The 130,665-nt window shown below is 35.9% G+C and overlaps 5 protein-coding genes across 6 annotated transcripts; 2 read left to right on the plus strand and 3 right to left on the minus strand.

Moving 5' to 3' along the window:
* Positions 1-1,054: 1,054 nt before the first annotated feature.
* On the minus strand, positions 1,055-55,270 carry LOC137389773 (ATP-dependent translocase ABCB1-like). Of its 2 annotated transcripts, none has more exons than XM_068075869.1 (26): positions 55,172-55,270; positions 51,802-51,973; positions 45,110-45,182; positions 43,440-43,606; positions 41,130-41,236; positions 39,724-39,859; positions 36,584-36,755; positions 34,056-34,180; positions 31,351-31,522; positions 28,523-28,636; positions 25,196-25,306; positions 23,098-23,223; positions 21,509-21,721; positions 20,070-20,240; positions 18,465-18,632; positions 17,514-17,618; positions 16,217-16,399; positions 15,267-15,539; positions 13,764-13,967; positions 13,297-13,397; positions 9,755-9,913; positions 5,037-5,193; positions 3,985-4,182; positions 2,729-2,935; positions 2,105-2,251; positions 1,055-1,651 (listed from the first exon to the last, which is right to left on the minus strand). In XM_068075869.1, the coding sequence occupies exons 2-26, from the start codon at positions 51,942-51,944 to the stop codon at positions 1,460-1,462; spliced, it is 3,924 nt and encodes a 1,307-aa protein (XP_067931970.1). In that variant the 5' UTR covers positions 51,945-51,973; positions 55,172-55,270; the 3' UTR covers positions 1,055-1,459. The 2 variants fall into 2 exon arrangements, with proteins under 2 accessions (XP_067931970.1, XP_067931969.1); XM_068075868.1 differs by having other exon boundaries at positions 55,163-55,247.
* On the plus strand, positions 45,964-51,676 carry LOC137392167 (zinc finger CCCH domain-containing protein 13-like). The gene is made up of 4 exons (XM_068078800.1): positions 45,964-45,997; positions 46,375-46,894; positions 49,454-49,563; positions 51,336-51,676. The coding sequence occupies exons 1-4, from the start codon at positions 45,964-45,966 to the stop codon at positions 51,674-51,676; spliced, it is 1,005 nt and encodes a 334-aa protein (XP_067934901.1).
* LOC137390588 (uncharacterized) lies at positions 54,069-57,051 on the plus strand. The gene is made up of 2 exons (XM_068076917.1): positions 54,069-54,074; positions 56,254-57,051. Exons 1-2 carry the CDS (start codon positions 54,069-54,071, stop codon positions 57,049-57,051), a joined length of 804 nt encoding a protein of 267 aa, XP_067933018.1.
* A 14,424-nt stretch (positions 57,052-71,475) lies between these two features.
* Positions 71,476-73,431, minus strand: LOC137390590 (serum response factor-binding protein 1-like). The gene is made up of 3 exons (XM_068076918.1): positions 73,359-73,431; positions 73,196-73,215; positions 71,476-71,925 (listed from the first exon to the last, which is right to left on the minus strand). The coding sequence occupies exons 1-3, from the start codon at positions 73,429-73,431 to the stop codon at positions 71,476-71,478; spliced, it is 543 nt and encodes a 180-aa protein (XP_067933019.1).
* Positions 73,432-77,323: 3,892 nt separating this feature from the next.
* On the minus strand, positions 77,324-114,348 carry LOC137390113 (ATP-dependent translocase ABCB1-like). Its single transcript, XM_068076371.1, has 26 exons — positions 114,246-114,348; positions 112,535-112,670; positions 111,772-111,841; positions 109,276-109,475; positions 108,096-108,205; positions 107,566-107,701; positions 107,190-107,361; positions 105,734-105,858; positions 104,867-105,038; positions 103,429-103,542; positions 102,694-102,804; positions 98,965-99,090; positions 96,841-97,053; positions 92,798-92,968; positions 92,302-92,508; positions 89,274-89,453; positions 84,723-84,941; positions 82,891-83,157; positions 82,196-82,399; positions 81,578-81,678; positions 81,119-81,280; positions 80,671-80,827; positions 79,294-79,491; positions 78,869-79,075; positions 78,110-78,256; positions 77,324-77,972 (listed from the first exon to the last, which is right to left on the minus strand). The coding sequence occupies exons 1-26, from the start codon at positions 114,262-114,264 to the stop codon at positions 77,781-77,783; spliced, it is 4,116 nt and encodes a 1,371-aa protein (XP_067932472.1). The 5' UTR covers positions 114,265-114,348; the 3' UTR covers positions 77,324-77,780.
* Between the last annotated feature and the right edge of the window lie 16,317 nt (positions 114,349-130,665).

Below are 130,665 nucleotides of genomic sequence, written 5' to 3' on the forward strand. Positions count from 1 at the left end.
TGCCCAATATAACAGACCAGCTAAAAATCAAACCAAAAATCCAGCTCTTTTTTGTGATCGAAGAATCATTCACTTGCAAGAAAAACACTGAAAAAGTCTATAGAATATTACAATGTCCACATCGACAAGCATTCTCCTAGCAGATAAACACCTCAAATGTTAGCTCAAGTTGTTTTCTGTTGAAGCTAAGCAGCTTCTAGCCTGTACAATCATATGATCTCTTTCATTGGCCAATCATATGATCTCTTTCATTGGCCAATCATATGATCTCTTTCATTGGCTGTTAGCAAGATTTAGAGCAAAGTAAAATTTTTTCAACAAATTGAATACTTGTTGGTGTATTACTGACCTCACCACAACTTGGACTAGAGTTACTGACCTCACCACAACTTGGACTAGAGTTACTGACCTCACCACAACTTGGACTAGAGTTACTGACCTCACCACAACTTGGACTAGAGTTACTGACCTCACCACAACTTGGACTAGAGTTACTGACCTCACCACAACTTGGACTAGAGTTACTGACCTCACCACAACTTGGACTAGAGTTACTGACCTCACCACAACTTGGACTAGAGTTACTAAAGTTAAAAATTGAACCAGGGTATGGACATGTCTACAGGTAAAATTGAACCAGGGTATGGACATGTCTACAGGTAAATTTGAACAGGGGTATAGACATGGCTACAAGTAAAATTGAACAGGGATATGGACACAACTACAGGGGAAATCTAACAGGAATATAAACGTATCTACAGGTGAAATTTAATAGGAACTACACTAAATTTAATAGACACAACTACAGATGAAACTGGACAGAACACCAAAAAGCTATTGCTGCATCAAGTTTGTTAAACTTCTCACCGAACTGCAGTCAAAGGAAGAATTGTTTTTGGTGTGGAGATCTCACTCTGTACATTTATAACTATAGGACCATCATATGTCTTTACATGGTGCTTTTATCAATTCTTATTTACCAACCAGTGGCCAAGCTTAGCGACTGTCAGCAGTGCGTGTAGCTGGTTTCAATAACAAAATACAACAATAAAACAACTTCTCATAATATAGTATATATTCAACTTACGCTTGGAAACATTCTATTTGTGCTATAGATATTGACAATACCATCTAAGCCACAATACCTTTGCATATTATATAAATATCACAATTCACTGCACCTGAAAATATGATGTCATTCGGTCTAAAACAATATAAGAAAATTTGCAAAGTACAGCTGTCTGTGACAAGTTCATGTGAAACTTTATGATTATTGTTATTTATCTCTAGACTAGACAAACCTTTGCCAGCTCTGCAGACTAAAGATAAATATGCTCTATTTCATAGATTGTCAATGTATCATGTATCATATATAATTCTAATACTATTAATTGTAAACTGTAAAAGCGACATCATGTAACCAAAACTTGGTTTGTACTAGCAACGAACAATATGAAACTTATTTTTCTTGACTAAAAAGTTTGTGATAAGCTCCTTTCTTCTCTATAAGTTGCTCGTGTGTACCAAACTCTACGACCTTTCCACCGTCGATGATTCCAATCTTATGAGCATTTCTTATAGTTGATAATTTGTGTGCAATGATAATAGCAGTTTTATCTCTCAGTGCTTCTTCTAAACTATCTTGAACAGCCTGAAGAACAGAGGATGAACACACTTGTAGATGAAGTTATCCCAAAAGCAAGAGTGAAGTTATTCAGAAAATGGCATTGTATGATGAGATCATACAAAGTAACATTACACTATACTATGATCGAAAGTAACGATGGACCATACTATTATACAAAGTAACATTAAACCATATTATTATAAAAAGTAACATTACACCATGATATTACAGAAAACCTAATGACAACACAGTTGTTGTTGACAACACAATGAGACACATCAGTTATTGCTTTGAGAGGAGGAGATTGTCTAATGATGCTGAAGGGTACTCGAACCATGGGCAGAAGATAGGCGCTATAGGAGCTTAAGCAAGTGTGCAAAAACATGTCAAGGCTTGTTTATAGACCTAGTCATCCCCCCTTACCAATGATTTATTAACCAAACACTTTAACGATGTTCGCATATATGCTGAGCTTACCTTTGCCGACTCGACATCCAAAGCAGATGTTGCCTCATCTAAAAGCATAATTGCCGGATTTCTAAGGAGAGCTCGAGCGATAGCAATTCTTTGCCTTTGACCTCCACTTAGTAGATTACCCCTCATGCCAACATTTGTTTCATAACCCTGTGAATACAAGTAGTCCTTCAGAAGGGAATATCGCTACAGCAATTGCGTTTAAACCAATAAACAGTTCCAGATAATAATAAGCCATTTACTTAATGAGAAATTTTGTGCCTTTTTAAAACAAGTCTAAACATATAATGCTAGCGAAGTATGCACCAACAAAGTCATTGTCAATCCATGATCAACCAATTAAAAATAACCTGCATTGTCGCATAACAGCTCAATTTTCTCTATTCAGTCTGAGACAAGAATTATAGCCTATTGTAAGTACACAACTTTTTAATAGGTGCACAGCCTATAATTGATGCCTCGAAGCATCAAACAATGGAAAATATTGATATGTTTTAAACTTAGTCTAATATTGAAGTATATGGCAGCAAACCTAAAGCTAAAGTCTTACATGCTAAAATAAATTCAGTGCTTTAAGTAGTGAAGCCAATATTACTACATTCAACTTTAAGCCTGTAGACTGTGTACCTCAGGAAGAGCTGTGATAAAATTGTGAGCTTTAGCCTTAGTGGCAGCTTGTATAATTTCTGCCATTCCTACTTCTCTCGTATTGTCTCCATATGCAATATTTTCAGCTATAGATGTATTGAACAATGTTGGTTCTTGAGGAACAATTGCCAACTGTTGACGCAGCCATTGGATGTTATATCTCCTGATGTCCTGGCCATCAACTGCCTAATAGAAAGAAATGTTTCAAGTGTATTCAGAATGCAACGAATACACCTGTACAAAGAAAGTACAGAAAATAGTTTTAGAGTAATTGAGTTTAGTTCAAGCTCATGTGTCAACTCATTGTAATTCTTGTTGTGCTAGTCAAAATGACCGTTACTTCAAATATGACTCATCCAGAAGTGTTGCTTCAACCTGTGGAGCTATTTCTTAGGACACCCCTTCTCTGTAACGGTTTCTCCGTTACGGTTTCCCCGTAACAGTTTCTTCGTAACGGTTTCTCCGTAACGGTTTCTCCGTAACAGTTTCTCCGCAACGGTTTCTCCGTAACGGTTTCTCCGTAACGGTTTCTCCGTAACGGTTTCTCCGTTACAATTTTTCTGTAACGGTTTCTCTGTAACGGTTTCTCTGTAACAGTTTCTCTGTAACGGTTTCACTGTAACGGTTTCTCTGTAACGGTTTCTCTGTAACGGTTTCTCTGTAACGGTTTCTCTGTAATGGTTTCTCTGTAATGATTTCTCTGTAACGATTTCTCTGTAACGGTTTCCCTGTAACGGTTTCTCTGTAACGGTTTTTCTGTAACGGTTTCTCTGTAACGGTTTCTCTGTAACGATTTCTCTGTAACGGTTTCTCTGTAACGGTTTCTCTGTAACGGTTTTTCTGTAACGGTTTCTCTGTTACAATTTCTCTGTAACGGTTTCTCTGTAACGGTTTCTCTGTAATGGTTTCACTGTAACGATTTCTCTGTAACGGTTTCCCTGTAACGGTTTCTCTGTAACGGTTTCTCTGTAACGGTTTCTCTGTAACGGTTTCTCTGTAACGGTTTCTCTGTAACGGTTTTTCTGTAACGGTTTCTCTGTTACAATTTCTCTGTAACGGTTTCTCTGTAACGGTTTCTCTGTAACGGAGTCTCTGAAACGGTTTTTTCTGTTACGGTTTTTCTGTAATGGTTTTTCTGTAACAGTTTCTCTGTAATAGTTTCTCTGTAATAGTTTTACAAATTCCTCCATGTTTAATAAATACATTTATGATGCTGCGAACAAGTCTAAACTTACCACTCTGCCTTCTTGGCAATCGTAAAATCGTTCCAGCAGAGAAAAGCTGGTGCTCTTGCCACATCCACTCGCTCCAACAAGCGCTACTTTTTCTCCTTTTTTCACTGAAAGGCTAAAACGTTGAAGCACTTGCACCATTTGTCTGGCAGGATAGCTGAATTCAACATCCGCAAACTTTACTACTCCTTCACAGGATCCCTGCAACATTGGCTTGCCAGTTTGGATTGGCAGTTAGCTGGGATAGCAAGCACAAGGTTTTAAGATGACAGTTGGGGAACATCCTGAGAAATCATGTTAAACTGAGCAGCATTAGAATGCCTTTAAAATACTTTGCTAGATGAAAAGCGTGCTTTCTTTAAATTTTATACTGCATTCCCGATAGATAAGCATGTTAAAAGTATTTCGTTTAAATTAAGATCTATATATTCAACACAATTACGGCTGTAGAAAAGCTTTACAAATGAGACACAGCTTGTGATTCATTTATACCGTATTTATCTTAAGGAGAGTAACGACACTATGTAATAGAGAATTGAAAGTGTGGCAGCGATGAGTGATGTTTTTGGCTAAACACGCTTAAGTTATAAAAAGAAAAATAGTGCAACGATAAAGAGTAAAGGTTTACAGGGCAGTACGAGCTCATGCCACTATTCCATTAAACAAGATCATTCAGAGAGCCACTATTCCATTAGACAAGATCATTCAGAGAGCCACTATTCCATTAGACAAGATCATTCAGAGAGCCACTATTCCATTAGACAAGATCATTCAGAGAGCCACTATTCTATTAGACAAGATTATTCAGAGAGCCACTATTCCATTAGACAAGATCATTCAGAGAGCCACTATTCCATTAGACAAGATCATTCAGTGAGCCACTATTCCATTGGACAAGATCATTCAGAGGGCCACTATTCTATTAGACAAGATCATTCAGAGAGCCACTAATCCATTAGACAAGATCATTCAGAGAGCCACTATTCTATTAGACAAGATCATTCAGAGAAATACACTTTCATCTTATAAGTTTAACTAAAAAAAAGAGCACTTACTGGTTTTGAACCACCATCTGATGTTGGGTCAATTGTAGAGCAAGTCTGTTGTAATTCCTGAATGCAGGCAGCTGCTGACTTGGCCTTGAGATAGTTTGGCAGATGTGACAGAGACTCTCCAATATTTATATTTGAAAGAGTGATAGCAAGAAACACTCTAGAATCAAAAGTATCAACTGTCAATGAAGAATGTGGCTAGTTTTTTCCAATAACGTAATAATATTCTTATCTAGTCAAAAACCTAAACTCTGGTGGCGGTAGTGTATAGCAAATGAACTGTATAGCAAATGAACTGTATAGCAAATGAATGAAGCCATGGCAAGAACTCTATATCATAACATGCAAATAATGTACTAAAACAACACCTAACTGAAGAGTAAAATATGAAATATTTCTTCATAAAGAAAGTTTTACTGCTTTCTTGAAGCACCGATATACAATGTATAACTATATCAGTTCCTCATGGTTTTCACAGAATCTTCATATGGAGCTTTTAAAGCTTATCTGTGCAAGTGATCAGGTTTTGTTGTAAATCTACATTTGTAACTTTTATATGAATCTCAAGTTCTTCATTCAAGTTAAACAATATTGCTCAGAAGTCAAAATATAATAAGATAGTTTTATTGTAAAAAGATAACTATATACAGTAGATGCTAGGGTTATAGAGATGTTATATACTAGGGCTGGGCAAAGTGCGGATCTAGAGCCGCATGCGGATTTTTGCAAATTTTGTTGCAGCTCTTTCAACTCTGTGTAAATTCACCTTTTTTGACGTATATAAAAATATCCTTATAATATACTGTACAAAACTACATGCATTTTGGCATATTAGGCTTATTTAAATGTGCACTATTACTGCATTATATATAGCCTACACATGCATCATGAGTCATAGTTCATGGCATCATGCACGTGTAGCTTTTCCGATGTAGTAGTGTCTGTTGCTGACCTAATGAGGACAAAATTAGAATGCTCTAGAAATGTTCATCAGGAAGTCATTTCATCATGATTTCATAATGCTGGCTTATATAAGATGATGTCTCTTAGTTGAACATGTCATTTGCAATTAAGCCAAATAATGCAGTGGGAGTAGCAATGACATCTTTAACAAAACAAACCCTCTCCAGAGTTACAATGGGAACTTCACAAAGTAAATGAAATAGAAACTAATCTACATGATAATTCCAAGATGAGTGGACAATGGAATATGCGTTCATCTTTAGGCTTGGCAAACCGCAATGTCTTTGGTGCTAGGAAACGGTCTCCGCTAATAAGAAGACGAACATCAAACGCCATCATGAGACGAAACACAGAGAGTTTACTACTACATTTCTACTGGGATCTGTAGCTAGACATCAAAAGTTAGATAAACTTCAGAAATCACTAACTTTTTTAGAAAATATGCTAGCTTCTTTCATAGCTGCTGATAAACGCGCTACAGAAGCTCCTCTACGAGTGTCAAAGATTCCAGTAAAAGCAATGCTTCCCTATTCTCATGCTGAGATTGTGAATAATGCATGGTTGAGGCTATGGAACTACTTTTTCCAGATAAGCGTGATGTGATTGGTAAAGTCAAGGCAATACCACTTTCTAAGAAAACTGCTACTGGTAGTATTAAAAGCATTTATGATTATCTCAGTATGACTTTGCTAAACCATAAAACCAGGCAGATTACTTTCCAATCGCTATTGATGAATCTACTGATATAACGGGTTTAGTTCAATTAGCAGTTTCTGTAAGGTATGTAGGTTACTGTGTTTACACTAACAACTGGCAACAACACTAAAATTTTACTTGCTGAAATCATACAAGTGCATTTTAAGACAGTAAAGAGGGAACATAACTCCAAGTAGAAAAATATGCACCGATTTTGTGATATTTGTTTCCAAAATACTAACCCACACATTTATACTACATGTTTCTTTATAAAGCATCAGCATGTTTCTTTATAAAGCATAGTATAATTATTTAGTCCTATACCCTGTGTTACATATTCTTTGATGGTAAAGAAAGGAAGGAGGGGCTTCTTAATTTGGTTGAATTAGAAGGAGAAACCAATGACCAGGCTATCTATGATGCCCTCGTTGAAGGACTTGATAATATGAAAATAACTCTCCACAAATGCATATCTACAACAGATGGCGCTCCAACCATGGTTGGAAGAGAGCAAGGTGTCATAGCTAGATTGAAGAAGGATATGCCAGCAATGCTAGCTTCTTAATGCATCATCCACTAAACTGTTTTATGCGGAAAACTAAATGATCACTTTCAACAACTAATGTGTAAGGCTATGAAGATGATCAATTTCCTCAGAAGTCGATCAGCTCTCAGACACAGAACCTTAAGAAAGTTTCTCAAAGAAAGCGATGCCACTAGTGAAGATTTGCTAACATAAAATAACACTAGATGGCTAAGTAAGGGAAATGTTCTGTCCAGGTTGTGGAGTATTCGTCAGGAGCTAACCTCATTTTTAAATACATGCACAAGCCTGATTGCAAGACAGTTTCAAGGTCACTCATATCTAAAGATATGAATGACCTCGCCTTCCTTGTTGACACCTGTGGCCATTTGAATTATCTGAACCTCAAGCTTCAAGGGAAGAACAAGACTATCATTAATACACTACCAGCTGTTTAAGCCTTCTCCCATAAGTTGGAATTGTTTCTAGTGGATGTGTGAGATGATATGCTTCACTTTCCTACTCTAAAAGCATTTTTAGATGAGAATGAAAAAATGGCCTCTTGTACAGCTGATTACACTCACTTTATAGAAAAGTTTCAACAAAAGTTTAACAATTGATTTAGTCAGTTTCACTCTTTGAAACGCATCATACAACTCATAAAAGCACCTCAGAAGGCAAAAACTAATGGAGAGTGGGTTACTCAGTTGCCATTGAAGAGTGTTAATGCCTCATCTCTGCAACTGGAGTTGTGTAACCTCAAAGGTACAGATATAAATGAAATTGAGGAGGGCTTCTACTAGAAAGCTTCAACAAAGGCTGAATATCTACAGCTTGCTCAACTAGGAAGATGGTGGTACACCGTGTTTGTTGCTACGTGTATATGTGAATCAACATTTTCATACATAAATAATATCAAGAGCAAGTTGAGATCCACTTTGACTCGAGATCACTTGTGTCAGCTCCTAAGAATAGCATGCTGCAGTAGAGAGCCAGATTACCAAGAGATAATGAGCAGCCATAAACAATTCTATAAATCTCACTAAACTTTAAGTTATACGAAGCTCTTTAGGCTCACTTCAACATTATTCAATGCTATTGTAAAAGTAGTCTAATAAATAAATTTAATTACAATACAACTACCAAGCTTGTATTATCAGTATGAAATGTTATACGCACTGTAATACACATATTATGCGGCTCCCAAAAATCTTGCAACTATGAAATTTGGCTCTTTGAGAAAAAACTTTGCCCACCCCTGTTATATACTGTTATATACTGTACAAACAGTAAAATACATGTAAATTGTCTAATCCGTCTCGAGGCCTTTCCAAACTCACTCCTATGGCTATTCGAATAAAAAAAACTAAGCCTCAGTTGTTAATTAAATGCCTGCCCAGTAACTTTGCTGTTATTGGTTTGTATCGACAACTTCTCTCTTATTTCTTATCACTTTCACTTAGTTCAAGGTTCATGATTACAGTAATTTTATTTTAAGTTAAGGAGACTGCACACCATCAATGTCAATTCAAATTTTCAATTTTCAAGTCAATTCAGATTTCTTTTACATTTTATCTAGATGACAAGGTCTAAGGTAAAAAAACCGTATTGTATATGTTTAAAATAAAGTAAAACAAAAAATATATAGTTCCTATCGGAAAAGGGGTGTCTGTCGGTCCATTTTTTCCGAAGCCAAGATTAGAGTTGAGTATAAACTATAACTATACTCCAATTTGTGACATTCAGATTGGAAGATCAACACTCTAACATCTGCACCAATCGACTGCCTCTGGGTATTTCTGAATAATTGTACAGCTACATTTTCACTACGCTTATCAGCACACCTGACGATCTCTCACGGCACACTACGCTTATCAGCACACCTGACGATCTCTCACGGCACACTGCGCTTATCAGCACACCTGACGAGGGCAAATGTGACCTGTGACCTGTGACCTGTGAGGGCAAATCTTGGGACTTCTCCCAAGTATGGCAAAAGGGAAAAACATATTTTTAAGGCTGACTTTGGGACTCTCATTATTCAATTCGAATTTGAGAACTTGCACCGACTTCACCCATTTTGTTATATGGAACTTCTTACATATCACGAAGCAAAAACTTTACATAATTTCGTTATGTTGAGTGGAATTTACATTAAAAGGAGGTTTATGGTATAAAAGCATCTACTGTGGTTCATGGTATAAAAGCATCTACTGTAGTTCACGGTATAGAAGCATCTAATGTAGTTCACGGTATAAAAGCATCTACTGTAGTTCACGGTATAAAAGCATCTACTGTAGTTTACGGTATAAAAGCATCTACTGTAGTTCACAGTATTAAAGCATCTACAGTAGTTCACTAGAAACAAAATTCAGTTAAAAACCTCGGTTAAACATATAGAAAAAATTCAAATTCACTGAAACTAACAAACAAGAAACAGTTAGATATATTGCCCAAATTTGTATTTCGTGTAAAAAAACAACAAACTATTTCCACATCAATGTTTTTTATATAAAGCGTATGTAAAATATTGACTTGCCTCACAATATAACCGAATGAAATGTTTTCTTCTCTCCAGGGGATGTCGCTAGCAGCGAGATAACCACCAAAACCAAAACAGATAGCATACATGACATACTGTAAGCTCTGGAGGCCTGCGTAAGTTATTCCATAAAACACCGCTTTTTTCTTGTCAGTTCTGCAAAGACCAAAATTAATCTAATAAAAAGCAATGAATACTTGATACATTTCTGGTCATTTTTCAGCATTCAAAAGAAGGAAAAACAGCAAACATAAAATAAGTCTACAAATTTAATTGTCTGTTGATAAAAATATGAGAGTGTTAATATATTAAATATTATATAATCATAAACTATAGCCTATCATTATGCAATGGGTAGTATCATAATATTCATAAACTAGAATATTATACACTAGAATATAAGCATATTTCTTAAAGAGATTTATCAATTCACTGGCTGAGAGCTCATTAGCAAGACTGCAGCACAACACAATACTTATGACTTTGTAGACACAGCTCAGAGCTCATTGGTTAGAAAGAATAATAATAATGATAATGATAATAATAATAATAATAAGGATAAAGAACAAGGAGCTAGAGCACACATGGCTAATTGATGTGGCTGTGCCAGGAGGTGGGAGAGTAAAAGACAAAGAACAGGAAAAGGTTGAGAAGTATCAGGATTGGGTATGTAAGTTGAGGAAGGGTTTGTATGAAAGTTGAGGAAGGGTTTGTATGAAAGTTGAGGAAGGGTTTGTATGAAAGTTGAGGAAGGGTTTGTATGAAAGTTGAGGAAGGGTTTGTATGAAAGTTGAGGAAGGGTTTGTATGAAAGTTGAGGAAGGGTTTGTATGAAAGTTGAGGAAGGGTTTGTATGAAAGTTGAGGAAGGGTTTGTATGAAAGTTGAGGAAGGGTCGAGGAAGGGTCGAGGAAGGGTTTGTATGAAAGTTGAGGAAGGGTTTGTATGAAAGTTGAGGAAGGGTTTGTATGAAAGTTGAGGAAGGGTTTGTATGAAAGTTGAGGAAGGGTTTGTATAAAAGTTGAGGAAGGGTCGAGGAAGGGTCGAGGAAGGGTTTGTCGAGCTCCAAAAATACTGACACTGGCTTAACATCATGCTTTACTAACTACCAGAAATAATTATTATAATAATTAATGTGGCAAGTTCCCAGACAAAGTAAAATGCGACTATCATAGTGCAGACTACCGTTGCGGCAGCGTTGGCCATCATTCCAATACGAGTACCAGAAGCCTACAAAATCACTTGATACCAGAATGCACATCTCAGAGCCATAAGGCTTTTGACTCTGAATAGAAGTTACAAATAAGCGCACAACATTTATAGAAATAATTATTATAATAATTATTATTATTATAATAATAATTATTATTATAATAATAATTATTATTATAATAATTATTATTATTATAATAACAATTATTATTATAATAATAATAATTATTATAATAATAGTTATTATTATAATAATAATTATTATTATAATAATAATTATAATAATAATAATAATGTACATTACAGTGTGAACAATAATTGTAATTACTGCTTTATGTGCAATACCACATTAACATATAACAACTGAAACATAATGTTAGTTGAGTTTGTATCTATCTCCACTACTTAAAAACGCTGCATTTGCCACTGTTGGTGATAGTAAACATGTTCATTTTCTTCCGCAGCTGAGTTACTTTTATTTTTTTCCAGCTACGAGTACTACAGCTACTACAGAACTTGCACTGGTAATCCGAGGGTTGCGACAGGTGACGGTGAGAAAAAAGAGAGCAGCTGGTATCGACTTACTTTGGCCATGGCCAGCTGTACGTCGCCTGCTAAAAAGTAGGCACAAGGCGAAAACTGTTTGTTCATACACCCGACAGAAAAACAAAAAATGTTGTCTTTACACAAGTGTTGCGTTGAATTAACATTATGTTATTTTTATGTCATGCTATGTTTTTCATGTTCTGTTATACCTACATATTATCTACATGCAGCATTTTCTAACATATTTTCCAGTATGTATATTTTTTCATGCATTCATTTTCCTCACTGTATCTCATAAAAAGGCTATCATGTTGGCATTGCTTTATTATTGTGAGGTGCTAATGCTGTATCTGCCTTGACATCATACTGTCTGTGCTGTTATACATATAAATTTTATCAACACAACCACATTACTGCCGCACTGCTTGTATATACCATGTCAAAACACAGGCTATAGACGAAGAGCTGGTGAGCCATGGTTAGTGTTTTAAGTATGTAGACGTCTCCATTCAGTAAATGCTGGCGATAGCAAAATATTTTTGTAGAATTTTTTAAAAGATGCAAAATTTTTCAATACTGCCAGTTTGAAGAACTTCAGTTTGCCTAGTAATGTCAATTTTATTACCAGTTCTTTGTACAAAAATAAGACAACTCCAATTTAAGTGGTTTGAGACTGATGCATTGTCGACTAGCTGTAAAACACATTGCAGATTTCCATTGTTTTCCCCAACATTATTGACATGTATGACTGCATATGTGTATGCATACTCTGATCAGGGCAACAAATTCAGTAGACTGCATATTTGGAGTTATTTTACAGTATGAAAGACAACTCTCAATAAACCTCTTGCTGTACGGGAATCTGTTCTCGTGAACGGGTAATGCAGCTAGGATATATATATGTCAGCATTTGTTTGTCTGTCTGTCGGTTGTGTGTACAGTTAAAACAATAAGGTTTTAGAATAAAAAAAAATCCATTTTTCACTGAATTTGATATCAGAACCTCCAAATCTATCGACAGGCATGCTAACCACTAGGTCAAGGGGCTACAATACTATACAATGGAATAATTGTAGTCCTACTCATTACAACGGTTACAATACACATGATTGAAGCACTTGCCAAAATGCTATTTACGGCTACTAATATGCTTGAAGATCATGATTGATTGCGTGATTAAGCATGGCTTAAGGCATAGGCTTAAGCATGGTGCACGTAAATTAAAGAGTTTAAAAGTTAATTATAGCTAGCTTAAATCACTAGCTTATGTTACTCAAATTCATTGGGTAAAAAAAATTTACCAATGGCAACAACATTACTTGCCACTGTTTATAAGCTGCTTTTTAATTGCCCGTGCAATGCCGGGCATTCACCTAGTCATAGCACAATTATATTATAGCTGTTTGCATTGTTTACTATGTAGAAAGACAAAAATCACTTCAAAATCAAACTTGTAGATTGAATAAAGATTTTACTAAGGAGAGCAGTAAAAATGTCGCTGAAGAATCCAGTACACGTTGTGTAGGAATGATGTTACAAAACATGGCCATGAGGTGATGTTTGTATTTATCAGCTTATTCGATAGACCAAAGGCACTTTGGTCATATTGGTATCTTAAGTCAAATAGATGTCTTACAAAGTTTTGTGATATGATAAAACTTATCTAACATGTTACCTTATTAGGTTGAGTATCAAATATAAACCCAAACAGTCAAACACTAAATACACAAGCGATCACAAGTTTTTTGGGCTGGATAAGGAAGCTAGACCTTGGCAAACATACTTGTGGAGAGGAAGAAAGAGCTCATCATATTTCTCAGTGAAGTACATTTGTCTATTAAATGCTGCCACGGTCTTCATGTTAGTTATTGCTTCGTGTGCAACCTATGCGACAAGAGAGACCATGTAGAGTATAACTTAACAGATGACCACTATCTAATCTTTTTAAACATGTTTTATGATGTGGTTGATACAGTATTTAAAGATTCAACTAGGATGTTAGTTGAGCCGATGGTATTGAAGACCAAATCCAGTTGTATTGACAATTTTAATAACAATAAACTTTACTAGTAATGAAAGCATTTCTTACTTCAGAGGTGCTAAAGGTCAAGTACTTGCCAACATGCTTATAATGACGCAGCAAGCCGTCAAATAGTTTATTCTAGTTTTCTTCTTGACAATCATTGTTGCAAGAAACTTAAATGTTAATATTTTTCTCAACTTTAAAAGGATCATAACAAGATACTTTACCTTTCCTCCATTTTCAATGCTGATTTTGTCTCGTTTTGACCTTGCTGCAAATGCTTTCCGCTGTGCAACTTCAACGAGAATTGACAGAGGCAGAAAAAGTAGAACAAGCAGCGCAAGTTCCCAGACAAAATAAAATGCGACTATCATAGTGCAGACTACCGTTGCGGCAGCGTTGGCCATCATTCCAATACGAGTACCAGAAGCCTACAAAATCACTTGATACCAGAATGCACATCTCAGAGCCATAAGGCTTTTGACTCTGAATAGAAGTTACAAATAAGCGCACAACATTTATAGTATATATTTGAAGAATAGAAAATTTGGTCAATTCCATGTTATAATTTGTTAATATAGAATATTTACATGTTGAATATGCTCTCTTTTGCTTTCCCAAATACCTGCTGTAGGTACCTAGAGAAGGTACCTGGAGCAGGTACTTACAGAAGGTACTTACAAAAAGGACCCACTATAGGTACCTACAAGAAGTACCTTCTGTAGAAACCTTTTGTAGGCGCTCTTTGTAGTCACCTTTTGTAGGTACCTTTGTGAGAACCTTCTGTGAGGATCTACAGCAAAATCCATTGCCAGAAAGCCGCTTACTGAAGGTACCTAATAATACAAGCCACCTACAAAGCTACCTACAAAAGGTACTCCTTAACAACTATTTATGATGAGAAATGCATTTATTTCGATAAAATGAGTAGACTTTCATTTGGTTGAGATGCGATCTTTGGTAGCTTGTGTACAAATTATTTACCACTCCAACTGTTTATAGCAATGAAATTCATTGAGACAGTGATGCCTAATTAGATGTAAATTAATGGATTTTCTTTAATGACAATATATTTGGCACTGGTCCGCCACCAGAAATTTTCCCTAAATGAGCAAATTTTAACGGCCCCTTTGAACTAATACAACAGGTGCTGGAAAATTGATCAGTTTCCAATTTATTTTAACCTATTGTGTAGTCACATTGAAAGAAATTTAAACAGCATATGGTGTATTAAACAGCATATGGTGTATTAAACAGTGTATGGTAGATTAAACAGTGTATGGTGTATTAAACAGTGTATGGTGTATTAAACAGTGTATGTTGTGTTAAACAGTGTATGGTGTATTAAACAGTGTATGGTGTATTAAACAGTGTATGTTGCGTTAAACAGTGTATGGTGTATTAAACAGTGTATGGTGTATTGAACAGTGTATGGTGTATTAAACAGTGTATGGTGTATTAAACAGTGTATGGTGTATTAAACAGTGTATGGTGTATTAAACAGTGTATGGTGTATTTAACAGCGTATGGTGTATCAAACAGTGTGTGGTGTATTAAACTGTGTATGGTGTATTAAACAGCGTATGGTGTATTGAACTGTGTATGGTGTAATAAACAGTGTATGGTGTATCAAACTGCAATAATGCATCAGTTGAGCTCTATGATCTCAGCTATAATATCGTGTGAGCAAACCTGTAGAGTGAAGATGACAGAATGTAGACTAGACTTACCCCTTTAACAAGCGGTGGCTCGGAAGATAGTCTGCTGGTGAGAAGGCCTACACTGTGCTCGCTGTCGTCAAAATATGTCATGTCCTGTTTTACGATTGCAGTGAAACACTGCTCTCTGAGTCGACTGGTAAGTCTTTCGCCAGAGATACCAAAAGTAAGAGTCTGGAGAAAGTAGGCAATTGCAGCAACAATGCCGAGCACAACCACATCAATTGCGAGGAGGGAAGCGGCTTCAACGTTATCAGCATTTGAGCCATCGACTCGATGTAGAGACTACAAATAATGTTAGACATATGTTTTAGATACAATGAACATAAATCCTAAAACATTGGTTGATGTTTTAAATAATTGAAGGTCAGATTCTTCCATCAGTACACAATCTTTGCACGCTTAATAACTCTTTAATCAACTTTTCATAGATTATTTTATTAGTACTTTATTATTTTGTCTGACTTTTTAACAAGCATTTTGTTATAGCAAATATTATACCGCTACATAAAGTAGATGAGTCTTGTTATCTATAGAGATATGCACTATTCTGTGAACCTTTTATCAGTTTGTGTAGAAAAAATAGAACATCAACTTTTTTCATGTGATCTAGTTAAAAGTTAAACACTATAAAAGGCATCTATCAAGACTAAAATTTCTACTACCTGTTAATAAGTCTCTCGGTAAAACTTTGACGTTCAAAGATGATTTTTCTTAAGCAAAAAGATTTGATCAGAAATAGACCAAAAATTTAGTATGTGTTAATAATTGAAGTAAATTATAAATACAATCGAAACTCAACACCTGAGAACCAGTGGCAAAAAATAACCAACTCCCGATATGAAGGACATTTTCTTGAAAACAACAATATGAATTTTATTTGAAGGTCCGAATGTAAAGTCTTAGTCATTATTTGCATGTAGAATGTAAGACTCGAGCAGCATCTCATAGCATCAACTCACATGAATGATTTCCGTGACTATGATGGCACTAACAGCAGGCGTGCAACCTGAGACCACAGAGCAGATAACTCCTAAGGTTATTATACTCCATTCCGGTTTGTTGATAGCAAGGATATCCAAGGTTGTGAGTTTGTGTGGAGCATCACCTGTTCTAGTTTCATTTGCTGCTCCCCAGTCCCCACCCTACAACATTACAGGCAACATGTTGCAGCGTATTTTGAGAATGACAACAGTAAAGTCTATACTTTTGGCAAAATCTGAAAATAACAAGCTACATTTTTTTAACCCTAATCAATTTTTTGTAAGAGAATCATAAATCATAAGATTTCCCTATCATTAAAATTTTATTGCTAGCTACAGTAGTTTCACGTCATGGGCAATGCATGTTTATCAAGCTAGCTTTTATAGAATCTTTTTAAAATAGCGTAGCTGTAAACACAGTTCAATTAAATATGTACTTGTGGGTACTTGATACTTGGTACTGTACTTGATTACTATGTACTACTGCCTATCACAAGCATCAGTATAACTTTTGGTTGTGGTTGGCCAAACGACAATGGCATGACCAAAGCTATTTAGTTGAAAGCCTTTTCCTTTTTTATTTTGGTTGCTTTTGCCAACCAAAATTTTAAATATTTGGTATTGCTTCTTTAAAATATGAGCTTAAAATTCTTATAAAACGATTTTTGATGCTAGTTGATTGCTATATCATGCTAGTTGAGATAATGAAAGGCGCGCTATATCATGCTAGTTGAGGTAATGGAAGGCACGCTATATCATGCTAGTTGAGGTAATGGAAGGCACGCTATATCATGCTAGTTGAGGTAATGGAAGGCACGCTATATCATGCTAGTTGAGGTAATGGAAGGCACGCTATATCATGCTAGTTGAGGTAATGGAAGGCACGCTATATCATGCTAGTTGAGGTAATGGAAGGCACGCTATATCATGCTAGTTGAGGTAATGGAAGGCACGCTATATCATGCTAGTTGAGGTAATGGAAGGCACGCTATATCATGCTAGTTGAGGTAATGAAAGGCACGCTATAAATATCTATTAAAAACTTATACCGTATGTTTGAGCGATTTCGTAGATTTCATGACGTCAGGATGTCATAATGTCAGGATGTCACGATGTCAGGATATCATGATGTCGTGATGTCATGATGTTATGATGTCAGGATGTCATAACGTCATGATGTTATGATAATAGGATGTCAGGATGTCATGATGGTATGATGGTATGATGTCATGATGTCAAGATGTCATGACGTTGTGATGTTATGGTGTCAGCTTACCAATGAAGAATTAGACAAAATAGAAGTCGTGCTACTTGAGTGCAAATACTGATGACGCTGAGGAAAGGCTACTGTCATAGAAGATCTTGCTTTGGCATTCTCTTCCTACAAAACATACACTAAATGTTAGCACGCAGCATAGATTAACAGCTAATACAAAACATACATTACCTGATAGTACAAAATGAAAGCTAATCTTCTGTATTAGTTTTATTACCGGGTTTAGAAAAGCATAATAATGAACTTAATATGCCATCTGTGCAAACAGCTTCATAAATTAGGATTACATAACTGTTAAACACTCATGTTGTCATACATAACTGTTAAACATTCATGTTGTCATACATAACTGTTAAACACTCATGTTGTCATACATAACTGTTAAACACTCATGTTGCCATACATAACTGTTAAACACTCATGTTGTCATACATAACTGTTAAACACTCATGTTGTCATACATAACTGTTAAACATTCATGTTGTCATACATAACTGTTAAACATTCATGCTGTCATACATTTTGACAATTTATCTTAAAAAAACACAGATCAGATAGTTTTGACAGTTATTGCACTGAAAAGTTGAGTCAACCAACAAGAAAGAGGTGAGACTATGAAAAAAGGAAGAACATGTGAACAAAGACTTGTTCTGTAATGGTTGTATCAGAAAGGTTTTCACACCGGTATGAGATTTTACACACTAGTCTGAGATGTCACATACTAGTTTGAGATTTTACACACTAGTCTGTGATGTTACACACTAGTCTGAGATGTTACGTACTAGTCTGAGATGTTATATACTAGTCTGAGATGTTACAAGCTAGTCTGAGATGTTGAGCATCTCTAAAAGGCTACCAGATAAACATTCTCCATTTTGTATAAACCAAATGATTGTCCAAGGTATTCTCACTAAATAAACTGTTAAAAGATTAAAAAAAGATGAAACTGACTTTTTGAATTTCAAGGATTCTAGAGTAATATGTCCCTTTCTTTGCTAGGAGTTGATCATGGGTGCCTTCTTCATGAACTTTACCATCGCGGAATGTACAAATTTTGTCACATGGTTTAACGCAGGGTAGGCTGTGTGTTATCATTAAAGTTGTTCTTCCTCTGGACACCTAAACAGCAACTGTTATTAGCTAGCTATCACAACGGTTATACCATTATAGTTTACCTTTCTACTTAGCACTTAGAGGGATGACAAATGATGACCAGATAAAACAGCTATTAAGAGTTCTTACTTCTGGCTGAAACCATAAAGATTTATACAGTGTCACATGTGCCATGTTAAAATAGGTCTTAATCAGAATAATATATACACAATAAAAATATATTATGAAGCTGTAATTTAATTATAAAGTGATAAATTTATAACAAACACAGTCAGAAACTGTAAGAGACAACAAGATGCTTTAAGTAGGTTACACAGAGTAGACATTGACCTAACATAATGCTTTAAATAGGTTACACAGGGTAGACATTGACCTAACATAATGCTTTAAATAGGTTACACAGGGTAGACATTGGCCTAACATAATGCTTTAAATAGGTTACACAGGGTAGACATTGGCCTAACATAATGCTTTAAATAAGTTACACAGGGTAGACATTGACCTAACATAATGCTTTAAATAGGTTACACAGGATAGACATTGACCTAGCATAATGCTTTAAATAGGTTACACAGGGTAGACATTGACCTAACATAATGCTTTAAATAGGTTACACAGGGTAGACATTGACCTAACATAATGCTTTAAATAGGTTACACAGGGTAGACATTGGCCTAACATAATGCTTTAAATAGGTTACACAGGGTAGACATTGGCCTAACATAATGCTTTAAATAAGTTACACAGGGTAGACATTGACCTAACATAATGCTTTAAATAGGTTACACAGAATAGACATTGACCTAGCATAATGCTTTAAATAGGTTACACAGAGTAGACATTGACCTAACATAATGCTTTAAATAAGTTACACAGGGTAGACTATGACCTAACATAATGCTTTAAATAAGTTACACAGGGTAGACATTGACCTAACATAATGCTTTAAATAGGTTACACAGGGTAGACATTGACCTAACATAATGCTTTAAATAGGTTACACAGGGTAGACATTGACCTAACATAGTGCTTTAATTAGGTTACACAGGGTAGACATTGACTGACAGTTATCCGCTGAAGGTTCACACAGGTAGGCTGCTCTGGTGAGTGATAAAAATTGGGAATCACTAGCTATAGTAAAAACATAAAGCTCAGAGGAAATTTAGCGTATGTGAGTGCTGTCTATGACACCAATTTAACCTACAGTACATAACGTAAACACATTGCAAAGTTAGTAAAAATGTAGACACGGTCTGAGAGCATTTGTAATTCTTTAGATCTATGCAAGTGCGAAAAGTCTTCTTTCTTACTCTTGCAACCATAGCTCAAAATCTCTAGTGTTTACATACACAAGGTTTAGTTATTCAGCTCCTAGTAATACTTTCAGGATTAAATGCTCTAATAATATGATAAAAATAGAAAACTGTCTGTAAATATCAGTACCTTCTTTAGAGTCTCATACAGGGTGTCTTTGTTTTCTGAGTCTAAGAAAGTCATTGGCTCGTCCATAAGTAAAATGGAAGGGTTTCGAACAAGAGCTCGGGCTATCGTTATTCTCTGTTTCTGACCACCGCTAAGTTGCATGCCATTTGATCCAACAAGAGTGTCGAAGCCCTATGGAAAGATATTCTGTGATAGCTATCACAGATAAACGATAGCCTCTGTACTTGATTACTAAAATACAATACATTTTAAACATAAACTATGTTGCACTTTTTTTAATGTAACTTTACCGTCATGAAAAGATTATTGACATATCACCTCTACCTAATACTCATTTGCATTTTAGTAACATATATCTATAATGATAAATTTCACGGAAATGTTGAACAGTAATTATTGAACGGTAGCCAATGAAATGAACACTTCGAAATAAGAATTAGAAACATGTACCACAAACATAGTACCAAACATAGCATAGTCATAGAACTAAACATACCACAGACATATTAGCAAACATACTACAGACATGGTACTAGACATATCATATTGTCAACATGTTGTGTTAGAGCTAGCACATTGTTTTTTGATGTCAGCATACCAGTAGTATAGCATCAGTGATTAGCAAAAAAGATGATTTTTCACAAAACTCAAAACACCTATATTACATTATGTATATTACATTACATATATCACATCACCTATATTACAGCACCTATATTAAATCACCTATATTACATCATCTATATTACAACACCTATATTACATCACTTATATTACATCACCTATATTACATCACCTATATAACATCATCTATATTACACCACCTATATTACATCACCTATATTACATCACTTATATCGCATCCCTTATATTACAACACCTATGTTAGATCACCTATATTACATCACCTATTTAACATCATCTATATTACACCACCTATATTACATCACCTATATTACATCACTTATATCGCATCACCTATATTACATTACCTATATGACATCACCTTTATTACATCATCTATATTACAACACCTATATTACATCTCTTATATTACATCACCTATATTACATCACCTATATTACATCACTTATATCACATCACCTATATTACAACACCTATAATACAACACCTATATTTGATCACCTATATTACATCATCTACATTACAACACCTATATTACATCACTTATATTACATCACCTATATTACACCACCTATATTACAACACCTATATTACATCACTTATATTACATCACCTGTATTACATCACCTATATTACATCACTTATATCACATCACCTATATCACCTATATTACATCACTTATATTACATCACTTATATTACAACACCTATAATATTACATAGGTGTTTTGAATTTCACTACAACAAATGAGTTTGTTGTAGTGAAATTCAAATGATGTTTTGAATTTCACTGACCTCAGGCAGCTGTGTTATGAAATCGTAACAATTAGCTTGCTTGGCCGCGTTATCTATGTCTTCTTGCGTCACTTCATCCATCCACTTGGCACCGAGTCTAATATTCTCTCCTATTGTAGTAGCAAATAGCACAGGTTCCTGAGAGATCATTCCAATATGGTTTCTAAGCTCAGCCAAATCATACTCTCGTATATCTTTTCCATCGATGAGAATCTGTAGAAGGGAGCATGTTTGAAGCTCACACTCTATCAAATGATAAACACACATGTCTATGGTGAGCTGATGGCCACGCAATAAAGCTCACACTCTATCAAATGATAAACACACATGTCTATGGTGAGCTGATGGCCACGCAAAAAAGCTCACACTCTATCAAATGATAAACACACATGTCTATGGTGAGCTGATGGCCACGCAATTTTGACATGCATGAAGATCTTTAAATCACAGTCTTTACATGGAATGACTGCAATGCATGCAAAAGTTTAAAATGCTTGCGTGGGAAAGGCCATTTTTAATTTTCAATTGAACCTTGTGAATGACAAGAAGCCATTTATAATACTTAGGTCAGTTGTCGCTATTTTTAGTATTTCTTACAGCTATTAAATATTTAGTCTTTCAACCACTATTACAGACAAGTGGTATGCCATAGCAAACAACATTGTTTTAAAAACTAAAGCGCTATGGCATGTACATCTGCTTTAGTATACCCGCTCTGGTACACCCACTTTGGTACACCCGCTCTAGTGCACCCACTCTACTACACCCTCTCTCTGGTACACCTGCTCTGGCACGCCTGCTCTAGTACACCCACTGTAGTACACCCACTATGGTACACCCCCTCTGGTGCCTTTTAGGTAGCTGGTGCACTGCAAGAGCACTTCAGAAATAACTTTTCCTATGCAGTCATCTGGCTGGCTTCAAGTAGTCCATGTGATAATGGTAAATAAAAGCTGCCATTTTGTATTAGGCCTAATCAGATAGTGGGATTGCAAAGGCCGAATACAAGCTTGTTTTATTCGCATTATTGAGAGAGGTCAGATTTAGGGATTAACTTATTCCATTGATAGCAAATGGTAAGATATATTGTTAATTGGGTGACAAGTTTTCTGGCAATGATATCACAGCTGCCAAAGAGGCGGTTGATTGCGCTCAGTGAGTATGCTGGCCACTCTATCTTTATTGGCTCACTCATTGTCAGCGATATATTTCAAAATGATGTTGTAAATGCACTGAAAAATGCATTTTGGATTAAGGCAATATTCACACCGGATATACTAATAATTAAATGTACCTGACAAACAACGGAATATTCTAAACATGAAATTAAAACATGAAACATTTAATTCATTTTACAGGTCTTATAGTAAGACTTTATGCTCAAATGTCAACCAAAAACTTTTTTCTTTTGCCTTTTGTCTTCAATATAGTTTGAGTGGTTATTACTAGGCTGACTCTAGCTATTACTTATGCCCATTTACTTTGAGTTCATCTAGTCTCACAATTCAGTAAGCGCAGGAACCACTGCAGAGAGAACAGTTAAAGAAGTCAATTAGATAAGAAAGCACAATTGAATCATTACAACCAACCTGGCCGCTGTCGCACTCATAGAACCTCTGCAATAGCTGTATGGTTGTGCTTTTACCACTTCCATTGTCACCAAGTAAGGCTACTAGCTGTCCTTTTCTTATGGTCAAATTTAGGTCCTTTAGCACCTGGTTGTTGAAGAAAGTTAGTTGTAACAAATAAAGTATAGCTCAAGCATCTCACACTTATCTCAGGTAACATCCCAGGTAACAAGTTTGGGTTATATTAGCGCAGTACATATGCAGCAGTAAGTACATAATATCTGTAGATGTGATATACACAGTACATATGCAGCAGTAAGTACATAATACCTGTAGATGTGATATACACAGTACATATGCAGCAGTAAGTACATAATACCGGTAGATGTGATATACACAGTACATATGCAGCAGTAAGTACATAATACCTGTAGATGTGATATACGCAGTACATATGCAGCAGTAAGTACATAATATCTGTAGATGTGATATACACAGTACATATGCAGCAGTAAGTACATAATACCTGTAGATGTGATATACACAGTACATATGCAGCAGTAAGTACATAATACCGGTAGATGTGATATACACAGTACATATGCAGCAGTAAGTACATAATACCTGTAGATGTGATATACACAGTACATATGCAGCAGTAAGTACATAATACCGGTAGATGTGATATACGCAGTACATAAGCAACAGTAAGTACATAATACCGGTAGATGTGATATACACAGTACATATGCAGCAGTAAGTACATAATACCTGTAGATGTGATATACACAGTACATATGCAGCAGTAAGTACATAATACCGGTAGATGTGATATACGCAGTACATAAGCAACAGTAAGTACATAATACCGGTAGATGTGATATACGCAGTACATATGCAGCAGTAAGTACATAATAACGGTATATATGTTGTATAACTTGGCAAAGGCTTGCTGCTCAAATTCAAAGTTCTTGTTTATTTCTGTCTTCTCTATTGATTATCACCCGACAGGGAAAATGAAGTTTTATTGAAAAAATCACGTGATTCTATAACCAAAGCAACCAGTACAAAAAATCGCATTGAGGTTATAGCCATGTATGTTATGACAATGATGCTACAACAGCGGAAGGTTATAGCAATAATGCTACAACAGCGGAGGTTTGTAGCAATGATGCCAAAATGGCAAAGGGTTGTAGCAATGATGCTAGAACTACAAAGAGTTATAGCAATGATGCTAGAATGGCAAAGAGTTATAGCAATGATGCTAGAATGGCGAAGTGTTATAGCTATGATGTTAGAATGGCGAAAGGTTATAGCAATGATGTTTAAATGACGAAGGGTTATAGCAATGATGCTAGAATGGGAAAGGGTTATAGCATTGATGCTAGAATGGGAAAGGGTTATAGCAATGATGCTAGAATGAGGAAGGGTTATAGCAATGATGCTACAACAGCGGAGGTTTGTAGCAATGGTGTCAAAATGGCAAAAGGTTGTAGCAATGATGCTAGAACAACAAAGAGTTATAGCAATGATGCTAGAATGGCAAAGAGTTATAGCAATGATGCTAGAATGGTGAAATGTTATAGCTATGACGCTAAAACGGCGAAAGGTTATAGCAATGATGTTTAAATGACGAAGGGTTATAGCAATGATGCTAGAATGGGAAAGGGTTATAGCATTGATGCTAGAATGGGAAAGAGTTATAGCAATGATGCTAGAACGAGGAAGGGTTATAGCAATGATGCTATAGCGGGAAGGGTTAATATGATATCACGTGATTCACGATAATTATGAGATTTTTCATTTCCCTGATGTCAGCTGCCTATCAATAACAAAACCAAAGAAGTAAATAGAAACTTTTCATTTAGGCACAAAGCATGCGGTATTGACACCACTTCGCTGGTTTTGGCGATAATAATGCTAAAACTAGAAAAAAAGTGTAATGCATAAATAGGCCTATAATGATTTTTAATTTAAACACAATGGTGATATATTCAAGTTCATGCAAGAAGTTTTCAGTCGGAAGAACATTTAGTTAGGAACTTTTTAGCATTCCTTAGATACTCTGTAGTCAGCTGAAAAAAAACTTATAATAAAATGTTATTCAAAAATGTCATACCTGCACTTCAGGTCTTGTTGAATATGCAAAGTTCACTTTTTGAAACTTTATGGCTCCTTCAATTTTATCTGGTTGAAGTCCTTCCTTCATAGATAAATCAATCTCCACATGCTGAATATAAATAGCAGACAAAACTCTACTCCTGCATCATCAACCATTACCCAGAGCCATTTGCTGAATACATACCATTTCTACATGGATGAATCAATGACCATTTATTTAAGGACAGTTGGTAAATATATCAATTGAGGAGGAAGGATATCGTTCCCTAAGCAATAAATTTTACCGTGGTGCTGAACAATGCTCTAGTGATGTCACATCGCTATGGAGCTAGCAAACATAGCCCTTGAGCTAGAGGAAAGTCATTCACTCCACTATACATGTAACTTGTAGGAGGCACGATGAGTTTACCCTGCGAGGCATGCACTAATGTGTCCTATTAAAGATCACCTTTCCTGATTTACGCAAACAAACTCAAAAAAGTATGAGCATTAACTTTTTTACCTTGTATCATGAGATGGAAAAACACATCAAAAGTTTGCCATGAAAATGTATTGAAGATTTGCATCAATAACTAGCTGACTAGGTGAGTAGCAATTGGTAGCAAGCTGCATAAGCTAGCGATGAGACTGCTCCTGTTTTCGAATGGTCGTTAACATCATTGAATAAACTTTTCACCTTACTGAGTTTTTGCTGTGTTGGCAAAAGGATTTCTTTAAAAAAACTAAGATACATTTTTTTTGATAATATACAATCAAAACTTTAAATGGGACCAATAACACTTAGTAATAAAACTTTGTAATTTTCATGAATAATTATAAACTTGTGAGGAAACTTTATGTATTTTTACTATGGCAGTAATTCAGAGATATTTTATGACTTTTACAAATGTTTAATGACAATTTTTCGGCAGGCTAACACTCGCATCAATCAGGTCGCTTGGAATTGTAATTTCTGGTGTTTCAACAGCAAAGTTAAACTAAAATTATAAATGGAGCAGAGTAAATAAACAAAGAGAATAGTCTTAAAGGCTGCTAAAAGATTTGTTTTTCTTTCTTAACTACTAAAAGTTACTCTCAAAGTTACTCTCAAAGTTACTCTCAAAGTTACTCTCAAAGTTACTCTCAAAGTTACTCTCAAAGTTACTCCCAAAGTTACTCCCAAAGTTACTCCCAAAGTTACTCCCAAAGTTACTCCCAAAGTTACTCTCAAAGTTACTCTCAAAGTTACTCTCAAAGTTACTCTCAAAGTTACTCTCAAAGTTACTCTCAAAGTTACTCTCAAAGTTACTCTCAAAGTTACTCTCAAAGTTACTCTCAAAGTTACTCTCAAAGTTACTCCCAAAGTTACTCCCAAAGTTACTCCCAAAGTTACTCCCAAAGTTACTCTCAAAGTTACTCTCAAAGTTACTCTCAAAGTTACTCTCAAAGTTACTCTCAAAGTTACTCTCAAAGTTACTCTCAAAGTTACTCTCAAAGTTACTCTCAAAGTTACTCTCAAAGTTACTCTCAAAATTACTCTCAAAGTTACTCTCAAAGTTACTCCCAAAGTTACTCTCAAAGTTACTCTCAAAGTTATTCTCAATTGCTTTCATTCTTTAGGCTAAACTAAATCAAGGTCAGATTCACTTTTCTTTGGCAATAAAAATATGACCTACTCCTCTATGACAATCTATCAGCTCATTAATACAAAAACAGCATTGTAGGACCCTTCAACATTAGCCATGACATGCAAAGGGAGCTGTTTAGCGGTCACTGTATGACATGCAAAGGGAGATGTTTAGCAGCCACTGTATGACATTCAAAGGGCACTGTTTGGCAGCCACTGTATGACATTCAAAGAGATATGTTTAGCAGCCACTGTATGACATGCAAAGTGAGCTGTTTAGCAGCCACTGTATGACATGCAAAGGGAGCTGTTTAGCAGCCACTGTATGACATGCAAAGGGAGATGTTTAGCAGCCACTGTATGACATGCAAAGTGAGCTGTTTAGCAGCCACTGTATGACATGCAAAGGGAGCTGTTTAGCAGCCACTGTATGACATGCAAAGGGAGATGTTTGGCAGCCACTGTATGACATTCAAAGAGAGATGTTTAGCGGTCACTGTATGACATGCAAAGGGAGATGTTTAGCAGCCACTGTATGACATGCAAAGTGAGCTGTTTAGCAGCCACTGTATGACATGCAAAGGGAGCTGTTTAGCAGCCACTGTATGACATGCAAAGGGAGATGTTTAGCAGCCACTGTATGACATTCAAAGGGCACTGTTTGGCAGTCACTGTATGACATTCAAAGGGAGATGTTTAGCAGCCACTGTATGACATGCAAAGGGAGATGTTTAGCAGCCACTGTATGACATTCAAAGGGCACTGTTTGGCAGCCACTGTATGACATTCAAAGAGATATGTTTAGCAGCCACTGTATGACATGCAAAGTGAGCTGTTTAGCAGCCACTGTATGACATGCAAAGTGAGCTGTTTAGCAGCCACTGTATGACATGCAAAGGAAGATGTTTAGCAGCCACTGTATGACATTCAAAGGGCACTGTTTAGCAGCCACTGTGTGACATGCAAAGGGGGATGTTTAGCAGCCACTGTATGACATGCAGAGTGAGCTGTTTAGCAGCCATGGTATGACATGCAAAGTGAGCTGTTTAGCAGCCACTGTGTGACATGCAAAGGGAGATGTTTAGCAGCCACTGTATGACATTCAAAGGACACTGTTTGGCAGCCACTGTATGACATTCAAAGGGAGATGTTTAGCAGCCACTGTATGACATGCAAAGGGAGATGTTTAGCAGCCACTGTATGACCTGCAAAGAGAGATGTTTAGCAGCCTCTCTATGACATGCAAAGGGCACTGTTTGGCAGCCACTGTATGACATGCAAAGTGAGCTGTTTATCAGCCACTGTATGACATTCAAAGAGCACTGTTTGGCAGCCACTGTATGACATTCAAAGGGAGATGTTTAGCAGCCACTGTATGACATGCAAAGGGCACTGTTTGGCAGCCACTGTATGACATTCAAAGGGTGATGTTTAGCAGCCACTGTTTGACATGCAAAGGGCACTGTCTGGCAGCCACTGTATGACGTGCAAAGTGAGCTGTTTAGCGGTCACTGTATGACATGCAAAGGATGATGTTTAGCAGCCACTGTATGACATGCAAAGGGAGATGTTTAGCAGCCACTGTATGACATGCAAAGTGAGCTGTTTAGCAGCCACTGTATAACATGCGTACTCAATATACCATAGTCAATACCGTACCATGTCAATATACCGTAGTCAATACCGTACCTTGTCAATATACCGTAGTCAATACCGTACCTTGTCAATGGTTTTATACAGAACGGCCGCTGCAGCTCTAGCGTTGCTGAAACGAAGAATTGCTGGGCCAGCATTTCCTAAAGCCAATGATCCAAGCAGCAACCCAACGAATACCTGAATTGGCCATAAAAATTGTTAGTCAAAAAGCTCTTTCGGTACTAATAGTTTTTGGTTGTTCATGAAGGGATTCCTTTTTATCTAAATCTACAATTTAGATTCAATTGTAGTGCCATGAGGAATACCTACATGTAGTAATGAGTATTAATATATTAGCCATGAGGAACACCTACATGTAGTAATGGATATTAATATATTAGCCATGAGGAATACCTACATTTAGTAATGGATATTAATATATTAGCCATGAGGAATACCTACATTTAGTAATGGATATTAATATATTAGACATGAGGAACATCTACATTTAGTAATGGATATTAATATATTAGCCATGAGGAATACCTACATTTAGTAATGGATATTAATATATTAGACATGAGGAATACCTACATTTAGCAATGGATATTAATATATTAGACATGAGGAATACCTACATTTAGCAATGGATATTAATATATTAGACATGAGGAACATCTAGATTTAGTAATGGATATTAATATATTAGCCATGAGGAATACCTACATTTAGCAATGGATATTAATATATTAGACATGAGGAACATCTACATTTAGTAATGGATATTAATATATTAGACATGAGGAATACCTACATTTAGCAATGGATATTAATATATTAGACATGAGGAATACCTACATTTAGCAATGGATATTAATATATTAGACATGAGGAACACCTACATGTAGTAATGGATATTAATATATTAGCCATGAGGAATACCTACATTTAGCAATGGATATTAATATATTAGACATGAGGAATACCTACATTTAGCAATGGATATTAATATATTAGACATGAGGAACACCTACATGTAGTAATGGATATTAATATATTAGCCATGAGGAATACCTACATTTAGCAATGGATATTAATATATTAGACATGAGGAACACCTACATGTAGTAATGGATATTAATATATTAGACATGAGGAATACCTACATTTAGCAATGGATATTAATATATTAGACATGAGGAATACCTACATTTAGCAATGGATATTAATATATTAGACATGAGGAATACCTACATGTAGTAATGGATATTAATATATTAGCCATGAGAAATACCTACATTTAGCAATGGATATTAATATATTAGACATGAGGAATACCTACATTTAGCAATGGATATTAATATATTAGACATGAGGAACACCTACATGTAGTAATGGATATTAATATATTAGACATGAGGAATACCTACATTTAGCAATGGATATTAATATATTAGACATGAGGAATACCTACATGTAGTAATGGATATTAATATATTAGCCATGAGAAATACCTACATTTAGCAATGGATATTAATATATTAGACATGAGGAATACCTACATTTAGCAATGGATATTAATATATTAGACATGAGGAACACCTACATGTAGTAATGGATATTAATATATTAGACATGAGGAATACCTACATGTAAGTATGGATATTAATATATTAGCCGTGAAGAATACCTACATGTAGTAATGGATATTAATATATTAGACATGAGGAATACCTACATTTAGTAATGAATATTAATATATTAGCCATGAGGATTACCTACATGTAGTAATGGATATTAATATATTAGACATGAGGAATACCTACATTTAGCAATGGATATTAATATATTAGACATGAGGAATACCTACATGTAGTAATGGATATTAATATATTAGCCATGAGAAATACCTACATTTAGCAATGGATATTAATATATTAGACATGAGGAATACCTACATTTAGCAATGGATATTAATATATTAGACATGAGGAATACCTACATGTAGTAATGGATATTAATATATTAGCCATGAGAAATACCTACATTTAGCAATGGATATTAATATATTAGACATGAGGAATACCTACATTTAGCAATGGATATTAATATATTAGACATGAGGAACACCTACATGTAGTAATGGATATTAATATATTAGACATGAGGAATACCTACATGTAAGTATGGATATTAATATATTAGCCGTGAAGAATACCTACATGTAGTAATGGATATTAATATATTAGACATGAGGAATACCTACATTTAGTAATGAATATTAATATATTAGCCATGAGGATTACCTACATGTAGTAATGGATATTAATATATTAGCCATGAGGAATACCTACATTTAGTAATGGATATTAATATATTAGACATGAGGAATACCTACATTTAGTAATGGATGTTAATATATTAGACATGAGGAACTTCTAAATGTAGTAATAAGTTTCAACATGTTGACTATCTTCATTTGTGATATGTTCACTTCTGAAAACTTTCTGAACTTGGACAGTTTGCTTGACAGTATCGGCAATAATCGGAAAGATATGAGTGCTCTAAATTGGTTGCAACATGCAGGACTTAGTGATGACATCTTTGAAAGCAAATTGTATCAGCAACATCAGCGTCCTCGTTGGTTCTTGCATCAGTAAAAAGCATCTGACTGTGTAGTAAACTCTGTAGTAGTAAGTAGTAGTAAACTCTCCATCTTAACTTGCTGTCCTTTCTTCAATTTCTTTTTAGTTCTTTTTAGTTTTTAGAACTTCGGCTTATGATTGGCCCATTCGAATATGACTTGTTTACTTGATCTAAGAGAGTTCCATTTTAGCATAACTTATGACTTTCTAGCTCACATTTTTGTTGCAAGAACACATAAGAAACAAACTTGTTGATCATGAACTTACCTGAAAAATTGATCCGGGTGCCAAGCATTCTTCATGAACCATTTTAGCACCAAACCAAAAAGTCAAGCCAGTTATGCAAAAATATGACAGCCAGAAGAAACTCCGAAGAATACCCTCTAGAGCAGATTTACGGACACCCAGGGCATAACCTTCCTTTACATGCGTAGAATACCTAAAAATTATACAAAGTCTATTGTGATGATCGCATGACATATGCTGAAGGTGAGTCTACAATCACTGTTTCCATCTTTTGATGATTGGTCGTTCACAGCTAAAACCTTTAGATGATTGGTCGTTCATAGCTAAAACCTTTTGATGGTTGGTCGTGCACAGCTAAAACCTTTTGATGATTGGTCGTTCACAGCTAAAACCTTTTGATGATTGGTTGTTCACAGCTAAAACCTTTTGATGGTTGGTCGTGCACAGCTAAAACCTTTTGATGATTGGTCATTCACAGCTAAAACCTTTTGATGGTTGGTCGTGCATAGCTAAAAACTTTTGATGATTGGTCGTTCACAGCTAAAGACACACCGGACTATAAAGATTTGATCATTCATAAAAACCTTTTTAAAAATTTATAGTTTTCAAAAAGAGGCTTTATAAAGGAAAGCTCAGTATATAGAAACAGTAATCTTGCATGATTTCAACTACTGTGAGAAATAGCCAAAACCGCTTGATGCAATAGATACTATGGCTATCTATATCAGTTTACTATGATAATACTGAATTTAGAATAATATTAATTTAAGACAGACGTAAACTGATTAGTACTAGTAGTACTGATTAGTACTAGTAGTACTGATTAGTACTAGTAGTACTGATTAGTACTAGTAGTACTGATTAGTACTAGTAGTACTGATTAGTACTAGTAGTACTGATTAGTACTAGTAGTACTGATTAGTACTAGTAGTACTGATTAGTACTAGTAGTACTGATTAGTACTAGTAGTACTGATTAGTACTAGTAGTACTGATTAGTACTAGTAGTACTGATTACTAAACCTTTAAACATAAACATGCATAATTAGTCGACAGCCGAGTAAAATCCATTCGCAAGCTTCAGCCTCAGCTCCACTAGTTTCTGATCACCTATAGATGTGTCATGAAAACAAACTGAAAATTACGGCCTCCCACAATCTTTTTTAGCTACAGTATATGGAAAACCACTTGGTTATACAGTTGAACCTAAATTTGTATTATAGTGATAGACCCACTATAATACAAGTTCTATTTATTTACAGGCTTTGAATCAAACCAAACTTGTGTTTGTCATAAGATTTGTTGTTTTAAAAAATCTGTTCCTAAGTATCTTGTGTGTACGCTAACTACCAAGGTATATATGCCTTAATAAGTCCAGACATGTCATTGTATAATGCTAAGTATATATAGGCTACCTTAATGAATCTAGACATATCATTGTATAATGCTAAGTATATATGCCTTAATAAGTCCAGACATATCATTGTATAATGCTAAGTATATATGCCTTAATAAGTCCAGACATATCATTGTATAATGCTAAGTATATATGCCTTAATAAGTCCAGACATATCATTGTATAATGCTAAGTATATATGCCTTAATAAGTCCAGACATATCATTGTATAATGCTAAGCATATATGCCTTAATAAGTCCAGACATATCATTGTATAATGCTAAGCATATATGCTTTAATAAGTCCAGACATATCATTGTATAATGCTAAGTATATATGCCTTAATAAGTCCAGACATATCATTGTATAATGCTAAGCATATATGCCTTAATAAGTCCAGACATATCATTGTATAATGCTAAGCATATATGCCTTAATAAGTCCAGACATATCATTGTATAATGCTAAGTATATACGCCTTAATAAGTCTAAACATATCATTGTATAATGCTAAGTATATACGCCTTAATAAGTCTAAACATATCATTGTATAATGCTAAGCATATATAGGCTGCCTTAATAAGTCCAGACATATCATTGTATAATACTAACTACCATGAGTACTGGTTGTACTACAGTGAAGCCATTTATTCTATAATGATGGTTATAAACCGACTCAAGCAGACGGCAAATACACATTATTTATATATTATATATTTGGTAGAAAATATCAAAGCAAACTGCGTAATAATTTAAGTACTCAAGACACAAATCTACAGGGTAACTGAACTTTTCACAGTATAATATTTGGTTTCTCATCACCAAGGACAAAGAAAAAACATGACAAGAGTTCTTGAAGCATTTTAATTTTTCTCCTTAATATTTGTCAAGAGTAATGGTAGTTTAGGGCTTTCTTTTACTTCCTTACAAAAAAAGTTATTGTTCACAATGGAGTCTGGAATGCTTCAGTTTTCCTTTTTATGCAAATTCTTTCACATGAAGCACCGCTTTTCTCATTAGTACCAAATGAGAAAATACCAATGAGATTATTCTTCTAAATAAAACTTTTTATAGCACTTATTGGTTGAGAGCACACTAGCAAGTAAAGCCAGCAAGAACGCCCATAAATAATACAGATTGCCCATGACATTGCGTCAGGAAGGAACGGCACAATTTCGCTATGCTTGATATTATGTATGGTAGTTGAGTTGTCCAATCACAGTCATTCTAAGCGTAATGTTATGTAGCAAGCTTCAAGGACGAGTGAACAGAACTCATGCATAAAAACAACTCGTTTATACTGGCACTAAATGGTTTAGCAAATGACTACCTGTCTTCCGCCTTCTTTTCCCCTCCAAAAGCTGCAACCAAGCGCATGGAGCTGAATGTCTCTTCTGCAACAGCCCCAGCTCGGGTATATGCGGATATCTCTCTGTTAACTATACTCTTAGTTAACTGCCGAAGAAAGGAAATAGTGAGAAAGCATTCGTCTTATCAGTTTATCATATTAGTTTACCATTAAAAAATTTAATTGTTATTAAAAACTGAAACAACAATTAAATCTTGATAAAAAACTCTAAAGCACGAATAGCGATACAGCCAGAATAAGTTAACAGCTTTTCAAAATTCTCACGATAGTCTGTTAGACTGTGAACCATTCTAGTTATGTGGCAACTGCTATGGCAAATTTCAAAATTCTCACGTCTTAAGACCTTCACTTATTATGCAGATACCATATAATCAAAAAATAGTAACACAGTGAATGAGACGGCTGTACACCTACAGATACTGCTTATAGTAGTTCAGTGAATGAGACAGCTGTACACCTACAGATACTGTTTATATTAACACAGTGAATCAGACCGCTGTACACCTATATATACTGTCCTTACTATTTACTGAACTATTCTTTAGACTGTAGGTGCTATTTTAGCCTGAGGTCTATGGTTAAACTTCAACTACTCTAATGCAGCCAGACGCCTATCACATGGCTAGACTTTTCCGGACCTGTCTATCAAACATACCACATAGCTAGCTCTTTCTGCACCTGTTCATCAAACATGCCACATAGCTAGCTCTTTCTGCACCTGTTCATCAAACATACCACATAGCCAGCTCTTTCCGCACCTGTTCATCAAACATACCACATAGCCAGCTTTTTCCGCACCTGTCTATCAGACATACCACATAGCCAGCTCTTTCTGCACCTGTTCATCAAGCAAACCACATAGCCAGCTCTTTCTACACCTGTTCATCAAACATACCACATAGCCAGCTCTTTCTGCACCTGTTCATCAAACGTGCCACATAGCCAGCTCTTTCTGCACCTGCTCATCAAACAAACCACATAACCAGCTCTTTCTGCACCTGTTCATCAAACAAACCACATAGCCAGCTCTTTCCGCACCTGTTCATCAAACATACCACATAGCCAGCTCTTTCCGCACCTGTCTATCAAACATACCACATAGCCAGCTCTTTCCGCACCTGTTCATCAAACATACCACATAGCCAGCTCTTTCCGCACCTGTCTATCAAACATACCACATAGCCAGCTCTTTCTGCACCTGTTCATCAAACAAACCACATAGCCAGCTCTTTCTGCACCTGTTCATCAAGCAAACCACATAGCCAGCTCTTTCTACACCTGTTCATCAAACATACCACATAGCCAGCTCTTTCTGCACCTGTTCATCAAACATGCCACATAGCCAGCTCTTTCTGCACCTGCTCATCAAACAAACCACATAACCAGCTCTTTCTGCACCTGTTCATCAAACAAACCACATAGCCAGCTCTTTCCGCACCTGTTCATCAAACATACCACATAGCCAGCTCTTTCTGCACCTGTTCATCAAACATGCCACATAGCCAGCTCTTTCTGCACCTGCTCATCAAACAAACCACATAACCAGCTCTTTCTGCACCTGTTCATCAAACAAACCACATAGCCAGCTCTTTCCGCACCTGTTCATCAAACATACCACATAGCCAGCTCTTTCCGCACCTGTCTATCAAACATACCACATAGCCAGCTCTTTCCGCACCTGTTCATCAAACATACCACATAGCCAGATCTTTCTGCACCTGTTCATCAAACATACCACATAGCCAGCTCTTTCTGCACCTGTTCATCAAACAAACCACATAGCCAGCTCTTTCTGCACCTGTTCATCAAACATACCACATAGCCAGCTCTTTCTGCACCTGTATATCAAACATACCCCATAGCCAGCTCTTTCTGTACCTGTTCATCAAACAAAACGCGGTGGCCCGCTTTCTTCGCATATAGCCATTTGTGATGTCCATAAGGGAAGATAATACAGTGGTAGGCCTCAGGCTAAAGTAGCACCTTTCGACAGTAGAGAGTAGAGGCAGTATAAAGAGGTGAAGCGCGATGTTGATATATAGTGGAATTGGAGAGACATGATCATCAGCAAATGACTTGAGCAGACAGGTAGTGACAGTTGTAAGTCAAATCAATGGTTTTCTTTACAGACTTTAGATTTGCTGTATATAGTTTGTTAATACATAATGGTTGCTGATTTATACAAAACGATGAAAAACTTTTGAATTTTAAAAATCTATTCTCCTTATATACATCACCATACAAAATTATTTCTTATTATAATGAACTTACTTTTAAAAATAGGTTTGTTTAACAAAAGAAAATAATACTAACGTAAATAGTATATTTTAATTTTTAGGCTTTTATCTTTTCACTTTTAGAAATTCATTGATTTTTCTTGTTCTGTGTAATTAAATATTAATTGTATATTTAATAATTCATACAAGAATGAAGTTAGTATATAAGTTAGGTTAGTGCTCAAGTGATAAACTGCCTCGAGTTCTTCTTACTCTAGTAATGATGAATAGACATATAACCATCAAGGGGCACAGAGATAAGACAACTGCTGATAGCTTGGGACTGGCAATAAATCCAAGGGTGTAGCCGCTGATGAACGTGCCGAGCCAGGCAGCGAGACAGGCCAGGTTGTCTCCCATGCCATCATAAAGCTTGTTCAGATTACTACAGCATATAAACATTTTTATGTAGACTAAACAGTAAGGTTAGTCTTATAGTGTTCAAGTCTACACGAAGGCTATAGAGCCATCTAATCAGACTGATAATCAGGAGCTGACAGAAAGTCAATACTATATGATGAGTCATTTAATAATAGCTGAGGTTCTTTGAAGACAGTATTTTGTATAGCGTGTTGACTTTTGATAAAATTACAAAATGACTTTTTCGCATAATTGAATTTTGGTAATTTCAATTTCTGCATTCAGCTTCAAATGTGTAGCAGCTTCCCAAATGGTATACTTAAACTTTACACCGGCACTCTTAATACTTACACTTTACACTGGCACTCTTAAAACATAATGAGTGAAATTTCTACAACGGTTTGAGCAAAATAGATTGATATTGCAATTGAAAGGAATTGAAACAACTGGAGAGGCAATATATAGGATAATTGTGGTTTATCGTGAGGCCCTGCATAGGATCTATTGATCCCTGATTAACAACAGTCCTATATTTGCCTGTCTATGAAGACAAAAATTTCCATCAACACTAATCTTTAAATAAGCTTTTTTAACAAAATTAAGCAATGAGCATACAGATTAATAGCAAGACTGATCTATCACCATCACTTGAGCCTCATTGGCTAAACATGCCACTGAGTGAGCCTCATTGGCTAAACATGCCACTGAGTGAGCCTCATTGGCTAAACATGCCACTGAGTGAGCCTCATTGGCTAAACATGCCACTGAGTAAGCCTCATTGGCTAAACATGCCACTGAGTGAGCCTCATTGGCTAAACATGCCACTGAGTGAGCCTCATTGGCTAAACATGCCGCTGAGTGAGCTTTGACTTTTTAAAGTTACTGGAAATAATAGGTCTGATATTACAACTATTACTGAGGTGGCCATTGGAAATAGCAAATGTAGAAGTGGAAAGAAAACGGCTATTATAGCTAGTATGGAACATTTAGGGTAGAAGCTAAGACCTTGTGAAATGTCTTGCACCGAGCTCCAGCACCTTGAAACACCAACCTACATGTATGTAATCACCGCTTATTTCACAGCCTTTCAGTAGATTTAGTTATTTCTGTCTTTAAATTACCATCGCTGAGTTATAAATTTACTATTATGAGAGGTCAGGTTATAAGTTTACTATTATGAGAGGTCAGAGGTCAGGTTATAAGGTCAGAGGTCAGTGCGATTTGTCGCAATCATCTTATGTAACTGTTACTCAAATTTTCTAAGCAATTTGTTTAAATTGGGTAGAAAAAGTTTACTTCATGGTCCCTAATGGCGTCAATTAGTCAACCGAACAGCAAAAAAGAGATTCCACAGACATATAATAGTTAAGAGATTCCACAGACATATAATAGTTAAGAGATTCCACAGGCATATAATAGTTAAGAGATTCCACAGACATATAGTGTTTACACGTAATAAGAAGTTCAGACAGATAACCTAGAAGTTGAGTTATGAACCAGATGAAATATTTAGAACTTGTATCTCACATTGAATCAAAATTGATAATCATCGTTTGTTCACCGTCATAGAAATGTTATTTACATGAGACTCTCAGCACTCTGTTCGAGTCAAAGGTAACGAATACCAACTAAAACCTTTACTAAAAACATGCCTGCCTTAATAAAACAACATGTATTTTGATTGGGTTTTTAGGCTCTTTTTTTGAAAAGAATGATAATGTCAACATCTAAAATTTAACGGCAACAGCGTGTTAAAAAGCTTTTTACATATTTCTAGCTGACCAAAAACTGTTTGAATCGTGATCCAACATCTACAGTTACTCTTAAATGTGTTTAAAATAGCTATACAGCAATTGTAAGTTTGCATATCTAGCCACTAGCCAGGCAGAAGCTTTTATGGCTTTTTGATTATAGTTCATAACTAGTCTGCATTGATAGTAGAACAAGTTTTTTCTGCAATCTCTGCCTCTTCTGTCAGATTAAACTTGCACTTCACTGTTGTTTTTGATTTATCAACATCACTTTGTGCATATCTCCATCATCTGTCCTATTGCCTATTTCCTTACATAGAAAAGTCAACATATAACAACCATTTGAAGTTTAATTGATGCTCTAAGGAAATAAGGTTTGTGGCAGCTCTAAGCATGGATTCAAGCGAGATTGTGCAAGCTTGACACTTCGCCTGCTTGACACTGCGCCTGAATGACACAAGCCTGCTTGACACTGCGCTGCTTGATACTGTGCCCGCTTGACACTGCGCCGGCTTGACACTGCGCCTGCATGCCACTGTGCCTGCTTGACACAAGCCTGCTTGACACTGCGTCCGCTTGACACTGCGCCTGCATGCCACTGTGCCTGCTTGACACAAGCCTGCTTGACACTGCGCCCGCTTGACACTGCGCCTGCATGCCACTGCACCTGCTTGACACAAGCCTGCTTGACACTGCGCTTGCTTGGTACAAGCCTTGTGTATACAAGCAAATTGTGTATCAATGGCTGAGACTAGCAAAAAACCCTTGTTCACATATTAATTAGAATTTAATGAGTCACTGAATGATTGGGTTTGAGTAAGTGCGGGAGATTAACTTATCTACCACTTACATTGTGCAGAATGATTGGGTTTGAGTAAGTCCGGGAGATGAACTTATCTATCACTTACATTGTGCAGGAGGATTGGGTTTGAGTAAGTCCGGGAGATGAACTTATTTATCACTTACATTGTGCAGAATGATTGGGTTTGAGTAAGTCCAGGAGATGAACTTATCTATCACTTACATTGTGCAGGAGGATTGGGTTTGAGTAAGTCCGGGAGATGAACTTATCTATCACTTACATTGTGCAGAATGAAACGCTTAAGAAATGCAACTAATGTCACTTAAATAGTGATGACCAGTAAATGGCATTGGGGAAGATTTAGTCATGAAGCTTAAATATCCCATAGCAAGACTAAACTGAGAATATTATGGGCTGATTCAACAATCATAATATCTTACAGAACCATGCGTGTGTTGAGCTCTCCTGCATTGTGTACATCAAACCAGCCAATGCTCTGCTTCATTATCGCTTGAAAGTAGGCTATCCTTACTCGTCGAATCTGTCTTTCTCTTGTCCATGTCCAGGAAGTGATGCCTGAAATTCCATTTGTTATAGCCAGCTTGTTTCACCGATCAGTCTCTACAGTCGATGATGATGATAACAGTCGATGACGATGATAACAGTCGATGATGATAACAGTCGATGATGATGATAACAGTTGATGATGATGATGATAACAGTCGATGATGATGATGATGACAGTCGATGATGATGATAAAGTCAATGATGATAATAACAGTCGATGATGATAATAACAGTCGATGATGATGATAACAGGCGATGATGATGATAACAGTTGATGATGATAACAGTCGATGATAATGATATTAGTCGATGACGATAATAACAGTCAATGATGATGATGATAACAGTCGATGATGACAGCTGATGATGACAGCCGAGGGTAACAGTGGATGATGACGATGGTGATGATGACAGTTGAGGATGACAGTCGATGATGATGACAGACGTTAATAACCGTCAACAAAAACAGTTTTTGAGATGATAATCGTTGTAATAATCTCTCGACACAACCATTTATCATCAATGAATGTAGGAGTTTCTCTTTTAGCAATTTTTATCTAGTATCAAATACAGTAATTTTAACTTTATGAAAAGATTTTGCTTTAATTATGCTTGTCTAAAAATTGGTTCAAGCCGAGAAATTAGTTTGCACAGCGTTACTTTTTAGTATTCTACAAGTACTTTTACTAGAGTAGCTAAACAGATAAATGTTTTTCTATTACTAGTAAAGCAAGATTGACATACTCCTTAGACAAAATAGACACTTGTTTTAACATGTCAGTGTTGGATGAAAACGTTTTAATAGTATTCACATTTTATTGCTAGTGTGAAATTTGTTGCTGCAGAAGTTATTTTGCTAAATTTAAAAACTTAGTGACACACCTATGGATCTTTGCAAAGAACTACTTTTCATCAAATAAAAATAAAACGATATCATTAAAAATTGACATATAACCTAAACATGTAAAAATGTACAGACAACAAAAATCTCTAATGCATCAGGAATTATGCGAGCAATGATTCAGCCTGATCAGTAAACTACTTTACTAGATACTAAACTACTTTACTAAAAAAGAGGTTATTGGCAATCGTCTGGGTGATCGTGCTAAAGTTGAAATCGTCTGGATGATCGTACTAAAGTTCAAAAACTTTAGTACGATCACGCAGGCAGTTTCCAATGATTTCTAAAAGATTGCCTTATCAAAGCTTCACCTTCTGTTTTACATGTGGGTATTAAAAAGATGATAGAATGCTTGCGAATATAGAAGTCTGTGCTCACCAAGGTATCCAAGAATAAAGACTCCAACTGCAAGTCCGATAAAGCTTGGAACATAGAAGCTTTGAATATCATTAATAATTTCTCCTTCGGTGACTTGTTCTCCAAATCTAGAATTATGCTTGCTGAGTGAACATCAAACATACAGTATGTGACTGCCTGAGCAAGTCAGCATGCAGCTAGCAAGAAAACTAGCTGAGAAAGGTTAGGCATTCGGTAATGCATCAAAAATTTACATCAACCATTAAGAAACTAAAGCAGAAAGACTTGTATTTATATTTCTGCTGTAATTTCCATAGTATGATCTGAAGCAAATTCTTTGAATAAACAATACAAGACAAACTGGAAATTGAAGTCAATGGTTCTGTACCAAACACCTTTCTCTTAAGACAGAGAAAAAAATTGAAATTATCATATCCATACTGATTTATCGTTGCATACTAAGATTCAACTAAGAAAGTTATTAATATTCATTTGAAAAGTGTAAGTATAGAATATTATGTATGTTTAAATCAGGCAACGATTAGCAAACACTTCCCTTCGCTAATAGATCTATTGTCTCTAGCTACAGCAACACTACCAAAAAGTTAATCATTGAGTTAGTATGTCTGCTAGTATGTTAGTAGTGTTAAGGTGTCATGTGACATGCAACAAATGTGTCCATGTAGTTACTGGTAGTTATTAGATCAAAGACCACCAATAAAAACTACTGCAGATTGACGAGTGAATAATTATTGACAAGCTGATACCCCTTGAATGTGTTGATAAGCTGATGTCCCTTAAATGTATTGATAAGCTGATGTCCCTTGAATGTATTGATAAGCTGATACCCCCTTGAATGTGTTGATAAGCTGATGTCCCTTAAATGTATTGATAAGCTGATACCCCTTGAATGTGTTAATAAGCTGATGTCCCTTAAATGTATTGATAATCTGATGTCCATTGCATGTGTAGACAAGCTGATGCCCCTTGCATATATTGATAAGCTGATGCCCCTTGCATTAGCCTGTCTTGACAAACTGTTGTTTTTACGGAGTTGTCCCCCGGCAAGCGCAGCGAGCAAAACAACAGCTTGTCACAAAACGCATTGCACCTGTTGCATCAGCTGCACTGAAAGGGAGTTGTTCTCTTCTGTCTATGCGGCTTGACTGCGATGTTATGTCGGTCACTCCATTAGTAATCATAACAGATTTCGCACAGAAATTTATGTAGAAAAAAAAGATTAAACTGTTTAATCAAAGACCAGTCTTTGCGGTAAACTTTAGTAGAACTTAAGAATAAAGTAAATTAAAAATAAAATCAATAAAAACAAATAAAACTGACTGATACACAAATAAAAATAAAACTTACTGAGTGCACAAATAACAACATGTTTAGTTGCTGTTGTTGCCTAAGTTCTTAAGTTCTACTAAGGTTTATCGCAGATACTGGTCTCTGGTTAAACGTTCTTGTCCTAATACATGCCTTAGTAATACAGGCCTTAGTAACACATGCCTTAGTAATACATGCCTTAGTAATACATGTCTTAGTAACACCGACTTTAGTAATACATGCCTTAGTAATACATGCGTTAGTAATACATGTGTTAGTAATACAGACCTTAGTAATACATACCTTAATAATACAGATCTTAGTAATACAGGCTTTAGTAATACATGTGTTAGTAACACAGGCGTTAGTAATACATGCCTTAGTAATACATGCATTAGTAATACAGACCTTAGTAATACACGCCTTAGTATTACAGGCCTTAGTAACACATGCCTTAGTAATACATGCCTTAGTAACACATGCCTTAGTAATACATGCCTTAGTAATACATGTCTTAGTAACACCGACTTTAGTAATACATGCCTCAGTAATACATGTGTTAGTAATACAGACCTTAGTAATACATGCCTTAGTAATACAGGCTTTAGTAACACATGCCTTAGTAATACATGCCTTAGTAATACATGTCTTAGTAACACCGACTTTAGTAATACATGCCTTAGTAATACATGCGTTAGTAATACATGTGTTAGTAATACAGACCTTAGTAATACATACCTTAATAATACAGACCTTAGTAATACAGGCTTTAGTAATACATGTGTTAGTAACACAGGCGTTAGTAATATATGCCTCCATAATACAGGCCTTAGTAATACAGGCCTTAGTGATATATATATATATATATATATATATATATATATGTATATATATATTAATAAGGTCATGCGTTACTATAGTGTGCGTATGTATAGTGTACTATGTATATTTGACAGTTTACATATTAATAAAAGCAATAGGACTTAGCGAGCACATACTCACATATGGTTGCAGCTATCATTTTCACTTGAATAGCTCTTTAGTAAGATAAATTTGGTTGTAAGAGTTCCAAAAAGATGTACATTTCCAGCAACGGCGCCACCAAGAAGGACCATAAACAAGGTTCCAAACACCATCAGAAGTACATCAAGTTTGTCAGAAAACCGAAACTGCAATAAAACAATAATACAAAAATACAATGACACAATAATAGAAAAATACAATAACACAATAATACAAAAATACAATGACACAATAATACAAAAATACAATGACACAATAATAGAAAAATACAATAACACAATAATACAAAAATACAATGACACAATAATACAAAAATACAATAACACAATAATACAAAAATACAATGACGCAATAATGAAATGATAACAATGATAATAAAACTTTCTGTAGCAACAAAGAACTTTCTTTCTGGGAAGTGAATACAACCCTCGCACAACTTCTCAAAAAGGTTTTACCTAAAGGGTTTTTAGCTAGTACGGATATACATGTATTACAAACTTAGATTTGCAAACACGCTGAAATAAATAAAAATTCATCAAAATCAAATAATTTCAGGTAATGAGACAAAGTGTACTGATGATTGACTTGGTGTCACATTGAGAGGCCTTCGTGCTATTTGAGACATTGCTGTGAGTGTTCAAACACGGCTTAAAGCCTCACATTGCTTTGAGGCCTAAACGCGGGCTATCTTGGTCAATTATTTTGCTAAGCTGCTATACGGTCATGTAGATTCAAAATATTGGGAAGCATACATTCCTAAGGCTGCTTTTTACAACAGTTGAAAATTTGAGATTCATGTAACACACTGTAGCCTTAGTGTTCTGCCCACCAGATCATAATGAATATGGAAATTTACTGTACAACTATGGTGAGTGTTTGTATCAATTTTCTTCCTGTACATAGATTTCATAAGCCTCATCGGATAATGTTAACAATTTTTAGAAGCTCAATTTTTAAGCCCTTTTACAATGACTTCATGGAATCAGATTCAAAGAGTTTTGTTGCAATTGTAAAGCCTGCCATAAGCACTGAAAAACAAGTTGGAGATAAGATTGTTTTATGACCAAAGACTTAGTTGTCTACCGATTCCGTGTATCATATAGCAGCAGTACTTCTATATATCTTACTTATACTACTATGTATCTTACATATACCAGCAGTATTACCATGTATCTTACATATACCAGCAGTATTACCATGTATCTTACATATACCAGTAGTATTACCACGTCTCTTACATATACCAGCAGTATTACCATGTATCTTACATATACCAGCAGTATTACCATGTATCTTACATATACTAGCAGTATTACCACGTATCTTACATATACTAGCAATTTTAACTAAAATATTGTTGAGTGTCATGCTGAATGCAATCAGATACGGGCATGTTTTTCACTAAAGTACAGTCACCTTTACCAGAGTTTGTTTACGAATCTTCATAATTGATGTACGGATCATGTTTTATGTAGCTGCTGCGCTTCAACGAGTCGGCTTCTTTAACAGGGAGCAAGAACATCTCTAGTATTAATATACGTCTCATATAGGTTCCGGTGCATTGTATTACATTAGGTTGTGCGAGTTTAAAGTGAGCTTAGATTCTCACATGCATAATAGATTATCACAAGCATAATAAATCATCTTACCAGAGTTACAAGACTGATTCTGCTCTCCTCCTCCTTGTCCATAGGAGGCAATGATGAATGACTTCTGATAAACCTGAAAAAGTAAAGATGTATTAGATAGAGCTAGGCAAAAGTAGTCAATATAGTTGCACTGTTTGCACTTACAAATGGTTTTAAAGGTAGTGTTTATTCATTTGTACTATGTAGCTAATAGTTTAGGCATTATTAACTATCTGCATATAAATAAATGGTGAATAAATTAATAAATTTGCTGTGTTTAGAGATATCTTGAGAAAATTTGTTATGCATATAGATAGTTGAATTGACTATTCTACATTTTTTTATCTATAGCTAATAAATGGAATCAATTAAATCAATCATCAATCTCGGCTATCATTTGGAATTTTCTAAAAATTATATTAGTTACATCATTTATTCTATACACAGTTATATTATTATTTTGTATGTGTATCATGGCACAGCTAAGACTATGACTATCCTATCAGAGCACACCTATGACTATGACTATTCTATCACAGCACAGCTAAGACTATGACTATCATATCAGAGCACAGCTAAGACTATGACTATCATATCAGAGCACAGCTATGACTATGACTATCCTATCAGAGCGCAGCTATGACTATGACTATCCTAACAGAGCACAGCTATGACTATGACTATCCTATCAGAGCACAGCTATGACTATGACTATCCTATCAGAGCACAGCTAAGACTATGACTATCCTATCAGAGCACAGCTATGACTATCCTATCAGAGCACAGCTATGACTATCCTATCAGAGCACAGCTATGACTATCCTATCAGAGCACAGCTAACACTATGACTATTCTATCAGAGCACAGCTATGACTATGACTATCCTATCAAAGCACAGCTACGACTATCGTATCAGAGCACAGCTATGACTATCCTATCAGAGCCCAGCTAAGACTATGACTATTCTATCAGAGCACAGCTACAACAAGAGCTCACTAATTCTATAGAACTCATGCAATTGTCAGTAGGAATTTCATCTAACTGTAATTGAACTTCTCAAAAAGACCAAATGATTTGAAAAATTTCTAATATTATCAAAAAAGTTTACCAAATCACATTTGCCAAGATTTCAATTTAGATTTTAAGGGTAATGTTATCCTATCTTTCAAACAAAAAAGCCATAGTAGTCTCAATATTGTACTTCCTTCATGTATTTAAAACTTGGATATCTGGTCTGTGTAGTCAGAGATATTAATAAAGCCTCGAGTTTACTTGGTGTTTTGTAGGTCACCTCTGGAAAGGTTACAGTCACTCATTTACTTTAATTAAACCGAAAAGAACAGGAGAGCAAGGTGAGCAAGGGGAGCGAGAGGAGAGCGAGAGGAGAGCGAGAGGAGAGCGAGAGGAGAGCGAGAGGAGAGCGAGAGGAGAGCGAGAGGAGAGCGAGAGGAGAGCGAGAGGAGAGCGAGAGGAGAGCGAGAGGAGAGCGAGAGGAGAGCGAGAGGAGAGCGAGAGGAGAGCGAGAGGAGAGCGAGAGCAGAGCGAGAGGAGAGCGAGAGGAGAGCGAGTTGAGAGGAGAGCGAGAGGAGAGCGAGGGGAGAGCGAGGGGAGAGCGAGGGGAGAGCGAAGGGAGAGCGAGAGGAGAGCGAGAGGAGAGCGAGAGGAGAGCGAGAGGAGGGCGAGAGGAGAGCGAGAGGAGAGCGAGAGGAGGGCGAGAGAAGAGCGAGAGGAGAGCGAGGAGAGCAAAAGGAGCAAAGGGAACAAGGAGATCGAGGAGACAGAAGGGAGCGGAGTGGCGCGAGGGAAGTGAGGAGAGGGAGGAAAGTGAGGAGAGTGAGGGGAGTGAGGAAAGCGAGGGTAGCAAAGGGAGCGAAAGGAGCAAAGGAAGCGAGATGAGCGAGGGGAGCGAGGAAAGCACGGAGTGAGAGGAAAGCGAAGGAAGCGAGGGGAACGAGAGGAACGAGAAGAGCGAGGGAAGCAAAGGGAATGAAAGGAGCGAGGGGAGCGAGGAAACTGAAGGGAGCGGGGGAGCGAGGGTAGCGAGGAAAATGAGGGAAGCGAGGGAGCAGAGGGAGCAAAGAAAGAACAATTTGAAAGGTGTTTATTTGTTTCATGTTTTATCTTTTAGCTTGGTTCAAGATAAGTTTACAAGGTTTAGCTTTGTGATATTACTAGCGGAATGACTGGTGTTGCATGGGTAATATAAACCAGTTTATGATGTAGTTGCCTGCCACTTGCCATTAGCCTGGCACATTGCTAATGGCTAATTTAAATAAGTTAATTATCTACGGCTCTTACCAATACGTAGAACGACATTGCGCCAAAACTGAAAGCGGTAGCGTATTTTTACTTACATAGCGGCATATATCGCCCAATGAATCTTTCAATCATTCATAGCTAAATTGCTAAGGCATTTGCCTGACGAATGGGAGATACTGAGATCAAATCTGGTGCGTTATGGGTTTTTCTTTTTTTTAATTTTAATAGCTATAGCTTGAAAAACTGAACTACATATAGACTTTGAAATTTATATATATACTAATAGAATGCGCGGTGTTGCCCAGGTAATAAAACTCTTTGCACACAAAATTATTTTTTGTTAAACATATAATAACAGTTACCATTCTAACTTTCAAACTTCATATTTTGATAAAAGTGTTTTGTGCAGTTTAAATAAATTTAAAAAAAGATAAAACAACTGTAAAGATTTTCAAACTTTGTCAAACAACTGTAACTGTAACTTTGTAATTGTCAAACTTCATATCATGAGAGAAACTTTTGTGCAGGTCAAATAATTTAGGAAACGAAACAAAACGTCTGTAAAAGTGTTTTAATGTAAGTGTAAAATAATTAGCAAGTAATAGCTAAATTTAGTCTGTTTTGCTACAACTACAACTGAAGATGATTTGGTAATACAATTAATACGAGCTGAGAAAACAAAATAAAATTCTTGAATATGTTGAATTAATAATAACAATTCATGCATAGAAGTGTGGTGCATGGAGCATGGTGCACAATGCGTGGTACGTGATGCGTGTGTGTGGTGTGGGGTGGGGGTGTGTGGTGTGGGGTGTGGGCTGTGGGGTGTGGGGTGTGGGGTGTGAGGCGTGGGGCGTGGGGTGTGGGGTGTGGGGTGTGGGGTGTGGGGTGTGGGGTGTGGGGTGTGGGGTGTGGGGTGTGGGGTGTGGGGTGTGGGGTGTGGGGTGTGGGGTGTGGGGTGTGGGGTGTGGGGTGTGTGGTGTGAGGTGTGTGGTGTGTGGTGTGTGATTTGTGGTTTGTGGTTTGTGGTTTGTGGTGTGTGCAGTGTGCAATGTGTGTGGTGTGCATGCGTACATGTGTGTATGTGTGTATAAAAAAAGGTTGCTGTTCCAGCAGAAGCTATCCACCAAAACTTTGAATACCATAATACTGGTATCTCTCAATACCGGTGCAAGTGTTAAAAATGAGATTTTGGACTGTCTTTGTCTGGTACGTTGTCTGATCGAACGGAGAGATAATGTAGAGGCTATTTTTACTTGAAATAATACAATTGTTTGCAGGAAAAGTATTGATCTTTACTGATTTAGCAATTGAACCTTACGAAAAACCTTCTTGAGGTTTTTAATTTCAAGATTTTAATAGCTATAGCTAGACAAACCGAAGTACACACACAGACACACAAACTTTGAGGTTTCTACATATAGATAGATCAAGTTAATTAGAAACTTTGCCTGAATATTCTTTCAGGTGGTCTTCTACAATCATTGGTCTGCTGCAGGAAGCATCATTAAGGATGATGAAAAACAGATGTTACTGTTTTTATTACTAGCTACTTTTTCAGACTTATAGGAACTGACATTAACCTCAAAAACATGCCATTTTGCTTTGTACATGTCTTTTAGCCGTTGCGTTATGCCCAACATCAGGAGAAGTGCCAATTGGCCGACAGATTTGTTATTTTTCAATAAGTTATTTGCACAGATACAGATTGAACTCGTTAGAAAGCAACAACGTTGATCTGTTTTCAAAGTTTCAACAAAAATACTTTTTGATAAAGAATCAAGTGCAGCTTTTTACAGTTACTACCAGGTGTTATATTGTAATTGCTTTATGAGCAACTAAAAGGTGTCGTAGTCTCACTGCTTCATGAAAAACTACAAGGCGTCGTTGTGCCATTGCTTTATGAAGTTAGAGTACAAAGTTTGCACTGATGGATGTTTTTGTATCGTGTGCTTGGGTACACATGAGGCATTCAGATTCCAATCACATGTCTCTGACCATTTTAGGAAAATTATGACAGTTTTCACCTTGTCACAATCCAAACAATAGTACACAATAGCTGAATCAGGTAAGGTCTGCATCTTAATGATGCACATTTGTGCCCAGTAAAACTGGGCACAAATGTGCATCAGTAAAGCCTGGTTCCCATATACGTCGCAAAGCACTGGCGACAGCACCGCAGGCTATTAGCGGTAAAATGGGAACCCATGCGCCGGGTATCACCGAGGATTGCCGGTAGTTGCCAGCTGCAACGCAATAGTTTAGCGCTGTTCAAGTTTCCAAAAAGCCGCAAGCAAAACCTTCCCGAAATGCACTGTACAGGTGAAGGTCACCATTATAGAAACGGCATGGCGAGCGTACAGTTTATTTGATTACGCGATTATGTTTAGCGATGCAGCTTATAGCCTATGTGAACAGATGCCACCGGGCCTAACATCGCAAGCGATTTGCTGCGCAAGTTACCGGGAGAGTCTCGCTATTGATATGGGAACCAAGCTTAAGGGCACACCCCAGAATCTTTATAAATATCTCAATGTTTTCGGCTAAAACTAGCGGAATGTCCGGCGTTGCACGGGTGTTAAAAATCAGCTTATAAGCAGTGATAGCATTGCCACACTTATAAACTCGGCTTATAAACAATGCCACTTACCACTAGCCTGGCACATTTCCAGCGTCTAATTTAAGAAAGCTCTTACTAATACGTAGAATTGCGTTGCACCGTAACGGAGAACGCTAGCGTATTTTTACCTACATGCTGGCATATGTCGCCCAATGATTCCATCAAGCTCGCGTGACTTAATTATTAAGGGATTAGACTGGCGAATGGGAGATTCCGAGATCAAATCTTCTGCAATACGGATTGTTCATTCCAAGATTTTAGTAGCCTGTTGCCGGACATACCAATGAACATCCAAACTTTGAGATTCATATAAATAGCCAAATTCTGTCTTTTAATAAACACATTCGGTGTTGGTTATTGGTTTAGTACTAACCGACATTTCTAACAGAAGATTGCCAAATTTGTTACAAATTATTTGTTTGCTCTGATAAAGTGTACAACTAGTTGAAAACTGTGTCTGTTGTAGTTGAGAATGGCTAAACATAGTTAATTGAAGACTAAGGGCAGGCAAAAAGAACTTAGTAGACCTTTAATAATATTGAGGAACTTAAAATAAAATTAGAAAATTAACAATTTTCTACCTTTGGTGCGATTCTTGTATGAGCCTTGGAGAGCGCAAAGGCTTGTACACAGATATGCATGTAGTTGCCATGATGGAGAAATGTGCAGTAGGCATAATATTAAGGAACTAGTAGAGGATGAGATGAGTCAGTGTGTCAACAACTTTGGTCATTCAAGGTGTGACAAACCTTCTCTATAAAATGGCTACAGAATTTTAGTGAGGTGGAACGGTGAGCGTTATAACGCTCTAAACGCCTGATAGTTAGAAGATAGAATGAAATTGACCAGCACTACTCGCAATTTACTAGAATTGAGCTGTTCACAACTGACCAGCACTACTCGCAATGTATTAGACTTGAGCGATTCACAACTGACCAGCACTACTCGCAATGTACTAGACTTGAGCTATTCACAACTGACCATCACTACTCGCAATGTACCTGATTTGAGCTATTCACAACTGACCAGCACTACTCGCAATGTACTAGACTTGAGCTATTCACAACAAACACTCCTACTGGCATTTATATTTTGGCAATGAGAATATGAAAAATGCTATTTTTCATGTTGAAGATTAAAGATGTGGAGAGCAAAAGGCTTTCTGATGCGTTATCTCGCTGTCTATGGGCCAACTCGCCGGAGCTCCTTATTTCATTCATTGCTGCTAAGTTGCTATGTGCGGTTTGATTTAGTGGCTTAAAGAGATTTCATTAAACCAAAGATGCAAAAAAAATTCAAAAACTATGTTTGCTTCTGCATTTAAAAAAAAGCTGAATAAGTCTATCTTGACATTAAATATAAAAACAGCAGTCAGCCGTCAGCATTCAGCAGAGAGCAAAAGAGGGAGAGAGAGGGAGAGAGAGGGAGAGAGAGGTAGGGTGAGAGAGGGAGAGGGAGGAAGAGGGAGAGAGAGGGAGAGAGAGGAAGAGAGAGGGAGAGAGAGGGAGAGAGAGGGAGAGAGAGGGAGAGAGAGGGAGAGAGAGGGAGAGAGAGAGAGAGAGAGAGAGAGAGAGAGAGGGAGAGAAAGGGAGAGAGAGGGAGAGAGAGAGAGTAAAGGAGCAGGAGAGAGAGAGAGAGAGAGAGAGAGAGAGAGAGAGAGAGAGAGAGAGAGAGAGAGAGAGAGAGAGAGAGAGAGAGAGAGAGAGTAAAGGAGCAGAGACAAAATGAGCTCCTCGAGCTATTGTAGCGCACATGCAGCTTTCTAAATTTTACAAGAAATCGTCTCCTAGCGCTCAACCAAAGCACTGATAACGCAATAAATCATTCGTCTTACCCTGTAGAAGAGCTCTTTTCTTCAAGTTCATTCTGGGATGTGTGGACGTTCTTAAGAGGAATTTGGGTTTCTTTCTGAGGATCAGCATAATTTTTAGCATTACTGTAACCATGACCATTCAATATTGCTTTGTTACCATCCATCTTCTACAGTTACTCGTTTTTCACTATATCTAAAAGATATTAGATACCTTACCTATCCTATAACTTGTGTAACAGCATGTCAACACCACATTACCTATCCTGTCACTTGTATAACAGCATGTCAACACCACATTACCTATCCTGTCACTTGTATAACAGCATGTCAACACCACCTTACCTATCCTATAACTTGTATAACAGTATGTCAACACCACCTTACCTATCCTATAACTTGTGTAACAGTATGTCAACATCACCTTACCTATCCTGTCACTTGTATAAAAAGTATTTCAACACCACCTTATCTATCCTATAACTTGTATAACAGCATGTCAACACTACCTTACCTATCCTGTCACTTGTATAACAGCATGTCAACACCACCTTACCTATCCTATAACTTGTGTAACAGTATGTCAACATCACCTTACCTATCTTATAACTTGTGTAACAGTATGTCAACACTACCTTACCTATCCTGCCACTTGTATAACAGCATGTCAACACCACCTTACCTATCCTATAACTTGTGTAACAGTATGTCAACATCACCTTACCTATCCTATAACTTGTGTAACAGTATGTCAACATCACCTTACCTATCCTGTCACTTGTATAACAGCATATCAACACCACCTTACCTATCCTATAACTTGTATAACAGTATGTCAACACCACCTTACCTATCCTGTCACTTGTATAACAGCATGTCAACACCACCTTACCTATCCTATAACTTGTGTAACAGTATGTCAACACCACCTTACCTACCCTATAACTTGTGTAACAGTATGTCAACCATCACCTTACCTATCCTGTCACTTGTATAACAGCATGTCAACACCACCTTACCTATCCTATAACTTGTGTAACAGTATGTCAACACCACTTTACCTACCCTATAACTTGTGTAACAGTATGTCAACCATCACCTTACCTATCCTATAACTTGTGTAATAAAATGCCAACTACTTACTAATTTTGACAGTTTAAAGTCAGAAGAGCTTTTGGCCAAAGTTTTACTCTAGGAGTCCTCTTATTAGGAATTATCTGACTGGGTTTTTAGTTTACTAGTCAATGCTATTCCTACTGAACAAGTTTACTAATTATAAGTCAGAAGGATAAGTAGTAGTAGCAGTAGTAGCAGTAGCTAGTAGCAGTAGAATTAATAATAGTATTAGCAGCCGTAGTAGTAGTAGTAGTAGTAGTAGTAGTAGTAGTAGTAATAGTAGTAGTAGTAATAGTAGTAGTAGTAATAGTAATAGTAGTAGTAGTAGTAGTAGTAGTAATAGTAGTAGTAGTAATAGTAGTAGTAGTAGTAGTAGTAGTAATAGTAGTAGTAGTAATAGTAGTAGTAATAGTAGTAGTATCAGTAGTAGTTGCAGCAGTAGTAGTTGTAGTAGTAGTAGTAGTATTAGTAGTTGTAGTAGTTGTTGTTGTAGTAGTAGTAGCAGTAGCAGTAGCAATAGCAGTAGCAGTAGTAGTAGTAACAGTAGTAATAGTAGTAGAATAGTAAAGTGGGTGTTATAAACAAAGTAGAGTTCTGTTTGAACAGTCATATTCTTATGCTGCTTGTGTGCAGTTGCAATTCAGATACAATGATTCCTACTACAGCTGATACCATCTTTATGGCTATTTCTTTTCATTGCGCTAAAAGTTGTTTTAAATAAAAATACTAACTCTCAGTTTGTCTAAGCTGTAAAGGGACTAGCAAGAAATAACCCGCTCGTATAAATGCTATTACAGCCACCATGAATTGGCTGCGGTAGGTCATGGGATAACCAGCATCTGATTATGAGAAGTAGTATGAGTTGTTTGACATCGAGGCATTTTAATCTAAGCATTTTATCCTGCTTAATATATTTCATTTGGTCATTGAGAAGAAATATGCAAAATATTCAGCACACCTTTGGTAAAGTCTGGCATGATTACCAGCATAGTATAATTCTGGTGGAAGAGCAGTTAAAGCCTATGAAAATGTTGTTTTGTTGCTGTTGCCCTTCTGGCATCTCATCATGCTGACTGTATAGCTTCAATGTATGTTGCAAATATTGTTGCTGGTAGGCAAGTTTCCTGTCACAGCAAAGTCTACACTATAGCTCTTAGTAAATTAGACCTTCCAACATGATGGTTTGATGCTAATTTATGTTTAGCAGTCGTGATCAATCTTTCATTCAAACTTTTACCTGTCCAACTTCGACCACTTATTCATAGAATAGAACTTCTATTGTCACGTTTTTTCCATGTTCTTCAGTTTTATAATTTGCATAAGTTTATAGATAGCACTTGAAGCCAAAACTTTAAGCATTCACTGAGAAATAAAGAACTAGAAGATTCATATTCATTTCTTTTATACTGATAACACAGATAGTACTAGTAACACATCACTACACAATGTAGTAGTAACACATCATTACACAATGTACTAGTGACACATCACTACACAATGTACTAGTAACACATTCCTACACAATGTACTAGTAACACATTACTACACAATGTACTAGTAACACATCACTACACAATGTACTAGTGACACATTACTACACAATGTACTAGTAACACATTACTACACAATGTACTAGTAACACATCACTACACAATGTACTAGTAATACATCACTACACATTCACATACAAGTGTTTGGTTTTTTGCTGGACGGATGCTGTAACATAAAAGCTGACAAAAAACTAAAATGAAAGCATATAATAACAGTGTGGTACTTGTAGCGATTACATGATATTACTCATGATGGTGACAGCGTACAGTCATTCTTGGCAGCATTTCAGACACATTATTGACCTGTTGGATGTACCATTAAGCCTCTCTTAAAACCTAAAAGGCACGCTATATTTTGAGGAGATATAGTCACAAAGCATTTCCGTGACAATCTTTTGAAACTCTTTGCATTGCTTATGAAGTACATTAGATACTGTAGAATTAGCTAGATTTGTTGATGACACACTACATAATCAAACCTTTAAAAAATCTGTGTAGATAAATTGTACACTCGCCCACACAAGCATTGATAGTACTTCAGGCGAGCCCTGTTTTCAATGTTTAGTCGTTCTACGACACAAACACATCATAGTCAAGGGGTGCTTTATAAACAGGTATTACTGCTCTCAGCAGTACTCTGGTAATCTGCCGGCCATTAGCTTCTGCATGGCTAACAGTAACAAAACCATTTATTAATTTTAAAACGGTTTCCACTTTACCTCACACACTTTTGAAGCTGTTCTCGTATGTGTTATCTCTTCTTTCACACATTCATCATAAACAATGATGTTTCGTCTAACCTCAGCACCTCAGCAATGCTCCTCCCTATAGAAATACTTTCTGAAACTTGCCGTTGTTATTTCACGAAATTAATTTCACACTAGACTGCACACGTTCTATCCCATTGGCTATTTTGCTAGTGCTCATCACTCAATGTGCGATTTGATAGACCTATTTTAAGTAAGTTTTAAAAAATGTTTTACATAAACCTTTTGGGGAAAAGCAAGATTGGATGAACTCATTGTTGTGATCCTTCTGAAGCGCAAGACCATTATTAATTGACTATACGAGTCAGCTGTATGGGTTGACTATATGAGTCAGCTATATAGGTTGACTATATGAGTCAGCTATATGGGTTGACTATATGAGTCAGCTATATAGGTTGACTATATGAGTCAGCTATATGGGTTGACTATATGAGTTCGCTATATGGGTTGACTATATGAGTCAGCTATATAGGTTGACTATATGAGTCAGCTATATGGGTTGACTATATGAGTTCGCTATATGGGTTGACTATATGAGTCAGCTATATGGGTTGACTATATGAGTCAGCTATATAGGTTGACTATATGAGTCAGCTATATGGGTTGACTATATGAGTTCGCTATATGGGTTGACTATTATATGAGTCAGCTATATGGGTTGACTATATGAGTCAGCTATATGGGTTGACTATATGAGTCAGCTATATAGGTTGACTATATGAGTCAGCTATATGGGTTGACTATATGAGTTCGCTATATGGGTTGACTATATGAGTCAGCTATATGGGTTGACTATATGAGTCAGCTATATGGGTTGACTATATGAGTCAGCTATATGGGTTGACTATATGAGTCAGCTATATGGGTTGACTATATGAGTCAGCTATATGGGTTGACTATATGTGTCAGCTATATGGGTTGACTATATGAGTCAGCTATATGGTTAAACTATATAAGTCAGCTATATGGGTTAACTATATGAAACTATAAGTAATTTTCAAAGTTAAAGTCCATACAGTCAACTCTAGGCTTAACTATACCAGCTATCCAGCTATCCAGCTATACCAGCTATACCTGCTATACCAGCTATACCTGCTATACCAGCTATACCTGCTATACCAGCTATACCTGCTATACCAGCTATACCTGATATACCAGCTATACCAGCTATACCAGCTATACCAGCTATACCAGCTATACCAGCTATACCAGCTATACCTGCTATACAAGCTATACCAGCTATACCATCTATACCAGCTATACCTGCTATACCAGCTGTACCAGCTATACCTGCTATACCAGCTATACCAGCTATACCAGCTATACCAGCTGTACCAGCTATACCTGCTATACCAGCTATACTAGCTATACCATCTATACCAGCTATACCAGCTATACCAGCTATACCATCTATACCAGCTATACCAGCTATACCTGCTATACAAGCTATACCAGCTATACCAGCTATACCAGCTATACCTGCTATACCAGCTATACCTGATATACCAGCTATACCAGCTATACCAGCTATACCATCTATACCAGCTATACCAGCTATACCTGCTATACAAGCTATACCAGCTATACCATCTATACCAGCTATACCTGCTATACCAGCTGTACCAGCTATACCTGCTATACCAGCTATACCAGCTATACCAGCTGTACCAGCTATACCTGCTATACCAGCTATACTAGCTATACCATCTATACCATCTATACCAGCTGTACCAGCTATACCAGCTATACCTGCTATACCTGCTATACCAGCTATACCTGCTATACCTGCTATACCAGCTATACCAGTTATACTAGCTAAAATACTAAAATTACGTGTGTAAGCTATTATATCGCAGCATATGTAATGTATGTAGGACAGGTTTTAGTTCAATCAAATAATAATAGCTGGTGCTAACAAATGTTGTAAAGTATACACAAATGGTGGTACAGCATGAAGTAGAATTGGACAAAGTATACACAACTGATTTTACAGCTCCAAGTAGAATTGGAGAGATAATTTTCCTATTAAGTCTTCTACTGTATATAGTAGAGAAGACCATGTATAGAATTTATAAATAGCTTAAATTTACTGAGTGTTCCTCAGGTCTGGTGACTGCTCTCACAGCAACTAACCAGCTCCACAAAGCCTAATATACTGCATTTGCATTTGCATTTGCATTTGCATTATACTGCCTAATATACTGCCTATATTGGATTTGATTGGATAGTGTAGTGCTAAAAATGTTGCTAAAATGTTGTTTGTTTGCCACTGGCTTATCTAAAATTTCTATATGCCAAAATTGGAATATAAAAATATTTTAGGGAGGATGTTATGTATTCTAAATGATAGTGCTATTCATTGTTTTCTTTATTTCTATTAGTAGAGAACAGAATTTTTTACTCGAGTTTCCAACTATTGTTTTTCTATATACCTATTTAACAACTTCTTCCAAATATGTGGTTGTCGTCTGTCACTTTGGAGGTTCCGGTTTAGTTGGTATTAGACGAGCTCTTTACTGGCTTTTCTGAGAATACCTTTGACATTTTTACTATTTCTGTGAGTGTTAGTATAGTTGCTATTATCAGTATCATAACACGTTGGCAATCTCAATATTTTAATATCATATACACACTTTATCGAAGGCACAGAAACCAAGCCTTACTATGTTGGTCATAATGGAAGCTATAGATTTATGTTTGTTTAAAAGAGAGAGAGTGAGAGAGAAGGAGAGTGAGAGGGAGAGGGAAAGGGAGAGTGAGAGTGAGAGGGAGAGGGAAAGGGAGAGTGAGAGTGAGAGGGAGAGGGAGAGGAAGAGGGAGAGGGAGAGAGAGAAGGAGAGGGAGAGGGAGAGGGGGAGGGGGAGGGGGAGGGGGAGAGGGAGAGGGAGAGGGAGAGGGAGAGGGAGAGGGAGAGGGAGAGGGAGAGGGAGAGGGAGAGGGAGAGGGAGAGGGAGAGGGAGAGGGAGAAAGAGAGAGAGCTAGCTGCTTGTGTGGTGTAATTAAAAGGAGTAAACATAATTTGGGTTCAACTGAACCAATCTACACGTAATTACCGAGATAGCCTTTTTTTCAACAGCTCAAATTTCAAAGCATTAACAAAATTTTGACCTGGTATTCATCGAAGCAATTTTAGTGCCATGTACGTGTATGCATGTATTATGTACATGTATGCTGTATGTATGTGTATGTTTTATGTACATATGTGCTGTATGTATGCATATTGTGTATGTATAGATATGCTGTATGTGTCTGTATGTTATATGTAAATACACGTTGTATGTATCTGTATGTTGTATGTACATACATGCTGTGTGATGTGTTTGTTGTATATAAATACATGTACATGCTGTATGTAAGTGCATGTTGCATGCAAATATATTTTGTATGTATGTGTACATTGTATGTAGATATATGCTGTAAATATGTGTTTGTTGTATGTACATATATTCTGCATGTATCTGTAAGTTATTTGTAATGATGTAATGATTTGATGCATGTATCCGTATGTTGCATGTACATATATGCTGTAAGTATGTGTTTGTTGCATGTACATGTATGCTGTATGTACCTGTAGTTGTATGTACATGTATGTCATAAGCATGTATACATTGTTTGTACATGCATGCTATATGCATGTGTACTTGTGTTGAAGGAACATGTATGTTGTAGGTTTCTACTTTTACATAAAAAAATTTATTAAATGTTGCTGCGATAACCCACACAGTTTTATTGAATTTTTTTTCTTTTTTTACATCAACTGCTGATTATGCCAACTACTGATCATGCCAACTACTGATCATGCCAACTACTGATTGTGTCAACTACTGATTGTGTCAACTACTGATTTTGTCAACTACTGATTATGTCAACTACTGATCACGTCAACTACTGATTATGTCAACTATTGATCATGTTAACTACTGATTATGTCAACTACTGATTATGTCAACTACTGATTGTGTCAACTACTGATTGTATCAACTACTGATCATGTCAACTACTGATTATGTCAACTACTGATTATGTCAACTACTGATTATGTCAACTACTGATCATGCCAACTACTGATTATGTCAACTACTGATTATGTCAACTACTGATTATGTCAACTACTGATCATGCCAACTACTGATTATGTCAACTACTGATCATGTCAACTACTGATTATGTCAACTACTGATTATGTCAACTACTGATTATGTCAACTACTGATCATGCCAACTACTGATTATGTCAACTACTGATCATGTCAACTACTGATTATGTCAACTACTGATTATGCTAACTACTGATCATGCGAACTACTGATTATGTCAACTACTGATTATGTCAACTACTGATTATGTCAACTACTGATTATGTCAACTACTGATTATGTCAACTGCTGATCATGCCGACTACTGATCATGCCAACTACTTGTTTCTTGCAAAGAGCAAATCAAGTTTAACAAATAAAAACTGGTATTTGCTTCAGACGTTGATAAAAATAATTTCTGAATGCTTCTTATCGAAGTGGCTATAACACCGTGACGGGTACAGAGTTCCTTTTGCAGATGGATATAACTCACATTAGGATGCGATAAAAAATTTCAGCGTTTCATCATGAGCTGCTTCACTCTTTAAAATCAGCAATACCATCAGCTGCTTGGTTAGAGCTATTGAAAATCTGTAATTGGGGCAATATAGTGCACACGGCTTTTAAATTGATTCCAATGACAACAGTCAATTCAAACCGTGTTTTGAATACGCTTGATGTTGCAGTTGTGAAAGTGAAATCAGCCTTCAAAAGAATTATGATCAACAATGGATCTTTTTGATTCTTTATGTGAGCTACTTATGAACCTCCAGCCTTGTCTGATGAAATGTTACACTCATAAATTAGTAGTCATGATGGCTTTGTGAATCCAGATCTTCACTTACTAGAGATGCTTACTTACTAGAGAGCACTTACACTTACTAGAGAGCAGTCTATTAACTAGGACAGTCATTGTTTTTTGAAGTAGGAAAAACAAGAACAACTGTTAAATTTGTATGCAAAAACTACAGCGCATAAAGTTTTACTGATCAATGAACAAAGTCACAGTCACACAAAAAGTTGATAGTTATTGTTGAAAAAGATATTTGCATTAGTTAGATTGAAATCAATTGATCTTTTTAGTTATCTTGCTCAAAAATAACATTTGAGTGTTATGAAACAGTCAGATATTACTGTAGTGGACTAACGATTAAAAAAATTAAGCAATGTTAATCTTGGATTTATTCTATATCATGCTTTACAAATACTAGCTCATAATATATAAACACTAGCAAATATAAATTTGAGACTGTTGGATGACTGGGAGAATGCAAAAGAGATCTGGTTGCAGTATGAATATGTCCCCAACATATATGAATATGTCCCCAACATATATGAATATGTCCCCAACATATATGAATATGTTCCCAACATATATGAATATGTCCCCAACATATATGAATATGTCCCCAACATATATGAATATGTCCCCAACATATATGAATATGTCCCCAACATATCAATTCCTTTGTGACATTACACTAGTTCTTGAAGATATTGTGAAAGGTTATAAGATGGAATTGGCAGATAGCATACAATTGATGACATTAACGAAGTAAAATCATTCTCCGCTTACTTTTCCTTGTGTTTAACTTTAAATATATACCAGCTGTTGTTGGATTGTCACAGCAACAAATATGGTAGCAGTCAACTAACAATCTCACAAATAATTTGGTGAACTGACAGCGAGTCACATGGCAGCTTCATGTAGTTCAGTCTTGCTTGTTATGTTCAGAGTTCAAGGTCTCTGATAGACCTTGTACTACTTTGACTAACATTGTTAGCAGGTAAAAGCGAGGGATAATATAAAAGTGTAAACAGATTGTGCTCGCGATATTAACATGGACAATCATTGATCTGTGAACAAGCAATTAAATGATAATGCTAGCCAGTTGGCTTAGAGAACCAAATCACTCATACATGTAGTCTCTGTAGATAATTTTGCTCTAACAGGAATGATGAAGAAGTTTTCTTTTAAAAAAACTTTTGATTAAGAAATGATAAAATAAGTCATATTTTTATTATTATAAAGTATGATAAAATGTTTGATGGGCAAACAGTAATAAGCTTGTTTTGAACACCTAAACCACAGGAAAAAAAGTTACTCAAATGAAATTTTCTATTATTACAGAAAGCCTGATCTTGCTCATCATGATAATAGTGAATACTATTAAAATTGACTACATACAAGCTCTGATGTTGAAAGTTAAAGTAATGCCATGCAGCTAACTGAACAATGCTTTGCTAGCTCTATCAAATAAAGAGTACATAACAAGTGATCGCTGTTATTCACTGAGCGCTATACATGACTTGCAGCAACAGATTAATGTAAATAGGATTTAGATTAAAAGTGTGTGATTGTGTATAAAATTGTGTTAATGGCGAAACAAAGGTAAAAAGTGGTGTAATAATCAGATCAGCTAAAAACAATCAGCGGAGAGACTTTACATGAATAATTCAGACATGATTGAAAATGGGCTTATCTTAGGAATTGGCACTGATGACAGTAGAGTTCAAGGAAATGCTATATAAGCATGAAGTTCTTTGAGAAGACGTTAAACTTTCTTCAGCCAGAGTTGATGTAATTGATCAAGTCATTGCAAGCTCTGCAGACGGACAGATTAGCTTATCAAATACACTACTCTATGTTATATATCAATTGAGTGCTATTATCATTAAAGATTTTACACCATCTGAACTGTTTAATTATCCAAGTATATACATACATTGGTAGAACTATATTACTTGTAGACTTCAAAAAAAAACAAAAGAGTTATAACACACTGGGATCAATCTCAGTCACTCGTCTGCTTACCCACCATGCTGCATGCACACATCATCACAAATAGATGTCAACTATAGTTTTCTTAAAACTATCAACCTATTGAAGTTCTTTCGACTACGAGTTCATAGCTGATGCTATGATTGCTAATTTAAATTGCTTTAAAAGCTGCCTTACATGTTCTACCATGTTGTGTTGAGTACTAAAATGTATGTTATTATGGCTATTGGTTCTGCTATAACTAGTAACACTATTAATACACATTAGAGTTTTATTGAATATGAAAGGTAGTAGCTGTCTTATGAGATTTTAAAGATAGTTCTCTCTCTCTCTTTCTTTCCCTCTCTCTCTCTCTCTCTCTCTCTCTATTTCTCTCCCTCTCTCTCCCTCTCTTCTTCTCTCCCTCTCCTCCTCTCTCCTTCTCTCTCTTTCTCTCTTTCTCCCTCCCTCTGTCCCTTTCTCCTTGTCTCCCTTTCTTCCTCTTTTCCTCTCTCCCTCCCTCTCTCTCTCTTTCTCTCCCTCTTTCACTCTCTCTCTCTCTCTCCTTATCTCTCCCTCTCTCCCTCTCTCCCTCTCTCTCCCTCTCTCCCTCTCTCTCTCTTTCTCTCCCTCTCTTCCTCTCTCCTTCTCTCCTTCTTTTCCTCTCTTCCTCTCTCTCGCAGTCAGTCAAGGTGACTAAGACTGTCTATAGTTGAGACTTACATATGGTAGCAGATCTCCAATCAGCTCGATTACAAGCAGTCTACTATGAGTTTGTATCGATCTGCATCTTTATAGCGGAGTCTAATTTTTCTTTGATTTTGCTTACCATCATATAGCTGTGACTATAATAGTTGAGGGGCTGACCGGTCTTGTTCCATTCTGTGTACACGGTCAAACCCTTTCAGACTGATTTTCAACAATGATTTCTGTCAATGATGATCGGCCTGCGGTTTTAAGATTTCTATGTTTGTATTCTTGTCCTGCCACGTGATGTTGATAGTGTCCTTCAAGTGTATCATCGTCACAGAATATAGTTTATTTTCTTGAGTTTGATAAACCATCCAGGTCTCTGCGCCATGTAACAGAGTTGGCAAAATTTTATTACGACTAAATGTGATGACAACAGCATTGTATTACTACTAAGTGTGATGGCAACAACATTGTATTACTACTAAGTATGATGACAACAGCATTGTATTACTATTAAGTATGATGACAACAGCATTGTATTACTACTAAGTATGATGACAACAGCATTGTATTACTACTAAGTATGATGACAACAGCATTGTATTACTACTAAGTATGATGACAACAGCATTGTATTACTACTAAGTATGATGACAACAGCATTGTATTACTATTAAGTATGATGACAACAGCATTGTATTACTACTAAGTATGATGAAAACAGCATTGTGTTGCTACTAAGTATGATGACAACAGCATTGTATTACTACTAAGTATGATGACAACAGCAATGTATTACTACTAAGGTGTCCTATATTTTGTTTTAAAATACTTTTGTAAAGATTTTTAAACATGTTTTTGAAATGCTTTCCTTTCTATTGCAGACATTTTGTTTGTTATTCTTTTTTTCATTATTATTTCGCTGCAATTTCTTTATTTGTTTACTTTTTATATCACTTATATTTTTAAGCTTGATTCGTGAAAAGATAATCATAATTTATCTTTTACTGCTAATATTTCTCCTAGCTGTATGACAGATCAGGATTTTTCTCATATAGAGCTTTTCTGTGAGACTGACATCATAATTTCACCGAATTTTAGGGATATATTAAAAGTTAGGAAAGATTCTTAAAGGTTGACTTGCAACAAAGTTCACATTACAGTTATTTGGTATCAAAAGGTTCACTATATCTTCCTTTGTTGTGTTGTAGGTGCATAATATGTGGAAATGTGATTACAAGTTCTTAAAAACTCCAAAAAGAACAGTTAATCGCAGTCATCACAAAAAACACCCTAGGTTGGAATCCATTTATTCCGATGACATACTCAACTCGACGTGGTTATTGTTTTGACACATGATGTTATCACGTGAATGAAACGGCCAATAAAAGGCTCAATATAAAATTTCTCGTAGCACTAGTTTATGTGAAATACTTCGGGTTCTACCGGAAAGCTATTATCAAATATAGATGCTCGCTACATTACAGTTTCGTTTCATCTCAGTATAATTATCTAGTTGTAATCTGATCATGTGACCCATACTTCCTACCAAATGGCTTGAACAGTTTCTGCAGAATTTTTCGACTATCACAGGTGACCAACAGGCTCCTCGTATTTATCAGAGGATGATATGCACTCCTTCGAGCTAAGGTTAAAAAATTAAACTAATTTTTACGGTAGGTTTTGAAATATCAGTGCTCAAAGTGATGGCATTACAATGATGATGAAATATAGGCGTAAGGACAATAGACATGGTTTTATTGAATGCTTGAAGTATATTTGTAAAAATATTGCGATGAATGAGTTGCATGAAAGTGTAAACAGAAGCCATCGTGTTCAACTACGTCCAATTTGAGCCGTTTTGGAGAGGGATTCCAAACTACAGCATTTTCGTGATGGCTGCGATTAACTGCTTGTTTTTGAGCTTTTAAGAGCTTGTAATCTTATTTTTACATATTGTTCACCTACAAAACAGCAGAGTAAGACATGGTGAATCTTTTGATAACCAAACTGTCATGACTACGTCAGAAAAATAAACAGATTCCAATCTACGGCGGCTTTTCGCTTTTAAGAGCTTGTAATCACATTTCCACATATTTGACACCTACAAAACAGCAGAGTAAGACATGGTGAACATTTTGATACCAAATAACTGTAATGTGAATTTTGTTGCAAGTCAACCTTTGAAAATGCGATTTTAAACTTAAATAAGTCAAACATTACGCACACCAAAATGTCAACCCACGCTAGAAAGTATCTTTGGCAATGTAGCACATCTTAGTAAACGTGTCACAGTAGTGCTAATAGGGAAAGCATAGCTAACCATAATGTGAATTTCTTTGACAAGAATAAGCTTAACCAGGTCATCAAAACTTTTTTCACACGAATCATTCATTCAATCAAATAAGTCCTCCGTTTGCGCACAAACTTAAACAAATTCCTACTCGTCAAAGGAAATGAAAAATGATAGCTTGGCTAAAATATCATTCAAAATGATCAGCATGTCAATGAAGGTAGACAATTTATTCAGCCATTGAGCTTGGAGCAATTAGCAATGTTGTCCTTGAATGTATTTTGCACTTGAGCAGCTGGCATGTTCCTATTGAAATGCCATCCGATTTCCCTCATAGCATGTCAAAAGTTGGAGGCTATATTCACAGCAGTCACTATAAACTTCATTGCAAAAACTTCATTGCTTTCAAACAATAATTACCATTGATTATGTATATTTTTTCTGGCATGGTTCAACTACCTTGACACTTTAAAATACTACAATTTGTTTTGTTTGACGATGGGTTTCAAGGTCAAGGTGTTTATGTAATTATTTAGAATGACGCTTCCGATCAGAAGAGGAAAATTTTGATGGCATTTTCAAAATGCCGGCATTCTTAAGCAGATGGAGATTTCCTATATCTTATTTTGGCTACTGCATGCTCAACTCTCCTTATTAAAATAATAAAACTGCAGCAGAGGCACTAGTAGAAGACAACACAAGTATAGAGCTAAAAGTCACCAAACTTGAAGTAACTCAACTAAACAGATACAAGACAAGTCCTAAGAAAAAGAAAGGGCTGTTGGCCCAGTTGAAACAACTGGGCTACAAAAAATAGATATCTGTGCTTATATGCAAAAACTGACCAAAAGGTTTTAAAACCTTCCCAAACATGTATTGAGACAATACGTAGTCTGATAGCAGTGATACAGGAGCTACCCGTAGTCTGATAGCAGAGATATAGGAGCTACCGTAGTCTGATAGCAGAGATATAGGAGCTACCGTAGTCTGATAGCAGAGATACAGGAGCTACCGTTGTCTGATAGCAGAGATACAAGAGCTACCATAGTCTGATAGCAGAGATACATGAGCTACAGTTGTCTGATAGCAGAGATACAAGAGCTACCATAGTCTGATAGCAGAGATACAAGAGCTACCGTAGTCTGATAGCAGAGATACAAGAGCTACCGTAATCTGATAGCAGAGATACAGGAGCTACCGTAGTCTGATAGCAGAGATACAAGAGCTACCGTTGTCTGATAGCAGAGATACAAGAGCTACCGTAGTCTGATAGCAGAGATATAGGAGCTACAGTAGTCTGATAGCAGAGATACAGGAGCTACCGTAGTCTGATAGCAGAGATACAGGAGCTACCATAATCTGATAGCAGAGATACAGGAGCTACCGTAGTCTGATAGCAGAGATGCAGGAGCTACCGTTGTCTGATAGCAGAGATACAGAAGCTACTGTTGTCTGATAGCAGAGATACAGGAGCTACAGTAGTCTGATAGCAGAGATACAGGAGCTACCGTTGTTTGATAGCAGAGATACAGGAACTACCGTTGTCTGATAGCAAAGATACAGGAGCTACAATTGGCCTGAATCAAACAATAACTCTTGTACGTAGTTTAAACACAACTGACAGATCCTGACAGGTGTCTATTTTATCATGATGTTGTGGCTTACATTAAAATGCTCTGATGCAAATGTTTAGCGATAACACCATTGAAACTGTCAATGAAAATTGATGAGCGTACATGAAGAGTGAATACTAGCAATGATCAACCAGATATTATGAAGGTGTGTGCAACCACTGAGAATAAAGCCCATTGACGCAATGAATTGGCATTTAAATCGTCTCTTTTTGTCAAAGGCAAAAACATGTGTTATTCTTGGAATCAGCAGCGGGAAGAAAATCTCAAACACTTTCCTTGGAATCACCAAAGTACCTTATGTACTTTTGTTTCTCAAAAAAGTTTTCTTGTTTCAATTTCTAGTTTCCATCCTAGTTTCCAACTTCTCACCATGCCTGCAGTTGCCTGGAATCCTGGGCGTTCTAATTAGATTGCAATATTTATGGATTGATATGGTTCTTAGCAGATCATAGTCATTACATTAGAGGAAGAACAACTCGCAACACTTGTTAATTACATGTGCCATATTAACGGAAGCACTTGCTGCATGTAAATATATTAATTATAAAAAGTAATATACACAGTAGGTATATATCGTATATATACACACACATACACAACACACACAAACACACACACGCGCAAGCAAGTGCACACAGGCACGCACACACACGCATGCACACACATGCACATATATATATATATATGTGCATGTGCATTTGAGCACTCTGGTGCCAGCACATTGACTTTCTTAAAGTCTGTGAGGCAACCTAGTTGTTTCATGGCAGGAAGTCAACTCTCATTGGTAATGGGATTTGTGTCCCTTGCCAAAGCTCTGAGCTGCACTGATGAGGCTTCAATAGCCGAAACAGTACTGTCTGTAGCATGAGTATATATATATATATATATATATATATATATATTTTTCGCAATAATTTTTCAAATATATATATATATATATACTCATGCTACAGACAGTACTGTTTCGGCTATTGAAGCCTCATCAGTGCAGCTCAGAGCTTTGGCAAGGGACACAAATCCCATTACCAATGAGAGTTGACTTCCTGCCATGAAACAACTAGGTTGCCTCACAGACTTTAAGAAAGTCAATGTGCTGGCACCAGAGTGCTCAAATGCACATGCACATATATATATATATATGTGCATGTGTGTGCATGCGTGTGTGTGCGTGCCTGTGTGCACTTGCTTGCGCGTGTGTGTGTTTGTGTGTGTTGTGTATGTGTGTGTATATATACGATATATACCTACTGTGTATATTACTTTTTATAATTAATATATTTACATGCAGCAAGTGCTTCCGTTAATATGGCACATGTAATTAACAAGTGTTGCGAGTTGTTCTTCCTCTAATGTAATGACTATGATCTGCTAAGAACCATATCAATCCAAGGAAAGTGTTTGAGATTTTCTTCCCGCTGCTGATTCCAAGAATAACACATGTTTTTGCCTTTGACAAAAAGAGACGATTTAAATGCCAATTCATTGCGTCAATGGGCTTTATTCTCAGTGGTTGCACACACATATATATATATATATATATATATATATATATATATATATATATATATATATATATATATATATATACAGATGTATATGTATGATATACAATGTACGACATGCAACGTGCAATGTACGACATACGGTATACGATATATGACTCAACCAAAAACTATTATGCAACATACTGTTTTGGAGACTGGCTATGTTTTGAGCAATGTGTGGTACAAAGGTTTCATGAGCTTCACGCAGTCTTTACGCAGTCATACCCTTTTATATTTGAATTTATGTTAAAACCGATTACAAGTCTGCTGATTACTGCGTATTGTTATTGGCAATTGTAGTAAATAACTAAAATAATCTGCTCTCACCATACCTTTAGAGCGGTTGAAATAACCAAAAAGAAGAACCTGAAATTGGAGGTGATAATAAGAAATTGAAGTTGAAACGTCACATTTGAAGTTTGCATGTTAAAAAAATAGGTAATGAGTAACGGTAAAAAGTTTTTAAAAAGGTTTCTAAAGAAAAACAAACATGAAAAGTATTAATTAATAATACTAGAAATTCCCCTGTCATACAACCCATGACCAAAGTGATATTGAAAAAAAGAAAGAGTACTGATAGTTGAGAAATGCAATATTAGCAGTCAAATGGCACTCCAGTGCAATAGGATAACTGCAATGGTAGTTGTAATGTACTGGGTGTGGGTGTTATTATATACAACAAACAGCAGTAATGAAAGGAAAAGATTATATGTTTATATCTCTCCCCCTGCAATAGGAGAAATGCAATATAAGAAGTAAAATGCACTGATACTATTACTGTAGAATAAACAATATTATTAATATAGTAATACAGTAATAATAGAAAACCAGTGCACAATTTTGGTTACATTTCAAAACGTCATAGCTGAAAATATCAAGAAGTTGTGATATTTATATAGATTTTTAGAAAATCTATTTAACAAAACTATTTAGAAAAAATGATAAGAGAAACATATTGCCCAACATCAATGTTGTTAGTGTAACTATAACACTTCAATAGTCGTCCAAACTTATAATTGAATATTGTAATAATCTCATAAGAATCGTTAAATAAAAGTGTCATCGTCATTTCCTTTACTTTCACTGCTTTGGACATCAGTTAGAATACCAAAGTACTCAAAAGTTTCCAAAATGTCAGTTACTTTGAAATCGGCAAAAAAGAAACGATTGCATTTCAGTACTTCTACGTTAATTACAAAAACCTTCGGCAATTCGACAATGCTATAGACTAGTGAAATGTGCACGTTATTCTTTCGTGAAATGCGCACGACTTAATGGTTCTATTCTCTGTCGCTCGGTGGTTCGTTTGACGATCTTAATTTTGATAAAAGCAAGGCTTAGAAAGTTTTAATAACGATTTTTGGCCAAATTAATCTGTCTATTTGTGTATAATCCGATCAGATAGGTAAGTTTTAAGATACTGTCAACAATTTACAAAGATTTGGTAACATATTTAAATATGTTTTTATGTGTTTTGTATTGTTATTATACTTAAACTACTCTACACAAATATGGTTAAATTTGTTGATGAGATTTCGGTACAAGGGTTTGCGACGTTGTTGATGAATAATTTTTGTGAGTTGTGTGCACATGCATTTATCATAAAACTCTCAAACATTCGCTCCGCTCGTTTGGTCGTGAGATAAGCTTGCAATTTGAATGGTGCAAGTTCAAATCCAGTATGAAGGTGATTTTTTATTGCTGTAAATATATTGCTATAACTAGAAGGATGAGCGACAGACAGACGGCAGGCGCACACACACTGAGATTTATGTATATAGATACACAAAATATTATACATACGTATATATGTATAATATTAAAATTTATATATGGAATGTTTTGTATAATATCACATTAACACCTACATCAACTGACTTTCAAGTAATGGCATTTATTAGGTAATGTTAGCCACATACTGAATGTATCAGATGTGCTTGAGTGACCGTAGACCTTCTGCACAATGATAAGTCATTATAATCACTTCAACACAATGCTCAGTCACACTCAAATATTGAAAATCGCACTTGGCTGAAATTCAAAGAAACGAATTGATTTATCTGCAATTGTGATTCATACTCATTAAATAATTTTGTGTAAGCATGTGAACGCAGGACTGATTTAAGGATGCTGATATAAGGAGGCTGATATAAGGAGGCTGGTTTAAGGAGGCTGGTTTAAGGAGGCTGGTTTAAGGAGGCTGGTTTAAGGAGGCTGATTTAAGGAGGCTGATTTAAGGAGGCTGATTTAAGGAGGCTGGTTGAAGGAGGCTGATTTAAGGAGGCTGATTTAAGGAGGCTGGTTTAAGGAGGCTGGTTTAAGGAGGCTGATTTAAGGAGGCTGATTTAAGGAGGCTGATTTAAGGAGGCTGATTTAAGGAGGCTGATTTAAGGAGGCTGATTTAAGGAGGCTGGTTTAAGGAGGCTGATTTAAGGAGGCTGATTTAAGGAGGCTGATATAAGGAGGCTGATATAAGGAGGCTGATTTAAGGAGGCTGGTTTAAGGAGGCTGATTTAAGGAGGCTGGTTTAAGGAGGCTGGTTTAAGGAGGCTGATATAAGGAGGCTGATTTAAAGAGGCTGGTTTAAGGAGGCTGGTTTAAGGAGGCTGATATAAGGAGGCTGGTTTAAGGAGGCTGATTTAAGGAGGCTGATATAAGGAGGCTGATTTAAGGAGGCTGGTTTAAGGAGGCTGATATAAGGAGGCTTACGAATCCTCTACATGTAACTCACCAATGTATGTGTGAAGGGACTTGTGTATTTAATGCAGTATGGGTATTGATTGTGGATTACATTACATGAGCTCATAAATGTGGAGTTGTTCGCTAAACCTTAATTTCAACAAATGGCAAGTGGTTTGGTGACTAATATATAAATTAAGGGCTGATATGTGAGTGACTTTTATATAAGGATGCCTAGCATTAGAATCTATCACATGGTAAATAATCCTAAGTAAGTGCATGGTAAGTGACAATGATCAATGTAAGTGCCGGGTTATCAGAGCTTGGAAACATTAACTGTATACAAAGATCATAGGCTGCAGTTACAAATAGTATCTATGCCTCGGTTGTAGCCCTCTCTTGTGATTATGAGGCAAAAATCTGGGCAGCAAATGCATACCCTCAGTATATACTCCCTTATTTTGAACATGTTTATTATAGTTATATTTGCAAGAGAGTATAATTCATATTAACACCTTCACATTGTTTATTCTAACTTTTCTTCACAAGATATTTTACATTTTTTCAATATTTCTCAATGTATTTGTTACTGTAATTCTTGCCTAATTTCTAAGTTCTTTACACTGCTCTTGTCTACTGCTGTCTTGTCTACTGCTGTCTTGTCTACTGCTGTCTTGTCTACTGCTGTCTTGTCTACTGCTGTCTTGTCTACTGCTGTCTTGTCTACTGCTGTCTTGTCTACTGCTGTCTTGTCTACTGCTGTCTTGTCTACTGCTGTCTTGTCTACTGCTGTCTTGTCTACTGCTGTCTTGTCTACTGCTGTCTTGTCTACTGCTGTCTTGTCTACTGCTGTCTTGTCTACTGCTGTCTTGTCTACTGCTGTCTTGTCTACTGCTGTCTTGTCTACTGCTGTCTTGTCTACTGCTGTCTTGTCTACTGCTGTCTTGTCTACTGCTGTCTTGTCTACTGCTGTCTTGTCCACTGCTGTCTTGTCTACTGCTGTCTTGTCTACTGCTGTCTTGTCAGATTCAGTGCTCTGACAAGACAGCAGTAGTAATCATGTTCATATAATATGCTCATGCAATTGTAATACTCACTAGCCATACAGTGCATTCACTAGCCATATAGTGCATTCACTAGTCATACAGTGTATTCACAAGCCATACAGTGTATTCACTAGCCATACAGTGTATTCACTAGCCATACAGTGTATTCACTAGTCATACAGTGTATTCTGCAGTTCCTTTTGCAAATTATTTCTAATCAATATACTGTTTATCTTTATCATTTGCTCTCTAGTCGTTTAGTCTTAGCATAGTCTTACAACATTACTCGATAGATGGTAGTACTCTACGGATGGTATCACTCTATGAGTAGTATTACTCGATAGATGGTACTACTCTATAGATGGCATCACTCTATGTGTAGTATTACTCTATGGATGGTATTACTCTAGAGATGGTATTATTCTACGGATGGTATTACTTTGTAGGTGGTAGTACTCTACGGATGGTAGTACTCTACGAATGGTATCACTCTACGAATGGTATCACTCTACGGATGGTATTACTCTACGGATGGTATCACTCTATGGATGGTATTACTCTACGGATGGTAGTACTCTATGAGTTGTATTACTCAATAGATGGTACTATTTTATGGGTGGCATCACTCTATGTGTAGTATTACTATACGGATGGTATTACTCTACGGATGGTAATACTTTACGGATGGTATTACTCTTTGGATGGTAGTACTTTATGGATGGTAGTACTCTATGGATTGTATATCAAGGTTTCTAGAAAACTTAAAGAAACGTGGCAGCCACAAGTCTTAGTTATTTTTATAGTTTTGTTGCACTTGTATTTATACTGCTTAATATTTAATTTTTGTTACAAAGTTCCGTTCATTACATATTATTCTAGTAAAATCAAAGCTCATTTAGCGAAATTAGCAAATTTAACATGTACGCCGTGAACAGTGTTCTTTTAACCATCAAAAAGAGAGAACAACTCCCAAACGAAAATCAACTGATTTAAGTTACTGTAAAACCTCTAATTGAATGCCATGGCGCTTTATTTTTCAATTCTTACTTTATAGTAGTGGTCACATAGAAAGTAGGCGTTCAAATAGAGGCGGCTTTCAAATAGAGGCTGGCATTTATTTTTCAAATGGCTTGTCAGAACTTTAGGAAGATAAACTCAGCCCTTTTACTGGCGAAGCGAATGTGGCCTATATTTTGGACTCTCCTGCAGGCAGAGCGACATAAATTAACCCTTTTGGATGCAATAAATTTGCCAACTTACCTCTAACTTATCAAAGATGTCTTAAAGAGAAAGTGAACACAATTTACTGATGAAGGCCAACTTTTACCCTATTTGTTTTGTGTAATTTACTGCGTTTAGCAAAATATAAGTTATTTTTTACAGCAGATAAATACTCAGAATAATGAGTGATCTAATCACTCACGGATCAATTGGTTCATGAGAGCACTGGATAAACTTGTTGTGTGCTGGAAAGCTCCTGTGAATATTAGCGACATGGTGTGTATACTTGCATGGGATGATTGCTAAAATTATAGAGGAAAAAATAAATTCCAACACAACCAATAACAAACTGAGGCCTAATTTAAATCTGCAATTTATTATTATATAGTTAGATTGTAAAAATTAGGTTTTCTTTTGATGAAGCAACGTTACAAAACAACGCAAATACTACAAATATAATCATGTGGGCTAATCGCTTTAAGTGATCTGTAGAGCCTATAATTTTATTAGTAACGGTAGCATGAATATAACAATAATAATGCAATCCAAATTTTATGATAATATTAGTCATATATTTTATGAGCAATTAGAGCATTTCTGACAATTCAGACCTAACAGAAAACTTAAATTCCCTTACTAACTTTTACTCAGTTAACCAAGTTAATTCAAGTGAATCAGGTTAACATCAAACGTAGCCTATGCAACTCAGCCTGAGTCTCATTGTCACCCAGTCATATCAAATCATTTCTTTGTACTAATATACAGTACTACATATTTTGACTTATTATATTTATTAATTTATATTATAAAATAACTATATTTGTTATTAATATTTATTTAAAGTTCTTTATATAATTACTTACGGTTGAGGTTTTCCTGTTTGACAAATGCTCGCTTGCTGTATGGTACAACACCATTAGGGAATGGAACCTCTCTCTCTCTCTTTCTTTCACTCTTAATCTTGTAGCTGTCCCAAATTGCTCCGAATAAAGCTGGCTCTTATGGAAGCACCTAATGCACACGACCGCACTAGCAGGTAGTCTGCAAAAAGTTAAGCCGGCATGCTTTGCCTTAGACAGCCATAATTTTGCTAAATTTGGTGACTGAAAGACAGGAACTCTAAAAAAGGTTACGCTACGACTTCTCGTGTCAGATTCACAACTAACAAACAGACATCTACCCATCGTAATTAACTGACTGTGGTTAAAAGAAAATAAAATGCGTTGAATTACTAACGAATAAGTAAAGAAATCGTTACCGGAAATGGCTGTATTAAGAATCAGTGATGGTCCGACGTAAATGCACCAAAATATATTTTCAACTTTGAACTTGCTAAACTAGTAGAAATATCTGCTAAAATTTGATTTTCTCATTCAATTAACATAGTATGATGCATTACCAATCATATAAAACAATGTTAAAATTATGTGTTTTTTTTCACTTTAATAAATATGCTCTGAGAAAAGAAGAAGTATATCTACCAGTTGATATCTATTGCTTGCAATTAACCTCCGATGATATTATAGCCTATGTCTTGCTTTGCAATTTGCTGGAGCTTTCAATTTTTATTTCATTCTAAAGTTGAAAACATATTTTTATTCTATACATATATGTAGCAAAAATGCATGAAAGCTCCTTGCACTCATTAATATGCTTGCTACAGTTTGCAGCCAAAACTAGTTTTTTATGTGCAATAGAAGAGAAGTTATGAGCGTCGATCCATTGTCAGATCAGATTATTGCCAAGGATGCTATCAATCAATATGCTATAAATCTGCAAATTTGCAAGTTCTATGATGATAATCTATTGAATGCTACAAATATATATATTTGTGAACAAGTGACATAAACGAACCATACTTATAATACACGCAGTAAACAAAAATATTTGCATCGTATGCTCAGCCAGCTGCATTCTGATTGTATCTTCGATGGAACAAACATTTTCCGGCTGTTCAATACCTTCCACAATGTCTTCTGATCTCAACTCTTCTTTTGCACTGCATAACTAGTTGATAGTAACGTTGAAACAATTTTTTTAGCAGAACAAAATTTTTACACCCTGCATTTTGCACAAATGCAAAGCGTAAAAGTTTTGCTCGCTAAGCATAACTTTTAGCCTAAAACTAGTCATTCCTATATTATCGTATCATATCATATCGTATCATATCATATTGTATCATATCATATCGTATCATATCATATTGTATCATATCGTATCATATCATATCATATCGTATCATATCATATTGTATCATACCATATCGTATATGCCGTTTTTCACATACTTGGAAGTATCGAGACCGCATTAAACAGGGAGCTACTATTAGCCTGAGACAGTTACTAAGTATTTCTATGGTGATGCTTTCAAAGTTTTAACCAAAACAAATGAAAAGCTCTGGAGTTGGACAACAATAAATTAATTGTTGTTGACGTAAACTATCCATTAATAATATGATTTTGTGATCAATTTTCTACTGATCACTTGTGATTATGGGTTCATAAAGATTAAAGCATGTCAGAGTGGCGTTTAATTGGAGGGTACCGCTTTATTTTTCAACTCTTCTCTCATAGTGGATGTCGAAAAGAGCGGCATTCTAATAAAGGTGGTATTCAATTAGCGGTTTTACGATAGTCTGCGTCCTTAGATCTCTGTATAGAGATTATTTCATATAATCAGTTATTTTTATTGATGTGAGAAAATCGGTTTTATCACTTCAAGATCTTGCTGAGTATGTACATGGTATGTTCGAACTGAGAGTTGTTTTGTTTGCCATTTCATCATAACTTAGCAATAGAACATGTGCCTTTTTAGACTGCATGCGATCATATTTACATTGTTGAAACCATTAACTTGAGACCAAGATGGTGGTGCAGTCACAGGCTTTCCTAAAATCACAAAAAAATTGGCAAAGGAATTTAAAACAAGCTTCTAGGAATTTTGAACAGGAAATTTGCTAAACTTCTGCATTGTACATTATCAGAGTGATTCGGTCTTTAGTTTACCTAGATTACCTAGTCTGTAATTGTTATCATGTGATATTCGCATCTAAAACATGTCGTGATATTACATAAATAGGCATGTTTATCCTATCAGATTGCATACTGCTCCTGATGATGTGTAGGGATTGGCCAGATCTGCCTACCATATATTTAGAATTATCTGCTCCCAGTACCCTGTGATAGCACAATATGTCTAGTGAAATGCCATCTCATAGCGGCGCAGTAAAATGCTGGCTAATTGCCAAATGCACTTGCTGGAGTTTTCTGTACCTGTGCATAGCAAAAACTGGTTTAACTGCTGGTAGATGAGATATTGATTGTCAGTCTGGAGCAGTTGGTTTTGTAACCATGACTATACTGCAGTAATTTTATTGCGTCATCGTTAATGGTATGTGTAATGCAAGTGCATAATGGGTACAGTGAACCAAGACCAATATTGGAACTGGGTCAGCAATTTAGAATTATCACACACTCACATCTTTCCCTCTTTCTCCCTCTTTCTCTCTCCCTCTTTCCCTCTCCCTCTCTCCCTCCCTCTCCCTCTTTCTCTCTCTCTTCCCCCTCTCCCTCTTTCTCGCTCCCTCTTTCTCCCTCTCTCTCTCTCTCTCTCTTTCTCCCTCTCTCTCCCTCTCTCTCTCCCTCTCTCTCTCTCCCTCTTTCTCTCTCTCTTTCCCCCCTCTCTCTCTCTCTCTCTCTCTTTCCCTCTTTCTCCCTCTTTCTCTCTCCCTCTCTCCCTCTCTCCCTCCCTCTCCCTCTCTCTCCCTCCCCCTCTCCCTCTTTCTCTCTCTCTTCCCCCTCTCCCTCTTTCCCTCTCCCTCCCTCTCCCTCCTCTCTCTCTCTCCCCCTCTCCCTCTTTCTCTCTTCCCCCTCTCCCTCTTTCTCGCTCCCTCTTTCTCCCTCTCTCTCTCTTTCTCCCTCTCTCTCCCTCTCTCTCTCCCTCTCTCTCTCCCTCTTTCTCTCTCTCTTTCCCCCCTCTCTCTCTCTCTCTTTCCCTCTTTCTCCCTCTCTCGCCCTCTCTCTCCCTCTGTTTGTAAAAACAACTTTTCTTAGAAACAGGTTTTATAAACAGTTTGTGATTGAAGCAAATATACAGCAAACTATCAGACAAATGCAAACAGTAGAACTGACCATTAACAACTAACTCTTGGTAAATAATTAAAGTTGATTTATTTATCAAAAATATTTATTATATATGTAAGTCCTCCCAGATTTTATGTATCTCCAAGATAAATACAAATATATTCTCATAATGTTTCTTTAATATTTAAAAAAACTTGAGTTTTTAGGCACAAACTTTGCTATGGAGTTAATTCATTTTATACGGAGAGCCATACTTTCTTTACTGATACTGAGCCCAACTCTCAACTATGCATAGCAAATCTGATTTTCAATGATAAAATAATTTTTAAGAGATACAAATGTACCACAACATATGGCTAATTTATGAACTGATGCGTTCACGTCCAATATTCATGGCTACTTAATATCTTCACATCCAAATATTAAAGGGAAACTTACAAAAATAGTCTATAGAACTTTTAGCACAAAATTGATTACTAAGATGATGCGAGTAAAACTATTCTGCTTGTGCCTGTCAGAGCAGAAATACACAGCTTGACAGTTTAAAGCTGGGCATTGATAAGGTTAAAGTAGAAACCTCTCTTTTCCAGCAGTTGTTCATGTGTATCAAACTCTACCACTTTTCCATTGTCAATAACTCCAATCTTATCAGCATTTCTTATAGTTGATAACCTGTGTGCTATAACAATAGCGGTTCTACCTTGCATCGCCTCATCTAAAGCTTCTTGCACAACCTGAAATTTTAGCAAACAACATAAATAATAATTTTGTTTAATTTGGTTCGTAGATATATTTAAAATCTGCTTATAAGTTTCCTTGTAATTTGCAAACGATAAAACTCTTCTACTTGAGTGTACCAAAGCTGTTTAACCTTTTCACTCTCTGTGTCGAGGGCAGATGTAGCCTCATCCAAGAGTAGAATAGAAGGGTTTCTGACAAGTGCTCGTGCAATTGCAATTCGTTGCTTTTGTCCTCCACTTAGCTGGGTTCCTTTGCTTCCCACATTAGTTTCATAGCCCTAAAACAAAAAAGTTTAAAAAAATCTTTTGCAGGAAAATTCTACATGTATGAATCAACTAGCACTATAGTACTATTGTGACTTTTAGGTAATTTTGATTGTTTTCTCTGAACAGACAACTCCAAATTGTTTGGAAATTCATATCATTTATGTATTGGTACTGTAAAGATACATTTTTTTATAATATTTTTAAATTGGTAAGCTGTGACTCAAGCAGGTGTTCAGTATGATGTCTTCAAACAGAGAGCATGGTCTGATGACTAGTTACAAAGGGAAACTATGTAGAAGAGTGTTTGTGGTCTTTCATTCTGTTCTGCACACTTAAAAACCAAGTGGTTGTGACCAGCTTCATATAATTTTATAAACTATTATATTTAATAATATTAATATATATTAATTTAGTATATATTGATTACATTGATATTATATTGATTATATTAGTCTATATTGATTTGATATGTTGTGATTTATATTAATATATGATTTTATAACTTGAAAATAGTTGAGATATACCATGTCAAGTTATATAAGCTTGTAATGACCTGAAAACATGGTAAAATCATGCGTAGCCGAGGGTGTAAATAGCTCGCACTGCAATTATAGACTGTGTACCTGAGGTAAGGAAGTGATGAAATTGTGAGCATTAGCTTTAGTAGCAGCTTCTATGATCTCAGGCATCGTCACTTCTCTGCTATTGTCACCATAAGCAATATTTTCAGCTATTGATGCATTGAATAGAGTTGGTTCTTGAGATACGAGCCCAAGCTGCTGCCTCAACCATTGAATATTTAAAATCTTGACATCTTTGTCATCAATTGCCTAGAAAACCAAATTCACTCGCTAAAAAAATTTATGTGAGAATATGAAGGGTGGTATTCAGTGCATTACGCTGTCAAATGCATTTTTCATGCTTTAAGCAGATGATAGTTGAAAGGAATTAGGAATTGGTTTCTCTTATATGTATATAATAATTGGTACGCAAAGATAATGTTATGTGTAATATAACATTGTCGTATAACATTGTTGTATCATCATACCACAGTGCCAGATATGCCATCGTAGAATCTTTCTAATAAGGAAACGCTAGTACTCTTTCCACATCCACTTGAACCTACAAGTGCCACCGTCTCTCCCTTCTTTACCGTAAAACTGACACCTTGTAGCACCTGCACTGCCTTTCGAGTTGGGTAGCTGAACTCAACGTCGGTAAAGCTGATTTCTCCTTCGCTTTTGTCCTAAAAGTAGTTTGATACCCATGAGTATCATAAAACATTTGGCTGCTATCATATATTAGCCTTAGAAGGTGGTTACTAGAGTTAACATAGAATCTGTCCAACAAAGTATTGTAATTAAGGACATCTCTCAGGACAACTGTTAAGGACGACATGTTAAGGACAACTCTAGACCTGCCCAGTTTACAGAAAAAATGGTTCTTGTAAAAACCATAAATCAAGTTTGATGCTGGTTAGCTCTGCTCTTAAATGGCAGAACTGTGAGTTTACCACATTCTCTATGATTTATGACTGCAATCATCTGCACTCTGTTAAGTATAACTATTAGGGTTTTAGACTCAAGCTCACAGGAGCAGAAATATCTTAAATTCAAGACTTTAAAAAATACCTGTATAAATTTTTAGTTTTCTGTACAAATATAACAAGATAATTTTTATAAATGGGACAAAAAAGAAAAAGATACAACTTAAACAGCACCCTGTACCAGACTATTCGCCCAACCATTATTTTTATGAGCCAATAACAAAAATGGTCTCATCAGCTTTTAGGATCAATCAATAATTCTGGCCTTATGACCTTTAAACAAGTCATGTTATCAAACTAAAGCTTTTTAAATATTTCATCCCAAAAGTCACTTTGAAAATTAACAAGTCAGCAGAAGATAAACAAGTCAGCAGAAGATATATTCTAATTACACTTGTTGATCTTTGAACATTTTTCTTACTGAAATCCTGTTCGGTGATTGCCTGTCGGTATGGCAACCAATCCGCGTTAGTTAATTTGAGAGAGAGAGCAATTTAAGTCGGATGCCCTTCTTTTTAACACTAAAGGCCTTGCTGAAATTGAACCCTCACATGATATTCTCAGGTCAAACACTTGAGAATCTAAGTCACAGTTGTTTGTTTTGAGCATTTATATGATTAATAATTAACAATGGCAGAGTATTTATAAACCATCCCAAGATAATGTGACACCCTGCAGCGAGTTTCTATCAGTGACACCCCTGCAGTGAATGTCTATCAGTGACACCCTGCAGTGAGTGTCTATCAGTGACAGTGCAGCGAGTATCTATCAGTGACACCTTGCAGCGAGTGTCTATCAGTGACACTCTGCAGCGAGCGTCTATTTGTGACATATTATACCTTAGCAGTGTCTTGTAAGTCATATAATTGTATCACTTACTGGTCTTGCTCCAGCTGAGGATGTTGAGTCTATAGATGGTTCTTTATTTAGAAGCTTGATTATTTTTAGAGCTGCTAATTTGGCTCGTTCCAAATCAGGCAAGCTCGAGAAGTTTTTCCCAACTGATTGGGTTCCAAATGTGACTGCAGCGAATATTCTAAAATAGTATTAAAAAAAACATGATATTTTTAGCAACTGAAAACTTATCCAAAACTGACAGACAGAATAATTGTAGTTCTGTAGTTATGGTAGTACGTACTCTATTAGAGTACCATCCATGAGACACGTATACTCTACCATTCCGCCGCACTTTCTGCTAAGATGCTCCATTAAGTTTTTGTAAGCATTCATTGATATAAATCCATCCCTATATATCTTGTTTTTGATGAAGGAGTCTTTTTGAACACGAAGAGCATTTCTATAGTAGTGGTAGTGACCAAGTCCTCACCTCATCAAGTGAAAGAACTTTATTGCTTCAGATCTCCAAGGGAGGCAATCGCACACAATCAGGTAGCCCCCGAATCCAAAGCATATCGCATACATAAAGAAGACAAGGCTCTGAGATGCGGCAAAAGCAATTCCATACACAAAGGATTTTTTTAAATCAGCCCTGTAACAAAATTTAATTGTTAACAATAAACTTTAACATGTTAAAATTGAGCTTTAACATGTTAAAAGTGAGTTTTAACATGTTAAAACAAACGGTGAACAAAATGGCGAACATTCTCTAATACAGTGGATGTGTTAGAGAAGGTTGTCGACCGGTTAAGACAAAAGTTATAACTACGCTCTTTTAAGGTAAAGCAGTTTTCTACAAAGTGTTTTAAACTACACAGGTTTTGTTGCACGCGAGCACCACTTCTATAGCACAACACATAATTTAGATAGAAGCAACTGAACCACGTACTTGTAGAGATTCTTGAAGTGTTGATAGAGTTTATCAGTAAAGTATCTCTGTCTGTTGAGTGATGTGACAGTTCTCATAGCTGTTATTGCCTCTTGTGCCATCTGTAGCAATAATATATACACTTAGGATAACACAAAAGGCTAAAAAAACCATTAAATTTAAAATAAGTTCATAAAAAAACAAAGGATTAAACTAGTATATTGAGTATATTCAAATTTGAGGTAAAAGGTTTTTAAAAAATATGGAAACAATTGTTTGTGTGTCAAACTTGAAATCAAACAGCAGTTTACTCGCTGGCGTTGAAGTTGTTATCCCTGTATCATCCACAAAATATCCCATTGCTAGTCTTGGTTTTATTGGTGTTGGCTCTATTAATACTTGTACTTTTAAATAGTAAATACTATGCTCAATAGCACTGTATAGAAACTTTCCTCCAATCAATTATTTACAAGGAAATAGAAGTTATCCATCCAGTGTTTATGCTGAGACAACTCATATCTTGAACACTCATCCGTTACACTAGTTTGCGATTAGTTATGATGTGCAGGATACAACTGACAAGTAAAAATGTTTCTGTTTGTCTAAACAATTTGAGAATGCTTTGAAGGCAAATCTAACCTTTCCTCCCTCCTCTATACCAGCCTTTTCCATGGCTGAGAAACCTCTGAAGAGTCGGTGTTGTATCATTCCAGCTGCAGTCATCAGCGGTAAAAACACAATAACAACAAGAGTCAGCTCCCAGACAAATGTAAATGCTATTACAAGCGCACCAATCACTGTTGCTGTATTTTGGAGAAGCACCCCTACCCGTTGTCCGGTTGCCTACAATACAGACTTTTTAGATAGAAAACAAACACAGAGAATTCCCTTCGCCAGTCGTAAGCATTCAAAATGCAGCATGAGAAATGAATTAAAATTCCAAGCTATACTGAAAAAGAGTTTAGGAAGTTCATGCAAAAGCCTGTTTCTTAGCGCCGTTTTTTCAACAGACAATAAAATATGTATAATGTCAATATTTTGATGAAAGTAAAATTCAACTTTCAACTTATAAGAAAGATTGTGTCTATAGGTTTTCATAGAGGCTAATAAACAGCATGGAGTGACTGCAGCTGCAATAGACACAACATGTCTAAATTATCACTCTTCTTCTTATCTTATTTTACAAATTATTCTAGCATTAGAAAGCTGTCTCCTAATCAGAACTATTAAATTAATCTTAGCTTGTTATCTTGATCAACTAAAGAGATGATTTTCAATCGTAATTTCACCGATCTCATTATTTAACTAATGACAAGTTCAGCATCCAAACTTACTCCTTTCACAAGCGATGCATCGGAAGCTAGACGACTGGCAAGAAATCCAACACTGTTGTCTTCCTCATCAAAGAAACCAATATCCTGTTTGACAATAGCTGCGAAAGACTTCTTCCTCAGTCTCATCGTCAGCCGCTCTCCAGAAAGGGCAAAGCAGGCATTTTGAGTTGTGATTACAATTGCACAAGTAATTCCTGAAAGAACAAACCATCCAGCTACCTGCCCTATCTTGGTTCTTTGCACCTCAGGATCTGGTTCTGAAAGGAGCTGAAATGAGAAAATTAAATGCAATTTGATGACCATGAATGATCAATTTGTTTAAAAAAAGCATGTTAGTATCTGCTTGGTCATTTTATGTCGAGTTGCAGAAAACTACATGTATGTATTAATATAATTGTACATACCCAAAAATATAGTATTACGAGATAAGTAAGCAGGTAAGTATTTCTGTAGGTAAATAACTTAGGGGGTAAGTAGGTAAGTACTTCTGTAGGTAAAAAAGCTCATTGGGTAAATAGGAAAGTACTTCTGTAGGTAAATAACTCAGGGGGTAAATGGGAAAGTACTTCTGTAGGTAAATAACTCAGGGAGTAAATGGGAAAGTACTTCTGTAGGTAAATAACTCAGGGGGTAAATGGGAAAGTACTTCTGTAGGTAAATAACTCAGCGGGTAAATGGGAAAGTGTTTGTGTAGGTAAATAACTCAGGGGGTAAATGGGAAAGTACTTCTGTAGGTAAATAACTCAGGGGGTAAATGGGAAAGTACTTCTGTTGGCAAATAACTCAGCGGGTAGGTCGGTAATAATCTTTGGAGGTAAATAACTCAGGGGGTAAGTAGGTAAGTATTTCTGTAGGGAAATAACTCAGGGGGTAAGTAGGTAAGTACCTCTGTAGGTAAATGACTCAGAGAAATTACGAAAAAGAGCAACCAGCAAAAGTGAATTTATGTTTGTGATTGGTTATAGAAAAGAAGTTGAGTTAAAAAGAAGAAGTTATATTTATTAAAGTTGGTAATAAAGTCTAATATAATTATGACAAACATTTTTAATTTTTGGTTGGTGCCAGCAAGCAGAATCATGGCAATGCAAAACCTAGTTGGCAAAGGGCCAAGAAAAGTATTAACTACACCCCATTTTTATACAAAGAAAAGCCGTAGTAATTTGTACCAAAGAAATTCTGTAAACAAGCATATATTAGCTATGCTATCAAGCCTGACTCCTTAATGACATGTTGACATCCTTAATGGCTTATTTTTAGGGTTGGTTAGCCAAATATACTAAAAATAGATGATTATTCAGCATAAGTAAGTGACTTGTTTCCTTGTTTTTTTTTGTAATAATGCCTCTGCAATCCCACTTCCAAGTTCCAAGCTCACTCAAAGAACTTATTTGTAAGCAATGCTATTACTGTGACAAAACCTCAGAATATAAATGAAGACCTCAACGGAAGAACGATCAATGTCACAATGCTCAAACATGAGATATAGCCATTTTAAAGTTTAAGAACTTGGACATTGATCAGTTTTGAAAAAAGGTAGTTTATTTTAAGCATGGATATCCGTAGACCTGGATCATTTTTGCTGACAGTTGGTCACAGAGAGTAAACTTTGTGGCCAGAACTATCTATTGAAAAATGAACCTAGTATTTTGAGAAAATGTGACATTGATCGTTCTTCCGTTGAGGTCTTAAAATAATAACACAACATTCTTGATTCTGTAAAAGCCTCAAACAGCAATTTACTTCATTTTCAACAACATTTACATCCGGCAATATATAAACCTCCTCGGCTTTGCACATATAAGAGTCAACTACAGCTAACTGGGTAAACTCACCCCAACCACCTCACTGAGCAGCAGTGCAAACGCGAGGTGGACAACTCCAGTAATTAGAGCCGCTATTGTTCCGATGACAATCAAATACCATTCAGGGCTGTTCATTCTGAGGAGTTCGAACATAGAGATATCTGCTTTTTTGTCTCGACTCTTCACACTGTTCAACTGCCGTGCCACAACCACCCCATCTTCAAGGGCAATTTCTTCAAGGTCATCATCCTGCAATGGCGTACACAGGTGTCAAATAAGTTTAAAGGTTGACTTGCAATAAATTCACATTACAGTTATTTGGTATCGAAAGATTCACCATGTCTTACTCTGCTGTGTTGTAGGTGCAAAATATGTGGAAATGTGATTACAAGCTCTTAAAAGCTCAAAAACGAAAAGCCGCCGTAGTTTGGAATCTCTTTATTTCGATGACGTTGTCATGAAATTTGGTTATTGTCTTGTCACGTGATGTTCTCACGTGAACTGAAAGGCCAATAAAAAGCTCAATATAAGACTTATCATAGCACTAGTTTATGACAAACACTTCGGGTTTCACCGAAGACCCCGTATCATATATAGATGCTCGCTACTTTACAGTTTTGTTTTGGTTTGGTCTAATCGGCATGTCGTAATCTGATCATGTGACTCAATACTTTGCAAATAATTTCTGCAGCGCTTTTCGATTATCACAAGTGACCAACAGGCTTGTCATGATTATCAGACAATGATATGTACTCCTTCAAACTAAGGCTAAAAAATTAAACGAATTTTTATGGTAAGTTATAGGATATCACTGCTAAAAGTGACAGCATTAAAATGACGATAAAACAGACGCGTAAGAACAATAGACATGGTTTCATTGAATGCGTGAAGCATATTTGTGAAAATATTTCGACGAATAAGGTTGCATGAAAGTGTAAACAGAAACCATCTCTCACAACTACATCACATTTGAGCCGTTTTGGAAAGAGAATCCAAACTACGGTGGTCTCGTGCGTCTGCGATTTTCAGTTCATTTTTAGCCTTTAAGAGCTTGTAATCCCCTTTCCACATATTTTGCACCTACAACACAACAGAGTATGACATGGTGATTTTTTTCATATCAAATAACTGTAATGTGAATTTTGTTGCAAGTCAACCTTTAAAGACATCAAGAGGAATTGATAATGTTTCTCATTAACTTGGCAGCAGCTTGCACCGATTGTGGTTGTTATGGAGCAGATGAAATTTCTCAAACCTAAAGGCTTGCTTATTCTAACTCTGCATAGAAAAAAGCAAAAACCGTGAGTAGGCTACATCGGGGTTTGTTTACAATCTAGATTTATCTTTCCATCTATTTTAGACTTATCTTCTTATCTATTTTAGACATATTCCTATCTATTTTAGATTTATCTTGTTATCTATTTTAGACTTATCTCCCTATCTATTTTAGACTTATCTTCTTAATTATTTAGATTCATTATCTATATTATTATTTGTCCATCTGTTTCCTTTTTGGGTCGTAAAACACAGAGAATAACTATACGCATAATTTTTGCAGAGCTTATTACTAGAAGTAATTAGTGTACTAGAGGTTATGTATGGCTGATCAGTGCAGTTAGTTGGAGCATCGGTATGCCAAGCGGAATGACATGGGTTGAAGCCCCACTCAAAGCCCTTTTTTCGGATTGAGACAATCATTCAGAGGCTTGGAAAGGTGATTAAGAGCTTGTTGCTCATTGTTGATAGTGAGTGACCTAGGGTATTGGTTTTGTGGGACTCAGTGTTTGTCATTATCGTGATGATGTGTGACATACACAGTTAGACAGTAAAAGTGGAAGAACAGAGGTCTCAGTGCATAAGGGAGAGAGAGGGGGAAAGGCTTGAGGTAGTTCATGTGTGTGTGTGTGTGTGTGCGTGCGTGCGTGCGTGCGTGCGTGCGTGCGTGCGTGCGTGCGTGCGTGCGTGCGTGTGTGGTGTGGCTTTTTGTAGTAACACAGTAAAAACTGTGGCTCTTAGCCCTTGACTAGTTGGCTACCCCTGTACTAGACAATCACAATTATTAAAACCAAATTGGCAAATCTATCAACATATTCTTTTAAAATAGTAATTACCAAATTAAAGGTTTGTAATGAGAATATTCACTGTATCCTTGTATGACCTCCATGCTGTAGCGCTTGAACGGGTACTCGGGTCAAGATATGAGATGCTCTTGATGTTACCAAAAATCACACGGCTCAACAGTTGCCAATTTTTAAAAAATAATGCTTTTGATGTGCTTTCATGCCAGCTAGACTGGCCTTGCATGCCAAAAATTAAAGGGATTGATAGCTCTTATTAACAAAAAGTGTAAAAGCAGTGGTTCATCGTTACCTCAAGATAATATTTATAGCCATCTAAAGCTTTCAGTAAAGACCTTGAGATATAGCATACACAGTCATAACAATTGTACAGACAACAATTGTACACAGTTTAAAGTTTATGCATAGACTTCAAATAAGACTAAGATTTTAATCTCATGCATCTACACTGCACCATGTTCTCTACATAAGTGCTCCTTGTCTCACTTAAAAGGTCTCATTCTTTTCATAGCAGTCAAGTTGAAGCTAGAAGTGGGAAACTCAACATAATGCTAGCAGTTTGGACACTCAGCTAAATACTTTTCTCTTTATCACAAACGTAATTACTGTCATTTTAAAGACATAAAAGGTTTCCGATGTTTATAATTAGTCTAGTTGATAAATAAGCTAACTTAGCATAACTAAATTTTAAAAATCTTAAAAAGTTTGTTAGAAGTTGATTTATTGAAAAAGACTAGACAAATTTTTATTTTATCCCAACCGATTCATGGCAACACTCATTCTGACCTCGGTATTCAACCAGAACATTTTATTTCGAAAAAAAATTAATCTGTTTGTCAACTAAATTATTTAAAGAGAGTAGGCACGCTTCGTAATGAAAGTCTTTTAGCAACAAACCTTCCTACTAAGCCGGTAGAGGCATGCAGACAGAGCCACTGGTACGTTATGTGGTATGGTGGCAGATAGTAACCACAGCTATTTAGTGGCTAGGTGAGTGCCATGCCCTAATGGTTACAGGTAATTAAAGTTAATGAGCCCTGGAATGTACGGAGAGGTGAAAATCTTACCCTTGATTAATATCAAGTATTTATTACTTGTTAAGATCAGTTTGTCACATGACAAATTAATATGAGCTGAGATTTCATTACCTGAGTACCATAATACCTGCATAATATTTACCTGAATACATTGGGTTTGATTTAAAAATTCTAAATCAAATTCTAAACTATTCAAATTAATATTCTAAATATTAGAAACTTCTGTACTTTTGTTTCGAGCACCACCACGAGTTGAGTCTTTCCTCGAGTTTAACATTTGTTCATATTATAAGCGGTACAAGGGTTTTTTTCGGAGCAGTCACTAGGCAACAAGTATAAATGCTCAATGGCTGGCTGCGTTGCTACAGATGTAAAAAAGGTGGGAATATTTGTAGGAGTGTCTATTTACACTAGTTGAAAAAGGCCCACCGGGATATTCCAGTTGAGATTGCAGCCAAAGCTAGTAGTAGCGTTAGTTTTGTCAACAGCCAATAGGCAGCTAGCAAGTTATTAAATACAGCCAATCATAACTCGTGGTGAGTGGTACTAGAGTTTGGACAGGAGGGTGAATTATTGAGAAACTGAGAGAACTAGTGTAGGTTATTATCGATGAGACAATACCAGTATATTGACAGACAGGTTCACTTGGATATGTTGAGGAAATTAGTTTAACATGGATCATCCCTTTGAGAGAATGTAGAAACGGGCTGTCACCAGATAAACAACCTAGTAATTTCTTGAAATTCAGTTAGCCTACATCAATCAGCAAACGTACTGATCATCCAGATGCTCCTACCAATATAAACATACTCTACTGTCTTTTCAAAGTTGATTAAAAGAAGATAAATAATGGAAAGGACTAAATATATACTTGATAGCAGAGTTACAGTAGATAAGCGAATGTAGAAATACAGGTATTACGATTGCTGTTAAAAATTTATTAATGAGCTTAGGTACATTTTTGCTGTAATGTATTTTGTCAGATTTGCCAATGCCTCAAAAAATGCAAGCACAAATATCTGGCATAATATGCCAGATATCATGAAAAAAATGCCAGATAATATGATAATATGCCAGATATCAGAGAAAAAATTACATTATCTCGATATTATCGAGATAATACAATTTTTTCTCTCAGCAAAAGTTATTACATCTTTGCTAAAATATTGGTAAGTATTCGCAGACCATAAATTTTGTGATAAAGCTTGCAATGATGGACGAGAGGATAAACACAAGAATTATGCCTTAGCGGGTAACTGAAAGTGTCTTGTGAACAACTTCAGCGAGAAAGTAAGTGTTGGCAACATGTAAACAAATTCCACATCCTTTCAAGTGGCGCCACATATTTTGGCGCCACTTGAAAGGCCCAGAAAGAATTTAAAATTCTATAATTAAGCAGCTGTGTTCTCTCTTAATCAACATAATTCCAGCTTTGTTTGAAAGGAAAGTCTATTAAATGACCTCACCTCTCCAGGTTGATTCAGTCCAGCAAAGTTGCCATCAAGTATATTATGCTTCAGACTTCTCAGACTGCCGAGTCGCTTTGATCGACGGAAACTGCCGGCTCTCTCAATTCTAGTATCTTTTGTTGTTAGTTTCTCTTGAGTTGAGTCACCTGACAGAGATCGCTGTCTCTCCATCTTTTCCTGACAGCAGTCAGATAAGATGACTAATTTAAACAGAGCTATGCTACATCCTGTAACAAGTTTCTGAGGTGCTTCCGAGGTGACAGCTAACACTCACTTGTCGTAGGCCTAAAGGTCAATTTCGTTATTGTACGCTGTGGATCTTGGCAATGACTCCTAACTTATGATAAACACTAAATAATGATCCTCCCCAAAGGTAGAGGATAGTTAGGACTGCCTGGCCTAGTTATAGAGTGTTATAAAATTGTTGATTTTAAAAAGTTTTAGCTTTCTTAATAGAATAAGTATAGCTAATATCAGCGACAGAATTTACCATGATAAACAATGTTTTTAATATTATTATCACTGCTAATACTGGGAGCTAGCTTTGAATTCATAAAACATTAAATTTTCTGCTTTTTTTGTTATGAATTTTAGTTATAAATATTTTAATATATTTTGAATTAATTATTTTAAAATTTTGAATTCAAATAACGAAGAAGAGACTATCTTTTAAATTAAAGTAAAACATTTGAGCAAAACTAAATGATGGAAGGTTGAACAACTGTTTTGTTTGGGATTTGCTATACAGATAAGAAAAAGCAAATGACCTCATAGCAAAATATTGACAGCTTAAAAAACAAGGCCCTTCATGATAAAAATTGGAATGGAAATACGGCACAGAAAGTTGATAATACTGTAAATCTTGACTACAAAAATATTGAAATAACAAACTGCAGTTAAATGCAAAACTGAAAATTTAAATTCACTTTGTAATGTACTAAGATGATAACCTGATTAAAAGACAATTGAGCCAGCATTTGTAGCCGTGAACAATACCAATTATGTTTTGATAGATGAATCAACTGAGGTGCAGTATGCTGTTTTGTGGGATGAACCTGATTTTAAAGTTATTTATAACCTTTCGTAGAAGAAACTTCATACATTTGCTTATCTATATGTAGTACAATTTGACAGAAGTAATGTCAGTCTAGAAAAGCATAATAGATCTCTCTCTCCCTCTCTCTCTCCCTCTCTCTCTCTCTCTCTCCCTCTCTCACTCTCTCACTCTCTCCCTCTCTCACTCTCTCACTCTCTCACTCTCTCACTCTCTCACTCTCTCACTTTCTCACTCTCTCACTCTCTCACTCTCTCACTCTCTCACTCTCATGCACATCCATGTGTCAACAACAAAACTATGCTATAAAACATCTAAAGAACATTTTTAGTTGGTTAGTATTGTACAGTAACATTCACTCGTAGCAAGGATTGGCCTTGTATAGTAACATTCACTCGTAGCAAGGATTGGCCTTGTACAGTAACATTTACTCGTAGCAAGAATTGGCCTTGTACAGTAACATTTACTCGCAGCAAGGATTGACCTTGTACAGCAACATTTACTCGCAGCAAGGATTGACGTTGTACAGTAACATTTACTCGCAGCAAGGATTGACCTTGTACAGCAACATTTACTCGCAGCAAGGATTGACGTTGTACAGTAGCATTTACTCGTAGCAAGGATTAGCCTTGTATAGTAACATTTACTCGCAGCAAGGATTGACCTTGTACAGTAACATTTATTCGTAGCAAGGATTAGCCTTGTACAGTAACATTCACTCATAGCAAGGATTGACCATGTACTAGAGATGCCCCTATTCTAAATTCACCAGCCGATTCAGATACCGATCCGATATACCGATCCTAATTGAAAAATAATCCGATTCAGATACCGATTCAGATCTTTTGTGTTGCATAGATAGTAGCTCATTTTATTATGCAAATACAATCATAATGCAAAGAAAACATGAATATTATTGTATTTATTTGTTTGCATTTATGGAAAAAAATATATACATATTCACATACTGATATACCGTGCATGTAGTAACAAAACAGTCCATGTTTCTTGTAATTTGTAAATAAAGGTAATTACTGTAAGTGGTACAGTTTTATCTGTAATAACGAAGTCCCTCTTCTATTGTTGGATAAACTGCTGTGTCTGTACAAGTTTAGAGCAAATCAATGTTTCTTTTAAAAACCGTTAGTGATTCAATTATCTCAGTAAGACGTCTCTTTTCTTCCATCATTATCAATGTAGCCGAGCGTACTGAAGGGGGATTCCCTTGCAACAGATGTTGGAGGACAGGCTACATACCGATACGCCACTGGGGTTACCGTTTTTTGTACAATACAAACGATCCATTGTATCGCCAGGATCAAGAGAGTGATGGATAACTTTATGCGTCGACTGTTTAAATTACTTTCGTAATGCTAGTAAATAGAAATATTACACTGCGTTCTTGTTTCCCACTTTTGTTATCTTGTTTGTGATTGCTTGCAATAAAACCTATCGCTGTAAATGGGAAATACCACACTTTTTGTTTACGTTCTGGCTAAAAAGTTTCCTTCGCTGTGTTGATCAGGCTATAGACATGAAATAAATTGTGTGGCAGGCCTGAAATTCATTAAGTAAAAGTAAGAAGCTTACAGCTGATGATTTTTTATTAGTATAGCGGGCTAAAATACAGTTTTCTGCTAAATGGTTGATCTGTAAAAAGTATCGGAAGGTTCAGATTTTTTAAGAAAAGATCGGCCGATACCGATTCAGATACTTGACACTCATATCGGCACCGATACCGATTCCGATACCAAAATCGGGGCAACTCTACCTTGTACAGTAACATTTACTCGTACCAAGGATTAGTCTTGTACAGTAACATTTACTCGTAGCAAGGATTGACCCTGTACAGTAACATTTACTAATAGCAAGGATTGACCCTGTACAGTAACATTTACTCGCAGCAAGGATTGGCCTTGTACAATAACATTCATTCATAAAAAGAGCAAAAGAAAGTTGCAGAATACTTACAACGTTAGCCCTATTTTCCTTTTCTTCCTCCTTTTCTCGTTCAACTTGTCTCATGACTAAAGAATAGTAGATCCCTTCCATAGACATCAATTCTGCATGGGTTCCTTGTTCATGCACTCGACCATTGCGAAATGCAAATATCTTGTCAGCACCTCTAACTGTCGAAAGTCTGTGTGCAATCACGATAGTTGTTCTTCCTTTACTCGCCTGCATTAAAAAAGCATCTTCGCATTACTATCTAGCCCAGCATGTGCCAGCAGGTAGCCCGGCATGTGCCAGCAGGTAGCCCGGCATGTGCTAGCAGGTCTCATTAATTCACTGCTGTTTAGATTTGCATGAATTAGTGTTCAGCTCACTCATAAATAAAATTCATTCAATAACAGTGACACACGAAACAACTGTTCACACCAATTTTCTTAGTGAATTTCTTGTGAGAACAATCCATTGTTGTGTCAAACATTAGAGTTATGCCAAAGTATTTATGAATGCTGCCTACCTTATCCAAGGCATCCTGCACAATAGCCTCACTCTGTGTATCCAATGCAGAGGTTGCCTCATCTAACAATAATATGGCTGGGTTTCTAATAAGAGCCCGCGCTATTGCAACCCTCTGTTTCTGACCACCGCTAAGCTGCACACCTTGTTCTCCAACAAGAGTATCAAATCCCTGAAAAATTAAACATGGCATTGTGAGGCTTCAAAGGACACCAGACAGCTGCTGTCTAGAATTGGTTCAAAGCTTGAGCAAGTTTATATAAGTGGGGACCAGTAATTTTTAGTTGGTAGTAGTAATTGTTAGTTGGTAGCAGTAATTGTTAGTTGGTAGCAGTAATTATTAGTTGGTAGTAGTAATTGTTAGTTGGTAGTAGTAATTGTTAGTTGGTAGTAGTAATTGTTAGTTGGTAGTAGTAATTGTTAGTTGGTAGTAGTAATTGTTAGTAGGTAGCAGTAATTGTTAGTTGATAGTAGTAATTGTTAGTTGGTAGCAGTAATTGTTAGTTGGTAGAGTAATTGTTAGTTGGTAGTAGTAATTGTTAGTTGGTAGCAGTAATTGTTAGTTGGTAGCAGTAATTGTTAGTCGGTAGCAGTAATTGTTAGTTGGTAGAGTAATTGTTAGTTGGTAGTAGTAATTGTTAGTTGGTAGCAGTAATTGTTAGTCGGTAGCAGTAATTGTTAGTTGGTAGTAGTAATTGTTAGTTGATAGTAGTAATTGTTAGTTGGTAGCAGTAATTGTTAGTTGGTAGAGTAATTGTTAGTTGGTAGTAGTAATTGTTAGTTGGTAGCAGTAATTGTTAGTCGGTAGCAGTAATTGTTAGTTGGTAGTAGTAATTGTTAGTCGGTAGCAGTAATTGTTAGTCGGTAGTAGTAATTGTTAGTTGGTAGTAGTAATTGTTAGTTGGTAGCAGTAATTGTTAGTTGGTAGTAGTAATTGTTAGTTTGTAGTAGTAATTGTTAGTTGGTAGTAGTAATTGTTAGTTGGTAGTAGTAATTGTTAGTTGGTAGTAGTAATTGTTAGTTGGTAGTAGTAATTGTTAGTTGGTAGTAGTAATTGTAAGGTAGTATCGCTGGCTAATAAGCATTTAGAAATTATGAGAAAGATGAGATTGTTATACAAACATTTTTGAACTAAATAACATATTTGGGTTTTCTTTTTAAAAAAAGAAGAGGTAATAAAAACTTTTATAAGAAGTGAGAAAAAAATTAAATGTAGAATTTTCAAAGTACCATCAACCATAAACTACTATACCTTCAGTATTCAGATTGTGAGGCAAAAAATATATAATTTATGCAAATATTTGACTCGCCATGGTAGGTTATTTCCTATATATAATGTCTGAAATGACTCAAAACATTGATCTCTAGTAAACAAGTATTTAGGTATGTATTTCTCCTTCCTAACTTTCATAACCTTCATGTACTCCATTCCCTTCATATACTTCATATAATCGTCTCTACAACATTTGATTGACATCAAACAATGTCCCATGCCTTCTGTTATCTTTTCTTTAGAGGGAGACAAAGAGACAATGCTCTTCCTAGAATTAATGCAATAAACATCTTTGCATCAATACTTTGAAAAATTTATAAAATCGTGTGGTAGCCATTGTGAGGACGGAGATGGAAGTGATGTAAAGAAAGACAAGAATGAATAGAATTGCAGAGGATGACTGTGATAATTAGAAAGAAAAATTTTTTAAAAAGCAAATAGTATAAATTAGTTGATATAATTTGGGTGTTTGCATTGCTTTACATGTTTAGAGCATTTTATTTTCATATTTTAATATTGTATAAGAAGATAACATAAATACCATCTCATAACTAAGTAAAATTTCACAGTAAAAACTCTTGTTGAACAGTTTGCAAAACTATGATTATTTAAACTAGCTAATTAACATAAAGCTAAAATACTGTATTTATTTTCTGTTGGATAAGAATTGCTATCACTCTTTCATTTGTACTCACCACCAGATGAAACAGGTAAGGGAGAGAAGCACTAACTGCAAGTGTAAGAGAGAGAAGCACTAACCACAAGTGTAAGCAAGAGAAGCACTAACCACAAGTGTAAGAGAGAGAAGCACTAACTACAAGTGTCAGGTCAAAAAGCACTTGTACTCATGAAAGGCTTCAGTCTAGCCTCTTATCCAATGCTGACTAGCCAGCACTATTGACTCAGCGGTTTGAATGATCATTTAGAACAACAATGCCTGGAGCAGTGACCATTAGTATCAGTCAAGAAAATACTAAAGAGAACTTTATTAAAGCATTTGTTGTTTTTTTCAAGAGACATGATCTATCCTAAGAGACATGATCTTTCCTAAGAGACATGATCTATCCTAAGAGACATGATCTTTTCTCAAGAGACATTATCTTTTCTCAAGAGAATGATCTCTCCTCAAACTCTAGTTGATGATTGATTGGCAGTCTGCACACTAATTTACACGAGTTGATTTGGCTAAGAGAGAAACTTGAAGTTGGATGGCCTTTCTGTCACTGCCTCCTGCCCACAGCCTCCTCTTCACAGGTCACTAGACCAGCGCAAAGCAATGGACAACAAAAATTGATTAAAGATGTCATTGATATGACTCGGGATATTCTTTTAACATCGAACTAAGAGTGGCCATCATCAGCTCTACATTTTGGCTGTTGTTTATTCTTTATGCTCTCTCATTGTCTAATATGATCTGGTATGGAAACTGTGTTGTATGGCGATATTGTGCGTCATAGTATGGTACAATGCAGTATGTTGCAGTGCGAGTTAGTATGACTTGGTTTGGTAATGACAAGGTATGGTTCAGACATGACATGGTATTGTGCAGACTGACATGGCATGGTACAGAACTGACATGTATGGCGTAGAACTGAACTGAAATGGCATGAGTCAGTGAGACAGGATTTAGCATGCTGCTCTATGACCAACTCCAGATTACAATTTGTGTTATCTGCATGATCGATAGCTTAAACATCTAGTGAGCTTCATTTCTCACTGTTTTTATATTGCCAGCAATACATGTCTGGTTAGGTGTATAAAATTGCTATAGATCTTTGACTTACAGCTTTGCGTGATATCACTGACAGTTTTTGACATTAGGCTAGCCGAAAAATTTGGTAAAAGCTTAGCTTTATCCTCAAGCAGTCCTCAACAGAGGCAATAGCTGGAGCCGCATGTAGTTTTACTGTACACCTCTCAGCCTAACTTAGCGAGCGGGTAGGAATGTTCTACATTACAACCTCTCACACAAAGGAAGCTTTGTTTTCTTCAGTAAGTCGCTATAATGTAATTGGCTAGGAACACAAAACCTTAGGATCGATATCTCAAATATAAATGTTGTATAACAAGTGTAAAGTTATATAAGGTGGTATCACGTCCTCTTTACATGGCCCTTTACGCTAAACCCGATATGCAAAAGTCATGTGAGGGTCTGTGAGGAGCTGTGAGGAGCTGTGAGAGTCTGTGAGGAGCTGTGAGGATCTGTGAGGAGCTGTGAGGGTCTGTGAGGAGATGTGAAAGATTAAGAGTTGAAGCCTTGCAGTGGCTACTATCTCAAACACACCTGAGGCAGACTGAGATAATACAATGCAAACCAGGCAATAGGAAAAAGCAGAGTAAAAGGTACAGAAATGAGACAGCAGGATTGTGTCTCATTGGCTATTCATGTAAAGGCCTTTTTTCAAGCGGAGAAGAACCGCTTGTGATTAAACAATGACTAGCAACAACTAGCCTTGAAACGGCTGCTTACAGGGCTTGAAACGTTTATGACTAAACCAAGGACAGAACAGTTGAAATTGAATATAACAGACTTGCGAGTGAGCAACTCATAGATGTTTTACTCAGTCAGATCTCTCTGTGACAAACCTTTTTCAAGTTTTGCAATATTTGTGTGTTTCTAGGTTCAATCTAACAAGACTAGGAAATATTTAAAATGAACACTTGTGGCTATACAAGCAAAGTATCTCAGTCGCGCCTCATCTTCACCAAAGTCTTAAAATCTTTACAAGTGTGTAAAGATTACAGATTGTATAAACAAGTAGAGAACTAACCTTTGGTAGTTTGCTGATGAAATCATAACAGTTGGCTTGCTTGGCCGCCATCTCAATCTGTTCTTGAGTAACTTCATCTCCCCACTTGGCACCCAGTCTAATATTCTCTCCTATGGTTGTAGCGAATAGCACAGGTTCCTGACTGACTATGCCCATATAGTTGCGTAGCCATGTAAGGTTATAGTCCTTTAGATCTTTTCCATCTATCAGTATCTACAAACGACATCTTCAGTTATTTTGTTTTCCATATTTTATACACTTCAGTGTAATATATGGCTGAGTTCTTTTTAAACATAATCATCCCAGTGTACATTAGGTTTTACAGTAAACAGTACAGTGTGATGACATATCTATGCCAAGAAAACTCTATTTTTTTCCTATAGAGTAAAATATGTCACCCTATAGTCAATTTCAAGCTTAATCCAACTTATTATGTTGTAAGCGTCTTTGCATTTTAAATGCGTTGTCATAGAGTTGGTGCTTCCCAAACAAAAACCCATCAAACTATACATAGATTTTCCATGTAAAATTATTTAAAATTATTAAAAAAGTTTTTATGCATACGAAGATTAGCTGTTAGTATAAATAGTTTTTTAACAGATCTCTGTGATAATAATTAGCAGAAATAATGCCGATGAGCTATCATAGCCACTTGGCAGAGACTATCCTAAAAAGAACACTTCCAGCTGAGGTTATCATGATTAGAGTTGCCCCGATTTTGGTATCGGAATCGGTATCGGTGCCGATATGAGTGTCAAGTATTTGAATCGGTATCGGCCGATCTTTTCTTAAAAAATCTGAACCTTGTGATACTTTTTACAGATCAACCATTTAGCAGAAAACTGTATTTTAGCCTGCTATACTAATAGAAAATCATCAGCTGTAAGCTTCTTACTTTTACTTAATGAATTTCAGGCCTGCCACACAATTTATTTCATGTCTATAGCCTGATCAACACAGCGAAGGAAACTTTTTAGCCAGAACGTAAACAAAAAGTGTGGTATTTCCCAATTACAGCGATAGGTTTTATTGCAAGCAATCACGAACAAGATAACAAAAATGGGAAACAAGAACGCAGTGTAATATTTCTATTTACTAGCATTACGAAAGTAATTTAAACAGTCGACGCATAAAGTTATCTATCACTCTCTTGATCCTGACGATACAATGGATCGTTTGTATTGTACAAAAAATGGTAACCCCAGTGGCGTATCGGTATGTAGCCTGTCCTCCAACATCTGTTGCAAGGGAATCCCCCTTCAGTACGCTTGGCTACATTGATAATGATGGAAGAAAAGAGACGTCTTACTGAGATAATTGAATCACTAACGGTTTTTAAAAGAAACATTGATTTGCTCTAAACTTGTACAGGAGCAGCAGTTTATCCAGCAATAAAAGAGAGACTTCGTTATCACAGATAGAACTGTACCACTAACAGTAATTACATTTATTTACAAATTACAAGAAACATGGACTGTTTTGTTACTACATGCACGGTATGTCAGTATGTGAATATGTATATATTTTTTTCCATAAATGCAAACAAATAAATACAATAATATTCTTGTTTTCTTTGCATTATGTTTGTATTTGCATAATAAAATGAGCTACTATCTATGCAACACAAAAGATCTGAATCGGTATCTGAATCGGATTATTTTTCAATTAGGATCGGTATATCAGATCGGATCGGTATCTGAATCGCCTGGTGAATTTAGAATGGGGGCATCTCTAATCATGATCTGCGGTAAGTGATCTCATAAAGACTACTATTTATCCTGATCTGGAGGGGTGATGGGTGTGTGACCTTGAGTGGCCACAAATGGTATGTTATGCAACATGTTTATCATATGAACGTAAGAAATGCATTTACTACAAAACAAAGATCTGATCTTTGTTTCTTACACCAGTCTCCCATGTTATGTATCCATCTATTATTCAAACATCTGCTAGTTGGTTGATGTATGATTTATAAAAACAAAGAAATAATTATGACAAGTGTGGCGGAATATCATGAAGCAATCTAACCACAACTGCATAAATAATGTCATCGCCGAAAACACCTAGAGCGGAGTGAGCTTATGCTAATGAGAACCTGAGCAGTTATTGCTAAAACCTACATACCTTGCCTTCGTTCGCTTCATAGAACCTCTGCACCAACTGTATTGTCGTACTCTTCCCACAACCACTTTCACCGACGAGCGCCACTGTCTGTCCTTTCTTTACTGTGAAGCTGAGTCCATCTAATACCTGTGGCAAGGAGAGCTTAGAGTACTACATAGCCTTCTCCGCTCCATTGTCGATGTTTATTAAGTTACATGCTTATTATAGCAACTAATAGTTTGTTCTTATAACTGTGATAGCCACTATTTGTTAGCAAAACTTAAAGGACATTGTTTGGGTAATAATAAATTGTTTATTACGCAGTCTAAATGTTTACATTTTCAAAAGGTTTTCATAGCACAAATTATCTGCTTAACAACAAATCTTGAATATTTATCTCTCGGTACAAAAGTTTGTATATGTACTTTAATAATAATATTAATTCCAGTCTTTATAAACTTAAGGTTTTTAAATATCATCAGCTGCCAGCAGTTTACTGTTGTCATGGTTTACAGAGTTTTGTTTATGCCTGGGTGTAAAATGCAACTAATTCGATAAAAGCATGTTTCAGTAGGTAGAATGTCTAAAACCGATAAGCAATTCATTACAACGTAAAACATTGTTCAAACAAGTTAAAGGTTAAAGGTTAACTGACAGCATTTTTATTGCATTAACAATTGCAAATAGCACTCTAGGTTGAGGTTTCAATAATATTTTAATGTAATTTCGACCAAATACGAGATTTTAGCAACACTTTAAAGCCGTGAAAATTAACGAAAGGATGTGTAAATTTTGAAAAATATCGACCAGAAATAGCTGCAATATCGACCGGGAAATAGCTGCAATATCGACCGGAAACAGCTGCAATATTGTATAACTCTAATAAGATCGGTCATTTTTTACCTACTTGGTCTATCTAAAAATTGTTATTTTAAAAGCTTCATTTATGGAAGTATAGAACATGGGTTGATAAGTTCTAAACATATGACATCCGAGATTAACCAATTAAAACAATTATTTAAATTTAATATTTATATAAAAGAAGAATTCCTTGCTAGCATGCTCTACAAATTGTAAGTACAAGTCAATTGCTGTAATTTTATAACCACTTGTCGAAAGTTAATGCGGGATCTGCACATATGGTGCAGACTTTTTTTCGGTATTTGTGGAATCTGTTTCAGCCTTGCGTTATAATTATCTACAAGGTTGGATAACCACAACAACATAGCGAGGCGACAATATGGTGGAAGTGTTAAAGATTGGAGGCCAAGAAAAGTGCTTTTGTCTCGTGTTCACGCATTGGCTAATTCTCGGCGTTGGCATCGTAATTCATAAGTCTGCATTTATGCATAAAATGGCCTCCTTATGTCTCTGCTTGGAGCTTGCATACCGACTATCCTTGTCTCACAAGCTTGTTTTTTTGGTCTTATAACATCAAAATCATTGCTGAAAACCAGAATATGATTATTCTGGTTTTCATAGATGTAATTTTAAAATGTTGCCAGTTAACTTTTGAATGAGAAACTGTGTTTCAATTCAACAGCAAATGCAGGACAAATGGTAGGCTATATTAGCAAAGCAAACATTCAGAAATGAGATATGCGCGCCAAGATTAAACTAATAAACTGTGGTTTTATTGAACCTTGTAGTAGATTTATTCAATTAGAATATAATATCATAATATCTATAAAAGATTGCGGCCGGGGTAAACCAAACCCTTAGTCTATTTTGGCAAGAGTGATACCTTGGTGTAGACACCATGGCCTGCATTTTCTCTTTGTTGCCATCTTCACCATGGCAAAGCTGCAACTTTTTCAATCAGGCTTAAATTCTCTTCAGTGAGAACTTTATAGTATTAACCTCGTTTTACACCATACTATTATCACTACTAATATCACTATATACCTCCAAGCCGACTGCAGAACTAAAGTTCTTCATACTCATATGTGGCAGAAGAATGGAACTCACTAATAACTGAGGACTCATTCGCATGCGCTTGTCGACAAGATGATTACTATCGGGATAGCTGTCAAAATACACGATTAAGAGCTAATCGGCTGCACAGAATAAAACCTACAGTGCTCTAAATAAATTGAATAAATTACTCTGCATCCACTTTGAATATTCATCTCGTCCATTTTAAATAGTTTCCCTTGCAATTTTCTGTAGAATTTTCTCACCTTTATTATCTTTATTATCTCTAACTAAAATACCGATACTAAAAATTGTTAAAAAACTTTATTCACGTTCTTATTGATGAACGGCCATTGATCTCAACAATTTTAGATCATATTGCTAGAGGTAGTCATCTTTAGATAATATTACTAGAGGTAGAGCCATCTTTAGATAGTATTACTAGAGGTAGAGCCATCTTTAGATAGTATTGCTAGACGTAGAGCCATCTTTAGATAATATTACTAGAGGTAGAGCCACCTTTAGATAGTACTACTAGAAGTAGAGCCATGTTTAGATAGTATTACTAGAGGTAGAGCCATCTTTCCATATTATTACTAGAAGTAAAGCCATCTTTAGATAATATTAATAGAAGTAGAGCCATCTTTAGATAATATTAATAGAGGTAGAGCCATCTTTAGATAGTATTATTAGAGGTAGAGGCATCTTTAGATAATATTACTAGAGGTAGAGCCACCTTTAGATAATATTAGTAGAGGTAGAGCCATCTTTAGATAATATTACTAGAGGTAGAGCCATCTTTAGATAATATTACTAGAGGTAGAGCCATCTTTAGATAGTATTACTAGAGGTAGAGCCATCTTTAGATAGTATTACTAGAGGTAGAGCCATCTTTAGATAATATTACTAGAGGTAGAGCCACCTTTAGATAGTACTACTAGAAGTAGAGCCATGTTTAGATAGTATTACTAGAGGTAGAGCCATCTTTCCATATTATTACTAGAAGTAAAGCCATCTTTAGATAATATTAATAGAAGTAGAGCCATATTTAGATAATATTAATAGAGGTAGAGCCATCTTTAGATAGTATTACTAAAGGTAGAGCCATCTTTAGATAATATTTCTAGAGGTAGAGCCACCTTTAGATAATATTAATAGAGGTAGAGCCATCTTTAGATAATATTACTAGAGGTAGAGCCATCTTTAGATAATATTAATAGAGGTAGAGCCATCTTTAGATAGTATTACTAGAGGTAGAGCCATCTTTAGATAGTATTACTAGAGGCAGAGCCATCTTTAGATAATATTACTAGAGGTAGAGCCACCTTTAGATAGTACTACTAGAAGTAGAGCCATGTTTAGATAGTATTACTAGAGGTAGAGCCATCTTTCCATATTATTACTAGAAGTAAAGCCATCTTTAGAGAGTATGCCTAAAGGTAGAGCCATCTTTGTTATGTTAGAAAGAACAGAAATGTGCTTGCATAGTTGTCATTAAGCTACATTACAATGTCTAAAAAGATAATAGTATTAGCTAAGGAAACTAGTAATAGATTTGGTAAGGTTATATATAAACATTTTAGCCAATGAAAAAGTGAGCAAAGCCTATTGAGATTGAGAAAAGCTATTACCGGTATAAACTTTAAACTTTGTTATTGTTTCAACTCACACCTTAAGAATGGGCAACAATCAGAACATAGGCTACATGTACTGTAGGTGGTACAACAGCAGGCTAAGCGCTATTTGTCATTTAAAAAGTCACAGTTTGCCATAGAGCTGCCATCACAGAATTTTCTAGGAATATTTTAGCAAAAATATGTCTATCTACATACAGACCTTTATTTCTTGTCGCGAAGGGTAAGTAAATCCAACATCTTCAAATTCCACATCGCCTTCAAGATGGTCAGGTCTTAAACCTATTTCTGAAGAGCTGTCAATTTCAACATACTGTAAAAAATACAGAGAATTCTTTAAAACTAAAACTATTGCAAATGAAACTTATTACTTTGGCGAATAACAATGCGGAATAGTGTAATCAGCAGGCTTAATATTTTTGATTATACGTTAAGTAGAGATAGATACTCCTAGATTAGGTAGAGATAGATACTCATAGATTATGTAGAGATAGATACTCATAGATTATGTAGAGATAGATACTCATAGATTAGGTAGAGATAGATACTCATAGATTATGTAGAGATAGATACTCATAGATTATGTAGAGATAGATACTCATAGATTATGTAAAGATAGATACTCATAGATTAGGCACAGATAGATACTCATAGATTAGGTAGAGATAGATACTCATAGATTAGGTACAGATAGATACTCATAGATTAGGTAGAGATACATGTAGATACTCATAGATTAGGTAGAGATAGATACTCATAGATTATGTAGAGATAGATACTCATAGATTATGTAGAGATAGATACTCATAGATCAGGTAGAGATAGATACTGGGTGTCTCTATAGATGGGCTGTCTTCAATGAAAGTAGTTAACTGAATTGATGAGCTTCTACTAGAACTTTACTCTAACGGTCTGACTTGACGACCAATGTACTTACTGCATCTATAGTTTTGAAGAGTGCAGCTGCAGCCGCACGAGCACTATTTATGTTTTCGAGAACAGGAAGTGCAAATCCAAGTGACATAGATCCTACAATCACTCCAAAAAACACCTACAAAAACAGACGCAAAAATATTGAGTAGCTAAAAGAGAAGCTAATGAAAATGAAGCAAAAGAAAGTTGAAGTGTCAATTAGTCAGTTGATCTGCTTAGCAGTAGAAACACGCATAAAGTTTTGTTAAACTATTGCAAAAGCCACGGAACTTGCTAATCAGATATCATTAGTGAGTAGAGCGGGTCTTCTTTGTGTCCAACTTTACCCTTTAGTCTAATTAGGTGGTTGGTAGTTCCGCACAGAGCTTCTCATGCATTGTGGTGCAATATGTCACTCGCTAACATAAAGCCAAGATGGATTAGAGATTGCTGATCGGATTGTGTTCATATTAACCTGTTTCTAATGGCTTATCTGTACTCTAATATGCAAATCTACATTCTTTTTTTGTAAGTCAAAAGAGTCGATAGCTTGTTCTTAGTTTTTAGGGAACGATCCGAAGGTCTTTAGCTTATAATAAGAGGTTCCTTTATCAGCCAGTTGCTGAACATAATAATGTAATATAATTATAATAATATAAGGCCCTCTCGATGACTTTTACACTATTCTTTGCTAAATTGTTAATCTGAATTTATTCAACAGTTATATTTTGATGAATAAAATATTTTTAGTAATATAATTTGTAGCAATATAATTGGCTTTTTAAAAGAATGCCTATCAAAGAAAGCGAATTGATTAGTTTTACAATCCGTAGGTCTTGGCGTCAGCAATTTAAAAAGTCAGCCAATCTGAGCTCTTTGTTTTAATTTGGTAACTCACTTCTTCAGACTAATTTCCTGTTAGACCAACTAAAGAGAGTTGTATGTCAACTTGTTAAAAAGGTGGGAGTTGAAAATGTACAACTAAAGTTTAGCTTGCGTGTCAACATGTTTGAAGCCACTATTTTTACAAGCGATACTTAATGATCTGTCTGAAGCGAGCTGAAAAAATATTTTAAGGATTCACTTGTATATTCCCAAGAAGTTACAGGGTCGTCAGGCGCAGGGTTGAGTCACGATGTATTAGGATGACTTCAGCATACCCTTGTATATCTCAGTCCTTATAATGATGTGCTAGGGCAGTTGCTTGCAAGTCAATTGTAAGCTTTTAATAACTTTTGTAACTATTAGTAGAATGATTGATGATGGTACCTCTATTGTTGATGGTACCTTTATTGAGTCAACATCATAGCCCTAGAAAGCATTCTAAAAGAGCTGTAACCAACGTGTCTTTTCATTCTTGCTGTAGAATTTTGCTGAAATATGCTAACGATAGCGTGCTAGAGTATACATAGCTTTAGATAGACATTCTACAAATAACTTAACACTATTTCTTAGTTTTTTACCTGCAGTATGCCTCCTGTTTCAAAGCATTCTTCTCTGGATAGCTTAGCGCCATACCACAAGGTTAGTGCGCAGGAGCAGAACACAATGAGCATGATTAATCCAGATATCAAACCTCCAATAGTTCCTTTCCTCACACCTTTCACTAGAGCGTTCTTTAAATGGCCATTATATCTGCAAAAATGCTGAGAATACACGCATGCACTTTTTTACTTCTGATAGCTGGTAGGGAGAAGAAAGGGGTAGAGTATTACGACGGTATTGAAGCATATAATTAAACTTTATATTGTTTCCCCGCTCCTTATCTTTTATATTGTTTCCCCGTTCCTTATCTTTTATAGCTTGACAGTTAGATTAGTTTTTTGTTTACTGGATCACACGGTGCAAAGCCAAAATGGAATGATTTGTGAAAATGTTACAGATCAATGCGACATAAATTATTATACTATAGCATGCTATAGTATAAAATAGAGTATGGCATAACGTAATCTAAAATAACGCAATGTAATACAGCATCTTGTAATATAATATAGCGTAGTGTAGACTATCAACAGCAACATAAGGTAATATAATATAACGTAGTGTAAACTATCAACAACATTATATGGTAATATAATATGACATAAATATGGCATAATATAATATAACCAAGCAGCATGCGCTGAGCATCACTATACACAATATAGTGCAAAATGTCATGCTATATAGCTTATCGTTATGCTATATAGCTTATTATCATGCTATATAGCTTATCATCATGCTATATAGCTTATCATCATGCTATATAGCTTATTATCATGCCATATTATGTTATATTACATTATATTCCAAAACTGAACATATAATGCAGAGGCACATGTATGACTTACAGGTCTTCAGCTTTCTTCTCTCCTCCAAAAGCAGCGACTGTTCGAATGGAACTAAAGGTCTCTTCTGCAACTGATCCAGCTTTAGCATACGCTGTCAGTTCTTGTCTGACCATTCTCATCATAAACTAGAATATTTGAATATCTTCTATCATCATCTTAGCTCAAATATTAAACAAAACATAATTTCTCGAGTTCTCGCGCGCTGCCTCTGAATATAGCTGCCTACAGCCATCACAATTGAGAGATAGTCTAAATCTACTCGTGTGTGTATGAATGGTTAGAGGGATGAGTCATCGAATAACAAATACTTACCAATGAGAAAACAGACATCCTATTCTAAGAAAAAATTTTGCTGAGAGAGCAATTTACTACTAGCACTATAGCTACTAATATATCATATTGGTCGGGCTATAAAAGTTTCGCAAAAATCAACAATGCAATCCAGTACGGCTGATGTATAACCCTTGGTTCTGTTTGTTAGTCAATTTTATGTGGCACGCCGGGTGAGGTATGTCACTATCTGCTAATGAATTGCTGATGGGTGAACTCAGGTACTCAGTCTCGAAGGTTGGAATGATCAGTGAACAGGCAGGTGACAGCGGCGAGACTGACTTTGATAACAACGAGAGGGATCAGGGCCAACTTGATGTTAAAATCACATTGTTTAACGCAGACACTAAATATGAAGTTTGAAGACCTATGTAGGCGGGGAACCAACTAACAAATAAAGTGTCTGTACTGATTGTTTTAGTATAAGTCACAACTGCTCAACAGTTTTGTATTTCCGTGTTAAAAGAAGGATCCAGTATGTTGCCGGAAAAAAGTGAGTAGAGCCTATGAATGTATTTTTGTGTTCAACCTAAACAACAGTTTGTATGTTTACCTTTGTTAGCTTACAACTAAATATCATTGAGAGTTATTGTGAACTAACTGAATAAATTAACTTGATAAGCTTGGACTTATTTGATATACACATACCTTCTATTCACCTATTGCGCCTTATAATCTTAAGTGCCTGACATGTGAACAATGACAGAAATTGGCATACTAATTGATGCTGCACCTTATAGTGCGCGTGTCTTATAGTCTCAAAAATATGGTCTATGTATGCAAACGAAATCAAATATACAGTATATTCTAAAACATAGGAGACCAAGGTTTTTGTAATACTGCCATGGGTATATTCAAGAGGGTACACAATCACTGAGTTTGTATTCATTATTTACTACATTAGTTAAACATAGAGGTTAGAGATTTAGAGCTTTCAAAATAATGAGTGGCTGTGAATATATTTCTACCCTTGGTTTTGTAACCTATCAATAATGCATTGCATCACCAACCAATTTCTGCCAAAAAAATACTACTTTTGTGCATAATTACATTATAAAAACACTCACAGATGTTCTTGCTACTCTACTGGTGAGCAAAGATGTTACTTTGCTATGATTGTACATACCCTGCTGGCTGCTGCAAATACTATAACAATGAGAGGACACGCTGTAAGTAGGACAAGCGTAAGTTTCCATCCGACTATAAACGCCAGAGCATATCCGCCTATGAATGTTGATATCCATTGAACAGAGGTAGCCATTTTGTCTCCGAATCCCTCACTCAATCTTTGCATGTCTCTACAAAATGTCACCATGTAGAGACCTCCTTGGACAGATTTGTATCCATATGTTTGTGAAAAACAAAGACAAACAGACTATTTAACTACCAAAAATAGCGTAAATTAAATGTATATATCCTTATTTTAATATTTAATTAAGGCATTCAATGAATGGGCCAAAAAAACAATTTATGATCATGTCTGCAGAGATCTGTGTTCTCACTCGACCATGCGTGTGTTGAGCTCTCCTGCATTATGTACATCAAACCAGGCAATACTCTGTTGCATAATCGCTTGAAAATAAGCATTTCTAATTCTCCTAATCTGTCTTTCTCCTGTCCATGTCCAGAAGGTGATACCTACAGAGTTGTATATATTGCATCATCTCTTTGAAAATGCAAGCTTCTATTGATTACAACACACTTATAATTATGCTTGGTAGACAGATGTTAAACCACCACTTAGTGAGAATTGTGACAAATTTGGTAAAAGTATGGAGGCATGTGTTATTTTTAGAATTGATGAATCGATTGAGCATTGTTTACAAAACTGACTAAGTAGGTAATTTGCTGAACCTAGTCGGCATCGTAAGTCCATATTAAATATAAGTTTAGTTGAAATGCAAATCATCTAGCATGGATAACGGCCGAGGCGAACCCAATGTATTCACCAGGTAAACATACAACTTGAAGTGAATTTACAGCTCTGTAACTTATGAGTGTAAAACTGTAAACTTGCATTTCTGTAACTCACCAGTATATGCTGCCAAAAAGGCAAAAACTCCAAAGCCAACCAGTATTTTAATATAGCTGTCTAGAACTCCTCTCAGGTTCTCTTCCGGCATCAATCCTCCACTCGGCTCCCTAAAAAATCTCCCATTTGAGAAACAGTTCAAGGTAGTCTTTTACATGAGACTAATGCTAAAATTTTAAGATTGTTTTTAGCCAATTATGTTTCGGTTACAGACAATTACTAAAAGCTAAAATCTGTTACTAGATTTAGAATGCTGTATTATGTAAACATACTAGATAAAGAGAGCGCAACACAACAAAGTCTCTAAACTGAACAAGAAATGAGTCTGTAACTAGCGTAGTATTTCTGAAAGACGGTAAACTAACACGAAATGCTTGTCTGTTTATTTATGTCATGTAGTCTAGATAAACACCACCTAGCAAGCAATCTTAATACATAGTCCTGATAGGAGTAGAGTAAATGATATTATGTCAGGCGGACATCTAGACTACTCTTCTTGGTCTAATTTCAAAAGTTCTGTCTGAATGTGACTTACAACACAATTGTTATTTCTGATTATGGCTATCATTGCTATTATTGCGCCACTCTTACTAGTCGTAAGATTCTAATTGTAATGCAAACTTGCACCAATAAATTATAAAAAAACCACCTTGCAAAAAACTTTTGAAATTTCGAGTTGATATCGAAGATAATTTCATGCCATTCTTAGGTAAAACTGAGTGAATCTTTTGACTTGAAGTCTGAGAATAAAGAAGGTGACTTCAATAGAAGAAGATCAATTAATTCAGATGCAAAGACAAGGGGCTTAATGAGGGCTCCTAAGGGTGTAAATCTTGGGGATAGAAATACAGAAAGGCAGGAGGGTTGGTTAGAAATTCACATATAACCTATAAATACTAGCATGTATAGAAGTATTCAGATATATAACCTATATATACTAGCATGTGTAGAAGTATTCAGATATATAACCTATATATACTAGCATGTATAGAAGTATTCACACATATAACATCAGTCACACAGATAACGTAAGTCGACATCCGGCAAAGAAATGGTGAAAATAAGATGAGTCTCAGGCAATAGATTTTTGTTGTTATCCAAGCTTTGATCTAGAGAATTTGTTTACTGTCTGGAACTAAAATAAAATAAATTTAACTTTGCTAGTAAAAAAAATACTTACTGAAGTTTTTGTGCTGCATTTTCAGCAGCGCAGCCTGTCAAATTGGTAGAGTTCGCTGACTCCGATGTTTCAAAAAGAACAAAGTTTGTCATCAAATTCCCGAAGTAGAATAGATTGCCTGGCACTAGCAAGCCTAGAAGGACCATGACTAGTGTGCCAGTAACCATCAGCAGTACATCTAGTTTGTCTGAAAACCTAAACTGCAACAGAACAAATAATGTTGGCTAGAGACAGTCATTCTTTGACCCAGAATTGTTTACTAGCACAAGCTAATGTTCTTTATACATTCTGAGATATTAAATTTATACAAATAAAAAAGTTGTGAAAATACTAGCAACACCTTAAATAGCAGCCAGCTAACTAGAATCTTTATTCAGCTTGTTCAACTCAAAGTCCTACCTTATATAAAACTTACTTCAGTGTAAAAATGAAATTGTGTCATAAAAATAGTTTACCAAAAATTTCTATGCTATATAGTCAAAAAGCTGACAATCTATGCACGGTTTGCGAGCAACATTAGGTGAGACTCGCGTAGTTTTTATAATTCAGCTAGCGAATGAGCTAAATATATATTTTATAGAAACAGTTATTTTGAATTTTTTTTGTATAAGCAGAAAATGTTCATAGATTTGTTAATTTCATAGAATGCTGTCTGAGGAAAAGCAATAAGAAGTGATTTTAGAGCGGTTAAACTTAGCATGGAAACATTATAAAACTCTGGGTGGTCAGAGGGAGTCACTCTCAGTGGCAAAATTTGCTAAGACGGATTCTTCTGCAATAATGTTAATAATAATACTGGTAATAATAAGTAATATTAGTGATAGATATGTGATGGCAGTTCGCAATAAGTATATCAAAAATCTTTGCTGGAAGTAGACAGTGACCATATATGACCATATTCCTCTATACAAATACCAACATGAATACAAGAAGTTTCAAAGGTATGCGGTGATAGCTAAAGCCACTGTTATATGGTTGTTACTATTGTTATTATTATTTGACTGCAGTATAGCTATTATTATATGATTATTATATTGTTATTATTAAATGAGTATTATGATTTTAGCCATTATTGTATTTTTGATACTCTATGAGTATTAATATAATATAGTGACTGATAAGTGATCTCTGCTACCCTGAGGGGACTATTAATTATGTGGGCGGATGTGTCTGAAAACACAAGTTTAATAGCGCAGCTCATGCGAAACATAAATGAGTGAGACATAGAGGTGTGAGTATTAGGAACACATTTTTCAAATCAAATTAATCAACATAAATTGCAAACCATCAGAGATAATTTCAAATATATGAGGAAAATTTATAGGGATTTTAAAATTTATAGGGGTTTTATCTCAAGGTATATCTATCATCAGGCGGCGGTCTAATGTGAAGACTGTCCCATTCCGTGCTACCATCATATTGTGTCCGATTTTTGTGAGGGTACTGAGGTAGATAGTCTATAAGGTGTGTAATGTATCAGGATATGTATTTAGGCTTATGGTGACGTCCTATGCTACATGTATGTATGCTCAAGTCAAGTAAATAGCATTTACAACACAAATATTTGAAAGCACTGTCTGACAACAGTCTACCAACTCTCTCCTGTGAGTTAGGAGAGAGTTAGGAGAGAGTTAGGAGAGAGAGTTAGGAGAGAGTTAGGAGAGAGAGAGAGTTAGGAGAGAGAGTTAGTAGAGAGAGTTAGGAGAGAGAGTTAGGAGAGAGAGTTAAGAGAGAGAGTTAAGAGAGAGAGTTAGGAGAGAGAGAGAGTTAGGAGAGAGAGTTAGAAGAGAGAGTTAGAAGAGAGAGTTAGGAGAGAGAGTTAGGAGAGAGAGTTAGGAGAGAGAATTAGGAGAGAGAGTTAGGAGAGAGAGTTAGGAGAGAGAGTTAGGAGAGAGAGTTAGGAGAGAGAGTTAGGAGAGAGAGTTAGGAGAGAGAGTTAGGAGAGAGAATTAGGAGAGAGAGTTAGGAGAGAGAATTAGGAGAGAGATAGGAGAGAGAATTAGGTGAGAGAGTTAGGAGAGAGAGTTAGGAGAGAGTTAGAAGAGAGTTAGGAGAGAGAGTTAGGAGAGAGAGAGAGTTAGGAGAGAGAGTTAGAAGAGAGAGTTAGAAGAGAGAGTTAGGAGAGAGAATTAGGAGAGAGAGTTAGGAGAGAGAGTTAGGAAAGAGAGTTAAGAGAGAGAGTTAAGAGAGAGAGTTAGGAGAGAGTTAGGAGAGAGTTAGGAGAGAGAATTAGGAGAGAGAGTTAGGAGAGAGAGTTAGGAGAGAGAGTTAGGAGAGAGAGTTAGGAGAGAGAGTTAGGAGAGAGAGTTAGGAGAGAGAATTAGGAGAGAGAGTTAGGAGAGAGAGTTAGGAGAGAGAGTTAGGAGAGAGAGTTAGGAGAGAGAGTTAGGAGAGAGAGTTAGGAGAGAGAGTTAGAAGAGAGAGTTAGAAGAGAGAGAGTTAGGAGAGATTACTCGTTACTTTGTCTTTCACATGTTAATCTTATGTAAAACTTACAAGACGAAAAAAGGACACTCTTTCTGGCTGTTCTTTAATATTGTCTGCACCTGGTTTACAGCAGAGGATCCTGCAAGACATCAGATAGTGCAAGGTAATCAACTACGTACAAAGTATCTGCAGGACTGCACAGAAAATGCCAACTGAAATCAGTAAGCCCGCTACATGAATTAATTACATCTATTCGTAACATATTATGTAAGCTGTCAGTATGTCTAGTTCATCACAAGCGTCCAAATCAAAATCTCTCTAAGATATTTTTTGCAAGGCATTTTACTTTTACAATTAATGTCCTTCATATAGGATGTTAGCATGTTCATTACGTTGTCACAAAGTGATGATGGCGCCTATCAGCGCTAGAAGAGTCATGCATGCATCAGAGCATGTGAAAACCCCTATTACTCATAAGGGTAAGCAATCTTATGTAACTTATGGTTTTTGCTTAGCTTTTGACATCTTTACATGGTAGAACTGCGAGAAAGTCAAATATGTGTGATCATAGTGGTGGCGCTTACAGATTTAGGCACATCTATGACTGATACTATACAATCAGTCATATGGCTGTACTAAGAAGGAAAAGTGGTTGCAATTTAACAAGGTCTATACTAATATCATAGCACAAATATGACTGATATTAGAATAAAACCTCTTTGTTTATTTGCCATAATTCTAGCGGGATTATAATATCTGAATTGATTTTATTATGAAATGCTGTTAGGAATTAAATAGATAGGAAATGCTGATATGACTCTTATCGTCTCACCCTCGTCTTTTCGCACTCTGAAGGTCATCAGTCTGACCAGAGCTAATAGATGAAGTACTACTTGACTTTTCGGAAAAGCCATTTGCTTTCGCTCCATTTTTAATTTCTCCTCCGTTGTTGTGACCATTAGCTTGTCCTATAGCAAGTCAGAGACAACATAAGAGCAGATAGTTTTAATTATTGTACAAGTCTTAAAATATGAAACAAAATTTAAACAAAACAATTATCAAACAGATTTTTCAAAAAAGAAAATGGATACAACCAAGATAGTTTCTGTAATCCAGAAAGCCTCTCATATGTGTATGCTGTCAACTATAGTAACTGTAAACTATAGTAACTGTCAACTATAGTAACTGTAAACTATAGTAACTGTCAACTATAGTAACTGTAAACTATAGAAACTGTAAACTATAGAAACTGTAAACTATAGAAACTGTAAACTATAGAAACTGTAAACTATAGAAACTGTAAACTATAGAAACTGTAAACTATAGCCCACATCTAATTTATTAAGATTCTGCTTTCCCGTCTCATATGGTAGCTGCAGACTATCTCTACATATGCATATACTATATATGGTAGCTGCAGACTATCTCTACATATATTATATATGGTAGCTGCAGACTATCTCTACATATGCATATACTATATATGGTAGCTGCAGACTATCTCTACATATATTATATATGGTAGCTGCAGACTATCTCTACATATGCATATACTATATATGGTAGCTGCAGACTATCTCTACATATATTATATATGGTAGCTGCAGACTATCTCTACATATGCATATACTATATATGGTAGCTGCAGACTATCTCTACATATACATATATTATATATGGTAGCTGCAGACTATCTCTACATATGCATATACTATATATGGTAGCTGCAGACTATCTCTACATATACATATACTATATATGGTAGCTGCAGACTATCTCTACATATACATATACAATATATGGTAGCTGCAGACTATCTCTACATATACATATATTATATATGGTAGCTGCAGACTATCTCTACATATGCATATACTATATATGGTAGCTGCAGACTATCTCTACATATACATATACTATATATGGTAGCTGCAGACTATCTCTACATATACATATACTATATATGGTAGCTGCAGACTATCTCTACATATACATATATTATATATGGTAGCTGCAGACTATCTCTACATATGCATATACTATATATGGTAGCTGCAGACTATCTCTACATATACATATACTATATATGGTAGCTGCAGACTATCTCTACATATACATGTACATACATATTCTCAACATGGTTGGTAATTGTACCAGGTAGGTTGTAGTACCAGCGTCTGTTTGCTCTTCTATAAAACATCAACACAAACAAGTATAAAATTCACTATTATACTCAGAAGATATACATAAATTATTCAGACCATTTATTGCATAAATATTACTCCGCTTATGCAATAAGTGAGCAGGCAACCAATCGGATTATTATTTTACTGAAATAATTAGCTTATGATGTCATAGTGACAAACTGAGATAGAAGTAGGTTAGCTCTTCATGTATAAAACAAATTAGCACACCACGCTAGTAACCTTCTCTACGTAAATTCTGCATTATTTTTACATTGTAGATCAGTTATGATAGCTGTGATTAAGGCTGTCAGATCAACTGGCTAGTCACTCGTCTACAATTAACATTGTAATCCGTACCTGCTTTCTCATCACCCATCCTTACTCTCGCGCGGGCGTGTAAGAGTGAGGCTAGAAAACGTGACCTTGTCACCTCTCAACTCAATACTCTAATGAGGGCTATTGTTAGGCAATTGCTTTCCTTAGTGTTATCAAGCTATACTTATTGATCATCTGGTAAGTCGTGCTATCCAATCATCATCAAGCAACGCATAAACAGTTGTTACTGACCAATAGCTAATAGCCAATGAGAGAGTTGAAACATTAAGTAAGGTAAGATAACTTTCATACTAATAGCCTCCGTAGGTACAGGCAATTGTTGACAACTATATATATGTCTGAACAAGGCATGCAGGCATTTCATAGCTAGAACTATTACTCATGTGAGAAGCTTTCACCCAGGGTTGTGAGGCATTGGAACTGCACTGTATCTTCGCAGACAAGTGCAGTGGGCAGTAATTTTGTAGATTTACAAAATTTCTAACCCAAATGGCTTTACAAATTTATGGCTATGGCTATGGCTTTATTTACAAATTTATGGCTTATTTATTTTACAAATTTATGGCTATGGCTTTACAAATTTCTAACCCATAGTAGACATCAGTGGTTATTGCAACTGCACTCTTACTAAAAACTGCCCACTGCAATCTACTGCGTATTTACATTCACAACACATAATCTGAAACCCAGCAATTTATGCGTACTGCAAATGCGCATTCTTCAAAACCTAAAGCTGCATGTATATTGCAACCACTCACTAATATGAAGTTGATACTGTGTATTAACTGATACTGCTGGCTGTCTATGTGTCTGCATTGCATTTTACAAAATTGTTAAGCGTTGTTTAAATACCTCATGAACTTATGCTCTAACTTCCATATCATTTCTGAATAGGGAGTCAGGCATTATCACTAATCCTATGAAATTGATGTCTTTGTATTGTCTTCTCATCAATATTATATATTGAAACCATAATAGATTTTCATATCAACCAAATACAACACAAAGACTGTGTTCCATTTGTTTAGTCATTCATACTCAAGGTTGAGCAGCATTAATTTCACCCAATTATGTCGTGGCTGCATCCAAACTCAATACATTATTATGCTATAATTTTTTGAAAAGGCATACTGTGTATGTACGTACAATATAATGTAAAATTTCATGCTGCGACTAGAACTGTGAAATGAGCATTAACAGCAGACACACTGAATCCAGCACTGTACACTGTGCAGTAGGCAACACCATCACTGCACCAATACCGCGTACCGCGCATTAGCAAGTAGTTGTACTGCATGTCTACTGTCTACTGCGCAGTAGTAATAGTATGCAGTGCAAGCATACTGTGTACTGTGTGGCTGTGACATGCTTACTATTGCTGCACTGCTAATGCGACTATATGTAAGTATTCAGGCAACAATGTACTGTAACTGCAATGCCTTTTACACCTGGGTATCAGCGAGTACTTATCAATACGCAGTTTTGACTCTGCCACCATGGTCACAAGCCTGCTTGCAGCCTTAGTAACTAGTTACTGTATATCATAGCTTGAGGTCAGGCCACATGAAGTGAAGAGCACCAACGATATACCATCTGTACAGATAGGTATTAGCAATTGTATTGGTCTTAGCTCACACACAACTGCCAACATAGCACTAGAGGTATAGCAGCAATGATTACGGTTCATCTATCACTGTCAATTCATGTAAATGAAGTACCATAAAGTCGTAATCATAAAGTGTTGATGAGCCTCTTTTCATTTTACAAAATTTTAGCAAAATTGAGGGCAGTCTAAAATGCTATAGACTTCACATGAATAATTTGTAATTATTGAAAATAAATTTTTTTACCTTTTGTGGACAAGCGCTTCTTTTTGCCTCATTTGAACCGACTTCACAAGAAGCATCTGTTTGTGGAACTGAAGCAAAGAGGCATAGAAGCAAAAGGGTCACCATACAAAGAGTATATTAAATAAAGAACAAACAGCCAAAATTCTTACTTAAAGGTTGACTTACAACAAAATTTCCATTACAGTTATTTGGTATCAAAAGATTCACCATGTCTTATTTTGTTGTAGGTGCAAAATATGTGGTAACGTGATTACAAGCTCTTAAAAGCTCAAAAACGAACAGTTAATCGCAGAAACTAAGGCTAAGGGTAGAGAGATCAGGCATTTATCCTTCAACTGTGTTCAGCAAACACGCTTCTTCTTAGAAGCGTTCCGCTCTTTGCAGTGTTTAGAGTCTTACAATTTTAATGCTATGTAAAATGTTCTAATATTATTTTTAATTTAATATCAACTCTTTTGCTTTAATATAGGTACACATTCCGAGCAGTCCTGAACCACCAGGTCCTATTTATTTTAAAACTGAAGGAAAATGTGGCCCGTTTGGAATTAGTGATTAGAGTTTGAACATTCGACCAACTACTGCATCGAACAGGCTATGACCTCAATGACCTTTTGACCTCAACAAAAGGTAGTAACACTGTAGTCTCATACCTTCGTCACTACATTAACACAGCTGAACTGCGCAAGAAGAAACCCTAGTTTTACACTGCAACAAATGCTTGTGAACAGTCTTGCTCTCATGCTTTGAGCGTATGCATCTTGTATGTGTCAGGCTAGCATGCTTTGAGCGTATGCATCTTGCATGTGTCAGGCTAGCATGCTTTTTATTTCTTCACTTTCCTCATTTTGCTGTTGGGAAAAGCATGTAGATTTTTAGTGCGTGTTGCTGTCGGTTCTGGCAGCGCCTTTTCTTCCATACCATTCTGGCTAAAATCGTCAACTTCCTTTCACAATCGACCTTTCAGTTAACTTGGCGAGTTGCTATTGTTGCTATTGTTGTTATTGTTGGTATTATTGCTATTGTTGTTATTGTTGTTATTGTTGCTATTGTTGTTATTGTTGTTATTGTTCCTATTGTTGTTATTGTTGTTATTGTTGCTATTGTTGCTATTGTTGCTATTGTTGCTACTGTTGTTATTGTTGTTATTGTTGCTATTGTTGTTATTAATGCTATTATTGTTATTGTTGTTATTGTTGCTATTGCTGTTTTTGTTGCTATTGTTGCTATTGTTGTTATTGTTGCTATTGTTGTTATTGTTGCTATTGTTGCTATTGTTGTTATTGTTGTTATTGTTGCTATTGTTGTTATTATTGCTATTATTGCTATTGTTGTTATTGTTGCTATTGTTGTTATTGTTGCTATTGTTGTTATTGTTGCTATTATTGCTATTGTTGTTATTGTTGCTATTGTTGTTATTGTTGCTATTGTTGTTATTGTTGCTATTGTTTTTATTGTTGCTATTGTTGTTATTGTTGCTATGAACCAAGCAGCTCCATAGCCTTTGTATGGGTACATAATTACATGTATAATTGATGTACATACATACGCATGCATATATATACATACATAGCCTACACATGCTTATACATACACATGTACATACATACACATGCTGGAGATTTATTATTATTATGTATGATTCAATAATTAAAATATTGTCACATGTTTTACAGGAGACAAAAGAAATGCGCCAGTCCTGCAACGTCTGACATGGCTGCATATGATGAAATGGTATGAAGGTGATAGCTGTTCACACAAAGTTCAGTCTGGGTCAACATTTCAGGACTTGAAAAGAAAAGTTCTATAGAACTTTTGTCTCATCGCTTTACGAATTATTACTGATGGCTTTTTGATCTGCATCAATTTTGTTTTGCGTCAAGGACAACTTCTTTATTATTTCTATGTTTTACGCTTGCTTTTGTTGTTGATTTCACATGTTAGACTGTTTTATATCAGGTCGTAGAACGAGCAGCAATGAACAATCAAGCTATAGAAACGGAAGCAGAGAAAGTTTGACAATGCTGGCACCAGTTTATTATTGTGTGTCATTCCTTTCATCATTCGTTACAAAATATCATAAAATTTTGGCAGCATGCCAATTAAGATTCAGCACAGATGGCAAAGATATGCAAGACAGACAGACAGACAGAACATGCAAGATAAAGATGCACAGCTGAAAAAGTCTGTTGGCCCAAATGGTGCTAGACAATGGTATCTCTATGAACAGATTAGAGGCTAGACAATGGTACCTCTATGAACAGATTAGAGGCTAGACAATGGTATCTCTATGAACAGATTAGAGGCTAGACAATGGTATCTCTATGAACAGATTAGAGGCTAGACAATGGTATCTCTATGAACAGATTAGAGGCTAGACAATAGTATCTCTATGAACAGATTAGAGGCTAGACAATGGTATCTCTATGAACAGATTAGAGACTAGACAATGGTATCTCTATGAACAGATTAGAGTGTTTTACAAGGCAAATTTTTAGAACATCAGCAAGATTCAATACATGGAGAATTTTGTAACATTATTTTTATTTTATGAATAAAACAAACTATTGAACATTATTTTTGTGTGCATGTGTGATGTTATCATGAAATTTTTCCATGAAAAATCACCACCTATTGTTGATGGTGCCAGTGCCAAGGACCATCTTTCAATGAGACAGAAAATCAATTAATACTATGTGTTATATTAATATTATGTTATATAGTATATCATAATTTGCTAGTTCAGAACATATTCTGTGTATTCTTAAAGCAATAAATCACAACAAAAGATTAGCCGATCATAACATGTGATACATTATGCATAACGTATATAATGTGTAATATTATAACATATTAAAAAAATATAAATTCTATTGCCGTGATTGAGTCAAACCATACTATGAGAAAGGTTCATGGGTTGAACACATAACCCATGAACCTATGCCCATTATTCCTAGTCAAATGAAATAATACTGATATGATCATCAGGAATCACAGGATTTTGGTCAGCCACTTTTAATTCTTATGACACTATCTGATATGTCATGACATAGCCGATAATGTTGGTTTTTAAAAATATATAGGAATTACATAGAGATTTTTAAAAAGTGTCACTGCTCTAGTAAAACAACATGTCAACAAATACGATGTGTATTTTTCCGTTTCATGACGTTTTAGGCTTGTTTTTTCCGCTCAACAATTTCTGACTTCGTAGGAGATGAGGTTTCTATAAACTGTCATAATTCGGTAAACTTTTATAATAGAAGCAATATTTAAAACCAGCATATGCAGCATAGGCTAGTTACCATGGTTGTTGCTTTAGCCCAAAGATATATATGGTTGACATGTGCCTTCTGTTGTGGGACATCATATATACAAACATATACATATACGATCATATATGATGTGGGATGTCATATATGGTTGACAAACTGCAACTTTTTACTTTTGTAGCAGCAATGTATGAGATAAAGAGTGGTGAATTCTACACGAGCAGTTAACAACCAGTGTTAGTAAACCGAGCAAAGTTAGTACTTTTCTAGGTAACATCGATGGGACCCCACAGCCCACATAGGATAGACAGTGGCACAGTAGTCGGTTCTGACTGTGACACCAGTTTCATTTATACTGGAAGACAGACATTCGACAGAGTTTTATGAAGATTTGGCCCCTTTTACCTCCACACACTGAAATGGTCTAGATCGTTTATATTTATGTTGGCAAGAATGATTGTGTTTGTCAACAAACTTGTAGCAGGACACACTGTGTTGGTGATTTGGGTTAATAACAATAGCATGTTCCATTATTGCATCATCATTTCATCACCAAATTGGCTACAGTTGCTCTTGAAACGTGTGAGCTTATCCTCTAAAACTTGTTGTATACTGAGTTTCAAGTGTCTAGTTTCTTGCACATAATGTGATTAGCCTGCCAAGTTAAATGCCTATGAGGTCTCCATAAATATAGTTGGTACTCTTCAAATAACGCTTGAACGTATGAAAACTGCCGTTGTTACTTAAAATTCACAACATCTCTATAGGTTATGTTTCAAAAGCGCTTGTCTAGATAATTTTTAGTTAGATTATACTATTGAGAAATCGAATACATAGCTGCTACCTATGCTGATTTAGAACTGCTTGTTGGACAAACATAATAACATTGAAACAAGTGTGCAGACTAAAACAACATTTGTCAAGATTATGTCCACAGGATTAAAGTATATAACAACAAGTTTGATATGTATAAAAGCATGTGTGAAGTGTATAACAACAGGGGTGAAGTGTATGCAACAGATGTGAAGTGCATAGCCACAGGTGTTTAGTGTATAACAGCAGGTTTAATATGTAAAACAGCATGTGTGAAGTGTATAACAGCAGGTTTAATATGTAAAACAGCATGTGTGAAGTGTATAACAGCAGGTTTAATATGTAAAACAGCATGTGTGAAGTGAAACATCACAGGTGGGATGGACTAGAATGAAAACTGAGCCTCTGAAATTGGATGGCCATAGGTACAGCTCAAGGCCTGTGCACTCTATAGCTCAAATCAACATTTAGCTGTGAGATGGACTGTTTTTTGATGTCACCACCTACGATAAGGTGTCCACACTATTAGCGATTAACTGCAGGTGACCACTAACTAACAACCAATTAAAAATTTAGAAATTGTATCAGTTATATCGGGGTTCTTTTGCTATCATTTAATTATCTGATTACATAATTCATCACGAGCATAGTTCTTTACCATGCTTCCGAACATGAATTGACATCTATCTTCACAACTGTTCAAATGGGATCCGATGCGATTAACAAACAGCCAATCAAGATGCTAATAGTTGCGATCATCGGCGTCAAACTTCATCATGCTAAAAGTTCATCGCATCATCGCTAGCAACGATTATGTTGGCGTTCATCAAAAAATGACATCATGGCAGCCCATCGTTGGTTGCCCATTGCACAGTTAGTCGTAAATTTGAGCGATAGTGTGCATGGGCCTTAAATGAGGAGGATTACCAGTATCAAATACTGGCACTCCTTCTCAAAGTGAACACATATATTGAAACTTGCCCTCTCATGGCTGGATAGGTGGGCTGGGCTGTCTTATGGGATAAGCTGACGCATCAGTATTTCATAAGCCTGTAGGGACATCCTATTGGGCAAGCCGACTTGTCAGCAGAGTGATAACCATTAGGTGGAACATATCTTAATAAAAGTCTTGAAGAGGCATCTAGTAAAAATGAATTAATAGACGAAAAGCGTCTGTGTGACAAAGTGTCAGAGACGTCAATGTAAAAACCTCTTTCTGTATGTTTAATTATATTGATTACAGCGAAGAATTATTTTGCGAATTGAAAACAATAGAGATTGATGCAATTGTATTTATACTTAGAATTATGCAGAAGATATTTGTGGCAAATGTGCGGAAGCCATTAAATTTTATTAGTAATTTAAATTCAATTAAACCTCCTGAAATGAAAAATTTGCTCGGAAGATGTTGTGCAAGGATTATAATCTTTGGAATAATTGTGGTAAAAACAAGTCAGTAGATCTGACTCAGTGATGGTTTATAATTACCTCTGTCCTATTCAGTGTCTATCGCATGTTGTGACACTAATTTGACAAGCAATGGACATGTGAGAAATTCATGCCTCGCTACCTCTTCCATTGGCTCTATGCCAAGTTGCTAAATCGATGCTCAAAGCTAGTAAGAATATCCTAGAGGCAAAATAACCATCAGATCAGTTTAAAGAAGAGTTCATGCCTACTGTATAGGGTTTTAGGTTGTTATGTGGAGCAATGGGTTGTGAGGATTAGAAAGCCTTCCTTTCACTATTAAATATAGTGAATCAGTCAAGTAACGGTCATTATGGTCATTGGCATGCGTGCTGGTCACACTGGTCGTGGGCATGGCCATGACATGTACATGTCAACTTTTGACACATCTTCCCAAAGCTTGTAGGACAACTTGCTTATGTAAAAGAATGATTGAAAGTACAGCCTGCCTTTTTTTGAAAACAAGTACTAGCTGAGCTATTGTGATATATACATGTATATAGATATATATCTACTATATAAATTGTGATAGCGAACGCTTGATTGAGTCATATATGAAAGCATATATATATATATATAGCCTACACATGTATATATATATATATATATATATATATATATATATATATATATATATATATATATATATATATATATATATATATATATATATATATATATATATATATATATATATATATAGTCAAACATGGATAACTCAAACTTCACGGGACCGAGCGAATGTGTTCAAGTTATCAGAGCGTTCAAGTTATCAGAGCACTGTCACAAGTCCATGTATTTATTTATTTATTAGTAGATACAAGTACATATACAAACTATAATATAAATCAAAAGCATAATTGGCTTGTTTCAAATTAAATGCTTCTAATGTAAAGTTTAAAACTTTTTTATCAAAAAGTATAGGAGATTTTTCTATCACTTGAGATTGTTTTGTTGTTTGAGGTGATGTTATTGCCAGAACGTTTTTTTAGATTAAAATTGGCAAAACTTGATCATTTTTGAAATGCTAAGAAGAAAAAACATCTTTTTCTTTTGAGCGTTTTAATCGAGATCAATTTTGCCGATTTTTTTTAAGTTTATGCGAAGGTCACCTCACTTTTCCATGCTTCCGAAAGGCGATCGCTAAGCGGATGTTTGGTAAAAATAAAAATTCACCAAACCTTTAGAAAAGTCATTGACAAAAATATTTTGCCGACGGTGGTAATAACGACGCCTATGATTTACGAAAAGTTAGGTTTACCTCTATGACTTGGAATAAAGTGATTTTCTGAAGCGATAACAACCGTCTCGGTAGCCGCAGGGAAAAAAAACTGTTCGAGTTAACAGAGTTGAGGTCGAGTTATCTATAGCAATTTATCATTACGTGGGAACGGACCAAAGAAACCGTTCGAGTTAATCATGTGTTCGAGCTATCCGTGGGCGAGTTATCCATATATATAAAATATGTATAAGTGGAACTTCACTCTATAAGTTAAACATTTTATTACTAATAGTTTCATGTGGTACAATAAGTATCACACTCTTCAGATAAAATGTCTAAATAAATGTCTTCAATAAAATGTTTAACTTATAGAGTGAAGTTCCACTTATACATATTTTATAATCTAGCTCTGATTTATCATTGAGCACTCTGTAACAAACTGTGCAGCATCCACTTTGTCTATATATATATATATATATATATATATATATATATATATATATATATATATATATATATATATAAAAAATTGTTTCCTCACCCCGGATGGGTGGTAAATTCTGCTCTAACTCGGGTCTCCTACCAGAGACCTGGGAGTTTGAGCACTCGCCTCAAGATCTTAGCTGTTCCCAATAGCGCACTTTTCTGCAACTCACCTGAGTTGATTGTTGTTGGTATTTGGGCAAGCCACATTTTATGCGCCGGTGTTATTGCGCCCAGTGCCCCAATGACTACTGGGATTACAGTTGTTCTTATATTCCAGCATTTTTCAATGTCTTCTCCAAGAGGGAGATATTTCTCTACCTTTTCTTTTTCTTTGCTGGCTATATCGTAGTCATTGGGTACTGCTATATCTATTATAGTAGCCCTCTTGTTCTCCTTGTTTACCACCACTATATCTGGTTGGTTTGCTAGGACATGCTTGTCAGTTTGGATGTAGAAGTCCCAGAGGATCTTAGCGCGGTCATTTTCATTCACCTTACCAGGAGCTTCCCACCAGTGTTGTGGTTTATTAAGGCCATACTCATCACATAGACTTCTATACACAATACCTGCGACATGATTATGCCGCTCAGTGTATGCGTTCCCTGCTAGCTGCCTGCATCCACTGATGATGTGTTGGATGGTGTCAGGTGCATCTTTGCACAGTCTGCATCTAGGATGGTCTCTAGTGTGATAGATTTTCGTTTGGAGTTGCCTTGTTGAGAGCACTTCCTCCTGGGCTGCCATGATTAGCGACTCTGTATTGGCCGTTATATAGGTATATATATATATATATATATATATATATATATATATATATATATATGTATATATATATATATATATATATATATATATATATATATATATATATATATATATATATATATAGCATCTAGTTCTTGGCTGTAAAGCAAGAACCAGCCATGTGCTAATCCTAGGAGCCAAACATACATGTATATGAGAAAGTGGTTGACAGATTGTACTTATTAGAAATCAATAGGAGATTTTGTTTTCTCATATCCGTGGTGTTCTGGTGTTCTGGTGTTGACAAACCTATGACTGTCAATTACCGCGTGGCATTAATTCCTAATAGATGTGTACTAATGGATTATTTTGTCAAAAATTTAAGTTTACCTTATTGGTGTTGTTTTTCATTGCTAGTATTTTCAAAACCAAAGTGCCGCACATGACTTTGCGTTTGATCAAATAGCGTGAGCACAAACACTGTTACAGAAAAAACAATGATTATGAAACGGTCTACCAACTGACCTTACCAGCTGCAAATTATCACCTGTCCTAGTAAATGCCACTTTATAAATCATTTATATTAGTTATTTATACTGTATTAGCAAGTGTTCTTCGCAGTCAACATCTTTGGCACTTTCATCTCCGTGATGGAGCGGTAAGAACTATTTTGTTTTGGTATTTCAATTTCACAGGTCATACCGATCATACGACTAATTAATATAAATGATTTATTGAGTGGCACTGACTAATACAGGTGATAATTTGCAGCAGGTAAGGTCAATTGGTAGACCCATATAGATATATATATATATTTTTTGTTGCTGTTGATATATACATGTATATTGATTTATATTTTATATACATGTATATATATATTATTATATATATTAATATATAGGCCTATATTAATATATATATTAATATATATATTAATATATATATTAATATATATATTAATATATATATTAATATATATTAATATATATTTATATTATTATATATATATTAATATATATATATGTCAATATATATTGTATATATATATTGATAAATATATATATATATATATTTATATTATATATAAAAATATATATATAAATATATATATATATATTTATATATATATATATTTATATATATATATAGGGAACGCATACACTGAGCGGCATAATCATGTCGCAGGTGTCGTGTATAGAAGTCTATGTGATGAGTATGGCCTCAATAAACCACAACACTGGTGGGAAGCTCCTGGTGAGGTCAATGAAAATGACCGCGCTAAGATCCTATGGGACTTCTACATCCGAACTGACAAGCATGTCCTACCAAACCAACCAGATATAGTGGTGGTAGACAGGGAGAACAAGAGGGCTACTATAATAAATATAGCAGTACCCAATGACTACAATATAGCCAGCAAAGAAAAGGTAGAGAAATATCTCCCTCTTGGAGAAGAAATTGAAAAATGCTGGAATGTAAGAACAACTGTAATCCCAGTAGTCATTGGGGCACTGGGCGCAATAACACCGGCGCATAAAATGTGGCTTGCCCAAATACCAACAACAATCAACTCAGGTGAGTTGCAGAAAAGTGCGCTACTGGGAACAGCTAAGATCTTGGGGCGAGTGCTCAAACTCCCAGGTCTCTGGTAGGAGACCCGAGTTAGAGCAGAATTTACCACCCATACAGGGTATCCGGGGTGAGGAAACAATTTATATATATATATATATATATTAACTAAAAGCAAGTGCAAAAGCATATAAAAAGAGAACTCTACACTAAAAACCTCAAAGATAATTAGTGGAGTATGAAATATTTGAAAAATTATTGCGAAAAAAGTAAACTTTTAGTATTTGCGCTACAAGTTTGTTTCATGCGAAGCACTCATCAGACGCGATTGTACTAAAATGTACAATCGCATCTGATGTACAATAAAATGTTGACCTAAGTACAATAAATGTACAATAAAATGTACAAGAAAATATTTCAACGAATGAAGTTGCATGAAAGTGTAAACAGAAGCCATCTTGTTCAACTATGTCCCATTTGAGCCGTTTTGGAAATGGATTCCAATCTACGGCGTTTTTGTGATGGCTGCGATTAACTGTTCGTTTTTGAGCTTTTAAGAGCTTGTAATGACATTTCCACATATTTTGCATCTACAAAGCCGCAGAGTAAGACATGGTGAATCTTTTGATACCAAATACCTGTAATGTGAATTTTGTTGCAAGTAAACCTTTAAGTAGATTGTGGTATCGACTGAAGCAACACCAAGCCACTTAAAAGCAAGAATATATTGAAATTGTTATATGCTTTCTAGTTTCATATATAAGAACTTCCTAAAGTTTATTTTTATTGACAGAAAATTGCATATTTTTGTTGGAGTTGTCTCCTCTTTTCTATGTATGAATTTAAATATATTAGGCACTTATGGGGATCATTTTTTAAAATATTTCTATAGGGCTGTTAAGCACTATAATCACTGTTAGAATCAAGAGGCTTCCTGGATACCTCCTAATTTTTCAGAGCCTTCTAACATGGCTTATATATTGTCATGAGCCTCCCAATTGGAAAATATAGATCTATTGATATATATATTTTTTAGACATACATGTATATATTGATATATATCAAATTTTTGTATAACATTATGGTCATTGCCATGCGCTGGTCATGCTCATCATTACCATGCATGCTGGTCACACTGGTCGTAGGCACGGCCATGGCATGTACATGTCGGCTTTTGACTCTTCTTCCCAAAGCTTGTAGGACAACTTCCTCGTGTAAAAATGTAAAAGAATGATTGAAAGTATAGCCTGCCTTTTTTTGAGAACAAGTACTAGCTAAGCTATTGTGATATATACATGTATATAGATATATATCTACTATATAAATGGCAATCGTTGTATGTGCATGCGTGTGTCCACCTTATAGATTATTGTACTTTTCGGACTATTAGCCGCTACTTTTTTATGATGGTTTGAGCTATGCGGCTTATATAAGGGTGCGGCTATTCTGTGGTTTTTTTCTTTCACCGCTAGGGTGCATTAACAGGAATCTTCGATTAATGCGCCTCTATACATAACCTATTCATCGTTTTCACACAAAAATGACGTGATCTCCGGTTAGTGCGCCTCTTTACACTGCCCGACGGCGCTGTTCCGTTTTAAACAGCAAAGTTGCTGTCGTGTTAAAAAGCACCACCCTGAGTTCTGCGGCCTATACAAAGGTGCCTATACAGCTATACAAATGTACCACTCATTAAATAAAATAAATTAATGAGTAGTAATTTACATGCAATTAATATTTACTGACTTTTTAAGGTCACGTGAACATTTGTTTATTGCGGCCACTAGAAAAAACACAGTTCTCACCTACTAAGTTTCTACATCAAAAAGCTAAGTACTTCTTATTCAATGTTGTATTGTCTATGAATTGCCGCATTTCTAATATATAACCCTTTCACTTGCGTCTATGTGCAAATTAAGCTATCGGCCTACTGCCAGCCATTTTGCCGATATTGCTTTCATAATATGTATACAATATTTTTTCCATTTCAAACTCCATCTAAAACGTTTGTTTTGGTTATACATTTTATTTTGCCAACATGTTAACAAACACTGCTATGCAAAAAATTCATGATATCTATACTTTGTGCATTAATAAAGCGATGTGAAGTTACGAAGCTAAAACGATTCTCTACAATGTTGCTTATTCTTATGAAACCATTACTTTCACCACCATCAGAGTCGGTGCTGCTATTGCTATTTTACTTATCTGTGTAATCACAAAAATTTGTATCGGCTATAATGTCATCAACATAAGTAGTTATTTGTTTTTTAACTCGGACGTGTTTAATGAGCTTACACAAAAAAATGTTCGTTTTTAGGTTGGAAATTCCCAAACAAAGATTAAAATATTAAACTTTAGACTTTAAACTAATTTTATAGAGAAATCTTAGGACAACACTGCCACTACCATAAAAGTTCTAAAAATCGTTGATTATGTTATCAACGAATAATAAAACTCAGTTACTAGCAATTGCTGGTAAAGTCGCAAAAATGCGTCTACTCGGTCGACCATAGAAAACGCATGAGTCTACTTCAGTAAAAGGGTTAAAATGTTGGATTTGCCACTGTTTGCGATAGTAAACATGTTCATTTCCTTCCGCAGCCGAGTTACTTTTACTTTTTTCCAGCTACGAGTACTACAGAACTACAGCTACTACAGAACTTGCACGGGTACGGCTACTGCGTTTTACCTACTAAATTTATACTTCAAAAAGGTAAGTACTCCTTATTCAATGTTGTAGTGTATTGTCTATGAATTGCCACACCTCAACTACTTAATATTGATGGTTTTGCCACTGTTCGTGATAGTGGGACAAGTTCATTTCCTTCAGCAGCTGAGTTGCTAATTTGTTTCCAGCTACGAGTAGGCCTACTGTAACTTACTACTACAGAACTTAGACGAGTACTCCGAGGGTTGCGAAAGGCGATGGTGAAAAGAGAGCAGCTGGTATCAACTTACTGTGTCCCTGCTTTAGCCATGACCAGCTGTACGTCGCCTGCTCAAAAGTAGGCACAAGCTGAAAACTGTTTGTTCATACACCCGACAGAAAAACAAAAATGTTGTCTATCCGCAAGTGTTGCATTGAACTAACATTGTGTTATTGTTATGTCATGCTATGTTCTTCATGTTCTGCTATACCACATGCAGCATTTTCTAACATATTTTTCAGTATATATATATATTTTTTCATGCATTCGTTTTCCTTATTGTATCTCATAAAAAGGCTATCATGTTGGCGTTACGTTTTATTACTGTAAGGTGCTAATGCTCTATCTGCTTTGACATCATACTGTCTGTGCTGTTATACATATAAATTTTACCGACACAACCTCATTACTGTTTGTATATCCCATGCCAAAACACAGGCTATAGACAAAGAACTAGTGAGCCATGATTAGTGTTTTAAGCATGTAGAAGTCTCCATTCAATAAATGCTGGCGATAGTAAAATATTTTGTATACCTTTTTAAAAGATGCAAAATTTTTCAATACTGCCAGTTTGAAGAACTTCAGTTTGGCTAGCAATGTCAATTTCATTATCAGTTCTCTCTACACAAATAGGGCAACTCCGATTTGAGTAGTTTCAGACTGATGCATTGTAGATTGGCTGTAAAATGTATTGCAGATTTCAATTGTTCTCCCCAACATTATTGACATATATGACTTATGTCATATATGTCAATATATTATGTCATCATGACATATATGACACTATGCATATGTGTATGCATAGTTTGATCAGGGCAAAAAATTTCAGTAGACTGCATATTTGGAGTTGTTTTACAGTATGAAAGACAACTCTCAATAAACCTTATGCTGCACGTGAGTCTGTTCCTGTAGGCGGGTAATGCAGCTAGTATATATATATATATATATATAAATATTTTCCTTCATGGTCTTGATCGAGTTATACTTCAAAGAGCTTTTGCCATATTCTTTATACCCTAATATAGCAAGTAATATACGTACAGTTAGACCTGAGACTTCTGTGAGAGTTTTATTGTTCAATCTGCCTGATGTTGTAGTCATACAAAATGGTGGTGCTGAGTTCGATTGATATCTTTCCTATTGACTCTCTGTAAAAGAAAGAGCGACGACTGGCCAAAGTATGCAGGGTCAATAACTTTCGACCATCTGTCACTAAAGGGCCCTTAGAGCTTTACAAACAATTCTAGTTTAGTTAATAATTCCAGTGCAAGGCTCTATCCTATTGGACAATATTTTGCTGGCAAAAGTAAGTTTTTCAGTGTTATAGTCTACTCCTTATAATAGATACATAAATTAACTTAGCATCCTATCTTGAAATAAGATGCCTAATTCTTCAAAGAGTAAGAAGAAGTTGCCTTGCTTTATTGACCATAGCATTAGTGTAGAACTTGTAACTACAATAAGTCAGTAGTGACACCGAGTCACTTTATGCTCGAATGAATAGGATTATCAATATTATCAACTTTAGTGTACAGGTGTTATCAATCGAGAGATTGAAAAAGATAATCGCATGAGATTTTTTTATGCAGAGAGCTGAACCATTTGACTTGTATCAAGTTTTTAATTACGGAAACCGTTCATTTGCGAGTATTTGTATATGTTGCTGGCTGTCACCAACACTGAGAAGAATATTATTATCAGCATAGGAGTATACAAAAGTAGGGTTCTCAAGCATATCATCAACCTTTGATAACATAAACCAATCGATGTACATAGTATTTTGTTTAGATTTTACTAGTAGTAATTGCTTTTTGTCAAACATTCATTTCACTTGTGGCGATATTTTTGCAAATGCTGTTACATTCATATACACCCTCACATGTGCATTATGACAATTTTGGCTATATACCATATTTGTCATTCTTTATGTGTTGCTTAGTGTGTTATATACACAACTATAAAGAAACACCAGCTATCTTATGAAGCGTAGTTACGGTAGTATACACGCTATCCATCAATTGTCATCAAAAGGAGCGCTATGTAATATTGCAGTTTGGTTGATGTTGCAGAATTGCCTTTTCATGAATCATT

This window comes from Watersipora subatra, chromosome 3 (assembly GCF_963576615.1).
Source record: "Watersipora subatra chromosome 3, tzWatSuba1.1, whole genome shotgun sequence".
Lineage (NCBI taxonomy): Eukaryota > Metazoa > Bryozoa > Gymnolaemata > Cheilostomatida > Watersiporidae > Watersipora > Watersipora subatra.

Bases quoted from the DNA above. Each gene is read 5' to 3' on its own strand.
- LOC137392167 (XM_068078800.1), top strand. From the start codon at position 45,964: ATGACTATCCTATCAAAGCACAGCTACGACTATC. The intron at 45,998-46,374 runs GTATCAGAGCAC...GGTGTTTTGTAG, and splicing joins AAAGCACAGCTACGACTATC to GTCACCTCTGGAAAGGTTAC. The intron at 49,564-51,335 runs GTATCACCGAGG...ATATAAAAACAG, and splicing joins AATGGGAACCCATGCGCCGG to CAGTCAGCCGTCAGCATTCA.
- LOC137389773 (XM_068075869.1), bottom strand. From the start codon at position 51,944: ATGGATGGTAACAAAGCAATATTGAATGGTCATGGTTACAGTAATGCT. The intron at 28,637-31,350 runs GTAAGTTCATGA...TGGCCAATTCAG, and splicing joins CACCCGGATCAATTTTTCAG to GTATTCGTTGGGTTGCTGCT. The intron at 1,652-2,104 runs GTAAGCTCAGCA...TCTGTTCTTCAG, and splicing joins TGGATGTCGAGTCGGCAAAG to GCTGTTCAAGATAGTTTAGA.
- LOC137390590 (XM_068076918.1), bottom strand. From the start codon at position 73,431: ATGTCGCTAATATTCACAGGAGCTTTCCAGCACACAACAAGTTTATCC. The intron at 73,216-73,358 runs GTGAGTGATTAG...TTTCTCTTTAAG, and splicing joins TCTCATGAACCAATTGATCC to ACATCTTTGATAAGTTAGAG. The intron at 71,926-73,195 runs GTAAGTTGGCAA...CTGTCTTGTCAG, and splicing joins ACATCTTTGATAAGTTAGAG to AGCACTGAATCTGACAAGAC.
- LOC137390113 (XM_068076371.1), bottom strand. The intron at 81,679-82,195 runs GTTAGATTTGCC...TTATTGCTACAG, and splicing joins GTATAGAGGAGGGAGGAAAG to ATGGCACAAGAGGCAATAAC. The intron at 80,828-81,118 runs GTGAGGACTTGG...ATACTATTTTAG, and splicing joins AAGTTCTTTCACTTGATGAG to AATATTCGCTGCAGTCACAT.